Here is a 144,179-nt window from a genome sequence, read left to right as displayed (position 1 = left end):
TGCAAAGCTGTAAAACTTCTAGAAAAAACAACAGGAAATCTAGGTAATCTTGGAGTTGGTGATGAGCCATTAGATACAATACCAAAAGTATGATCCATGAATGAAAAAAAATTTGAAGAGCTGGACATCATTAAAATTAAAAACTTTTGTTCTGTGAAAGACAATGTTTAAAGACTATAAGGACAAGCCACAGACTGGAAGAACATATTTCTAAAATATGTATGTAAGGTAGGACTTTTCCTTAGTCCTTTCAGGCTGCTTTAACAAAGTACCACATACTGGGTGGCTTATAAATAACTGAAATATATTTCTCACAGTTCTGAAAGTGGAAGTACAAGATTAGGGTGCCAGCATGATTGGGTGAGGGCCTCTTGTGGTTGTTGACTTCTCATTGTATTTTCACATGGTGATAGGGGCCATCTCTGTGGATCTTTCTTTAGTGTACTAATCCCATGCATCAGAGCTCTACCCTCATGACCTGAACACCTCCCAAAGTCCCCATCTGCTCATACCATAACCTTTGGGAGTTAGGATTTTACTATATGAATTTGGAGGGGGTCATGAACATTTAGACCAAAGAAGACTTGATTCCAAAGCATTAAAAAAAATGAGAAAACAGACAACTTAATTAAAAATTAGGCTAAAGTCTAAACAGACAGCTCACTGAAGAAGATATATTAATACAAATGGTAAAAGAGCACAGGAAAAAATGGACAAAATCTCTTGTAATCTGGAAACTGAAAATTAAAACAATAGTGAAAATTCTACTACAGAATTATTGGAGTGGTTTAAAAAAAAATTACAGTACTAAATGCTCATGAGAATGTGGCCAAAAACAGGTACTCTCATTCATTGCTAATGGTAATGTAAAATGGTATAGTTACTTTGCATGACAGTTTCTTACAAAACTAAACATATGCTTACCATATAATCCAACAGTTGTGTTCCTAAGTATTCACCCAACTTATTATAAAACACATATCCACACAGAAATATTCATGAAAATGTTTATAACCTCCTTACTTGTAATCACAAAAAACTGAGAACAACAAAGATGCCTTTGGTAGGTACTTGTTTAAAAAAATGACATTTATACCACAACATTTTTCAGCCATAAAAAAAATCTGAGCTACTAAACCACAAAAGGACACAGATAAACTTTTGAAAAACCTAGACAGTGTATTAAAAAGCAGAGACATCACTTTGCTCACAAAGGTCCACATAGTCAAAGCTATGGTTTTTCCAATAGTCATGTAGAGATGTGAGAGTTGGACCATAAAGTAGGCTGAGCACCAAAGAACTGATGCTTTCAAGCTGTGGTGCTGAAGAAGACTCTTGAGGATCCTTTGGATAGGAAGGAGATCAAATCAGTCAATCCTAAAGGAAATCAACCCTGAATATTCATTGAAAGGACTGATGCTGAAGCTGAAGCTCCAATACTTTGGCCACCTGATGAAGAGCAGACTCATTGGAAAAGACCCTGATGCTGGGAAAGATTGAGGGCAGGAGGAGAAGGGGTTGACAGAGGATAAGATGGTTGGATAGCATCATTGACTCAATGAACATGAGTTTGAGCTAACTCTGGGAGATAGTGAAAGACAGGGAAGCCTGGTGTGCTGCAGTCCATGGGGTCACAAAGAGTTGGAAAGGACTTAGCAACTGAACAACAGCAAACCTTAAATGCATATTGCTAAGTGAAAGTAACCAGTCTAAAAATGATACACACAGTATGATTTTAATTATGCCATTCTGGGGAAGTCAAAACTGTGGAGACAGTAAAAATATCAGTGGTGGCCTGGGAATCAAAGGTAGGGAGTAGGGCTGAATGGCTGAGGTACAGGGAAGTTTTAGGGTAATAAAACAATTCTGTGTGATACCATAGTGGGTGATAAGAGACATTATGCAGTTGTCAGGATACATTCAGCTTTGCAGCACATGAACCTCAATGTACACAATTTAAAAGTTAATGAGAAAATTGAGAATCTCAAGGAATAAAGATTGTAATCTGAAAATCTAACTTTATTGCAAATGTACCCTATGTAAAAATAAGTTGATACTACATATACTTAACATGATATAATTAAAATGACATTTTACCTCTGTGATCTTCCTCCCCAGAATTCATAACCCCAGTTTAATCATGAGAAAAACATCAGACAAATTTTGATTGAGGGTAATTCTATGAAACACTTGATCAGCACACCTCAAGATAATCAAGACAATCAGAAAAAAGTAAATTCTGAGAAGCTGTCAGTTGATAGAAGCTTAAGAAGAAACAACAAAGAAATGTAATGTATGTTGGATGGGATACTCAAGCAGAAAAAGACTTTAAATAAAAACTAAGGAAATCTGAATAAACTGTGGACTTCAGTTATGAACCTTGTATCAAATTTGATTTAATAATTATTACAAATGTACCATACAAATGCAAGATGTTAATAGAGCAAACCTGGTAAGGAGTGTACATATATATATATATATATATATATATATATCTTCAATAATTAAATGTAAAATAGAAACTTGAAAGTACTGTTTGCAATACCCTCCATAAATTAAAAAAAAAATCCATAGGAATAGACCAATTGAAAGATACATAAAACTTCTTCACTGAATCAACAAATCATATTTGAAAAATTGAAGTGGAAATATACATTAGATTTTAAATAGGAAAAAGCATAAACATGCCAATACTTTCCAAACTACTTTTTAGACTTTATACAAATCTGATCTAACTTAAAGCAGTTTTTAAAAATTTTAATTCTGCAAATTGACAAGTTGACTCTCAAAATGCCAAAGCAATAAACTGAAGTCTTGTTATCCAGATATAAACTAAATTAATACAATGTGATACTGATTTAAGGATAAGCAAATAGATAAATATGATGAAATAAGTAAGAAATAGACCTAGACATATATAGTCATCTAATTGTTGTTGTTTAGTCGCTAAATCGTGTCTGGATCTTTGCAACCCCCTGTTCTATACCCACCAGGCTCCTTTTTCCATGGTATTTCCCAGGCAAGAATCCGGGAGTGGGTTGCCATTTCTTTCTCCAGGGAATCTTTCTGACTCAGAGATTGAACCTGCATCTCCTGCATTGTCATATGGATACTTTACCACTGAACTACCAGGGAAATCCATAGTATCTGATATTTATGACAAATGAAACAGACAGTACATAGAATTGGGGAAAATATGGTTTTCCAATAAATGATGATGTGTAAATTGGATAACTCTTTGGAAAACTTATATATGGACCCCCACTGTAGACCAGAGACAAAAATCTATTTCAAATGCATTAAATATATGTGAAAGATAAAACACAGCTTTAAAAATAAAGTGTTGTGAAGCATGTGATTGGCTGGAGTAGCCAGTGATTTCTTAGACAGGACACACATCATTATCTGATGTCTTATTCCATTCATAAGAATATTAAATGATAAATGAAAATTGACCCATTTAAAAAATACATTTTCAAAGTAAAAAGGCAACCCACAGAGTGGGTGAAGATATTTACTATTATATAAAACAAAAAACTTGTATTCTAATGTATGTATACTTCTACAAATCAGTAAGACAAAGTCAATCAACTCAACAGAAAGTTGAAGGACTTCTGTGGCAATCCAGTAGTTAAGACTCTGCATTCCCACTGTAGGAGTCATGTGCTTGATTCCTGGTTGGGGAACTAAGATTCCATGTGGACTTGGCCAAAAAAATAATGATTATTATGCAAAATATTTGAGTATGCTCATCACAAGAGAGAATGTCTAAATGGCCAGTAAATATTTAAGATGTCTGACTTCTTTACTCATCAAAGAAATGCAAACCAGACCCTGAACAACACATGCACTGGAATAACTAACATGGAAGTTAGATAATATCATGTTTGGTAAGATAGAGTTAATGACAGATAAAATGAATCCATGGTGTAAGCAGTTAAGATGGTGGTACTCTTAGGAGAGGACAGTGAAAGAAAGTGGGCATGAGTAAGTCTTTGGGATACTGTTAATGTTCTGTTCTTCATCTGTGCTGGATATATTGGTGTGATCACTATGAAAATGAATCAAACTATATCCTTACATTTATATACTTCCATGTATTTCTGTTTTACTGAAATATAAAGGTTGAAAAAACATCTTCATGTACTTTATTTACCTCATGATATGTTCTCTGTTTTCATCTACTTCTCTTGATTTTTCATGTTCAAATTATGAACACATTTTTTCAAGTATGTTTCAAAACTGTATTAGCCTGGAACTATGTACACAGCATTGTAGAATATTTAAATACAGATAACACATTTGTTGCATACACAGTGTTTCATCAGTCAACAAAAGATTGTGATGATGTCCTACCTGGGTTACTTTCAAGAAGTGTGGTCTTGTAGCAATCTTTAACCTTCCCGCTTAGGATTTTCACCTGAAAAAAATGGGCTTAATGGTACCTGACTCACAGGGTATTGTGAATATCAAAAGAGAACATCTAGATGTAATGCCAGTTATAAATAACCATAGATATTTTAGTTATTATGGGTGATGTAGTCCCTGCCCTCAAGGAAAGACAGAAAATACTAAGAGAAGTCAAAAGAGAAACATGTAAGAGTAACAAGCTAACTAACTATTATTCATTCCGTAACACTCTATAACTGTGCTTAACACACCCCTTCATTATTTTTTTACATACTGGTCACTAGATTCTGAATTATTTGGTGATAATCTCCATTTTGCATTTTAGATGCAGCATTAAGTTAAGAAGAAGAAACCTGAACATAATGATTTCTTTACATATCACACTTTTTGCCCTCAGCATGTCACCCCACATTCAACTTTTGATTAAATCATCTAGCTAAATTCAAATGATACTTCCTCATGAAAAAATCCTTAACAACAAGTTATCATGATATTTTTAAATTCTGCTGTTCCTTATAGAACATTAGTTATTGCCTTTACCATTAATCAAACTGACTTTAGATGGATATGAGTTAAATATCTTTAATAAAATTATTTTTAAATGACCAGAAAATAACAGGTCTTGAGTACTTATTACATCATTCTTGTGTTGCAGGTGTACCTCAGTTTTAATGATAAGCAAACTCACCAAAAATCCGAACAGATTTGCCAACACAGAAAAATGAACTTCTTAATGACCAAGAAGAGCCTAAGAACAAATCAAACTTAAAAGGCAAATGAGTTGCAAGGAATAATACAAAAGAACTAACTAATGTGCAAAGAATTCATTTGCTTCCAATAAGTTTCTGGCTGCCCAGTTTGAGCTACTTGGGCTCACTTCAGAAGCAGGGCTTATTACATTCCTTTCATTTTCTGTTTACTAAGTCACCATTTCAAATATGGTAAACTTAAACTGTTTGCTAGTTGCCAAAAACTTGGATAGCTACATGGTTAACATGCAGAACCAAACATAATGTCCTCTTCATCTAACCTTACAAAGGTAAAAAGACTACAGGCTGGCATTTATTTGTCATTGATTTTGAACCAAGTGCATTTGAGAGAAAAAGTGAAAAGTTACCTGATTCTTGTACCCAGAGGGGAAGCATGAGGAGCTGGATAATAGGATGGAGTGGAAAGCCCATGAAATTTGATGATAAAACCTTCACCAGCATTTGAAGTATTTCATTCCCTGAATTCTGAAACTAAAAGGAGCGTTTCCCGCCAAAAATGTTACTCAATAACCACTTGCAATGAAAACTTGTTAAAATGTAGACCTTTGGCCCAATCAAAGACTGGGCTCACAAGAGGGAGAAAATCTGGGACATGTTGGCTTCCCTTAGGCCTCTCTGCATAGCTCAGGACTGTGTCATTTGGTATCTGCAAAGAAATCCCTTTAGGAAGTTAGTACCTGGTTGGTGTGAAATCTCATGGACTTTCGATCAACATGCACTCTGTTAGAAGTCAAGTAGCTGAGAGGGTAAATAAAACAAATTTTTTTGATAGGAATAAAATTTTCTAGCATTTCTTTAAACATGTTAAGCGGACATATTTTCCTCCAAAGTAATGTAGCCTGATTTTTAAAGGACTGTCAACATGCCTGGGGTTGGGAAGGCAGGACTAAAGTTGTACTGAATGATACCAATAAACTCCATGTTTAGCAGGAAAAAAAAAAGAAAGAAAACTTGTTAAAATGTAATCTTGATTTTTGAACTTCCTTGTGTGACAATTCTATTCAGAATCTCAAGTCTGTGTATAAAATTTTACTTAACCATATCTGCCTGCTGTCCTGTTGCAGAATTTATATACAGGGTCTTAAAAGTTACCTGCTTGCCGGTGCCAGCCGGCAAAGAGAACAGGTCCCGACCGCAACGACGTAGAAGCCTGAGAAAAGAATTAAGGAGTAAAAGAATGGGGTTGAGAGGACTCAATGCTCATGAGGCAAATCAGCGACTTTATTGAAAAGGGCCAGGGTTTTTATACAAAGTGAGACAGGGAACAGGGTACATAAAAATACCAAGTCATTTACCAGGTTAGTTATTGCATCTGTAGAAGATTACAAAGGCTTGTTTGCTTTCTAAGACAAGCTTGGCATTTAGACTAATGCTCACGAGATAAGAAAAACTAGTCCGCAGGCTATAAAGATTAGGGAGTACATTCTTAATCTATTTTAAGAGATAAGGAAAACATACCTACATAAATCTGGGGGAATAAACAAGAAAACTATCAAAGGATTATTTGCTCTGTTTTTCTCAAGGAAGAACAAATAAGGCCTGGTAAACGTTTTATGACTCTCTTAAGGGGTGGCAGGACAGGGAACAGCACTTACAAGGCATTCCCAGGGCCAACATTTGGGGCCTTGTTCAGGCCGGCTCCCCGCACCTGCTGACTTGTAAGAAAATTTAGTTAGCTCTTCTTTGGGGGGTGTTACTAACATTTCCCTGTCTTTATGTCCTGTTACTTAAGTATGTCATGCATATGTTTATCCACAATGAGATCAAGTGAAAAGACCACTTTCCACAGAAGTATGGTAAGTTTCTAAAAATCATTCCTCTCAGCATCTACCTCCTCAAACAGCTGGAGTGGGAAAATTAAAAAAAAAAAAAAATTTCCTGTAAAATCATCAAACAGTTTCAAAGTTAATACTATTTGTGTATTAAAGTGAAAAAAAAGCATACACAAATCACTTTCATCTTCCTATAAACTCATTTCTCTATCTACAATTTTAAATAGAGGGAAAGCACTTCTCGCCTGCTGCTTATGGTTTCCATTTTTCTCCTTTAATGTCATCTTCCTGTTGGAATCCTGGAAAAGCAATTCTCTATCAGTTCACAGCATAGTTTAAGATGAATAGTTCATTTGAAGGGCTTCCCTGGTGGCTCAGAGGTTAAAGCGTCTGCCTCCAATGCGGAAGACCCGGGTTCGATCCCTGGGTCAGGAAGATCCCCTGGAGAAGGAAATGGTAACCCACTCCAGTATTCTTGCCTGGAGAATCCCATGGACGGAGAAGCCGGGTAGGCTACAGTACACGGGGTCGCAAAGAGTCGGATGCGACTGAACGGAACGGAACGGAGTTCATTTGAAAGTGAGTTCCTTCTTCACATCTGTTATTGCTGATCTATTTAGTGTCTTTTGGACTCTTATGTTCTGTCTTATAAGTTACAGTTGGTGATCTTTACCCAGAGCCTCCTAGAATTACACTTAATTAGCCAAATGGACCAGGATTGGGGAATTGAAACCAGGGCTACCTGATCCTTGTACCCAGAGGGGAAACATGAGGAACTGGTTAATGGGGTGGAGTGGAATGGGCTAGAACTTGGGGCAAATACTGTTCTCAGAAAAGTACAGTTGGGCTTAGCTTCTCTGGAATGGGATCATAACCAGCCTCCAGTTAGTACATACCTCCCCACTCCTATCCATGCACACATAATAATGTATTCACACACAGAACACATTTTGGGCACTAAGCCTTCTCTTTTCTCTTTTTGTCTCTCATGAAAGAAAGTGAAAGTGAAGTCGCTTAGTCGTGTCTGACTCATTGTGACCCCATGGATTGTAGCCTACCAGGCTCTTCTGTCCATGGGATTTTCCAGGCAAAAATACTGGAGTGGGTTGCCATCTCCTTCTCCAGGAGATCTTCCAGACCCAGGGATCGAACTCAGGTCTCCAGCACTGTAGGCAGACGCTATACCGTCTGAGCCACCAGGGGAGTCTCTTTTCTCTTTTTATCTCTCATGAATCTCTATAAAAATCTCCTTCTCTTCTCATAACTTCTCCCTCAGCTCCTGAGTCAGGAAAATCAAAGGCTCTATTGGCATGGATGGTCGCCACTCCCTACCCACTCACCCCCACCTCATATAACAATATTCATCTCCTTCCTATGGCTCTAGGTATCAAAAGTCTTTCTTCCCTGATTTCTCTTAAGACAGAACTTCCTTCTATCTATATTCCAGCTTCTAAGCCCACACTCAAAAGTCTGCTACCCACATGCTACCCATATTGCCTTGGTTAATGAGGCAGAGAAAACTCAATTTTCAAAGGGAAATGGAAACTGATACTATGAATATAGTATATCTGGTTTTGGGAACTGTTCTTGAGATGGAGAAAGAATTCATTGTGAATAAAAGATATAAGGATTAGATGCCCAGCAGTCTGTGAGTCAGTGAGAAGTACTGCTGCTATGTTGAGGAACAGGAAGCTTTATTCTGGTGAAAACCCTGCCCCCAATTCTTTTCTTGTGAGTAATAAAGATGTGAACACAAGCATTATAATTTTAGAGAATAACTAGGAAATCCCAGAAAAATATTCTAAAAGAAACGATGTCTAAAAAACTAAAGAAAAGTATATTAAGGATGATGCATCACTAAATATAATATATCAATAAAGAGGTAAAAAAATCATAAAAAGGAATGTATAGAAATTCTGGATTAGAAAAGTATAACCAAAATGAAAACTTCACTAGCTCAACAACTGGTTCAAGGAGACAGAAATTAGAATCCATAAACTTAACATAGATCAATTGAGATTATCCTCTGAGCCACCAGAGAATCTTTATCTAGTCTAAGAAACAGAAAAAAAGACTGAAAAAATTTGAATAGAACCTCAGAGATCTGTGGAGAAACACTATCTGAGCACTACCATACTCATAAATAAAATCCCAGAAAGGAGAAGGAAGACAGAAAAGGGATAGAAAGAATATTTTAAAAAATAATTCCTGAAAACTTTCCAAATTTGATTTAAAAAATATTAGTCTACATATCCAAGATCAGCAAACTCTATGTAGAAGAAATACAAAAGATCCACAACAAAACACATCATAATCAAAGACAAAGAGAATCTTGAAAGTAGTAAAGGATTTTCAATAACATTAACAGCTAATTTTTATCAAAAACACAGAGGTAAGAGATGGATTAAAAGTGCTAAGAGGAGTGGCCAAAATGGAAGACTATGAAGACCCTGAGCTCAACTTCTCCCATAGATACACCAAAATTACAACTATTGACAGAAATTATTTTTTTCTTTTTTAAAAATATTTATTTTTAATTGATTAATGATTGTTTTACAATATTGGCTTGATTTCTGGCATACATCAACATGAATTAACCATAGGTATACATATGTCCCCTTCTCTCTTGAATCTCCCTCCCACTTCCCACTAACTCCCACCCCTCTAGGTTATTACACAGCCCCAGTTTGAGTTCCCTGAGTCATACAGCAAATTCCCATTGGCTATCTATTTTCATGTGTTAGTGTATATGCATCCAAGCTCCTCTCCCCATTCATCTCACCATCTCCCTCTTCTCCCCCAACCTTGTCCATAAGTCTCTATGTCTGTGTCTCCATTGCTGCTTTGCAAACAGATTCACCAGTACCATCCTTCTAGATTCCATATATGTGTTAATATACAATATTTGTTTTTCTCTTTCTGTCTTACTTCACTCTGTATAATAGGCTCTAGGTTTATCCACCTCATTAGAACTGACTCAAATACATTCCTTTCTATGGCTGAGTAGTATCCTGTTGTATGTAAGTACCATAGCTTCTTTATCCATTCATCTCTATTGACAGAAAAATTATTGACGAGAAAAAACTGGGCAACTTGCAGAAAATAGCTTCCACAACTAAAGATATAAAGAAGAAACTGCAATAAGGTGGATAGGAGAGGTGGAAATGTGGTACAGTCAAGACCCACACATCTGGGTGGACAAACCACAAAGTGAAGGTGAAAGTCGCTCAGTTGTGTCCAACTCTTTCTGACCCCATGGTCTATACATTCCATGGAGTTCTCCAAGCCAGAATACTAGAGTGGGTAGCCTTTCCCTTCTCTAGGTGATCTTCCCAACCCAGGGATCAAACCCAGGTCTCCTGCTTTGCAGGTGGATTCTTTACCAGCTGAGCCACAAAGGAAGCGCCACAAATGGGAGGATAATTGCAATTGCAGACGTTCTTCTAAAGAATCAAGAATTTTGAGACCCAAATTGGGCTCTCCAACCTGAGGGTACTGCACTGGGAAGATGATTCTTCCAGAACAATTGGCTTTGAAGGCAAGCAGGGCTTGCTTTCAGGAAAACCAGAGGGCTATAGAAGATAAAGACTCCACACATAAAGGCACACACAGAATCTCACATCCCTTAGGAACTAGAGCAGAGCAGTAATTTGAAAGAAGCCTCGATCAGACCAACATGCTGATCTTGGAGAGACCTTTGAAGAGGTAGAAGGCAGCAGGGGCTTGCCCCAAGGACATAGACTGCCACCAACAATTTGGGGGAGCTCATTCTACCATGGGGACACTGGTGCTGGCAAATACTATTTTGGAATCCTTCCTCTAGCTTATAAATGCCAAGATTAGGCCCCATCCATCAGCCTGTGTGCACCAGTGTTGGAAAACTTTAGGACAAGCAACTAGTTGGGTGGAGACACAACTCCACCTATCAGTAAGCTTGCTGCCTAAATACTGTAGAGTCCACACCTTCCTGAGGACCTGGCCCTGTCCACCACAGGGCCTTGGACCCAGCCCTGCATACCAGTATACTGGCACTATTTCTGGGACTTCAGGGTCCTGCAACCAGAGACCCTGGCACCCAGTTCCACCACCAGTTAGCGAACAGTAGTGCTAGTACCAGTCTCATCCTCCACTGGGTAGGCACCAGCCCCAGGACCATGGCAGCCTCTCAGCCAGTCACCTATGATCTGGACTCACCCACCAATAGGACAATGCTAACTCAGAACATTCTAGACCTTGCAGCCAACCATGTCAGCTACCACCCCCCCCTACCAGCAGGTCTACCCAGGCTCTGAGACCTCCAGAATCCTGCAGCTAGAGGCTTGGCTGCCTGACTCCACCAATGAGTGAGGCAGTTCTAGCCCTGGGAACCTCCAGATCCCAGATCCCAACAGATGTGAGACAGCTTGGACAACTCGGGACACTCACCTGTGGAACATCTGCTTTGAGGCATCTTGAATCCAACAACCAGCCACATCAAGAACCAGTCCTAACCAACCAACAAGCCAATACTAGATCTGAGATTGTTGGTACCACATTCATGCACTCCAGAACCCATCTATGACCACCAGTAGATCAGAACTACACTGGGACCTCCTAAGGTAATGTGGCCAGCAGCCTTATGACTCAACCCTGACCTCTGATGGCTGGGAGCCTCCTCTTAAGACAAGGAATGGCAACCAACCAAATCCAGGGCCAGAAGGACCCACATAACCTAAATAAGAGCACCTCTAGAACGTATAGCTCTGGTGACCAGAGAGGAATGTGCTGCTGAGTTGCATAGGACATTTCTTACAAAAAGCCATTTCTCTAAGGTCAGGAAACACAATCAACCTGTCAAATACAATCTTTCTGACTCTTTGCAACCCTATGGATTATACAGTCAATGGAATTCTCCAGGCCAGAATACTCGAGTGGGTAGCCATTCCTTTCTCCAGGAGATATTCTCAACCCAGGGATCAAACCAAGGTCTCCCACATTGCAGGTGGATTCTTTACCACTAGGGAAACCCAGAGAGACAGCAAAAAACCAAGTTAGGTAAAATGAGGCAACAGAAGAAATAATCCCAAAGAAGGAAAAAGATAAAACCTCAGAAGAGGAAATAAGTGAAGTGGAGATAGACAATTAACCTGATAAATAGTCCAAGATAATGATCACAGAACTTGGGAGAAAAATGGATGAACATGGTGAAAAGTTTAACAGAGTCAGAAGATATAAAGAAGAACCAAACAGAGCAGAAGAATATAATAACTGAAATAAAAAATAAAGAATAAGGAGTCAACATTAGATTAGATGGTGCAGCAGAACTGATCAGTGAATTAGAGGACAGAATAGTTGAAGTCACTGAAACTGAGCAGGAAAAAGTAATAAAAAGAATTGAAGACAATTTAAAGGAACTTTGAGACAACATCAGGCATACCACTATTTGCATTATAGAGGCCTCATAGGAAGAGAGAGAAAAAGAGACAGAGAATATACTTGAAGACATAACAGCTGAACACATCCTTTAACCTGAGAAATGAATCAGACATACAGGTCTAGGAAATACAGAGAGTCTTGAATAGAATCAACCCAAAAGGAATTCACGAAACACATTTTAATTAAAATACCAAATTAAAGATAAGAGAGAATATTAAAATCTGCAAGGGAAAAACAGAAATTTACACACAAGGAAATTCTCATAAGACTATCAGCTGACTTTTCAGCAGAAAATCTGCAGGTCAGAAAGGAATGGCATGATATATTTAAAGTGATGAAGAGAGAAACTTACAACCAAGAATACTCTACCTGGTAAGTATTTCATTGAGATTCAATGGAGAGATCAAAATTTTTTAAACAAGCAAAAACTAAAAGAAGTCAGCACCACCAAACCAACTTTACAACAAATGTTAAATGATAAAAGCAAAAAAGAAAAGGCTACAACTCAAAATATAAAATCTTACAAGCCAACCACAAAAGTAAAAATCTCATTGGTGAAAGCAAATATACAGTAAAAGTAGCAAATAAACAATGTATAAAGTATAAGGAAGGTTGAAAGACAAAGGAGGTAAAATTATCTATATCCACAATGAGTAGTTTAAGAATTGCTGTTGTTTTAGTTGCTAAGTCATGTCTGACTCTTTTACAACCTCACGGACTGTAGCCCACCAGGCTCCTCTGTCCTTGGGATTTCCCAGGCAAGAATACTGGAGTGAGTTGCCATTTCCTTCTCAAAGGAAATCTTCCTGACCCAGGGATAAAACCCGTTTCTCTTGCATTGGCAGATGGAGTCTTTACCACAGGGTCACCTGTGAGGCTATATTAAGGGATACACAAAACAAAATGGTGGAAAATATGATGTAAATCTGCACACATTGTGAGGGGAAATGCAGAGTTGTTAAATTCATTTAAATAGATAAGCAACTTAATATAACCATGTATACTTATATCAGTTCAGTTCAGTTACTCAGTCACGTCCAACTCTTTGTGATCCCATGGACTACAGCACGCCAGGCCTCCCTGTCCATCACCAACTCCCGGAGCCTACTCAAATTCTTGTCCATCGCGTCAGAGATGCCATCCAACCATCTTATCCTCTGTTGTCCCCTTTCCTCCCACCTTTAATCTATCCCAGCATCAGGGTCTTTTCCAGTGAGTCGGTTCTTCACATCAGGTGGCCACAGTATTGGAATTTCAGCTTCAGTATCAGTCCTTCCGATGAATATTCAGGACTGATTTCCTTTAGGATTGACTGGTTGGAGCTTCTTGCAGTCCAAGGGACTCTCAAGAGTCTTCTTCAACACCACAGTTCAAAAGCATCAATTCTTCAGAGCTCGGCTTTCTTTACAGGCCAACTCTCACATCCATACATGACTACTGGAAAACCCATAGCTTTGACTAGATGGACTTTTGTTGGCAAAGTAATGCTCTGCTTTTTAATATGCTGTCTAGAACTCTAACAGTGTAAAGACCCAACGATCTGTTACTTATTTTTATTTTATATTGTACTATATTTTATTTACAGTGTTGTGTTTGTTTCAGGTGTATAGCAAAGTGATACAGTCATATATATATATACCTTGGAATGTGAAGTCAAGTGGGCCTTAGAGAGCATCACCATGAACAAAGCTAGTGGAGGTGATGGAATTCCAATTGAGCTATTTTAAATCCTGAAAGATGATTCTGTGAAACTGCTGCACTCAATATGCCAGCAAATTTGGAAAACAGCAGTGGCCACAGGACTGGAAAAGGTCAGTCTTCATTCCAATCCCAAAGGAAGGCAATGCCAAAGAATGCTCAAACCACCGCACAATTGTACTCATCTCACACGCTAGTAAAGTCATGATCAAAATTCTCCAAGCCAGGCTTCAGCAATATGTGAACCGTGAACTCCCAGATGTTCAAGCAGGTTTTAGAAAAGGCAGAGGCATCAGAGATCAAATTGCCAACATCCTCTGGATCATGGAGAAAGCAAGACAGTTCCAGAAAAACATCGATTTCTGCTTCCTTGACTATGCCAAAGCCTTTGACTGTGTGGATCACAATGAACTGTGGAAAATTCTGGAAGAGATGGGAATACCAGACCACCTGACCTGCCTCTTGAGAAACCTGTATGCAGGTCAGGAAGCAACAGTTAGAACTGGACATGGAACAACAGACTGGTTCCAAATAGGAAAAGGAGTACGTCAAAGTTGTATATTGTCACCCTGCTTATTTAACTTATATGCAGAGTACATCATGAGGAACGCTGGGCTGGAAGAAGCACCAGCTGGAATCAAGACTGCTGGGAGAAATATCAATAACCTGAGATATGCAGATGACACCACCCTTATGGCAGAAAGTGAAGAGAAACTCAAAAGCCTCTTGATGAAAGTGAAAGAGGAGAGTGAAAAAGTTGGCTTGAAGCTCAACATTCAGAAAACAAAGATCATGGCTTCTGGTCCCATCACTTCACGGGAAATAAATGGGGAAACAGTGGAAACAGTGTCAGACTTTATTTTTTGGACTCCAAAATCACTGTGGATGCCGATTGCAGCCATGAAATTAAAAGACGCTTACTCCTTGGAAGGAAAGTTATGACCAACCTAGATAGCATATTAAAAATCAGAGACATTACTTTGCCAACCAAGGTCCGTCTAGTCAAGGCTATGGTTTTTCCCGTGGTCATGTATAGATGTGAGAGTTGGACTGTGAAGAAAGCTGATCGCCGAAGAATTGATGCTTTTGAACAGTGGTGCTGGAGAAGACTCTTGAGAGTCCCTTGGACTGCAAGGAGATCCAACCAGTCCATTCTGAAGGAGATCAATCCTGGGTGTTCACTGGAAGGACTGATGCTAAAGCTGAAACTGCAATACTTTGGCCACCTCATGCAATGAGTTGACTCACTGGAAAAGAGTCTGATGCTGGGAGGGATTGGGGGTGGGGGGAGACGGGGACGACTATCGGGGTCCAGCCTCGATAAGGCCCAGGGTATCCTCGGGATGAACGGCGTCGGCGTTAGAGAGAGAGAGAGAGAGACAGGGGCTGATGACTCCTTGGTTTACGCTGGAAACCAATAAAACCCCCGCACGGGGCTTGCTCTGTTTACGTAGGCCGCAGGCGCCCTCTCGAATCACTTGAGGCACCCCACCAGGGCACCCCCTCGAGTGGGTCTTAGAAGCCCAGGCAGATAAGTAAACTCAGAGGGCCCAGCGCTCCAAGGATCTCAACCAGAAAAAGGAGAATAGAGAAAAGGACCGAAAAAGAGAAAGAACGACACGGGGAGACCAAGCTTCAGTGAGCAAGGCCCAAAACTTTATTTTCCAGTGTTGCTTTTATACCCTAAGTTATGCACATAAGAAACAGAGAAAGGGAGGTATAGATTCATGCCAAAATCACGTGGGGTCAGCAGTCTTGACCCTTATCAGGATCAGGGCTTATTTTTGTGTGTCTTGTGATAAAAGTTTTAGGTGGTTTACATCCTCTTCTGGCCAGGGGGCCTGCTAACAGTTTATGGCCCTCTCTCCTAACAATAGGTTAGTTAGCAAGTAAAAGGCTTATATTCTTTTAAGGTGACTTTCCTAGAGTCAGGTGCTAGACACATAACAAAGTTACATTCCTATAAGGCACCGGTGTAGTGAGCTGCAAGAAAGGAATTTATTAACTTAAGATCTGATGTGGTTAAATCAAAGGCTACTACTTATATTCTCTATATGTGATTAATATATTTCCAAGGATACAATAGACAGAGGAAACGGCAGCAAGCATTGATTCAACAATGAAATCTTTTTTAGTACTACTCTAATGATTTTAACTTCTTCAACAGACTCTGTATTTTAGAATATCAGACTTTCTGTCCTTGCATGGCTGGGAGGCTATAAACAGTCACACTCATAGTTGTAAGAGCCCGGACAAACTTGTCATGCAAGTTAGAAAGCTATCAGAGGGGCTTGGATTCAGTTCAGTTCAGTTCAGTCGCTCAGTCGTGTCCGACTCTCCGCGACCCCATGAATCACAGCACGCCAGGCCTCCCTGTCCATCACCAACTCCCGGAGTTCACTCAAACTCATGTCCACAGAATCGGTGATGCCATCCAGCCATCTCATTCTCCGTCGTCCCCTTCTCAAGCCGAGGAGAACTTTTAAACTACAGCTCTGAATTAATGTTTTCAGAGAAAGGTGGTTGGGGGGAAGCCCCTGTAAGTATTAGAGGACTTGGTAAGAGGCGTAAGATAGTAAAGCAGTCAGACTCCAGTTTTCTTTGGGGTAGATGCTCAGGTAAGTCCAGGGGGTTCCTCGAGCCCTGATTAGCCTTTGCCCGTCAGGCCTCTTTCCCAATTGACCTTTGCCACGGGTAGGATTTCCCTCGCTGGCTCCCGGCAGACGACAGAGGATGAGATGGCTGGATGGCATCACCGACTCAATGGAGATGAGTTTGAGTGAACTCCGGGAGTTGGTGATGGACAGGGAAGCCTGGCGTTCTGTGGTTCATGGGGTCGCAGAGAGTCGGACACGACTGAGCGTCTGAACTGAACTGAACTGAAATATATATATTTTATAATTAACAAAAGCAGTTCCCGTCTTTTGATGGGCAGCTCGTGGTTTATAATATAAATGGCATTATTTTGAGAGAGGGATAACTTAGGTATGGCATTGGGGTTTTATTCTTTTTTCTCTATTTTTTATTGGCGGCTAATTATTTTACAATATTATATTGGTTGGTTTTGCCATATATTGACATGAATCCACCCCGGGTGTACATGAGTTCCCCTTCCTGACCCCCACTCCCACCTCCCTCCTCCCCTTATCCTCCCTCTGTGTCATCCCTGCACACATGCCACGAGCATCCTGTAACATGCATCGACCCTGAACTGGCGATTCATTTCACATATGACAATATACGTGTTTCAATGCTATTCTCCCAAATCATCCCACCCTCACCCTCTCCCACAGAGTCCCAAAGACTGTTCTATACATCTGTGTCTTTTTTGCTGTCTCGTATACAGGGTTATCATTTCCATCTTTCTAAATTCCATATATATGCGTTAGTACACTGTATTTATTGGTGTTTTTCTTTCTGGCTTACTTCACTCTGTATAATAGGCTCTAGTTTCATCCACCTCATTAGAACTGATTCAAATGCATTCTTTTTAATGGCTGAGTAATACTCCATTGTGTATATGTACCAAAGCTTTCTTATCCATTCATCTGCAGATGGACATCTAGGTTGCTTCCATGTCCTGGCTATTATAAACAGTGCTGCGATGAACATTGGAGTACATGTGTCTCTTTCAATTCTGGTTTCCTCGGTGTGTATGCCCAGGAGTGCGATTGCTGGATCATATGGCAGTTCTATTTCCAGTTTTTTGAGGAATCTCCACACTGTTCTCCATAGTGGCTGTACTAGTTTGCATTCCCACCAACAGTGTAAGAGGGTTCCTTTCTCTCCACACCCTCTCCAGCATTTATTGCATGTAGACTTTTGGATAGCAGCCATTCTGACTGGTGTGAAATGGTATCTCATTGTGGTTTTGATTTGCATTTCTCTGATTATGAGGGATGTTGAGCATTTTTTCATGTGTTTGTTAGCCATCTTTATGTATTCTTTGGAGAAATGTCTGTTTAGTTCTTTGGCCCATTTTTGATTGGATCATTTATTTTTCTGGAATTGAGCTGCAGGAGCTGCTTGTACATTTTGTAGATTAATCCTTTATCAGTTGCTTCATTTGCTATTATTTTCTCCCATTCTGAAGGCTGTCTTTTCACCTTGCTTATAGTTTCCTTTGCTGTGCAGAAGCTTTTGATTTTTATTAGGTCCCATTTGTTTATTTTTGCTTTTATTTCCAATATTCTGGGAGGTGGGTCATGGAGGATCCTGCTGTGATTTATGTCGGAGAGTGTTTTGCCTACGTTCTCCTCTAGGAGTTTTACAGAATCTGGTCTTACATTTAGCTCTCTAATCCATTTTGAGTTTATTTTGGTGTATGGTGTTAGGAAGTGTTCTAGTTTCATTCTTTTACAAGTGGCTGACCAGTTTTCCCAGCACCACTTGTTAAAGAGACTGTCTTTTCTCCATTTTATATTCTTGCCTCCTTTGTCAAAGATAAGGTGCCCAGAGCTGTGTGGATTTATCTCTGGGGTTTCTATTTTGTTCCATTGATCTATATTTCTGTCTTTATGCCAGTACCATACTGTCTTGATGACTGTGGCTTTGTAGTAGAGCCTGAAGTCTGGCAGGTTAATTCCCCCAGTTCCATTCTTCTTCCTCAACATTGCTTTGGCTATTCGAGGTTTTTTTGTATTTCCATACAAATTGTGAGATTATTTGTTCTAGTTCTGTGAAAAATATCGTCGGTAGCTTGATAGGGATTGCATTGAATGTATAAATTACTTTGGGTAGTATACTCATTTTTACAATATTTATTCTTCCAATCCACGAACACGGTATATTTCTCCATCTATTAGTGTCCTCTTTGATTACTTTCACCAGTGTTTTATAGTTTTCTATGTACAAGTCTTTTGTTTCCTTAGGTAGATATATTCCTAAGTATTTAATTCTTTTCGTTGCAACAGTGAATGGAATAGTTTCCTTAATTTCTCTATTTTCTCATTATTAGTGTATAGGAATGCAAGGGATTTCTGTGTGTTGATTTTATATCCTGCAACGTTACTGTATTAATTGATTAGCTCTAGTAGTTTTCTGGTAGAGTCTTTAAGGTTTTCTGTGTAGAGGATCATGTCATCAGCGAACAGTGAGAATTTTACTTCTTCTTTTCCAATTTGTATTCCTTTTATGTGATACAGTCATATATATATATATATATATGAATTAACAAAAGCAGTTCCATTTATGTCTTTTTCTGCTCTGATTGCTTTAGCCAAAACTTCCAGAACTATTTTGAATAGTAGTGGTGAGAGTGGGCACCCTTGTCTTGTTCCTGACTTTAGGGGAAATGCTTTCAGTTCCCGTCTTTTGATGGGGAGCTTGTGGTTTATAATATAAATGGCATTATTTTGAGAGAGGGATAACTTAGGTATGGCATTGGGTTTTTTTTCTTTTTGCAGCTTCAGGCAGTTGTAAAATAACTTAATGTAGCTTTTTGCAACTGTGTATTCTATAGTATTTTTTTCATTTGGTGAAATTTTAAGTGTTAATGTTTATGGCATTGTCCTTTGTACCATTTATTAAATAAAAATTAAAAAAAATAATATGCTGTCTAGGTTGGTCATAACTTTTCTTCCAAAGAGCAAGTGTCTTTTAATTTCATGGCTGTAGTTACCATTTGCAGTGATTTTGGAGCCTGAAAAAATAAAGTCTCTCATTGTTTCCATTGTTTCCTCATCTATTTGCCATGAAGTGATGGGACCAGATGCCATGATCTTAGTTTTCTGAATGTTGAGTTTTAAGCCAACTTTTTCATTCTCCTCTTTCACTTTCATCAAGAGGCTCTTTAGTTCTTCTTCACTTTCTTCCATAAGGGTTGTGTCATTTGTATAACTGAGGTTATGGATATTTCTCCTGGCAGTCTTGATTCCAGCTTGAGCTTCATCCAGCCCAGTATTTTGCATGATGTACTCTGCATATGTTAAATAAGCAGGATGACAGTATACAGCCTTGACATACTTCTTTCCCAATTTGGAACCAGTCTGTTGTTCCATGTCCAGTTCTAACCGTTGCTTCCTGACCTGCATACAGGTTTCTCAAGAGGCAGGTCAGGTGGTCTGGTATTCCCATCTCTTGAAGAATTTTCCACAGTTTATTGTGATCCACACAGTCAAAGGCTTTGGTGTAGTCAATAAAGCAAAAGTAGATGTTTTTCTAGAACTCTCTTGTTTTTTTGATGATCCAGTGGATGTTGGCAATTTGATCTCTGGTTCCTTTTCCTTTTCTAAATCCAGCTTGAACATATGGAAGTTCACAGTTCATGTACTGTTGAAGCCTGTCTTGGAGAATTTTGAGTATTACTTTGCTAGCATGTGAGGTGAGTGCAATTGTGCAATAGTTTGAACATTCTTTGGCATTGCCTTTCTTGGGATTGGAATGAGAATGGACCTTTTCCAGTCCTGTGGCCACTGTTGAGTTTTCCAGATTTGCTGGCATATTGAGTGAAGCACTTTCACAGCATCATCTTTTATGATTTGAAATAGCTCAACTGGAATTCCATCACCTCCACTAGCTTTGTTTGTAATGATGCGTCCTAAGGCCCACCTGACTTCTCATTCCAGGATGTCTGGCTCTAGGTGAATGATCACACCATTGTGGTTATCTGGGTCATGAAGATCTTGTTTGTATAGTTCTGTGTATTCTTGCCACCTCTTCTTAATATCTTCTGCTTCTGTTAAATCCATACCATTTCTGTCCTTTATTGTGTTCATCTTTGCAAGAAATGTTCCCGTGATATCTCTAATTTTCTTCAAGAGATCTCTAGTCTTTCCCATTCTATTATTTTCCTCTAGTTCTTTACATTGATCCTTGAGGAAGGCTTTCTTGTCTCTCCTTGCTATTCTTTGGAATTCTGCATTCAAATGGGTATATCTTTCCTTTTCTCCTTTGCTTTTGGCTTCTTTTCTTTTCTCAGTTATTTGTAAGGCCCCCTTAGACAACCATTTTGCCTTTTTGCATTTCTTTTTGTTGGGGATGGTCTTGATCCCTGCCTCCTGTACAAAGTCACAAACCTCCATCCATAGTTCTTTAAGTACTCTATCAGATCTAATCCTTTGAATCTATTTGTCACTGCCACTGTATAATCATAAGGGATTTGATTTAGGTCATACCTGAATGGTCTAGTGGTTTTCCCTACTTTCTTCAATTTCCATCTGAATTGGCAGTAAGGAGTTCATGATCTGAGCCACAGTCACCTCTCGGTCTTGTTTTTGCTGACTGTATAGAGCTTCTCTATCTTTGGTTGCAAAGAATATAATCAATCTGATTTCCGTATTGACCATCTGGTGATGTCCATGTAGAGAGTCTTTCTTATGTTGTTGGAAGAGGGTATTTGCTATGACCAGTGCATTCTCTTGGCAAAACTTTGTTAGCCTTTGACCTGCTTACTCCAAGTATCTCTTGACTTCCTACGTTTGCATTCCAGTCCCCTATGGCCTGCTTCAGGGTCCGAGGCACTGAGTGCAGCAGTGTGTGCATGGGACCTTTTGAAGGAGGTTGCCATTATCTTCATTACCTCCTCCATAGTTTGGCCTCAGGTCAACAGGGAGGCAACAGGGAGGGAACACAGCCTGGCCCATCAACAGAAAATTGGATTAAAGATTTACTGAACATGGCCCTGCCCATCAGAACAAGACCCAGTTTCACCCTTTCTTTCCCCCTCTCTCCCATCAAGAAGCTTCCATAAGCCTCTTATCTTTCTCCATCAGAGGGCAGACAGACTGAAAACCATTGTCACAGAAAACTAACCAAACTGATCACATGGACCACAGCCTTGTCCAGCTCAGTGAAACTGTGAGCCATGCTGTGTAGGGTCACCCAAGATGAACAGGTCATGGAGGAGAGGTCTGACAGAATGTGGTCCACTGGAGAAGAGAATGGCAAACCACTTCAGTGTTCTTGCCTTGAGAACGCCATGAACAGTATGAAAAGGCAAAAAGGTATGATGCTGAAAGATGAACTCCCCAGGTCAGTAAGTGCCCAATATACTACTGGAAAAGAGTGGAGAAATAACTCCAAAAAGAATGAAAAGACAGAGCCAAAGCAAAGCCAACAACCAGTTGTGGATGTGACCAGTGATGGAAATAAAGTCTGATGCTGTAAAGAGCAATATTGTATAGGAACCTGGAATGTTAAGTCCATGAACCAAAGCAAAAATCATGGAAGCGATCAAACAGGAGATGGCAAGAGTGAATATCAACATTTTAGGAATCAGTGAACTAAAATGGACTGGAATGGGAGAATTTAACTCAGATGACCATTATATCTACTACTGTGGGCAAGAATCCCTTAGAAGAAATGGAATAGCCATCATAGTCAACCAAAGAGTCCAAAATGCATACTTGGATCAATCTCAAAAACAACAGAATGATTTCTGTTCATTTCCATTCAATATCACAGTAATCCAAGTCTATGTCCCAACCAGTAAGGCTGAAGAAGCTGAAGTTGAATGGTTCTCTGAAGACCTACAAAACCTTCTAGAACTAACACCCAAAAACAATATCCTTTGCATTATAGGGGACTGGAATGCAAAAGTAGGAAGTCAAGAGCTACCTGGAGTAACACCCTACTTAGATAAATGTATAGATCATCCAGGAAGAAAGTAATAAGGAAACACTTGCTTTAAATTACACATTAGCCAAATTGACTTAGTAGAATTATAAAAAATATTCCATCCAAAAGGAACAGAATATACATTATTTTCAAGTGCACTTGGAATATGCTCCAGGATAGATCACATTCTAGGATACAAAGCTTGTCTCAATAAATGTAAGAAAATTAAAATCATATCAAGAATCTTTTCTGATCACAATGCTTTGAAACCAGAAATCAATTTCAAAGAAAAAATACAAAAGCCCACAAATACATGGAGGCTAAGCAATATGCTACTGCTAAGTCACTTCTGTCGTGTCTGACTCTGTGCGACCCCATGGACTGCAGCCTACCAGGTTCCTCCACCCATGGGATTTTCCAGGCAAGAGTACTGGAGTGGGGTGCCAGTGCCTTCTCCAAAACAATATGCTATTAAGCAAGGAATAGATTACTGAAAAAAATGAAAGAAATCAAAAAGTACCTTGAGATAAAAATAAACACACAAGGATCTCAAATCTATGGGACATAGCAAAAACATTCCTATAATGGAATCTTATAAGGTCATTCACGGTAGATAGTGTAGAAACAAACCATAATTATCTTCCATCGAATCCCACACAAATAAAAAAAGAAAAAAGAATGATACAGATACATGTTCCTTGTAGTTTTGGGGTGGAATTCAGTTGGCCTGGAGAAAGAGATAAAATACAGAGAAAATAAAATAAAATAAAAATATATTTCGCACAAATAAATAGATATAGTGATTGCTTCATTTACTAATTTAATTCTAGCTGTAATAGAAGGTCTTTCCTGGTGGTTCAGCAGTAAAGAATCTGCTTGCAATGCAGCAGATGCAAGTTTGATACCTGGGTAGGGAAGATCCCCTGGAGAAGTAAATGGCAACCCACTCTAGTATTCTTGCTTGGGAAATCCCATGGACAGAGGAGCCTGGCAGGCTACAGTCCATGAGGTTGCAAAAGAGTCAGACACAACTTAACAACTAAACAACAACAAAACAATCCTGCATATGATACTTATATTTCCATCTAAGTGATTTACTCAGAAACAATCTTGTCTTTTATTTCATTAAAATGTTATGTGAACTTTATCACTTTTAAAAGCTTTATACTTAGTTTCTTTTGACTAACCATCCCCCAAATGGATTTACATTGTTAACTTTAAGAAGATGATTTTCTTCAACAAAGACTACTGTTTTGTGGCCACTACAAGTACACATATGAGGGTTCTGAATGCTTTTCTGCCCACCAAAAGGATCATTTGATCAGCGCTTCTTTAGTTTTTACTTCTGTCTTTGGTGAGTTCGCGTTTCACTCCCTATTCTTTGACCTTTCTTCTTTGTGCATCCCTTTTGTAACCATCCAAATAGACTCACAGACTTTGAGTGAGTAGAATTATAAAGAAGTATCACATATGCCAAATAAGTATTTAATTTCAAAATCATTCCAGTATTCCTCCCCAAATATTTTACGATGAGAGTGGGAATATGAAAATTTGCTCTGTGGTATTATAAACTAAGCAATTTCAATGAAGATATCCTTGTCATAGTATGTTTAGAAAAAAGAAATGCGTCTATTATTATTCCTAAAAATTTCCCACATAAAGAACTCTGGGGAGTTAAAGTCTATCTTGCCTGTCTTGATTGCATTCTCCTACATGGTTAGAATGGGATTTCCCTGGTGGCTCAGTTGGTAAAGAATCTGCCTGCAATGCAGGAGTCCCAAGTTCAATCTTCGTGTCAGGAAGCTCCCTTGGAGAAGGGAATGGCTGCTCACTCCAGTATTCTTGCCTGAAGAATTCCATGCACAAAGGAGCCTAGCCAGCCACAGTCCATGGGCTCACAAAGAGTCAGACAGGGCTGAGTGACTAACACTTTCACTTTATGTTCACACGGCTAGCAGCTGCGGTTGCTAAGTCACTTCAGTCGTGTCCTACTCTGTGCTACCCCACAGACGGCAGCCCACCAGGCTCCTCTGTCCCTGGGATTCTCCAGGCAAGAATACAGGAGTGGGGTTGCCATTTCCTTCTCCATCATACTGCTAGACTAGCCACACTCTCTCTCTCTCGTTTCCTAATTCAGCAACCTGCATCTTCATATTTCAAATTTTCTATAACTCTATCTTATCTAGGAATCTCACTTCCACTAGAATTCTGGGAAAACAGTGTCCACTGGCTCTTTGCCACAAATCTACTATTTCTAAGCTTTAAATTAATATAGCAATACAATTTCTGGAGTTTCCCTTTCACCCTTGCTTATGTATTTATTTATTTTTAAAATACGACAGCCTTAATACTTCAAGGATTGCCATAGATGTTCAGAGGTAATGATGCTGTGTAGCGCTTTCTACGACTGTACTTTGTCAGTCAATCAAGTCAGGGGTGGTGAACCTAAAGCCAATGGGTGCAGGCCAGGGGCGGGGCTTAGAGCAAGTAACTGTCAATGAGGTTGCGGTTGGTTGTGGCTGTTTCTGGATGAACGGATTAGCTACCTTCCACCTATCACTTACATACTACATGATACTCCTGAAGCTCTGGATGGTGAGTCTTACTTTAGCTTCCCATTCAGGAAATTGCCCTTCCCCTCTGGTACTTTCCCAGGGACGGGGGAGCCTGGTGGGCTGCCGTCTATGGGGTCGTACAGAGTCGGATACGACTGAAGTGACTTAGCAGCAGCAGCAGCTGGTACTTTGTTCCTCCAAGAGGAAACAAATGTTTTCACAGTATTCCAGCTACAGATTCAGCCAACCAATCGTCTTGTAGTTTCCACCTTTCTTAAGACTTTCCCGAAGATCAACCAGCCTCTCGGTGTGAATTTCTGTCCCTTAGCCCCTGCCCCTCCTCCATTACACTTCCCATATCAACTTTCCAAACTGCTCACCTACCTAGTATTTATTCCCTTTGCCTTACGAGGCACTGAGAGGAAACCACACTGATGCCGTGGCTAATCTTAGGTGTATGGAGCAGAGCCGAGAGCAAGGAAGGGCTCATTCTAGTGAAGAGATCTTAGGAAGGCAACAGACCGCCCACTTTCACAGCATCTGTGAGTAAGAAGCTGCTGTGTTGTGCGATCAGAGAGTCCAACTCCAGTTTTTTAATCTGTCACAAATCCTGAGCACTCTGCAGCTTCTTAAGATTACTGGGCTTCCACAGCACTCTTTTCAGGATACTTTTGTCACTTAATTCCTGCAAAAAGTAGTGATTAAAAGGAAGAAATATTTACCATTTTCAGGGACAGAGTCAATCAGTATGATTTCCACACCATGAGAAAGAGAATTTCTCAAGGCTGACAGATGCTGGGGACAAATCCATGTGCCATTTGAGAGGACAGTTATTAACCTCACAAAGAAAGAGATTTGAGGCATTATTTAATTTTCCTGATAAGTTAATGTAGGAAACCCATGTGGCAATTTTAAGACAAATCAGTATTTTTTTTCCTTAATGCATGTGACATGGACTCATAAACTTATTCAAAATTGTTAAAAGTCAATTTAAGCTGAATAATAATAATTGTAATTACATTGAAAATCTGTTTAATCTAAACTGCTACTTCTTTACCCATATTTTTAAAAGTGTCAAGTTTGAATAATATTAGCATTTACATGCTAACTTAACATGAGATCATTTTGTGGGAGTAAAGATTTGTTAGGAGAATTTGGAGTGAAGATTGAAGAAAGCTGATTTGAGTTTTCACAGCCACACAGTGAAATTCTGCTGAGTTTGATCATATATTTCCCTAAAGTTAAGTATAATTAAGATTTGGAGTAATTTTATTCTTTTATAAAAGAGATTTATTAAAATTGAATATAGAAACACTTATTAAGGTTTTCAAATAAGCTATTTTAGAAATGAGAAACCTGCTTATGGGATCATGTATCCCTGCTTTTAGTTTGGAAAACAATAGACTCCTTAACTGTATTAAATTCTGTGAGCATATAGGAATATACAACTTTGATGCAGAAAATATTTTCCTTTTTTGTTCAAGCCCTTTTGCTTTGTAACAGTGAGAAAATTAATAGGTGACATTGACAATATTTTACTAAGCAGTTTGATTCTGAGAACAAATACACCAGTCTTTCAGTGTTCTTCCCTAATGGCACAGATTTCTCCTAGAGCAGTGCTTCTAAATAATGGCTGACTATTAGAATCACCGGGAAGCTTTTAAGGTTCCCAATACTCAGGCTGCACTTTATAGCATTTAAATTAACCTCTGGGGAGCCACCCAGGTGAATACCTGTGTCTTTAAAACTCTCTGATTCTAATATGTAGCCAAGGTTAAAAATGTCTGTCTTAGAAGGATAACTGAGCTTACTCTGCTGTATCACTATATAATTATCAAGATCCTCTGGTCTACTTCCAGTTCTTAACATGTTACAGTGAGGTTAAGGAATTTAGAAATTCTTCTAGGGAAAAGGAAACCAACAAGTAAAAGGGAAAAAAAGCAGCCCCAGACACTGGGAAACTGGTCTGACACTCAGGGCTAGATGTCACTCAGTGTTACCACAAGCTGGTGTGATGCTCACAGCTAGTCCATTTTGTTCTCTCATTTGACATAAATAATCTCACAGAACATCAAAATCAAACGAGGTCACTATGAGATGATAATAAAATTGGACAGAACAAGTCACCTTGCAACCCATCCAATACCAAACACTTATTCTTGTCTAAAATGAGTGGCTGCTGCTTCTATACTCAATACAGCTTTATCCCCAATCCAGTTTGCTTTCCCTGTAGATAAGAATTATTGAGTACCCAACCACAGAATTGTCCTTGCTTTCTGACAGCACCCAAGTTAGAATAAAGTCTCACTTCCTTAGACCCTCCCTCTCCAATATTACCCAGATCCATAATTAGTTCTTTCTAATATCCTTTTACTGAAACCCCCTACCACAGTTCCCCAGGGTGGATATGTCTCCCTCACAGAGACACATAATACACCAAACTTGTCAACTACAGATGTGTCTCTGGGGTCTTCACCAGAAGGACACTGATACCCTTTCTCAAAATACCTGACTCAAGAATATTGGGAAAAAATGTTGGCTTAGAGACAGAAAATTAAGCAAGGTTGCCTTTGAATTGGGTGAAGCACAGTGTTTACTAACCTTGGCTACATTTTAAAATCGCTTGGGGAGCCAGGCTGCCATGCACACTGATTTAAATAGGAATCGTGGGGATAAGACTCATCACCAGTGTTATCGTATCTCCCCAAGTGAATTCAAAGAAAGTTATAAATACAGGGAGAGAATACACAGACTGGGAAACTATACAAATTAGAAAACTGAAGCCAACAGCAGGTTGCCCAGAGTCTTTTATGCTGTAAGTCTCAGCCCAACGGACCTTTGCACGTGGGCAGTCAGACCAAAGAGTTGCAACTTTCACATTGGTGCTTACATGACACAGTGTCTGCAAGGCTCTTTGATGCTGGTGATGTAATACCATGTGGAAAGAAGCAGAAGGTATGATTATGTAAGGATGAACCCAACTGTGTAAATAAAATATATAAGAGCCACTAGATGACATGATTGCAAAATTTTTCCTGTTTTTGAAATGTTTGTTTATATATTTATTTCAAAAATGTTCACAATAAGCATATATTTAATTAGTTTTCTTTCAGAAAGTTGTTTAGATAGTCAGAAAAGAGCATATAAGAAAACGTATATGAAATATGAAACTGAAAAAGACATTGCTGGATCATGAGAGGAAGTTTAGTAATAATTAATTGATTGCTTAGCAAGGCAGCAAGGTGAGATGCTAAGAGATGCTGCTGCTAAGTCACTTCAGTCGTGTACGACTCTGTGCGACCCCACTGATGGCAGCCCACGAGGTTCCCCCGTCCCTGGGATTCTCCAGGCAAGAACACTGGAGTGGGTTGCCATTTCCTTCTCCAATGTGTGAAAGTAAAAAGTGAAAGTGAAGTCGCTCAGTCGTGTCCGACCCTTAGCGACCCCACGGACTGCAGCCTACCAGGCTCCTCCATCCATGGGATTTTCTAGGCAAGAGTACTGGAGTGGCTTGCCATTGCCTTCTCCGTAAGAGATGCTAGAAAATGTTAAACCAATATTAGGAGAGATAAAATTGGAAGAATTCCCTCCATGAAGTTTAAGACCCTGATGTAAAATGTTCCTTACCATGGGAAGCAAGTGAGATTTGCAGACTGCTGCTGCTGCTAAGTCACTTCAGTCGTGTCCGACTCTGTGTGACCCCATAGACGGAAGCCCACCAGGCTCCCCCGTCCCTGGGATTCTCCAGGCAAGAACACTGGAGTGGGTTGCCATTTCCTTCTCCAGCAGCTGTCACCTATTTCTTCGACCAAGACACATCATGGCCCTTGTTCTTCTTCCAAGAAGTAACAATGGAAACGTGTAACAATTCTCCTGTTTTAAATCATTTTGGTTTCAGTATTTTTCTTAGGTCCTTAGTTGCTATAAAAATATTTAAAAATTAGAGAAAACCTGGCCCATGAATGTCTTGAAGCAGATAAAAATGATTTTCTTGAATATCATCATGGTCTATTGATTTCTCTCTGGATAGATCAAGAAAAGAGATCAGAATATTCTGCCCCCTCCACCACTTCCCACTTTGGAATAGCTGCCTGAACATGCTTCTAGAAGCTCAGATAAGTGGAGGCAAACCCCTCAGTTGTCCATCCTGAGAACTAAGTAACCTGTACCAGCGTGTGGTCCTGGCGACTGGCTAGATGAAAACTCCTCTTTTCAGTTGAATAGATACAGCATGAATAATAGTTGATTAGTGCTTGGCATCATAAGAACACAGGATGACACTGAATAGTCTCTGTTACCTGGGGTTGTAATTTTTCTTTATCGTTTAAATAGAAAACATCATAGAAGAGGAAAGCATCCCTAATTTTGGCATACTCTAAGAAATTACTGGAAATAAGGACAAATGTAGGCTTTTTCTTTAGTTTTTTAAGGAAAGCTTTAGGAGGCCACCAAGAAGAAAAATCTCTTTCTTTTTGTTCTAGGCAAGTTTCGCCGAGTCCTGAGAGTTGGATTCAGACAGCCTGTGAGAAACCACAGGATGGATGGCCAAATTTCTAATCTCACTTTTCTTAGAAAAGGGTTTACTGATGAATGGCTGGAAGTTTTTAGGTATTCATTCTTGGAAACTTCTCAGGAACTCCCTAAAATCATTCTAATATTATCTTTGATCTGTATGATTGGAGGTAGGTGCAATTCTTTTTATTTCGGTGTAGTCTGTGGATGTATTTTGTATGTGTCACCTATATAGAATAGTAGGAAATTAGTGTTTTTTTTTCTAAATTCATACCTCTCTCCCAAGATTTTCAGTCAAATGGATCCAATAATAATCTGCCCCTGATGAGAGACTATGTAAATCTGATTCATATTCTTCACCTCTATTAAATTCATACCTTCTTATTTACTAAGTTATGGTTAGATTTAAGTGATGTGGTGAATTGAATCAGATTAACAGAAAATCAAAGGTTAGAGATTTTATTGTTAACCTGCATTATCATAAACTATAGTTTCATCCACATTTTTAAGTTAGCTGTCCCACCGCTTTCTTTACTTGGAAAAAGAATTTTCAAAGTGATAGGCCTTCAGAATGATTCAGTTACTTTTTAACCACTTGATAGGTGTTCTCTTGGGATTCCTATGTGGCACTAGTGGTAAAGAACCCATCTGCCAGTGCAGGAGACATAAGAGACTTGGGTTTGATCCCTGGGTGGGGAAGATCCCCTGGAGGAGGGCATGACAACCCACTCCAGTATTCTTGCCTAGAGAATCCCATGGAGAGAAGAGCCTGGAGGGACACAGTCCATAGAGTGCCACAGAGTCCCGCCCTACTGAAGCAGCTTAGTACAGCACAGCACAGATGTTCTCTTAAGTTTTATCCAAACAGTAAAATACGCTGAGCTTTTATGAGAAGAACAGAACACTGTAGAAATCAAAAGAAAGCACAATTTTTGCATCCTTTGACCTGATTAGGAATTGCATTACAAAGAATTAGGAAACAGTAAACTGAAGGAAATGCTGTGATATTGCTTATTGCACTTTGAGAGAATGAACAAAGTTAAGCATTCATTATAGGCTTTCTGATAGGTAGTGAAGTGAAAGTGTTAGTTACTCAGTCATGTCCAACTCTTTGTGACCCCATGGACTGTAGACTGCCAGGCTCCTCCATCCATGGGATTTTTCAGGAAAGATTCATTGAGTGGGTAGCCATTTCCTTCTCCAGGGGATATTCCCGACCCAGGGATCAGACCCAGGGATCAAACCCAAGTCTCCCGCGTTAAAGGCAGACTCTTTACTGTCTGAGCCACCAGGGAAGGTAGCTAGACTTTCTCATTGTTATACTAATTCCTCATTGTTATATTGAGAATCAGCCAGGATATTTCATTTTAGTTATTTATTAATCCCTTATTGCTTTATTGCTTGAGAAATGAATATCTGATTTATAGCATGTACATAAATTACTATAAATATTTTAATAGTAACCCAAGAACCAATGATTATTAGCAATGTTTACTAAAGATTCTAAGGAAATTATACACATCATAAAAGAAGTAAAGCATGAGTTTAGTAGATTATCAGTTATACTGATTCTATGTGTTTAAGTGTGAGGGAGAGCTTCAGTTACTGTTTTCGTCACTTGCTATATTTCTATATTTCATTGTCTTCATTTTTTTTTTTAGGTAATTAATTTATTTTTTATTGGAGGCAAATTATTTTACAATATTATATTGGTTGGTTTTGCCATACATTGATATGAATTTGCCCCGGGTTTACATAAGTTCCCCCTCCTGAACCGCCCTCCCACCTCCCTCTTCCCTCATTGTCTTCATATTAAGAAGTCATATCATAAGTGTGATATCTCATTGCCTTTCAATAGACATATTTTTTGCAGCACTTTTGAACCAACACTTGAAAGACTTTCCAATTCCTCTCCCTGTGATATTATTTTTACTTGGATGCAGTTTTGAAATGCTAAGTTTTACATCTGACCAGGTGTGTATAGTAAATACGTGTATTTTATTTTTCTGAGTATATCTAAGATTCATACAAAGATGGCTTAAGAAAATTTGTAAGCATATCTTTTCACTGCTCTGCCAGTTTATATATGCTTGTGATGCGAATAACATTAGATCAGCTGTGTAGAAAAAGGACCCAGGTGTGAAAGAGCTGAAATCCAGCTTAACATCATCAAAACAGAGCCTAGGTCTCAAACTAGGTAGGCAATTCAGAATGAATACACATATAGCTACTGAGAATGTGAGTAGCTGAGTATTTAATCATAATTCAAAATCTTAGACAAGAAATTGGCTAACAAGATAGAAACCCAGAAAGACTTTGAACTACTGATACAGGACTCTATTACCAAAAGAATTCTGACACTACCAATCTATTGCCTCAGGAATGTTTCATAGGGTTGCCACTAGAATGGAGGCTCTCTCTATGCTTGGCTTAGAATATATCAAGAAACATATATTGAACCTCTTACATGGAGTTAGAAGTGAGAGAAAAAGCAAACTATATAGCCAAGGTATCTACAGTAATACCAAATAGTTGGGAACAGCTGTAGTCAGGTAAAGAAGAGAGAATATACTTATTACAAGGAATGTAGAATGCATTAGTGGCGCATTAAATAGTCCGCTAGCCCAGGGGTTGGCAGCAAAGTTTTTTCTGTAAAAAGCCATATAGTGAATATTCTGGACTACACAGGCTGTATGATCTCTATCACAGCTACTCAGTTCTGCCATTGTAATTTAAAAGCAGCCACAGACAATACATAAGTAAATTGGCATAGCTGTATTCTAATAATACTTCATTTACCAAAAACAGACATTGAACCAGATTTGTTCCCAGGGACTATAGTTTGCCAACACCTACCTTAGTTAATCAATATGTAAATAGGAATGTGTGTAAAAATGATTGACTTTCTCAAACAAATTCTATCAGTGATGTTAAAAAAGATAATGTAAACCATGTATCCAGGCAAAAATCAGAAGCAGATTACTACTTCATTTGTTATGAACAGGTTTCATAATCATATGATGTTTTACATAAATGTGACTTTGAATACTTCTATAAACTTTCCTATTTGTCAACAACTCATTAAAGGAAAGGCCCCTATGTCTAGAACTATGAAGGGTCTAAGATTTTACTCAGGTTTCAATCTAATAAATTAACTTGCCACAGTTCCACAATCCTGTCAAAACACATGGGACTCCTGGGCTAGAGACAAAGTACTCTATTACTCATAGCAGTAGCAGAATCCAGAGCCTCAGGACTTTCTTGTCCCATTCCACGAACCCCATAAAGAGAAGTAAAGAGGGTAAGGTGAAATCTGCATATGCAATGGGTTACATTATAAGACAGGAAACCTGCGTTTAGAGAACTTGAATTATTTTATGATGGGCAGTGAGTTCATCTTTCCCCTTTCTCCAGAGAGAGATATTATCCTTATTACACTGGACAGTAATAGTAAGCCTGCCCTTTGTTCTGGAGGGAGACACTTGCTGTATCTTCCAAAGCTGTTAGTACATACAAATATTCTTGAAAGAAAATATTCCTGGAAGAAAAGCGATCAGTGCCTCCACCCATAACGTACAGAGAAACACAAGAGACCAGTGAAGAATTACGTTCCAAATACAAAAGTATCACCTAACCAGTAGGTACTCAGGGTTTCCTTCATGAGTGAATGTTGAATGGATGTGTTTAATGAACCAAACTCATCTCTGCTCACCCTCAAGCAGGAAAGCCAATCTACTGACAGTGGATTGTGGTGAAGGAAAGCATCTATTATAAGGTGCCATACAAGGAGTCTAGTGCTCAAAATGTCTTCGCTGATGGGTTTCAGCAAAGCATTTTAAAAGCAAGGCAATTGAGGGAAGTCCCAGGGTATGTGATCAGCTTGTGCACAATTCTCTGATTGGTTGATGGTGAGGTAAAGTAAAATCATTGCAAATATTTCCTGGTTCCAACCAGACTCCTGAGGGGATGTGTTTATTTCTTTCATTTGGTGGGGGTTTCAGTTCAGTTCAGTTCAGTTCAGTCGCTCAGTGGGGGTTTAGCATCTGTAAAATAACTCGGCAGATATGCATCAGACACTATTATTTAGATACTTCAGAGTGGAGCTAAAGCAGAGGCTATGAGGGACGGGTCTATCTGGGGAAGGCCCCATAGAGAACTGCTTAGTTACAGACACCCATAATAAGGTTTAAAAATTGCAACTAAATATTTTATGATAAATGCCAGTAATTAATTATTTCATGAACTGCATTAACTTCCTAGTCTCATTCCTACTGTTCTTCCATACACATCTACATAAGCCATGGCTAATTATGTAGTTTCTGGAATTTGATGTAATTGTTTACTCCTTTGTGGATTTTTGTGCACGATGATCCATCTACCCAAAATCTCTTTCTTTTGTATGACTGAAAATCTCCTACATATCCTTTAGTACCTATGTCAATGTACTTCTTATGTTTGTTCTTTAAAAAGAAAGACTAGACATAAAGATGTCCATTAACTTTTTGCTGTAGCTGGTAATGATCTGATAGAAAACTATGAAAATCCAATAGAGTTAAGACTTAGGCATTTATTATGTTGTGATGTATCTTTTTATTTTTTTGCTGCTGCTGCATTGCTGCTGAGTCACTTCAGTCGTGTCCGACTCTGTGTGACCCCATAGACAGAAACCCACCAGGGTCCCCCGTCCCTGGGATTCTCCAGGCAAGATCACTGGAGTAGGTTGCCATTTCCTTAATACCTGACACGTATTCCATCCTAACAGACTAACGGGTAAATGAGAAACTAACAGTCTTATTTTATTAGGTCCAAGAATATGCAGATGCCATACAATGGATGGATTCACACTTATTTTTTAATCTATTTACACCGGTAATTATCTTTAGTGTTGCCTTTGCTATGGATGTTTACCTGCTCCACAAGTTATTTTGGCAGGTAAGAAGTTATTTTGGAGAGTAAGAAGTTATTTTGGCAGGTGTTATTTTCAATAATATTATTCACTCATGAACTACTACATGTTATCTGTTTTCGGGTTTTTCTTACATTCTAAAAATTAAAAAAAATTTTTTTTACATTTAGAAAACTATTTTGAGATATAATTTACATGCAGCAGTGTGCATACATTTTGAGCATACAGTTTGATGAGTTTTGACAAATACCATCACCCAATCCAGATATAAAAATTTTCATCAACCTAGAGAATTCCCTCAGAATTTCTTTGAAGTCAGTCCCTTACCAATGTATCAGTGAGGCAATCCCTAATCCAACCTTTTTTTTTTTTAATGATTCAATTTAATTAGATTTACCTTAGAAATTTGTCCAAATATTGATGTGACTTTCAGCACAGACAGTAATTTGCAAGGTCATGGGGTACAAGTAGAAAGACTAATTTTCTCATTATTTGTTATTTCCATATACTACATTTCTTTTGAATATTAATTAATAATCAGAAAAAAAGTAGGAGATGGTTTCTATAGCTTTATTCTTAAAGTCTCAGATGCCAGGTGAAAAAAATTACATAGTGAAGGGGAGGAGGGAGGTGGGAGGGGGGTTCGGGAGGGGGAACTCATGTACATCCAGGGTGGATTCATGTCAATGTATGGCAAAACCAACCAATATAATATTGTAAAGTAATTAGCCTCCAATAAAAATTTTAAAAAAATAATAATTCCTAAGAAAGATAAATTGTATTCAATTAAACTGATTTTAAAAATCCATTACCTATTGTTTTTAGCTGGTTCTTCAATAATTACATAATAGTTTCATTGTCTTCCATGTATGACTTAGATTCACGATCAAAAATAGTAAATCTCTGTTTTGGTACCACTGTAGTTTTCTTTTTTCCAAAAGTTTTTACTTTTGAAGAAGTCCAATTTGTTCAAATATTGAAAAATTTTTCTTTTAGAATTTGTGTTTTTATGTCATATTAAAAAATTATTTCCTAATTCAAGGTCACTAAGATTTTCTCTTATGTTTTCTTCTAGAAGTTTAAAAAGTTTAGATTTCACATTTAGGCTTATGATCTACTTTGAGCTAATTTTTTAATGATGTGAGATGCATGTTCAGGTTCATTTTATTTTTTCATTTGGGCTTTCAATTTTTCCAGAATCTTTTTTTTTTCTTCAGTTTTATTGCAATATAATCAATATAGATCACTAAGTTCAAGGGCTACAACATAATGATTAATATGCATCATGAAATGATTATCATAATAAGTTTAGTGAATATCCATCATTTCATGCAGTTACAAAATTAAAGAAATAGAAAAAAATATTTTTCTTTGTAATGAGAATTCTTAGGATTTACTCTCTTAAAAACTTATATAACATACAGCAATGTTAATCATATTTATCATGTTGTTGTACATTATATTCCTATTACTTATTTATCTTGTAATTAGAAGTTTGTAAGTTTGTACCTTTGTGCTGTCGTCATCCAATTCTCCTTCTCACTTCCCCTGTGGTTACCCCTGTCTCTGGTAACCACAAATGTGATCTCCTTTTCTATGAGTTTGTTTGCTTGTTTATTTATTTTTGAAATATAATTGACCTACATCACTGTGCTAATTCTTATTATGCAACATAGTGATTCAATATTTATGTACTTTTCAAAGTGATCATCACAATAATTCTAGTTACAGTATGTCACCATACAAAAATATTAGTTATTGACTGTATTCCCCACACTGTACATTTCAGACCTGTGACTCATTTGTTCTGTGCTGAAAGCTTGTACTTCCTAATCTCCCACAGCTATTTCTTCCCTTCTCTCAATCCCCTCTCCAGGTGCTTACCTGTTTGTTCTCTTTATGAATCTGTTTCTGTTTTGTTGTTTGTTCACTTAGCATACTACCCTCTAGGTCCATCCATGTTGTTGCAAATGACAAGATTTCATTCTCTTTTGTTGCTCAGCAGTCTTCCATTGTGTGCATATGTATGTATACCTCATCTTCTTTATCCACCTATCAATGAACATTTATGTTGCTTCATATCTTGGCTATTGTAAATAATGCTGCAATGAACATAGAGTGCACATATTTTTTTGAATGAGCATTTTCATTTTCTTTGTATGAATACCCAAAAGTGGAACTTTTAATTTTTGAGGAATCTCCATATCTTTTTTCCATAGTGGCTGTACCAGTTTACATTTCTGCAAATGGTTCATGAGGTTTCCCTTTTCTCTACATCCTCCCCAACACTTGTTATTTGTTATCTTTTTGATAATAGCCCTTTTGACAGATGTGAGGTGATATCACATTGTTGAAAACAGGGATTTGCATTTCCCTGATGACTAGTGGTGTTGAGCATATTTCCATATATCTATTGGTCATTTATATGTCTTCTTGGGAAAAATGAATATTCTGATCCTCTGTCCATTAGTTAATGGGGTTGTTTGCTTATTTTTGATGTTAATTAGCATGAGTTCTTTGTACATTTTAGATCTTAACCCCTTATTGGATATATTGTTTGCAAATATCTTCATCCATTTAGTATGTGACCTTTTTCTTTTGTTGATGATTTCCTTCACTATGCAAAAGCATTCTAGCTTCATGTAGTCGCATTTATTTACTTTTGCTTTTTTTTTTTTTGCCGAAAGTGACAAAACCAAAAAAAAAAAGATTACTAAGATTGATGACAAGGATCTTACTACCTATGGTTTCTTCTACAAGTTTTCCACATGTTTAGTCCATTTTGAATTTATTTTTATGCAGGATGTGAGAAAGTAGTACAGTTTAATTCTTTTGCATACTGGAAAAGACTCTGATGCTGGGAAAGGTTGGGGGCGGGAGGAGAAGGGGACGACAGAGAATGAGATGGCTGGATGGCATCACCGACTCTGGACATGAGTTTGAGTGTACTCCGGGAGTTGGTGATGGACAGGGAGGCCTGGCTTGCTGTGATTCATGGGGTCGCGGAGAGTCGGACACACTGAGCGACTGAACTGAACTGAACTGATTCAGTTTTTTCAACACTATTTATCGAATAGGCTGTCTTTCACCTATTATATATTTCTTCCTCCTTTGTCATAGATTAATTGACCACAGATTAATTGCCCATACAATAATTACCTTTTTCCTTTCTCAGGTTAGGGAAGTCTTCCCCTGTTATTTCTTTAAATATATCCTCTGTCCCTTTCTCTCTCTCTCTTTTCCTTCAGAGACTTTATTATGCTAATGTTAGTATGTTTAATGTTCTTTCAGAGGTCCCTTAAACTGCCCTACTTTCTTTTTGTGTGTTTTTTGTCTTCAGCTTCAGTGATTTCTAGTACTCTGTTTTCCAGTTCTCTGCTCCATTCCTCTGTGTCTTCTAATCTACTGTTGATTACTTCTGCTGCTGCTGCTAACTCTCTTCAGTTGTGTCCGACTCTATAGACGGCAACCCCATAGACGGCAGTCCACCAGTCTCCCCCGTCCCTGGGATTCTCTAGCCAAGAACACTGGAGTGGGTTGCCATTTCCTTCTCCAATGCGTGAAAGTGAAGTCGCTCAGTCGTGTCCAACTCTTAGTGACCCCGTGGACTGCAGCCCACCAGGCTCCTCCCTCCATGGGATTTTCCAGGCAAGAGTACTGGAGTAGGGAGCCATTGCCTTCTCTGGTCAATTACTTCTACTACATTTTTAATTTTAATTATTACATTCTTCATCTCTGATTCTTCCTTATATTTTCTAACTCTTTGTTAAAAACTTCCATCTTCTCACTCTATTCATTTAATCTTCTCCTGGATTCTTGGATCATCTTTATCAGGTAGATTGCTTATCTCTACTTCACTTAGTTCTGAGCTTTAATCTTCTTCCTTCAAATAAATATTTGGAACATACTCCACTGTTGCTTTATTCCGCCTAATATGCTATTTTATTTATATGTATCTGATAGGTTCATTGCATTTTACAACCTTGGGGAAATGGTCTTTTTTAGGAGACGTTCTCTGTGACCCGGTGACACACTCCCCTCTCTTCACCAGAGCTCCATCCTCTAGGGGTTCTTCTTACATGAGCTACATGGGTCCAAGTCTTGTAGCAGGCTGACTATGATGAAAAGTCTGATAGATGTGGTTGGCCCCAATTCATTTGGTTTCTAGGCTCTGCCTTGTGTGGATGCTGCCAGCTGCTGGTGGGGAGGACCTAGAAACAGGCAGCTGGCTGCAGATCCCTGGGGGGTCCTGGGGCTAGGGCTGGCCCACTGGTGGGCAGAGCTGTGGTCTGTAGTGGGTTTCTATGGGACCAGGGATCCTGTATCTAGTGTCAGTCTGCTGGTTGGTGGGTCCAGTTCCTGATACAGCTGATTACAGGGCCTGGGGTGCTCCAAAGTTCATGTTGACCTGTTGGTGAGTAGGGCTGAATCCCAGGGGTGGGCAACTGAGGCATTGAAAAGTGTCTTGGAGCTGGTATCAGCTTGCTGATATGCTGGGTGGTGGGGGTCCCAGAGCTAGTATTTGCTTGCTGATGGGCAGGGCCATGATCCAGGGGGGGACCTGGAGCAAGTGCTGTCCTGTTCATCTAGATGGCTTTGGTGCTCTTGTGGGTCTTGACTCTATAGTGTCTCTGGACCCTCTTCCCATCTCATGGTGTGTTTTCTTTTTTATTTTTTTAAATACAGTTGATTTAAAATATTATGTTAGTTTCAAGTGTACAATGTAATGAATCAATATATTTTGAGGTGAAAAGATAATGGCTATAATCTCTGTGCTATACAATATGTCTTTGTTGCTTATTTTATACATTCCATCAAACCCATGCACTTAATTTGTCCTTACCTCACTTACCTTTCCCTTTTGGTAACCATTAATTTGTTTTCTATATCTATGAATCTATTTCTCTTTTGCATATATATTCATTTGTATTTTTTTTTAGATTCCACATATAAATGATATACAGTATTTATCTTTCTGATTGATTTCACTAAGCATAATGTTCTCTAAGTCCATCCACATTGCTGCAAATGGCAGAATTTTATTCTTGCATTGGTTGTACAGTGGTGAGCATAGATGCCTTCCATTCTTTTTATGGCTGAATAATATTCTATTGAATATAAAAACCACATCTTCTTATCTGTTCATCTGTTAATGGGCACTTGAGTTGTAATGGTTTCTTTATATCTTTATTTGTAGATCTTTTCTGCTAGTCTTATGGCCTTTCTCAACCACAGCTACTCTGTTTTAAATAGGAATGAGTGATCAGTATACTGTTGGCTGTATATGAAATACATTATTGCTGTTAACTGTAGTCACCATACTGATTTTTAGTTTTTAAAATTGGAGACTAATTACTTTACAATATTGTATTGGTTTTGCCATACATCAACATGAATCCACCACGGATGTACACGTGTTCCCCATCCTGAACCCCCCTCCAACCTCTCTCCCCATACCAGGTCATCCTAGTGCACCAGCCCCGAGCATCCTATATCATGTATCAAACCTGGACTGGCGATTTGTTTCACATATGATAATATACATGTTTCAATGTCATTCTCCCAAGTCACCTGCCCTCGCCCTCTCCCACAGAGTCCAGAAGACTGTTCTATACATCTGTGTCTCTTCTGCTGTCTCGCATACAGGGTTATCATTAACATCTTTCTAGATTCCATATATATGCGTTAGTATACTGTATTGGTGTTTTTCTTTCTGGCTTACTTCACTCTGTATAATAGGCTCCAGTCTCATCCACCTCATTAGAACTGATGCGATGTATTCTTTTTAATGGCTGAGTAATTCTCCATTGTGTATATGTACCACAGCTTTCTTATCCATTCCTCTGCTGATGGACATCTAGGTTGCTTCCATTATAAACAGTGCTGTGATGAACATTGGAGTACATGTGTCTCTTTCGATTCTGGTTTCCTCGGTGTGTGTGCTCAGCAGTGGAATTTCTGGCTCATATGCAGTTCTTTTTCCAGTTTTTTAAGGAATCTCCACACTGTTCTTCATAGTGGCTGTACTAGTTTGCATTCCCACCAACAGTGTAAGAGGGTTCCCTTTTATCCACACTCTCTCCAGCCTTTTTTGCTTGTAGACTTTTGGATAACAGCCATTCTGACTGGTGTGAAATGGTACCTCATTGTGGTTTTGATTTGCATTTCTCTGATAATGAGTGATATTGAGCATCTTTTCATATGTTTGTTAGCCATCTGTATGTCTCCTTTGGAGAAATGTCTGTTTAGTTCTTTGGCCCATTTTTTGATTGGGTCATTTATTTTTCTGGAATTGAGCTACAGGAGTTGCTTGTATATTTTTGAGATGAATTCTTTGTCAGTTGCTTCATTTGCTATTATTTTCTCCCATTCTGAAGGCTGTCTTTTCACCTTGCTTATAGTTTCCTTTGCTGTGCAGAAGCTTTTAATTTTAATTAGGTCCCATTTGTTTATTTTTGCTTTTATTTCCAATATTCTGGGAGGTGGGTCTTGGAGGATCCTGCTGTGATTTATGTCGGAGAGTGTTTTGGCTATGTTCTCCTCTAGGAGTTTTATAGTTTCTGGTCTTCTGTTTAGATCTTTAACCCATTTTGAATTTATTTTTGTGTACGGTGTTAGAAAGTGTTCAGTTTCATTCTTTTACAAGTGGTTGACCAGTTTTCCCAACACTACTTGCTAAAGAGATTGTCTTTTCTCCATTGTATATTCTTGCCTCCTTTGTCAAAGATAAGGTGTCCATAGGTGTGTGGATTTATCTTTGGGCTTTCTATTTTGTTCCATTGATCTATATTCCTGTCTTTGTGCAAGCACCATACTGTCTTGGTGATTGTAGCTTTGTAGTAGAGCCTGAAGTCAGGCATGTTGATTCCGCCAGTTCCATTCTTCTTTCTCAAGATTGTTTTGGCTATTCGAGGTTTTCTGTATTTCCATACAAAATTGTGAAATTATTTGTTCTAGCTCTGTGAAAAATACTATTGGTAGCTTGATAGGGATTACATTGAATCTATAGATTGCTCTGAGTAGTATACTGATTTTCACTGTATTGATTCTTCTGATCCATTAAAACAGTATATTTTTTCATCTATTAGTGTCCTCTTTAATTTCTCTCACCAGTTTTTTATACTTTTCTATATATAGGTCTTTTGTTTCTTTATTTAGATATATTCCTAAGTATTTTATTCTTTTTGTTGCCATGGTGAATTTATCTTTCTATTTTCTCATTATTAGTGTATAGGAATGCAAGGGATTTCTTTGTGTTGATTTTATATCCTGCAACTTTACTATATTCATTGATTCAGTTCATTTCAGCCGCTGTCATGTCCGACTCTTTGCGACCCCATGAATCACAGCACTCCAGGCATCCCTGTCCATCACCAACTCCCGGAGTTCACTCAAATTCGTGTCCATCAAGTCGGTGATGCCATCAAGCCATCTCATTCTCTGTCATCCCCGTCTCCTCCCGCCCCTAATCCTTCCCAGCATCAGAGTCTTTTCCAGTGAGTCAAATGTTCGTAGAGGTGGCCAAAGTATTGGAGTTTCAGCTTTAGCATGCGTCCTTCCAATGAACACCCAGGACTCATCTCCTTTAGAATGGACTGATTGGATCTCCTTGCAGTCCAAGGGACTCTCAAGAGTCTTCTCCAGCACCACAGTTCAAAAGCATCAATTCTTCGGCGATCAGCTTTCTTCACAGTCCAACTCTCACATCCATACATGACCACTGGAAAAACCATAGCCTTGACTAGATGGACCTTTGTTGGCAAAGTAATGTCTCTGCTTTTTAATATGCTATCTAGGTTGGTCATAACTTTCCTTCCAAGGAGTAAGCGTCTTTTACTTTCATGGCTGCAATCAGCATCTGCAGTGATTTTGGAGCCAAAAAAATAAAGTCTGACAGTGTTTCCACTGTTTCTCCATCTATTTGCCATGAAGTGATGGGACCAGATGCCATGATCTTCGTTTTCTGAATGTTGAGTTTTAAGCCAACTTTTTCACTCTCCTCTTTCACTTTCATCAAGAGGCTTTTGAGTTCCTCTTCACTTTCTGCCATAAGGGTGGTGTCATCTGCATATCTGAGGTTATTGATATTTCTCCCAGCAATCTTGATTCCAGCTGGTGCTTCTTCCAGCCCAGCGTTCCTCATGATGTACTCTGTATATAAGTTAAATAAGCAGGGTGACAATATACAACCTTGACGTACTCCTTTTCCTATTTGGAACCAGTCTGTTGTTCCATGTCCAGTTCTAACTGTTGCTTCCTGACCTGAATACAGGTTTCATAAGAGGCAGGTCAGGTGGTCCAGTATTCCCATCTCTTTCAGGATATTCCACAGTTTGTTGTGATCCACAGAGTCAAAGGCTTTGGCATAGTCAATGAAGAAGAAATAGATGTTTTTCTGGAACTCTCTTGCTTTTTCCATGATCCAGCGGATGTTGGCAATTTGGTCTATGGTTCTGCCTTTTCTAAAACCAGCTTGAACATCTGGAAGTTCACGGTTCATGTATTGCTGAAGCCTGGCTTGGGGAATTTTGAGCATGACTTTACTAGCGTGTGAGATGAGTGCAATTGTGCAGTAGTTTGAGCATTCTTTGGCATTGCCTTTCTTTGGGATTGGAATGAAGACTGACCTTTTCCAGTGTTGTGGCCACTGCTGAGTTTTCCAAATTTGCTGGCATATTGAGTGAGCACTTTCACAGCATCCTCTTTCAGGATTTGAAATAGCTCAACTGGAATTCCATCACCTCCACTAGCTTTGTTCGTTGTGATGCTTTCAAAGGCCCACTTGACTTCACATTCCAAGATGTCTGGCTCTAGGTCAGTGATCACACTATCGTGATTATCTTGGTCGTGAAGATCTTTTTTGTACAGTTCTTCTGTGTATTCTTGCCACCTCTTCTTAATATCTTCTACTTCTGTTAGGTCCATACCATTTCTTTCCTTTATCGAGCCCATCTTTGCATGAAATGTTCATTTGGTATCTCTAATTTTCTTGAGGAGATCGCTAGTCTTTCCTATTCTGTTGTTCTCTGTTTCTTTGCATTGATTGCTGAGGAAGGCTTTCTTATCTCTCCTTGCTATTCTTTGGAACTCTGTATTCAGATGCTTATATCTTTCCTTTTCTCCTTTGCTTTTCACTTCTCTTCTTTTCACAGCTATTTGTAAGGCCTCCCCAGACAGTCATTTGGTTTTTTTGCATTTCTTTTCCATGGGGATGGTCTTGATCCCTGTCTCCTGTACAATGTCACGAACCTCCATCCATAGTTTATCAGGCACTCTATCAGATCTAGTCCCTTAAATCTATTTCTCACTTCCACTGTATAATCATAAGGGATTTGACTTAGGTCATATCTGAATGGTCTAGTGGTTTTCCCTACTTTCTTCAATTTAAGTCTGAATTTGGCAATAAGGAGTTCATGATCTGAGCCACAGTCAACTCCTGGTCTTGTTTTTGCTAACTGTATAGAGCTTCTCCTTCGTTGACTGCAAAGAATATAATCAATCTGATTTCAGTGTTGACCATCTGGTGATGTCCATGTGTAAAGTTTTCTCTTGTGTAGTTGGAAGAGGGAGTTTGCTATTACCAGTGCATTCTCTTGGCAAAACTCTATTAACCTTTGCCCTGCTTAACTCCATACTCCAAGGCCAAATTTGCCTGTTACTACAGGTGTTTCTTGACTTCCTACTTTGCATTCCAGTCCCCTATGACTGCTAGTGACTATATTGGAGAAGACAATGGCACGCCACTCCAGTTCTCTTGCCTGGAAAATCCCATGGATTTAGGAGCCTGGTAGGCTGCTATCCATGTGGTCGCAAGGAGTCGGACAGGACTGAGCGACTTCACTTTCACTTTTCACTTGCATGCATTGGAGAAGGAAATGGCAACCCACTCCAGTGTTCTTTCCTGGAGATTCCCAGGGACGGGGGAGCCTGGTGGGCTGCCGTCTGTGGGGTCGCACAGAGTCGGACATGACTGAAGCGACTTAGCAGTAGCAGCAACCCCTATAATGAAAAGGACATCTTCTGTGTGGTCCATCGCAGCCGGAGCGCTCTTCTGCATATTCATTGATTAGCCCTAGTAATTTTCTGGTGGAATCTTTGGGATTTTCTATGTAGAGGATCATGTCATCTGCAAACAGTGAGAGTTTTACTTTCTTTTCCAATTTGGATTCCTTTTTTTTCTTTTTCTGCTCTGATTGCTGCGGCCAAAACTTCCAAAACTATGTTGAATGGTAATGGTGAGAGTGGGCACCCTTGTCTTGTTCCTGACTTTAGGGGAAATGCTTTCAATATTTCACCTTGAGGATAATGTTTGCTGTGGGTTTGCCATATATAGCTTTTATTTTGTTGAGGTATTTTCCTTCTATTCCCGCCTTCTGGAGGGTTTTTATCATAAATGGATGTTGAATTTTGTCAAATGCTTTCTCTTCATCTTTGAGATAATCATATGCCTTTTATCTTTCAATTTGTTAATGTGGTATATTATATTGGTTGATTTGGGGTATTGAAGAATCCTTGCATCCCTGGGATTAAGCCCACTTGGTCATGATGTATGATCTTTTTAATGTGTTGTTGGATTCTGATTCTTAGAATTTTGTTAAGGATCTATGTTCATCAGTGATATTGGCCTGTGGTTTTCTTTTTTGTGGCATCTTTGTCAGGTTTTGGTATTAAGGTGATGCTGGCCTCATAGAATGAGTTTGGAAGTTTACCTTCCTCTACAATTTTTTGGAATAGTTTGAGTAGGATAGGTGATAACTCTTCTCTAAATTTTTGGTAGAATTCAGCTATGAAGCCGTCTGGACCTAGGTTTTGTTTGCTGGAAGATTTCTGATTAGTTTCAATTTCTGTGCTTTTGATGGGTCTGTTAAGATTTTCTATTCCTTTCTGGTTCAGCTTTGGAAAGTTGTCCTTTTCTAAGAATTTGCCCACTTCTTCCAAGTTGTCCATTTTATTGCATATATTTGCTGATAGTAGTCTCTTATAATCCTTTGTATTTCTGTGTTGTCTGTTGTGATCTCTCCATTTTCATTTTTAATTTTATTGATTGATTTTTCTCTCTTTGTTTCTTGATGAGTCTGGCTAATGGTTTGTCAATTGTATTTATCCTCTCAAAGAACCAGCATTTGGCTTTGTTGATTTTGGTGTGGTCTTTTTTGTTTTTTTGCATTTATTTCTGCCTTAATTTTAAAGATTTCTTTCCTTCTACTCACCCTGGGGTTCTTCATTTCTTCCTTTTCTAGTTGCTTTAGGTGTTGAGTTAGGTTATTTATTTGACTTTTTTCTTGTTTCTTGAGCTATGCCTGTATTGCTATGAACCTTCCCCTTAGCGCTGCTTTTACAGTGTCCCAGAGATTTTGGGTTGTTGTGTTTTCATTTTCATTCATTTCTTTGCATATTTTGATTTTTTTAAAAATTTCTTCCGTGATTTGTTGGTTATTCATCAGTGTGTTGTTCAGCCTCCACATGTTGGAATTTTTAATAGTTTTTCTCCTGTAATTGAGATCTAACCTTACTACACTGTGGTCAGAAAAGATGCTTGGAATGATTTCAAGTGAACTCCGGGAGTTGGTGATGGACAGGGAGGCCTGGCATGCTGTGGTTCATGGGGTCGCTAAGTCGGACACGACTGAGCGACTGAACTGAACTGAACTGAAAGGCTAGATTTATGGCCCAGGATATGATCTATCCTGGAGAAGGTTCTGTGTGCGCTTGAGAAAAAGGTGAAATTCATTGTTTTGGGGTGAAATGTCCTACAGATATCAATTAGGTCTAACTGGTCTATTGTATCATTTAACTTTTTTGTTTCCCTGTTAATTTTCTGTTTAGTTGATCTGTCCATAGGTGTGAGTGGGGTATTAAAGTCTCCCACTATTATTGTGTTATTGTGAATTTCCTCTTTCATGCTTGTTAGCATTTGTCTTACATATTGTGGTGCTCCTATGTTGGGTGTATATATATTTATAATTGTTATATCTTCTTCTTGGATTGATCCTTTGATCATTATGTAGTGTCCTTCTTTGTCTCTCTTCACAGCCTTTGTTTTAAAGTCTACTTTATCTGATATGAGTATTGCTACTCCTGCTTTCTTTTGGTCTCTGTTTGCGTGGAATATCTTTTTCCAGCCCTTCAGTTTCAGTCTGTATGTGTCCCTCGTTTTGAGGTGGGTCTCTTGTAGACAACATATATGGGGGTCTTGTTTTTGTATCCATTCAGCCAGCCTTTGTCTTTTGGTTGGGGCATTCAGCCTACTTACATTTAAGGTAATTACTGATAGGTATGATCCCATTGCCATTTACTTTATTCTTTTGGGTTTGAGTTTATACACCCTTTCTGTGTGTCCTGTCTAGAAAAGATCCTTTAGCATTTGTTGGAGAGCTGGTTATGTCCCTATGCTGTACTTATTTTATAACTGGAAATTGGTGCCTTATGACCAATTTTATACATTTCACACCTCCATCTCCCAACTAACCTGATTGCCTGCCTCTGTCAACCATAAATCTGTTCTCCAAATCTATGAATTTGTTTTTTTAGATTCCGCACATAAGTGAGATTATATGGCATTTGTCTTTCTCTGTATGATATATTTCACTTAGTATATGCCCTCAAGATCCTCTTATATTGTGGCAAATGGCAAGATTTCCTTCTTTTTCTTATGACTGTATAATATCCCATGTATGTATATATGTACATAATACATATTCCTTATCCATTCATCTGTAGATGGACATTTAGATTGCTTAATGTTTTGGCTATTGTAAATAATGCTGTAGTGAACATGGGAGTATATTTGTGAATTCTCAGAGGTACTTTAAGGAACAATCAGCATATTTTCCCAAGCCTGTTTGGTCATAAAATCATGCTAAATAGCCACCACAGGAGAATAAGAGAAAATAGAAGGCAATTTTCCAATAGTGGGAAGGCTGAAGGCTAGGTTCCAGTTCTGAAATGATAGAATTTTCCTTCCTATTTTTCCCCTGGTCCTCTGCCATTTCCATGAACTCTTTCTATTATTTTGTTTTCTTTTTCCTCCCCCCACCCCTACTATTTTGTAACTTCTTTCTAAATTTTTTTTCTTTTTTCTGTGTTAATAAGCTATGTCTCAGTTTTTATGCATTGTTAAATGTGTATATATATTATGCATATGTCACATATAGTATGTTTATATGGTATCTATGTGTATATCTTCACACATGTATATCTATATTCAATGTCTTTATCAAGATAATTAAAAATTTGTTTTTCCCTTTATGGTTTATTACAAGATATTGAATATAATTCCCTGTGCTTTATAGTAGGACCCCATTGTTTATCTATTTTATATGCAGTAGTTTGTATAAAAGTTGCTTTTTAATTATAATATTTCCTAGAACTAGTATTTCTTAGATTCTAAGACTCTTACTGCAATTTTTCTCCTTATTTCCAGAGTTTCAAGCACATAGTTGTTAAGATAATTGAAAATTTCCCTTTGATGGATTTAATGTGATTCTAATGTGATTCTACATCTTCAGTATCCTGATTTTGCTTTTAAAAATGGAATACAAATGCAATTTGATTTTTTAACTATGAAATTTCTTTGCAGATAGTTTTCATTACGGTTCCTGGCTTTCTGATTAACTATACCTTAGTCCTTTGGTATCTGGCATCTGTGAATAAATTGCTTTTGAAAACCACCCCATGGTTATTATTTTCAGCTATCCTTGTGAGTTTAGATCCCATGCTGACTTCATCCGCTATAAAAGATCTGGGTAGGTGTATTTCTCTCTTTTCCTATATTTAAAATATATTCCATGTTTAAATTGTCTAGTTTTAAGATCTTTGTTCATTATAGCTTCTTACTATGTGAAGTGGGGTGCTGGGACACTAAGGTTTGAGCATAGAGATCCATGTGGTGATTCTTAGAATAGAATGAAATGCCAGTGATGGGCTTACTTAGTATTTTAAGTCTTGCATTCACTTGTGGAATGAAAATGAAAAGTGATAGTGAAAGTCAATCAGTCATGTCCAACTCTTTGTGACCACATGAACTATATAGTCCATGGTATTTTCCAGGCCAGAATACTGGTGTGGGTAGCCTTTCCCTTCTCCAGGGGATCTTCCCAACCCAGGGACAGAACCCAGGTTTCCCATATTGCAGGCAGATTCTTTACCAGCTGAGCCACGAAGGAAGCCAAAAGAAAATAATCTGCCTTTTGCATCAGCTGGGAATCGATCCCCAGCCTCCCACGTGGCAAGTGAGAATTCTACCACCAATGCCTTGGTTAGGGCAGGGCATTATTTGGAATGCTTGACTTTATGCATGATTCTGCCTTGAGCCAACAGAATAGTTTTGGGAGCATTACAATATTGTATGTATTTCATGGTAACATTTTTATTGCCCAACACCTCTTTTCTGTTGAAAACACTGTTCTTCGTATAATGCTGTCTGTAAAAAAAAAAAAAATTATCTTTTAAGTCTTTGTTACCATTAAGACCAAAATTCTAAAGAGTCAAAAACAATAAAATCATTAATGATATAGTATCTTCAGTGTGCACTGTTTTAGGAGAAAGAAACCTCTTTTGAAAAGTAAAATACCAAGTCAGTGTAACCCAAAAAAAAAAAAATCCAAAACTTGCATTCAAAAAAAGGAAAAATTACCTCATTTATGTTTGCTTGACTATTTTTTATAATGAGAACTGAAACATTTGTTTTAATGTGGCACATACAAGCACACACCCCCTCACATAAACAATTTTTATGGACAGTTAAAAAGGAAAGAGCAATCTGAGGCAAGTTGAAGGAGAGTAGGGGAGAAATTCTAAGTATATCTGTATGAATAAAGAAAAGTCAGATCTTTAAGACAAGCAGATTAAGATTGTATCAGCATCTATACCCCAACCCTGCTGCTATGGGACTCTGTCAATGCCTGCTCCTTTTCATACTCATAAGATTTGGAGGATTTCTGTACTACCTGAGAGAATCCCATAATCCTCTTAACTTTATAATCTTAGAGTTTAGTTATTCCATTGACTTCCTGGTTTACCATTGTTGAATTTAAATCATTTCTTTGGATTTCAGTTCAGTTCAGTTCAGTCGCTCAGTCGTGTCTGACTCTCCGGAACCCAAGAATCACAGCACGCCAGGCCTCCCTGTCCATCACCAACTCCCGGACTTCACTCAAACTCACCTCCATCGAGTTGGTGATGCCATCCAGCCACCTCATTCTCTGTCGTCCCCTTCTCCTCCCGCCCCCAACCTTTCCCAGCATCAGAGTCTTTTCCAGTGAGTCAACTCATCGCATGAGGTGGCCAAAGTATTGGAGTTTCAGCTTTACCATCAGTCCTTCCAATGAACACCCAGGATTGATTTCCTCTAGAATGGACTGGTTGGATCTCCTTACAGTCCAAGGGACTCTCAAGAGTCTTCTCCAGCACCACAGTTCAAAAGTATCAATTCTTTGGCGATCAGCTTTCTTCCCAGTCCAACTTTCACATCCATACATGACCACTGGAAAAACCGTAGCCTTAGCTAGACGGACCTTGGTTGGCAAAGTAATGTCTCTGCTTTTTAATATACTATCAAGGTTGATCATAACTTTCCTTCCAAGGAGTAAGCGTCTTTTACTTTCATGGCTGCAATCAGCATCTGCAGTGATTTTGGAGCCCAAAAAAAATAAAGTCTGACACCGTTTCCACTGTTTTTCCATCTATTTCCCATGAAGTGATGGGACCAGATGCCATGATCTTCGCTTTCTGAATGTTGAGCTTCAAGCCAACCTTTTCACTCTCCTCTTTCACTTTCATCAAGAGGCTTTTGAGTTCCTCTTCACTTTCTGCCATTAAGGTAGTGTCATCTGCATATCTGAGGTTATTGATATTTCTCCCGGCAATCTTGATTCCAGCATGTGCTTCTTCCAGCCCAGCGTTTCTCATGATGTACTCTGCATAGAAGTTAAATAAGCAAGGTGACAATATACAGCCTTGACGTACTCCTTTTCCTATTTGGAACCAGTCTGTTGTTCCATGTACAGTTCTGACTGTTGCTTCCTGACCTGAATATAGGTTTCTCAAGAGGCAGGTCAGGTGGTCTGGTATTCCCATCTCTTTCAGAATTTTCCACAGTTTATTGTGATCCACACAGTCAAAGGCTTCGGCATAGTCAATGAAGCAGAAATAGATGTTTTTCTGGAACTCTCTCGCGTTTTCCATGATCCAGCGGATGTTTGCAATTTGATCTCTGGTGCCTCTGCCTTTTCTAAAACCTGCTTGAACATCTTGGAGTTCACGGTGCACATATTGCTGAAGCCTGGCTTGGAGAATTTTGAGCATGACTTTACTAGCGTGTGAGATGAGTGCAATTGTGCGGTAGTTTGAGCATTCTTTGGCATTGTCTTTCTTTGGGACTGGAATGAAGACTGACCTTTTCCAGTCCTGTGGCCACTGCTGAGTTTTCCAAACTTGTTGGCATATTGAGTGCAGCACTTTCACAGCATTATCTTTCAAGATTTGAAATAGCTCAACTGGAATTCCATCACCTCCACTAGCTTTGTTCGTAGTGATGCTTTCTAAGGCCCACTTGACTTCACATTCCAAGATGTCTGGCTCTAGGTCAATGATCACATTATCGTGACTATCTTGGTCGTGAAGATCTTTTTTGTACAGTTCTTCTGTGTATCCTTGCCACCTCTTCTTAATATCTTCTGCTTCTGTTAGGGCCATACCATTTCTGTCCTTTATCGAGCCCATCTTTGCATGAAATATTCCCTTGGAATCTCTAATATTCTTGAAGAGATCTCTTGTCTTTCCTATTCTGTTGTTTTCCTCTATTTCTTTGCATTGATCACTGAGGAAGGCTTTCTTATCTCTCCTTGCTGTTCTTTGGAACTCTGCATTCAGATGCTTATATCTTTCCTTTTCTCCTTTGCTTTTCACTTCTCTTCTTTTCAATGCTATTTGTAAGCTTACTTACTTGCTTTTCTCCTCATTTTGCATCATTTTAAAGTAAAAGAAAATTATTTTTCTCTTGGAAGTATTTTTGCCTGAGTTTTCACAGAAAGATTTTTATATATTTTTTATTTTATTCTCAACAATAAAATCTGGCCAGGCCTATGTTTGGAGTACATGGATACATTAACATTGTCTTGAGCTTTTTATGATCTATTGACTCCTCTTATGCTCCTTGTCTTTATTTCCAAATATGCATTTTGTTATAGCCCTTTTTCTAAGATGGAATATTTATACAACAGTATTACTTAGGATTTGTTTTTGTCTTTTCTTTTGACTAAAAATAACTCCAAAATGTAGTGGCTTAAAAATATAATCATTTTTTATTTCTCATGAGTTTGGTAGCTTTGATGGTATGAACTGGGCTCTGCTGATCTTGGCTAGGCTCACTAATGAATCTGCAGTCAGTTAGAGAGTCCTCTGGGAACTAAGTGATCCAGAATGGCCTCATCTGGAAGATCCACTTTTCTTCCATGTTATTTCTCACATTCCTCCAGAAGAGTAGCCAGGAAATTCTGCCAAGATGGTGGCAGGGATCTAAGAGAGTAGAAGCAGAAATCTTTCTCAAGCCTCTCCTTGTATAAAGTTTCATAAAAAGAATCTCTTTGGTGATAGAAACTTCAGTCTTATAGCAGAAGGCATGGATGCAGAGACAGGTGAGGAATTAGATCATCAAGGCAATGAGTTTCTACAGAGACAGACTGCCTTGGCTTTGCTTCTTTTCCAGTAGAATACTTACTGTATTAAATTGTGATCAGAAGGCTAGGCTGATTGGTTCACAAGAAAGGTTTTTACCATTTCCTTAATAATATTTCCTTCCTATGGACATTTTGAAAATTATTAAAGAAGTTCAATTATAGTGTTGCCCCACAGGAACGTTGAATGGCAAAGAAAGAAATAATAATTGATAGATATCTAAACTTGGAATAATATCATAAATAGAGGAGATTAAGTTGGAAATAGATTATATCAGAATGCTCTCCATTAATGGAGTTTGATTTCTAAAACCATTGAAAGTGATGTATGAGAAAGTCAGACAATTACTAATTACAATCTGACTACCTGGACAACTGCATTAATACTTTGGTTAGTTACCATGGTATAGAGCTTTGGTTTATAAGTTTGCTTTATCCCTCTACTATCATTTTTTTTTTTGTCTTGTCTTAAATGCATGGTGTACGTGTTTACATAGACCAAGTTACAGAATTTAAAATTAATAAATTTCACATTTTCAGCTGTACTTTGAAACAAGAAATGAGAGCTCTAGTTGATTATCTTACATAAAACAAGCTCCCCCTGGTGATTCAGTGGTAAAGAGTCTACCTGCCAATGCAGGCAATACAGATTCTGTTCCTTTGGAAGAACCTTGGAATAGGAAATGACAACCCACTCCATTATTCTTGCCTGAAAAATCCTATGGACAGAGGATCCTAGGATTCTTAAGAGTTTTTTCCAGCACTAAAATTCAAAAGAATCAATTCTTTGACACTCAGCCTTCCTTATGGTCCAAGTCTCACATTCATACAGGACTACTGGAAAAACCATTTGTGTGTGTGCTTAATCGTGTCCGACCCTTTGTGACCCCATGGACTATAGCCCACCAGGTTCCTCTCTCCATGGGATTTTCCAGGCAAGAGTACTGGAGTGGGTTGCCATTTCATACTCCAGGGAATCTTCCCGACTCAGGGATTGAACCCAAGTCTCCACCATTGCAGGCAGATTAGTTACCATCTGAGCCACAAGGGAAGCCCTTTCTTTGATTCCTAATCAACCACAATTAATTTGTACCTAATCATGATGATCTAGACTTGTAAGTTAATACATAATGAAATTTTCTTGAACAGATTTTACAAACATGACTAACATATATTTGAGTATGTAGGAAAAGTACACGCTATAAATACATAGCTGAAAATATCCTTCTACTTGTTGATAAAATTCTATTCTTTAATATTCATGAAATTTTTCCCTCCTTAAAAAATATTTTTCCCTCTGTAGGTCTTTCTAGAAGCCTCGTCAGTTTAATTAAAGGAGAAAGTCTGATGACCTCTGTAATGTCTTTAATTACATTCACTGTTATTGTGAATATTGACCTTAGCTTGCACAAAAATACAATCCAGTCCTTAGGTAAGGACCTATTTTTTCTTAATTTTTAAAGATTAGAATCCCATATTTTCTGAAATCTTAATTTCTTAAAACTAGAATACTGTATTTTCTGAACTCTGACATGGATTTTATAATACCTTACCAAAGTTACACTTACGCAAACATAATCATATTGGTATAATTATTGGCCATTTACAAAGAAGTACCAAACATCCCTTATTTAATATTGGTATGGTTTTGTTGTGAGGCTAAGTTGGGACTTTTCATGAGGATGCCTATTGAAGCAACATTCCTCAGACCTAGACTGAACCAGAAGTTTTGATAACAAGAATGAGAGAAACTTTTTATCTGTCGAAGATGAACTCAAAAGGTCAGTTGAGTAGGGAGTCCACCAGTGCTGAGAGGAGGTATCTTCCCTTCCCTTTACTCTGTAACTATCTCCCTGCAGACAACACAGAAAGCTGTCAGATCAGGGAGAAAGTGTGAGTTACATGGCCATCTACAGGGCCTGAGCACAGTGCTTGTAAGCAGAGAAATTGTAAAATGCCTAGAAGTTCATTTGCCACATTCAAATAGTCCTGAACCATACATATTTTGTCCTTTATCATGTGTATGTGCATGCATGTGTATATAAGGTAAGTGATGTATGCACACTGTAATATAAAGTATGCTGCTGCTGCTAAGTCACTTCAGTCGTGTCCGACTCTGTGTGACCCCATAGACGGAAGCCCACCAGGCTCCCCCGTCCCTGGGATTCTCCAGGCAAGAACACTGGAGTGGGTTGCCATTTCCTTCTCCAATGTGTGAAAGTGGAAAGTGAAAAGTGAAAGTGAAGTCACTCAGTCGTGTCCGACCCTTAGCGACCCCACGGACTTCAGCCTACCAGGCTCCTCCATCCATGGGATTTCTAGGCAATAGTACTGGAGTGGCTTGCCATTGCCTTCTCCGAATATAAAGTATAAAGATAAGTAATTATGACTCAGGACAAAAAATACAGTTGTCAGCACTCCTGTGAGCATCTTATATGCCCCTTCCTAATCAAAACCTCACCCTTTCAGTAGTTTAGAGTGTAGTCTCAACAAAATTAGAAATAAAGAAGTTATAACTGACCCCACAGAAACACAAAGGACCATAAGAGACTACTTACTACAGGCAACAATATGCCACTAAAATGGACAACCTAGAAGAAATGGACAAATTCTTAGAAAGATACATTCTCCCAAGATCAAACCAGGAAGAAATTGAAAATATGAATAAACCAACTACAAGTACTGAAAGTGAATATGTGATTTCAAAAATCAAAGAAACAGAAGTCCAAGACCAGATGGCTTCACAGGTGAATTCTATGGAACATTCAGAGAAGAATTAACACCTATCCTTTTGAAACTATTTCAAAAAATTACAGAGGAAAGTACACTTCCAAACTTACTCTGTGAGACCACCATCACCCTGATACCAAAACCAGACAAAGATACCACAAAAAAGAGAAAACTACAGGCCAATATCACTGACGAACATAGATGCAAAAATCTCAGCAAAATACTAGCAAACCAAATCAAGCAATACATTAAAAAGGTCCTATTCCATGACCAAAAGTGGGATTTATCCCACAGGAATGCAAGGACTTTTCAATATTGGCAAATCAATCCATGTGATACACCACATTAGCAAATTGAAGAATAAAACTATATGATCATCTCAATAGATGCAGAAAAAACTTTTGATAAAACTCAATATCCATTTATGGTAAAAAAAAAAAAAATCCTCCAGGAACAATCTCATTTACCACCATATCAAAAAGAATAAAATGTCTAAGAATAAATCTACCTAAGGAGACAAAGACTTGTACTCTGAAAATTATAAGAAAGAAACTGAAAATGACACAAGTAGATGAACAGGCTCTTTGATTGGAAGGATCAATATTGTCAAAATGACTATAACACCCAAGGCAATCTACAGATTCAATGCAATCCAAATCAAATTACCAATGGCATTTTTCACAGAACTAGAACAAAAAATTTTTTCATTTGTTTGAAAACTCAAAAGACCTTGAAAGCAACTTTGAGAAAGGAAAATGTAGCTGGAGAAATCAGCTCTCTGACTTCAGACTACACTACAAGCCTACAGTAATCAAAACAGTATGGTACTGACATACCATACCAGAAGACTAATCCTTCCCCAATAGAATCACATTTCTCATGTCTTTCTCAAGAGAGTTGGTCCAAGTCGTGGACAACTACCCAACTTGGGCATAAGAAGCACTTAATTTCAGCCTTGTTTTTTGTATCCAATTAGTTTACTCAAACCATGGCAGTTTGGAATATCCGTTGTGATCCTAGAACCCCAGTTTAGCATAGTAAGTTACATCATCTTTAAAAGCTTCATATAACCTTTCTGTGGTGTGTGAGAAAACCAAACTACATACATAGAATATTTTTCAAAATGCAAAGCACAAAAAGAGGTGACAGAACACAGTACTCAGAGAGTTTTTACAATAAAACTTGCTGCAGATATGACCTTCCCATAGATGACTGAGGTGAGGAAAAAGGAAATGTTTATATTCAAAAGCATCTTAAAAGCTCAAAAACCATCCTTGGGGGAAACTGAGAAATGTAAAGTGTAGTCATGCATGCTGGTCAGAGGATCAAAGTCCAGCCTCTATACCTGATCTAGTATTATGTGCAAGCTGCTCAGTGATGTCCAACTCCTTGCAATCCCATGGACTGTAGCCCATCAGGCTCCTCTGTCAATGGGATTCTCCAATCAAGAATCCTGGAATGGGTTGCCAATCCCTTTTCCAGGGGATCTTCCCAACCCAGGTATTGAACCCAGGTCTCCTGCATTGCAGGCAGATTCCTTACTATCTGAGCCACCAGAGAAGCCTGATCTAGTGTTATACCAGGTCCCATTTAAGATAATATATACCATTCATATTACTGAGTCCAAGCTTACACTGCTCACCACATGAATAAATCTGAGACAGGTATTGAGGCAAGGAATATGACTATATTTAGAAAGCCAGCTGACTGAGAAGATGGCAGACTAATGTCTCAAAAATAACCATCTTATCAGGGTCTTGATGAAAGGTTCTTTTACAGAACAGGAGTAGGGGGAGGTAAGGGGGTAAAGTAAAAGGCCATTAATCTTACAGATATCTCCTGGAATGGCTAGCGTCAGGGAGTTAATGTGTCCATTTTTTTTTTCCTGTAGCCCTCCACAGGTGGGCAGGGTCCTGAACAAAGGCATTTTGGTTTAACATTCAGGCAGAGAGGCAGGGTTCCCTGAGGCAGGCCACTCCGTATGAACAGTATCCTTTTAATGAGTAAAAGTAGTGGGAGGCAATGGTTAAAGTTAAAGACACAGATCCAACATGGAGTCAGTTCTTCCCTATAACAATCACAGAATTTCAGGGAACTTTATCAGAGATGATATCCACAGTATAATCAAAAGAACTTTCTATTCACTGGGGAGTGAAAAATAAAGAGACAAAAGTACTTATGTGGAAGATAATTCACTCAATCATCCAACAATTATTTGTTGATATGTACTATGTGATGAGGTCAGGAAGCAACAGTCAGAACTGTACATGGAACAACAGACTGGTTCCAAATAGGAAAAAGAGTATGTCAAGGCTGTATATTGTCACCTTGCTTATTTAACTTCTATGCAGAGTACATCATGAGGAACGCTGGGCTGGAAGAAGCGCATGCTGGAATCAAGATTGCCGGGAGAAATATCAATAACCTCAGATATGCAGATGACACTACCTTAATGGCAGAAAGTGAAGCGGAACTCAAAAGCCTCTTGATGAAAGTGAAAGAGGAGAGTGAAAAGGTTGGCTTGAAGCTCAACATTCAGAAAACAAAGGTCATGGCATCTGGTCCCATCACTTCATGGGAAATAGATGGAAAAACAGTGGAAACGGTGTCAGACTTTATTTTTTGGGGCTCCAAAATCACTGCAGATGCTGATTGCAGCCATGATATTAAAAGATGCTTACTCCTTGGAAGGAAAGTTATGACCAACCTTGATAGTATATTAAAAAGCAGAGACATTACTTTGCCAACAAAGGTCCATCTAGTCAAGGCTATGGTTTTTCCCGTGGTCATATATGGATGTGGGAGTTGGACTGTGAAGAAAGCTGATCGACGAAGAATTGATGCTTTTGAACTGTGGTGTTGGAGAAGACTCTTGAGAGTCCCTTGGACTGTAAGGAGATCCAACCAGTCCATTCTAAAGGAGATCAATCCTGGGTGTTCATTGGAAGGACTGATGCTAAAGCTGAAACTGCAGTACTTTGGCCACCTCACGCGATGAGTTGACTCACTGGAAAAGACTCTGATGCTGGGAAGGACTGGGGGTGGGAGGAGACGGGAATGACAGAGAATGCAATGGCTGGATGGCATCACCGACTCGATGGACATGAGTTTGAGTGAACTCCGGGAGTTGGTGATGGACAGGGAGGCCTGGCGTGCTGTGATTCATGGGGTTGCGGAGAGTCGGACACGACTGAGCGACTGAACTGAACTGAACTGAATCATTCTTAAAATAGTAATAGTAACAACTACAATAAAACAGAAGGTCTGCTCTAGGATGAGGAGAACAGTGAACTTATTTTCTTCACCATTCAGACTTTGAATTTTTAGTAGAAGAATTCCTCTTAAGAAAGATGTTTGATAAGTTTTACTGGTATTTTATTTATATCCATTGGCATAATTGTGAAATAGTAATTTTCCTAGTATTGTATTGTATTGTTTGGTCACTCAGTCATGTATGATTCTTTTTGACCCCATGGACTGTAGCATGCCAGGCTTCCCTGTCCTTCACTATCTCCTGGAGTTTGCTCAAACTGGTGTCTGTTGAATCAGTGATGTCATCAACTATCTCACCCTCTGTTGTCCCCTTCTCCTCCTGCCTTCAGTCTCTCCCAACACCAGGGTCTTCTCAAATGAGTCAGCTCTTCGCATTAGGTGGCCAAAGTATTGGAGCTTCAGCTTCAGAATCAGTCCTTCCAATGAATATTCAGGATTGGTTTCCTTCAGAATTGGTTGGTTTGATCTCCTTGCAGTTCAAGGCACTTTCAGGAGTCTTCTCCAATACTGCAGTTTCCTAGTAATCACTATTTTATAACTTGTAATTATATAAACAATGTTGTTATATCTTTGAAAGTGTTAGTCTCTCAGTCATGTCTGACTCTTTGTGACCCCATTGTCTGTAGCCCTCCAGGTTCCTCTGTCCATGGAATTCTCCAGGAAAGAATACTGGAGTGGGTACCCATTCCCTTCTTTAGGGGATCTTCCCAACCCAGAGATCAAAGTCAGGTCTCTTGCATTGCAGGCAGATTCTTTACCATCTGAGCCACCAAGGAAGCCCAGAGTCACCAGAGAAGTTCTACTGTATCTTTGAAGTGAGCATGTTTCATAATAGGAAAAAACAAGAAAAGCTATTGTACTCAGAGTTCTTGCCTTTTCCTTCTTGTATGTTAGAAGTTTAAGAACATTGTAAGAAATAATGGATTTGCTTTGAGGCATTTCCTGGCCTAGTAAATCCATCCAGTAAATATTTTATTCTTTAAGAGCTCTTTTTCTTTTTTAAAAGAGAAAGTGTCTTTTAAACTTGGTCTTTTAACTCCAGTTCTTTGCATCTTCTGAAACCAGCGTCAGCATCCAGCATATGTTTCATTTACAGGAGGTGCTGGATTCCTAAAATTATCACCATAGTCAACCCCATACCTAGACTGGACATGACTTAGAGTCATTCATAAAATTCTCTCAAGTTCACACTATCCCTACAAGTGTTAAATTTTTCTGCTTGGCACATCTAGAAACCATGGCTCTCTTTCAGTCATAGGAGTGAGACTCGGTAGAGAAGGAATTTAGATAACTTCAGCAATCTTAACAATGCCCTCTCTACCAGTGGACATCTATGATTAAGGATTCATAAAAAGATTCTTTCTCCTTCATTTTACTACCTCAGAGCACTGTTCTGGGATTTACTTCCCCAAATTTAGCCTTGTTTCTTGATGTGGTTGCTATTGCTGTTTTCTGTTGGACATTCTTTGTTTCGGTTTTGTTCTTCCTCTACACATATTCTATTGAAGTTCACCCTTCAGGGTTTCCTGCACCTAAGACCCACTTTCATCTGTGATTTAAAACTTTTCTCCTCTGTTCCTCACCCTATAAAGATGAGAAGGACTTCCTCATCCACTGAAAATGCCTGATTACATCAATCAATGCCCTTAAGGGTTTAGGCTTCCTGTTTACCTGGGAAGAGCATCATAATGACTGTTAAAAGAAATTTGGCAAAATATAACAGTATCAGTGAAATTAAAAGACGCTTACTCCTTGGAAGGAAAGTTATGACCAACCTAGATAGTATATTAAAAAGCAGAGACATTACTTTGCCAACAAAGGTCCGTCTAGTCAAGGCTATGGTTTTTCCCGTGGTCATGTATGTACGGATGTGAGAGTTGGACTGTGAAGAAAGCTGATCACCGAAGAATTGATGCTTTTGAACTGTGGTGCTGGAGAAGACTCTTGAGAGTCCCTTGGACTGCAAGGAGATCCAACCAGTCCATTCTAAAGGAGATCAATCCTGGGTGTTCATTGGAAGGACTGATGCTAAAGCTGAAACTCCAATACTTTGGCCACCTCATGCGACGAGTTGACTCACTGGAAAAGACTCTGATGCTGGGAAGGATTGGGGGCGGGAGGAGGAGGGGATGACAGAGAATGAGATGGCTGGATGGCATCACCAACTCGATGGACATGGGTTTGAATGAATTCCGGCAGTTGGTGATGGACAGGGAGGCCTGGCGTGCTGTGATTCATGGGGTTGCAGAGAGTCGGACACGACTGAGCGACTGAACTGAACTGAACTGAACAGTATCAGTAAAGGATCAACTATCCTTCAGTGTAGTAATTCCATTTCTGGGGCCTAAGGAAGTAATCAGAGAAGTACAAAATATTATGTATAGAAATATACACCACAACATTGCTTATCGGGAGAAAAACTGAAAACAATGAAATGTCCAATAGTAAGGAACCAATCAGAATGGTTTGGCAGGCCAATACAATACAGGAGATTCACTTAGCGGTGATCCAGAGGCATTCTCCTTTTTTATTTTATTTTTTTAATTTCTTGTGTATATAATTTCAGACATAGATTCTAAATTCCATGAAGTTATAGAGCTTCTACTTCTTGTTCATTTTTGTTTTTCAAAAATGTATTATACATTTTGGCACTAAATAAAATATATTCCTGAATGGGGACTTAAAAAGCTCTTAAACCAAACTGATCAAATTTTATCAATTTAACTGTGACTTTTGACATTTGAAAAGAAACTCTTTCAATTTAAGAATAAGAAAATATCCTACATCTATCCCAAAGGCTATGAGTTATTTTAAAAGATAGTGTCAAAATGGATTAAAGATCTAAATGTAAGACCAGAAACTATAAAACTCCTAGAGGAGAACATAGGCAAAACACTCTCTGACGTAAATCACAGCAGGATCCTCCATGACCCACCTCCCAGAATATTGGAAATAAAAGCAAAAATAAACAAATGGGACCTAATTAAAATTAAAAGCTTCTGCACAACAAAGGAAACTATAAGCAAGGTGAAAAGACAGCCTTCAGATTGGGAGAAAATGATAGCAAATGAAGCAACTGACAAAGAATGCATCTCAAAAATATACAAGCAACACCTGCAGCTCAATTCCAGAAAAATAAACGACCCAATCAAAGAATGGGCCAAAGAACTAAACAGACATTTCTCCAAAGAAGACATACAGATGGCTAACAAACATATGAAAAGATGCTCAACATCACTCATTATCAGAGAAATGCAAATCAAAACCACAATGAGGTACCATCTCACGCCAGTCAGAATTGTTGCTATCCAAAAGTCTACAAACAATAATTGCTGGAGAGGGTATGGAGAAAAATTAACCCTCTTACACTGTTGGTGTGAATGCAAGCTAGTACAACCACTATGGAGAACAGTGTGGAGATTCCTTAAAAATCTGGAAATAGAACTGCCATATGACCCAGCAATCCCACTGCTGGGCATACACACCGAGGAAACCAGATTTGAAAGAGACATGTGTACTCCAATGTTCATTGCAGCACTGTTTATAATAGCCAGGACATGGAAGCAATCTAGATGTCCATCAACTGAGGAATGGATAAGAAAGCTGTGGTACATATACACAATAGAGTGTTACTCAGTCATTAAAAAGAATACATTTGAATCAGTTCATATAGGTGGATGGAACTGGAGCCTATTATACAGAGTGAAGTAAGCCAGAAAGAAAAACACCAATACAGTATACTAATGCATATATATGGAATTTAGAAAGATGGTAATGATAACCCAGTATACGAGATAACAAAAGAGACACAGATTTATAGAACAGTGTTTTGGACTGTGTGGGAGAGGGCGAGGGTGGGATGATTTGGGAGAATGGCATTGAAACATGTATATTATCATCTGTGAAACGAATTAGCAGTCCAGGATTGATGCATGATACAGGATGCTTGGGGCTGTTGCACTGGGATGACCCAGAGGGATGGTAAGGGGAGGGAGGTGGGAGGGGGGTTCAAGATGGGGAACACATGTCAATGTATGGCAAAACCAATACAATATTGTAATTAGCCTCCAATTAAAATTAAAAAAAAAGAGGGAGGGGACATATGTACACCAATGGCTAATTCATGCTGAGGTATGGCAGAAATCAAACCAATATTGTAAAGCAATTGGCTTTCAATTAAAAATACATAAATTTTTAAAAATACAAAAAAAGTTTAAAAAAAATGTCAGAAAGAAAAGTTGACCCAGATTATCACTTAAAATTAAAAGCACATAAATTCCATTAATTATTTTTTTATTTATTCCCTTTCCTTTCAGCCTACATCATCATGAAAGAAATTTGGTTACATCTTATAGTAAGTTTCTCATTTGGAATGGTTAGTTCAAAACTGATTCAACTATGGATGTCTACTGTTTTTGGAGAGGATGTTAATCATATAAGTCTCAGCTTTTCATTTCTGTACCTCATCTTTTATATTTGTAAGTAAGGGGACTATGCCTAAAATTAAATAATATAAAAAGGTTCAAATTAAAGATATAAAGATGTGGGAAATATTTACCAGGTGAAAAGAAAAAAAAAACAAAACAAAAAACCACCATGCAACTGATCTAGAAGTAATATTTTTGTAAATAATTTATCAAAAGACATTAAAAATATTAATATGTATACAATAGGAAACAATGTACCAAGTACATAAAGACAATTATAATAAGATAAACTTGACAAAATCATAATTACAAGGAGAAACTTTAACAGGCCTTTCCTAAATAATTTAATAACCAATTGGATTAAAAAAATGACTATGGCTATGATTTATATAAAAACTTAAATGCTTGGCTCCCAAGATATATAGAGTTTTATCTTCCAAAACAGAATGCTTATTCTTTACACATACCTATAGGCATTAACAGAAATTAACTAGACTAGAAGAACATATCAATAAAATTTCAAACATTATTCAGCTACAGTGCAATTAAATGCTTACTTCAAAAGGAGGATCTTTAAAAATAAATATTCTAACTGCCTGAAATTTAGAAAAACTGTTCTTGATAACTCTTAGATCAAGAAGGTAATAAAAATAGAAGTTATAGATCAAGGAAGGCTAATATTAAAAATTCTATCACATTGCTAATCCATTTACCACAACTCCCTTCTCACAGAGGTACAGCAGACAATGATAACCATATCACTGTTTCCTGATACTGCCTCAGAATCACTTTCCATTCAGCCCTTTATACAGCTCTACAAATGATTTGAAGTTGGCATGTGTGATAATATCAACTTCCCAACTGACTCTATACCTTTCCATTACATTTAAGAATAAGGCAATGTTGCCTAGCCTCATATCTATGATTAAAAATAATTCTGGACGCTCTAGTTAATATAATAAGAAAAAAAATAAAGTTTATACATATTTTAAAGAAAAAATGGTTACATTAGTCACAACATTTTAGAGTATATAAAAATCCAAGCGACTTAATTAATAAACTAAGATAGCAAGGTTCTTTAATGGTTGGATAAAAGATAAATATTTTTTAAATTAATAAATCAAATAACATTCTTACAAACCAGCAGTAATTAGTTACAAGGGCTTCCACAGTGGCTCAACAGGTGAAGAATCCACCTGCAATCCTGGAGACACAGGAGATGCAGTTCTCTCCCTGGGTCAGGAAGATCCCCTGGAGAAGGAGAGGGCAACGCCAGCATTCTTGCCTGGAGAATCCCACAAAAAAGGAGCCTGGCAGGCTACAGTTCATAGGGTCAGAAAGATTTGGGCACAACTGAAGTGACTGAACACACACACACAACTAGTATAAAACATAATGAAAATTGATTCTCTTTACATTGACAAAAAGTTAGAAAATATCAAGGAATAAATTTAACAAAAGCTTGGACCCAAACAGAAAACGACACAAGTTTTCTGAGAAATAAAAACTTCAGTGGAGACAAAGGAAAACTGCTTTGTAGAAATGCTACAGCAACAGAATTCATTATTTTCATGTCTGAGAAAGGAAAGGCATAACATAGATATTTGAGGTTTCCAAACCAATCTGGATTTAAGCCAATTATAATCTAGTGAGTTTACAGAATCCATTAATGAATTAATAAATAGTGACAGAATGATCAGCCAGTACAAATCCATTCACTATGCACAACATTATACATACCTAAACCTACAAAACATAAATTTCAGCAAATATAATTTCTTTTAACATCATCAAGTAGGTAAAAATAGCCTCAGATTAAGCGTTAAAATAAGTGATGAGAAACCTTCTTAGGTTACATTGCATGAGTGAATGTTATTAATATAACTGTTCTAGAAATTACATGAAGTTCGAAAAAAATCTGATACATCCTGATACAATGTTATTATAATTCTAATTATCCTAAAATGTTGTTTGTCACAGAAATAACTAACTTTCCTTGTAACAACGCCATTGTAATAAACTTAATCTGATTTTAATCATTGAAACAGAAAGATTAAGGGTTATGCTCAAGGAAATAATTTTATTTAATTTTTAAAATTGAAGTAGAGTTGATTTATAATATTATATTATTTTCAAGTATGCAATATAGTGATTCAGTATTTTTATAGATTGTGTTCCATTTAAAGTTATTACAAAATAATGGCTATATTTCCTTGTGTGGTACAATAGACATCCTTGTTGCTTATTTAGTTTATATAAAATACTAGTTTGTATTTTATAATCCTCTCCCCACCCCAATCTCCAAAAAAATAATTTAAATTTTTTAGAGTCAAGATGTCTCAATAAATATTTTAGAAAGCAAATAATGAGTAAGTATAAATCTAATGTAAAAAACTTTTACTCTGACCTGTCAAATAAATGAATGGTTTAAAAAGTTATCACAATCTGAATCAAATAATGATAGAAATTTGGAGGGAAGTGATATTTTACAGAAAAATTTTAAAAATTCATCTGGAAACATAAACAGTGAGACTACGTTTATGACATATGTCATATGGCATGACAATCTATTTAAGTAAAGGATTTTTCCTACTAAATGGATAATAAACATTTAATAAGCCTATAATAGTTAAAATACAACTGCTATAACAGAGGAATATAAAGTTAACCAAAGAAACGGATCCATTTGATAAACGCGTGTTGTGCTTAATCACTCAGTTGTGTCTGACTCTTTGTACCCCTATGGACTATAGCCCATCAGGCTTCTCTGTCCATGGGGATTCTACAGGCAAGAATACTGGAGTGGGTTACCATGCCCTCCTCCACGCGATCTTCCCAACTCAGGGATAGAACCCAGGTCTCCTGCATTGCAAGTGGATTCTTTACTATCTGAGCCATCAGAGAAACCCAAGAGTTGGTAACCTATCCCTTCTTCAGGGGAACTTGCCCCACCCAGGAATCAAACATGGGTCTCCTGCATTGCAGGCAGATTCTTTACCAGCTGAGCTACCAGAGAAGCCTATGGAAAGCAGCACATCCACAATATTCTTTAATATTAAAACAAAAATTTAATTTGTAACTGTTACTACGAACAAAGCTAGTGGAGGTGATGGAATTCCAGTTGAGCTCTTTCAAATCCTGAAAGATGATGCTGTGAAAGTGCTGCACTCCATATGCCAGCAAATTTGGAAAACTCAGCAGTGGCCACAACACTGGAAAAGGTCAGTCTTCATTCCAATCCCAAAGAAAGGCAATGCCAAAGAATGCTCAAACTACCGCACAATTGCACTCATCTCACATGCTAGTAAAGTCATGCTCAAAATTCTCCAAGCCAGGCTTCAGCAATAAGTGAACCATGAACTCCCAGATGTTCAAGCAGGTTTTAGAAAAGGCAGAGGCACCAGAGATCAAATTGCCAACATTCGCTGGATCATGGAGAAAGCAGGAGACTTCCAGAAAAACATCAATTTCTGCTTCATTGACTATGCCAAAGCCTTTGACTGTGTGGATCACAATAAACTGTGGAACATTCTGAAAGAGATGGGAATACCAGACCACCTGACCTGCCTGCAGTGGAGTTATGGGTGTTCCCTTTTTCTAATCTGCCTGCAATGCAGAAGACCCCCAGTTTGATTCTTGGGTTGGGAAGAATCCTGGGAAGAATTCCTGGGTTGAGAAGAATCTTAGAAAGAATTTCTGGGTCAGGAATATCCCCTGGAGAAGGAAATGGCAACCCACTCCAGTATTCTTGCCTGGAGAATCCCATGGACAGAGGAGCCTGGCGGACTGCAGTCCATGGGGTTGCAAGAGTCGGACAAGACTTAGCAACTTAACTACCACCTTTTTCTAAAAAAATATAATCTCTATACTGTACTATATTTTTTTATTTTTCACAGTGATAATATGCGACTTTCATAAGCTACTTCCAAAATTGTTTTTCCCTCTAATTCATGAAAGTTGACGATATTTAAGATTTTCCACAGTTTTTTACACTTTTCTATCTCAGACAGTAAGTACACCAAACCATAATTAAACTGGGAAGCAGATCTGTATTGGGTTTCTCTTGGCTCTGCTCTCTTAGCCTTGTCACAAAATCAAACCATTTCTATCTCCTGCTGTCTTCCAAGAAGAAGTATGTGAAGTAGGCTAGTCCATAGAGAGCTCATCAGCTTACTTCCACTAAATTCATCCAGAGCCGTTCTGAAAAGATTAGACTTATGGAGGGTGCTCTAGCCTCACTGGGGTACCTGAAAAGATTTGTGAGTTCCACATTGTTGCCAATGATCAGAAGCCAAAACAGTGCAAGGATGTTCAGTACAGACTCTTCTGCACACTGAATGTAAATCTGAGGGGGAAGGACAGTGCGTGGTGGTGATAATTTGTGACATTATTCAGTGGAAACCAAGAGGGACAGCCTCTCTATGAAGTCCCTACTATCAGATATCAGGATGCTTTCATCTCTGGGAGTATCAGTACCACTCTTGATGTTAAATTAATACTTTTTATTTATTTCCTTAAAAAAATAGGTGAGCTAACTGAAATGTCTGGAATATTTACTCTTGTCATTATGGGACTTTTTTTAAATTCTACAAGTTTTAAACCAGGAGTTGAAGCACTTCTTCTTGAGTAAGTGACTAACATACTTTTACTTTGTTTTCATACATTGAAGTTATAATATGATAATTGTAACTACATCTACATGGCCAAATAAGATACTGACTTGGAAACTAGCCTAACTGAAAATAAAACTCGCCTATTAAAAACTCTATTGCTTATGTTATCTAAACCTCTAATTTCAGGTAAAATTTGTAACCTTACCTTGAGTTCACATTGACTGTATTTCACTACTAATTCCCTTATGTTCCTGACCATATTACTCAGTAGTGTTCAGTCTGATCCCCTAGACAGGGCCAGGGTTAAAATAAGGCAAGTGACGCCCTCATCTCAGGCACAAAATCTAAGAGGATGCCAAAAGACTCAGTAATCAAGATAAATATTTTAATGCAATATTTTAAAATTGAAATTAATGCAAAAAATCCGTGGTGAAAATACAAAATTTTTAAAGATCAATATTACTAATAGTTCCTTTTGCCTCAGGCTCCAGTATGGATCAGTATGGCAATGCCTCTAGAATGAAAGACCATTATTTTAAGGACAGTGAAGAGAGGCCATACAAAGTCAATTAAAAAAGTAAGCCAGGGCATTTAAATACAATTGGCAGCGTTAAGAAAGAAAATAGAAAAGTACAAATTGTGCCTTGATCGAGGGCACCTACCTGAGGGGTCAGTGGAGTCTGTGTTAGTCTTGAAGAAAGATACTTTCTGAAATGTTTCAATATATGGGATGGGAACTTGGCCTAAACGACACAATAGCAACATACCTGTTAACAGAGGCCCTGAACTTAATCAGTGATTTTTTTGGACATTTGGGAGAACATTGTGAAAGATGAAATGAGTTCAGAAGTCAGAAGCTTAAAAATTCAGATTACAGGCTTTGAGAGCATTTCATTAAAATTTCATATCAATTATAATGGAAGCCAGTTGTATTAGCAGCTAGGTAGCATTAATTGGGCAAACACTGTAGGAAGAATTAAACTTGTTACGCATGTAATTATATCTATGGGGAGTGATTCCGAAGGTTCTCTTCATTCTTGCTCTAACTGAAACCTGGATCCTCCCTGAAGGTATGATTTCCCTTGTGTTCCTTAAAGGTTACAGTGTCTTTCTCACCTGCATCCCTGGTACTACAAGCTAGAGTTGAGGTGGGTGACCTTTCTGTACCTCAGCCATTTCTATTCTATTTTCCTTCTTCCCCAGAGCAGCCAGTTTTGGAGCTCATGCCATCAGATTATGCCACCTGCCACCCTCTTGGTTGCAGTTATCTCTAGAGCCCTGAATCACATTCTCCATTTCATGATGATTTTGGCCCCCTCTCACTGTGATATTCCAACACCACACTGTCACCATCCTTAGTGATGTCAGTCAACATTCACTCCATTAATGCTTCTATCCCCTCACCTTTCAATTCCAGGACTTCTCCTCCTGTGATCATATTTCCCACTCTGCTTCAGCCACCCACTTTATGCTTATGCAAATAATCACTTCATAATTTCAATTTCAATAATTATAATATTTAAAATACAATATGTACCAACTCCTACTCTCCAAGAGAGTAGAAATCTAAGATAATAATGGTAAATCCTACTAAACTCTACAGTGGTCTACACTGTCTCCCATCTTTTCAGTTTATCTCCCTAGGACTCCAATTCTAACACTTATATAGTCACATTGAGAAGACAATGCATTGATCCTATACTATTTTCTGACCATCATCCACCTCACTCCCTCCTTATCCATATCATTTCTTGTGTTTAAAATCATCTAATAACTTCTCATCTCATTTGGCTACAAAACAAGGTTGTTTTCATGGCAAACAGGTGATCTATCTGTCCCCTTGTTACTATGGTAATTCATTTCTGCCACTCTCACCCTCGCCCACTCTGCTCTAACAACACTTGGCTATTCCTCATACATGCCAAAGAGGGTCCCTGTTTGACCTTGTGTCCTTGTGCTTCTGCTCTTGAAATGTGCTTCTTTACATATTAGCATAAGTGGCTGTCTTACTTCTTTCATGCTTCTATTCATACATCACCTTTTTAGAAAGAAATTCCCAAATAAGAGATATTTCCATGTCAACTTGTATAATCTTCTATTCCTGGCAAATTGATGTTCCTAAAATGTCCAGGCCATAAGGTCTTCTCACTCCTCTAGGCTAGGGGTTATGCAACATTAAGATATAAAAATGACACATATGCTTAGATCCATAATATCAAAATCTATGAGGGTGAAGCGTGGGATGTCTGATTTTAAAAAACTCTCCTAGATAATACTTAAATACAGTGTTGCAACCCTTTGCTCCTATAAAAGATCTAGATTTGTTAAGACGACTCATGATCACCAAATAAAGAAAAGGGACTTTTAAAAAAAATTCAGAAGCTTTTTTACTGCGTGCCTGATTACACACATGCACACACATGTGTATATGCACAGGTCTATTAGATGGTTTTGGAGCTTGGTTATTTGGCTCATATATACTCTGAATATAGTGGGCACTGATTCCTTTGAGAATCTGGTTTCCTCCTCATCCAATTTCTCCCATTAATTTCTACTACATATCAAAGAGTCTTACTAACTCCTCAGTATTTGTTGCTTAATTGATTTGATTACATTTTGTGCTAATTAATGAGGTTGAGTTTTTTCCCCCCCCCAATGTTTCATAATGAAATTTTCTCTGGTAATACCTAGGTATTTGTTTTTCAGGGACAGAGTCTGGCAGCATATGGGTAAAACCAAGCTCTTTTTCCTCATGAAATAATATTCATGTGCCCTTTTAAGCTTTTCAATTTATTTTGCTATACATATAATGTCAAAGAGATAAGGAGATATACAAAGAGATAAGGAGAAGTAAGTTTTAAATAGCTATGATCCCAACACCCAAAATGACAAATAATGGTGTCTGAGTGTGCTGCTTTTTCAAACTGTTTTGCCTGCAACTGTTGAGAACATGAGTTTTGTGAATGATGCTGTTTTCCTCGGCTCTGGAGTACTTGAATAAGCACAGACTCAGAAATCACAAAGTATCTACAAAGGGCATTCACGTGAATAAAAGATTCATTCACATTCTCTAAGTACTAGCTAGATTTTGGACAAAGGCTTAATTCTATCACTATGTAAATCAAACTAGGAATTCAGTATTTCCTTTTAAAATAAACAATTTTAGCTCTTCCTAATGATACAAGGACTAGCTACTTCAGCCATAGTATTTTCTAAGAACGTGAACCATAGTTCCTGAATGAGTTTTGTCAAATAGCAAAACTACAACTTAACATGTCTTTCAAAGTCAACCCCAAAAAGAGACACTAGTTTATATTCAGTGCAAACTGGTTAAAATTGCTTTAGAAGTATTTGTTTATTTGTCTTAGCGCTCCTTCCTCCCCAGTTAAATTACAAACTCCTTGAGTGTTGGTGAATGTCTTATTCATCTTTATTTTCTTCACAATGCCTCACATAGATAAGCGTTGCACTGACTACGTTAGCTTAATTAACTATATCAACTATGTTTATTTTTTTTCTAAAAATGCAGATTCTGGAACTGTCTATCATTTGTTGCTTTTCTTATGGTGTTTACTTTCACTGGACTTCTAATTCCTGCACATACATATTTATATATATCATTTTCTGATATATATTATTCATTAAATATCTACTTAACACTTATTATGTTCAGGTAAGAAAGCCATTTGAGTTTTTCTATTTATATGACATTGACTAAGTCTGAAGATATTCTTTAAATGACAGAAATGTTTCATTCTAGAATGAAGAATTCACTCAAATTTTCCAAGGAATCATCAGCAAATTAACACTTAGTGTTTTCAACTTTTAACTGCATTTCAAAACAATGCAAGCAAACAATGCAAGTTGTAAAATTTTTGAAAAAAACTCTCATAATCTTTACTACCTAGAGGCGAACACTACTAATATTTCATATACTTCCTCCAGAGTTTTATATTGTTTTTTATTCTATGAGGTTTCATGAAGTTAGACACCTATTATAAATTAAAATGTTAACTTGTTTTATTTGCTTAATATTTTATGACAGATAATTTGTATTAATAAAGTATAGTTGGAAATAGTTTTTTAAAAATCAGAGTGGGACAAATTGGGAGATCAAGATTGACATATACACACTGCCTGCAATGAAGGATGCCCAGGTTTGATTCCTGGGTTGGGAAGGTCCCCTGCAGAAAGAAATGGAAACCAACTCCAGTATTATTGGCTGGGAATCTCCATGGACAGAGAAGTCTGGTGGGCTACAGTCCTGGGGTCGCAAGAGTGGGACATGACTTAGCAACTAAACCACCACCACCAGATCTAAAATAGATAATTAATAAAGACCTACTATATAGCACAGGGAACTCTACTCAGTACTCTATAATGGCCTATATAGAAGAGAATAAAAAAAAGAGTGATATTTGTATATGTATAATTGATTCACTTTGCTGTATACCTAAAGCTAACACAGCATTGTAAATCAACTATATGCCAATAAAAATTAAAGAAGAAAAAATAGTCTTTCTTTCCTCTTAAATGATTATTCACTGTTATCTCATATCATTTATCTGCTCTGTTCAGTGTTCTTATGATGCTGGCATTCTGCTGTGTTGTTACTTTTCACTAGATAAGGTGTTGAAGATCAAGGTACCATTTTTCTAGCTTTGATTCATAAAAGATAAAAATAAAATCATCTCATGTCTAAATAAATAAATAAAAATGAAAATCATAAAGAAGTCCTCCTTGTAAATGTCATTTTTACCTAAATAAGTTTTGTGGCCCCTTTCCCAATGTTAAAAGGCTTTCAGAAAGCAGTCTGCTTATGTAACTGAAAAGGGGATAATATAGAAGAGGAAAATCACTATAACAATTCTATCATCCAAATTGTTAGCATTCTAGGAAAGTTAGTTGGGACTCAACATTAAGTTGGGCTTCCCTGGTTGCTCAGTGGTAAAGAATCTGCCTGTCAATGCAAGAGATGTAGGCTTGATCCCTGGGTCAGGAAGATCCCCTGGAGAAGGAAATGGCAACCCACTCCAATATTCTTGCTTGGAGAGTTCCATGGACAGAGGAGCCTAGCTGGCTACAGTCCATAAGGCTGCAAAAGAGTCCAACATGACTTAGGGACTAAATAACAACATTAAGTCAGCCAGTGCCAAGTAAATGGAAATTAGTCCCAAATTATCAGATACAATTAGTGCAAAATATAAGAATTATCTATGACTGAAAGAAGAAATAGAAATGAATTAACTGATACTGGGAAAATTCAGTATGATTAAAATCTACGAAGAAAAAGAGAGAATATTGTTTTCTCTCCCATTTATTGAATTTGCTTTTATTTGTTTCTGGGATCCAGAGTAGAGTAGATCTATAAAAATTTCTAGCACTTTCTATTCTACCAGAAGCAGCACCACTTAGGAGTGATGTGGAATTATTCTACTGCTTAGCTAACAGAAAGAAAGAAAAAGAATAATCCCATTCCCTTGGCATATTTGTGCATGGGATGCCCTTCTGCTTTCCTTTGGTGCAATGCCAAAGGTGTATAAAAGATGGCTCATTCTTCTGAGAGTTGGCAGTTTCACAAGGAATAGATTGGAGTAGTATCGAATGAGATGGAAAGAAATTTCTATGACAAAAATAACTTTTAAAAATCTGTTTTGCCTTTTAGACTTCTGGTCTTTCTATTACTGAGCCCGCTTTTGTCTCGACTTGGTCATGGTTTCAGCTGGCGCTGGGCATTCATAATGGTCTGGAGTGAAATGAAAGGGACTCCTAATATAAACTTGGCTCTTCTGCTTGCCTACTTTGAAAACTCTCTTGGATCTGAGAGGGAGAAATCTCAAGTAAAGAAAGATGTAGTTTTTCTATTTGAATATTTTATGAAAACTGTTTCTGTGTACTAAAATATGCTTTTGTAGTAGATCGCTCAATCCCACTTGGACTGTGGGATTGATTTAGCTGTGATGGGGAAACTAGGGAGGGGAAAAACAACTGACAGCTTTCCTCTTCCTCATTCTAGCTCAGATATCCTTAAACTCCTTCATCACACTCCTAAAAAAATAGGTTTATTGTGAAAGTTAAGGGAATTAAAACTTATAAATCATTTAAAATAGTACCTGATACAGAGTATGCACTCAACAAATGTTTCTTTTTAAATTTACTCCTAATACCGACTTAAAAGCAGAAACCTATTTATGAATGGCTGTATTGCCATTCATAATATATAGCCACATTTAGTAATGCTAGAAACCAAAACATTTTAATTATCAAGGCAAGTTATCCCTTAAGCTAGAACCCCCAAACTCTGCCCAATAGAACATAAAGTGTATGACTATCCCTCTACCACATCTCAAAATAAGATAATTTCAAGGAACTCTAAGAAATAGTCTATGTAGACATCACAACACATCTAACGCTTCCATTGTGAGGTTTTTTTTTTTTTTTAACATAAATTCTTAGAGTAAAGGGAACCATGTCAAGGTTATTATTATGTATCTAAGTAAATAATAATCAAGCATTTAAAAAGACTAAATATTCAAAGACTGCTTTAAAAACCAAAGTATCTAGAATTACATGTCCTCCTCTTTCGTTTTAGTCTTCCCTAGTGGCTCAGATGGCAGAGTCCACCTGCAAGGCAGGAGACTCGGGTTCGATCTCCGGGTCAGGAAGATCCCCTGGAGAAGGGAATGGCAATCCACTCCAGTATTCTTGTCTGGAAAATCTCATGAGCCTGGCGGGCCCCAATTCATGGGGTTGCAAAGAGTCGGACACAACTGTGCAACTAACACATTCACACCCCTCTTTCCTTTTAACTAATTTCCACTTTGTCTTGATAATCAAAATCAGTGTCATTATCATATGTCCTGACCAGTGTAATGATGAACATTGCATTTGGATCTGGGTTCTGAAAATTTTAATTGCTATTTATTGTGTGGTCATCTACAAGTTATTTAATTCTGATCCCCTACCCCCTGCCATGTGTCTGTTTCCTCATTCCAAAGAAGTCCGCAATAATACCAATGGTTTCCTAGTAAATATATAAAGGGGGAGTGTTTGCCAGATTTCTGTTCCATAATCATTGGCACCAACAAAACATAAGTCAGCCTATAAACTTCCTGAAAATGTAATGATCAGCATTCACAAACTGGTATGAGCCAGGCCTGTCTGGCTATCTTACTGTCTCTACTGTCTCAAAGGGTTATTAGGAGAAATTGAAACTATACATAAAAAGCTTAAAACATTAGCATCTAGTAAATGTACAGTAAATCTGAGTTCTGATGACGATGATGATGATGCCATGTAGACATCTTTCAAAATAAAACTTTGGTCAATCAAATCATTTCGAGGGATGTTTCAGTAGTGGTAACTAGTTGAGAAAAAATTAGCAGTCCTTCTTTAATTCAATTTGGGTGACTCCTACAGCTAATTTATTAATACTCAAAAAGAGGCACTACAATGAAAGCTTAAATTATTAACTTAATCCTGTCTCCACTACTCACAAGTTCAGTGACTGAATTCAATATGTTCCAAACACATACACAAAAGTGTATAGAATATATGAAGAAAAAAGGAGAGCTAAGAGGAGAAATGGTGATGGACAGGGAGGCCTGGCGTGCTGTGATTCATGGGATCGCAAAGAGTCGGACACGACTGAGCGACTGAACCGAACTGAACTGAAGAGGAGAAACAGACAAACTACAGTTGGAGACTTTAACACTCCTTTCCATAATTTGTTTAATGAAGTATATTTTTTGTTTAGTCACTAAGTGGTGTCTGACTCTTTTGCAACCCCATGGGCTGTAGCCCACCAAACTCCTCTGTCCATGGGGTTTCCCAGGGAAGAATACTGGAATGGGTTGCCATTTCCCTCTCTAAGGGATCTTCCTGAACTAATTCCACATATCCTACATTGGCAGGCAAATTCTTTACCACTGAGCTATGAGGGAAGCTAGAACTACTAAAAAAATTAGCAAGGATATGAAAGAACTAAACACCATCAACCAACAGGATCTAATTGACATTTATAGAATCATATCAGCTGATGAAGAAAAATCACTTAGCAAACAAAAATCAATATCCATTTATGATAAACCTCTCAAGAAGTAGAAATAAGAGGGAATTTCCTAAAGTAGATAAAGAAATCTACAGAAAAATCTGCAAGTAGCATTATAATTAATAGTGAAAGATGCTTTCTCCTTATAATTGGGAACAATCCAAGAATGTCTCAATTAATTAATGAACAATCAAGAATCTCTACCCTCATTCTTTTTACTGAGCATCATGACGGAAACTCTAGCTTGCTCCATAAGACAAAAAAGGAGAAAAAAATGAATATTCAAAAGGAAGAGATAAAACTATTACTATTGCAGATAGTATGATTATCTGTATGGAAAATTCCAAGGGTCTTCAAAAAGAAGAGGGGAAAAAACCTTCCTAGAACTAATAAGTGAATTTAGTATGGCCTCAAGATATAAGTATAAAAAATCAAGTGTATTTCTATATACTAGCAATTGATTCAATGAATCAAAAATTAAAGACACATTGCCATGTACAATCATTCAATAATAAAAAGCAAAGGAACTAAAATAATAAAAACAATTTTGAAAGAGAAAAATAAATGGTAAGAATCAGTACACCCAGTTTTAAGGTATTATTACAGCCATGGAGATTATGTTGTATTGCCAGAGAGAGAGAGAAACATGGAACAGGATCGAGAACTCAGAAATAGATTCACACAAACATCCCCAACAATTTTTGATAAATATGCAAAAATAATTCAATAGATGATGTCTCAAAAACGATGTGAAGAATGGGACATTCATATACAAAAAAAAAGAGAGAACCTTGACTTCTACAAAAATTAATTCAAAGTGGATCACAGCATTAAATATAAAATGTAAAGACAAAAAACTTTTTTTAAACTTGGGGTGAAATCTTTGGGACCTATTGTAACACAAAGATACCAAGAGCATAATCCAGAAAAGAAAAAAAAAGAAGAAGAAATTACACTTCTTCAAAATTGAAAACTTAACAGTACAACACAAGGAATACAGAAAGAGACATTTCACTGAAGGGTATATACCGATGACAAAAAAGAATAAAAAAGGTGGGCAATGTCATTAGCCATTGGGGACATACAAACTGAGAAAACAGAAAGATATCATCTATTAGAAGGACTAAAATAAAATATGGTGATGACACCAAATGCTGGTAAGGATGCAGAGAAACTGACCACTCATAGATTGCTAGTAGGAATATCAAATAGTACAGTCACTTGGGGAAAGAATTTGGCAAGCAACACAACAGTGTAAAGCAATTATCCTCCAATTAAAAATAAATAATAAAGAAAAGAATTTGACAGTTACATATGCAACTACCATACAGCAATTGCTTTCCCGGGGATTTAGCCTGGAAAAGAAAAATTTATGTCTACACACACCTGTACATGAATTTTTATAGTAGCTGTATTTATAATAACCAGACGTCTAGAAACAATTCAGATGTCCTTCAGTAGGTTAATCTTTAATTCATTGTTGTACAACTGCACCTTGGAATGCTACTCAGCAGTAAAAAGGAACAAACTATTAATAAAAGCAATAACTTTTATAAATCTCCAGAGAATTATTCAAAACAGAATACATACTTTATGATTTGAATTGTATAACATTCTTATGAAAATGTAGAAATTGAGAATAGATGAGTGGTTGCCAGACAAAAATATAGAAATTGAGAACAGATTAGTGAATAGAATAGGAACTAAAGAGCCCCTTGATGAAAGTGAAAGAGGAGAGTGAAAAAGTTGACTTAAAATTCAACATTCAAAAAACCGAGATTATGGCATCCGGTCCCACCACTTCATGGCATATAGATGGGGAAACAATGGAAACTGTGACAGACTTTATTTTATTGGGCTCCAAAATCACTGTAGATGGTGACTGCAGCCATAAAATTAAAAGATCCTTGCTCCTTGGAAGAAAAGTTATGACCAACCTAAACAGCATATTAAAAAGCAGAGATATTACTTTGCCGACAAAGGTCCACCTAGTCAAAGCTATGGTTTTTCCAGTAGTCATGTATGGATGTGAGAGTTGTACCTTAAAGAAAGCTGAGCACTGAAGAATTGATGCTTTTGAATTGTGGTGTTGGAGAAGACTCTTGAGAGTCCCTTGGACTGCAGGGAGATCAAACCAGTCAATCCTAAAGAAAATCAGTCCTAAATATTCATTGGAAGAACTGATGCTGAAGCTGAAGCACCAATACTTTGGCCACTTGAGGTGAAGAACTGACTCATTTGAAAAGACCCTGATGCTGGGAAAGATTGAAGGCAGGAGGAGAAGGGGATGACAGAAGATGAAATGATTGGATGGCATCACCGATTTGATAGACATGAGTTTGAGCAAGCTCCGGGAGTTCATGGACAGGGAGGCCTGGCGTGCTGCAGTCCATGGTGTCGCAAAGAATCAGATGTGACTGAACTGCACTGAATTAGTGGTTGCCAGGAATAAAGAAAGGGAAATAAAAGTGACTATAAAAGGCAACATGAGGAATACTTACAGTAAAGGAACCATTCTGTATCTTGAGCGTGTCATTGTCAATATCCTGGTTGTGATACTCTACTATAGCTTTGAAAATTATAACCTTTGGGGGCAACAGGCTAAATATTACACAGGACCTATTTCTTAAGACTGTATGTGAATCTACAACTATCTTAAAATGTTAAACATTAAAAAAGAACAAGAGAGGGAGAAAGAAAGAAGAAACAAATGATTGATATCAGTAATGAGAAAGACCATGCCTATAATTATACAGGTATTAAAGGAGTAATAAATAAAAACTATGCATAACTTTTGTCCAAACAATTCAACACCTTAGGTGAAAGTGGTTAAATTCCTCAAAAAAACACAATGTATCTAAACTGACACAAAAGAAAATATAAAATCTGAATAACCCTCTATGTGTTAAAGAAATTATATATATAAATTAAAACTTTCTCATAAGCTAGAAGCCGAGATGACTTGACTGGTGAATTCTTCCAAACATTTAATGAATAAATGATACCAATCCTAAACAAACTCTCTCATAAAATAGAGAATGATGAAACACTTTCTTATTTTATGTGGCCAGCCCAGAGTGATACTAAATACCAACAATGATAATTACAAACAAAAAACTGATTAGACCACTAATTAAACATGATGTAAAAATTCTTTAAAAATATATAGCCAATTAATTTTAAATATATAAGAAGTATAAGACATTACGGTCAAGTATTCATCCAAAAATATGTCCATAAATTTTAGTTTAACATTCAAAAAGTGTTTGTAAAATCTAAAATAACTGAACTCATAGAATGGGAGAACATATTTGTGATTTCCATAGATGATAAGTGGAGATAGAGGAAATGGATAAAGGCAGTCTAAAGGTACAAACTTCTAGTTTTAAGATAAATAAAAGTAAAATCTTTTATTTTTTACTTCACACCATATGTAAAACTGATTGGAGATGGGTCATAGTCTTAAATAAAATGAAAAACTCTAAAAGTTCTGGAAGAAAACAAGAGAATACCTTTGCAGCCTTGGAATAGACAAAAAGTTTTAAAACAAAAAACAGTAATAATTGGAATTCTCAACATTAAAAATGTTTGCTTATCGAAAGATAACTTTTGAAATGGATAAGGAAGGTGGTCACAAAGTGAGAGGATTTACTCATAATACATATATCATATATCTGATATGCACATTTTCTGTAGTTTTTTTAGATTCCACATATAAGTGATATCATATGATATTTGTCTTTGTTTGATTTGTTTCACTTAGTATGTTAATCTCTAGGTCTATCCATGTTACTGCACATGGTGTTATTTCATTCATTCTTATGGCTGAGTAATATTTCACCATATATATGTACCACGTTTTCTTTATCCATTTATCTGCCAATGGACATTTAGGTTGCTTTCATGTCTTGGCGATCATAAATAGTGCTGCAGTGAACACTGGGGCACAAGTATTTTTGAATTTGAGTTTTCTCCAGATATATATCCAGGAATGGGATTGCAGAATCATATGGTAACTCAATTTTTAGCTTTTTAAGAAATCTCCATAATGTTCTCCATAGTGGCTGCACCAATTTATTGATATATTCCCACCAACCGTGTAGGAGGGTTCCTTTTTCTCCACAGTCTTTCCAGCATTTATTATTCATAGACTCTTTAACTATGGCTATTCTGACTGGTGTGAGGTGATATGTCACTGTAGTTTCAATTTGCATTTCTCTAATAACTGGCAATATTGAGTTTCTGTTCATGTGTCTATTGTCCATCTATGACAACGCACTTCCATCCAGAATATAATTTTCAAAATTTCTGCAATTTTGTAACAAAAAAGCAACCCAATTTTGAAAACAGGCAAAAGAGTTGAACAAATGTTTCAAAAGGAAATGTATATACCACTAAGCATATTAAAATGCTCAACATCATTACTCTAGGGAAATGCAAATTGAAACTACAATGAGAAACATAATATTCAGTTTAAATGAAGATTTTAGAATTGGTATATCCCATCTACAGAAATAGAAACAGTAGTTGTCCCTTGTCTGGTGAGGATTGATTGGAGCAGCACTGGGGAAATTTAGAGGATATGAGAATATTATACATCTTGAAAGGATTGAGGGTAATATGGGTGTATGCACTGTCAAAACTTATCAGATACACAAGTACATTTCACTCTGTGTAGATTATACCTTGGTTTTCCTAATGACCAGTGTTGGGGTGGCCCCCTTGAGGAATTAAATCAGAATATTCAGTGAGAGAGTCCTGTGCACAAATATTTAAAATTTCTCAGGTGATCCTAGTGTGCAGCCGTGAAAGCCTCTGGTGTGTTTCACATTCTGTCTCTAACTTGTAGTCAAAGAATAGAGGACTGGCTAAGAGTTTAAAATAAATTCTGGAAGTTAGAATTCCATAAATCGATGGAAATATGTAATATCAGACTGAAAAGTGTTTCTTCATCTGTCTGTGGAGACTAACTTGAGATATAAGAGGCGAAAAAAAAAAAGTGACACCAAAGGCATCAATTGCTCCTCCCTTCTGGTAATGATGGTAAAGAATCTGCCTGCAATGTGGGAGACCTGGGTTCGATCCCTAAGTTGGGAAAATCCCCCTGGAGAAGGGAAAGGTTGTCAACTCCAGCATTCTTGCCTGGAGAATTCCATGAACTGTATGGTCCATGGGGTTGCAAAGAGTCAGACATGACTGAGCAACTTCACTTTCACTTTTTTTCTGTTAATGAAGGGGATACCAGAGAGCAAAGTATGTGGTATAACAAACATACCAAGGCCTTGTATTGTTGCTTCTAGGTGGAGAGAATTATTTAACGCAGATGTGCTGGTAATGTTGAACAGAAAACTGTGTGGCTATGTACATGGAAGTGTATGTGGTGGATGAGAATTGATAAAGTACAGGGATATTCTTAGGACGCAAGAAGTTCAGAAATTGAAATTAAGAACAAATTTTTTTCCCTAATGTCTTTATAAGTATATAAATACTTGTCAAAGCAAGTCGTTATGTTTCCCAAATATTGACACGGTACAACTTAGCTTAATTTACACTGGTAAATATAGAGTATATTATACGAAATTACGATGAAAACTTACTTTGGTTTGTTTTTCTATTCCAGATATTATTTCATGGAGTGTCAGTATCCTTAATTAGCTTGATTGTCAATAGATTTATTTTGCCAATGGCAGTTACTAAACTTGGTAAGCCCTGCTAATTCCTGAGTAAAGAGAAAAATATTCCAAATATACTAAAGAATTGCAAATAATGAAGAAGGAAGCCATATAAATACAAATCAAAGGTGTCTAATTGAAAAGGAAATTGGATCGCAATACAAAGTCACATGAATCATTAAGGCCAATAAGTTCATTAGGCCAATAAGCAATAATCTTATAAATAAGATTACTTATTTACATCAGTCCAGTTTAAGTGAAATAATACAATGTCTGTTTAATTATTCAACAAACTTTTTATTAAGAGCCTTTTATATGCCAGGCACTATTCTAACTGATAGTGATGCATTATGAAGACAGACAAGTCTGAATTGTTGAAGCTAAATTGGAAAAAGGAGAGACAGACTGTAAACAAGTCAAATAAGGTAATATCAGAGTGTCATTTGTGCATGGAAGTACTTGAACCACATATAAAGAAAGTAGAAATACAACATGTGGTAGATTCCTGAGGAAGTTAGAAACCAAGCATGTTCAAGGAAAGAAGGTAAGGTGCTGGAACCTTTGAGAACTATGTCCATAGTGGAGGAAGTCCAGATGGGAGAGGTAGGGAAAGAGCTAGATCATGAAAGACCTTGAATTTTAAGACTTTATTCTAAGAGGTAGATGAATTTCTTTGTTGGTTTTAAGCAAGTAAGTGTAATTTTATGAAAAAGGTCCTTAAAAAGACAACTCTGGATAGCTGATTGGGGCCTATGAAGAGAGTAGAAGCAGAAATACCAGTTTTAGAAGGCAACTGCTTTATGCAGTATGACTGTTGCAATTTCCTACTTTTTAACAATCCAAATATTGAAATCTAAAGAGTTAAAAGTTCTTGTCTAAGATCACACAACTCAGTAATGGCAGTTAACAAACTAAAAATAAATTCCTCTAATGCTTTTAATCCACTTTACTCTTAACTGCTCTATCACCCTTTCTGTTTTATTCATATGGCATTTTCTTAACCAATCTTAAATTTCATCTTTATGGGTAATATTGAATCTTCATTCTCATGTTTGCAACCATATCCTTTTTACCATTTACTTTTATTTTTTCTGGGCCTTAACATAGTAAAATGAGAACAGATTAAAGAGGTAACATTTTGCAGAGGGTCAGATCCTGTCCATGGGATTTCCCAGGCAAGAATAGTGGAGTGGGTCGCCATTTCCTTCTCCAGGGCATCTCCCCAGCCCAGGGGTCGAACCCATGTCTTCTGCATTGCAAGCAGATTCTTTATCACTGAGCCACCAGGGAAGCCCATCAGATGTTCTACTTAGTAGCTAAATAAACCTAAAATTCTTATAGTAAAGCATCTGTTTACTTGCACTGAGAAAAGTGAACATTTGCTCATGGAAAATTATTGCTTTTCGAAGAAACTTCTATGTCTCAAAAAAAAGGAAATCTGTGTTTGATAGTAAAAGTCCTTCAAACTTTAATGAGGTCTATATATATAGTATATATTACCACTGATCCTTGATCAAAATGAATTTGAACTGTGTCAGCCCACTTATAAGGGGATGTGAATTTTTTTCACATGTACTTCAGTACAACACGAACCTCAGTTTATTGAGGATGCAGAACCACAGATATGGAGGGACAACTGCCAAGTTATATGCAGACTTTCAACTGCATGGAGGGTTGACATCCCTGAATCACATGCTGTTCAAAGGTCAACTATATATATCTGGAGATAAAGAAGTATATATCAAATATATATATGATCTTACATATACATAGGAAATAAATATAAGTGCATGTATTTCTGTGTACATATGTATATCTATACATCCTACATATGTATCTCCTACACATTTATGTGTGTATATGTGCATATATTCTGTACATACTATCAAAATGATGTCCACTATTTATAAAATGTGTTCTTTTTATCCAAGGTCTTCGTGATGTCACATCAACAAAGTATAAATCACTGTGTTATACATTTCAACACTTTCAAGAACTAACCAAATCTGTAGCCTCTACACTCAAATTTGACAGAGATCTTGCTAATGCAGATTGGAACATAGTTGAGAAAGCAATTATACTTCAAAACCCATATGCAGTAAGCAAGTAATATTTTTTAAAGTAATATCTTTTGTTTATTCCTTCAAATGGATATGATTCATCTTAAGTATGAATGTTATAAATGTTAATTCACAATTCTTAGGGAATTTTATGATCACTGTAAGACAAAGTAAAAGTGACAACCCTTTTGGGTATATGAAAGTGAAAAGTGATTGTTAATTGCTCAGTCATGTCCAACTCTTTGCGACCCCATAGACTGTAGCCTACCAGGCTCCTCTGTCCATGGGATTCTCCAGGCAAGAATACTGAAGTAGGTAGCCATTCCCTTCTCCATGGGATCTTCCCTACCCAAGGATTGAACCTGGGTCTCCTGCACTGGCAGGCAGATTCTTTACTGTCTGAGCTAGCAGGGAAGACCCCCCAACACACACTTTGAGTATACAGCAAATGTGTATTGTTTTCCCAGTAGTCATGTATGGATGTGAGAGTTGGACTATAAAGAAAGCTGAGCGCCAAAGATTTGATGCTTTTGAACTGTGGTGTTGGAGAAGACTCTTGAAAGTCCCTTGGACTACAAGGAGATCAAACAAGTCAATCCTAAAGGAAATCAGTCCTGAATATTCATTAGAAGGAATGATGCTGAAGCTGAAGCTCCAATACTTTGGCTGCCTGATGAGAAGAACTGACTGATCGGAAAAGACCCTGATGCTGGGAAATATTGAAGGAAGGAGGAGAAGAGGCAGAGGATGAGATGGCTGGATGGCATCAGCAACTCGATGGACATGAGTTTGAGCAAGCTCTGAGAGTTGGTGATGGACAGGGAAGCCTGGCATGCTGCAGTCCACAGGGTTGCAAAGAGTCAGACACAGCTGAGTGACTGAACTGAACTGAATATTGTAAATTCAAAAGAAAGAATAGCATATCAGAGCTACAAAAGAAAAGAGTGAGCTTTAGGAAACAGCTAGGTTTTTTTTTTTTTTTTGCTAGACTGAGGATGGACAGCATTTATTCAGTATTTATTTAAGCTATTATATATTGAAGTACTTGCTAAGCCTTGGTTTATGGTTACTGTTCAGTTCAGTTCAGTCGTTCAGTCGTGTCTGACTCTTTGCAACCCCATGAATCACAGCACACCAGGCCTCCCTGTCCATCACCAACTCCCGGAGTTCACTCAAACTCATGTCCATCGAGTCGGTGATGCCCTCCAACCATCTCATTCTCTGTCATCCCCTTCTCCTCCTGCCCCCAATCCCTCCCAGCATCAAAGTCTTCTCCAGTGAGACAACTCTTCGCCTGAGGTGGCCAAAGTATTGGAGTTTCTGTTACTTTTTATCATAAAATAGAATTAAAAGCTAGTATCATAAGATTAGATATAGTGAAATATCACCTCCTGCTTCTGAGACATACTTTAGAATCTCCATGGTCAGACTTCTTATTCATATATGAGAGCATAATTCATCAGCAGTCATGACTGCTGGAAAACTAATAAAAGTTGTCCTGTGATCTGCTCATTGCTTTTTCTGGTTTGTCATTATCTATCATGTCCAATTTTCACTGCAGTGTTTTTCTGAATCACACAATATGAGGGGACAACTGCTAACAGTGTAGACATAATTGGTTGCTATGAAATAAGATTTGCAAAACTCTACTTTATATCCTTTATAAGAGGTGCTTGAGGTTTCAGATGGAGGCCCAGAATCAAGTCCTACGTTTGCAGGAATATTGATAGGATTTCTGGTTAAGAAATGTACCAAGTCAAATCTAAGGATTTTTTTATAGTAGTTCTCAATATCTAACTCTGTCCTTTTGCTAACCTGGCTGCATTAGAATCACATGGAAAGCTTATTCAAAATATGGACTCCCTGCTGGTTCAGCAGTAATGAATCTACCTGCAATGCAGGAGACCACCTGCCAATGCAGGAGACTCCGGTTCGATTCCTGGGTGGGGAAGATCCCCTGGAGAAGGAAATGGCAACCCACTCCAGTATTCTTGCCTGGGAAATCCCGTGGACAGAGGAGCCTGGTAGGTTACAATCCATGGGGTCACAAAGAGTCAGATATGACTGTAGCAACAGAGCACACAGCCTTGATTTCCCAACCTCTGTCCAAGAGGTTCTGATGCAGTTGGTCTGAGGAATATGTGTTTTTAATCCATTTACCCAGCTAATTCTAATGAAAACTCAAAGTCAAGGTCAAACTCTGGTATGTGATCTGTTTCAGAAGGCAGATAAATAAACAACTACATTCTCTTCTTTATGATGCAGACATGAGAGATATTCTAGTATTACAGATAGAATGTTGGCCTTGGACTCAGAAAATCTGGGTTCATATCCTAGTTTTGTTACTTAATAAATAGCTTTGTGATCTTTTATAAAACTTGTATTTTATCTAAGTTTCAACTTTTTTCATCTATAAAATGGAGGTATCCATATTCCCATCTCCTAACAGCCATGTTCACTTTTTATTCTATTCTAAGTGGTTAGTTTCAAGTGTTGTCACACTTTAGCTGTAGCAGAATCATGGAATGTGTTTATAAAATACAGGACAGTTTCTGATTCAGCAGATCTGTGGCAGGCTTTGAGAATGTGCCTTTCTAACAGTACCCAGGTGATGCTACAGTGCTGGGGTACCACACTTTCAGAACCAGTGGTTTAAGGTGTGATAAAAAATGTGGTAGTTTTTGTAAACGTTTACCAATGCCATGCAAAGGTAAAGATATGATATAATTCTTTCCCCAACAAACTGGCAATTATTTTGCCTTCTAGATGACTGTGTAAGTGCAAAACTCATCTGAACATTTTGATGTAACTAGCAGATTTTCTGTGAGTTCTTAAACCAAACTGACATGTGAATTACTTGAGGTTTATGCTCAACAATACATTAATGTTCATATACTATATTTTGGTTTTGATCTGTATTTTATTTAGTTGGGCCAAGGAGAAACAAAAGAACATCAAAAAGTGAAATGTCTGCACTGTAACAAGGAAATAGATGATAACCTTAACATTGAAGCAATGGAGTTGGCCAACAGACGTCTCTTGTCAGCACAAATAGTTAGTATTTTATTACCCATTTTTAAAAATTATTGGCCTGTTGTTTACATCACTTGCAAATTTCTTTCCATTCAGTAGATTTTTTCATTTTGTCAGTGGTTTCCTTTGCTGTGCAAAAGCTTTTAAGTTTAAATTAGGTCCCATTTGTTTATTTTTGGTTTTGCCTTTGGAGACAGAGCCCCCAAAATGTTGCTACAATTTATGTCAAAGAGTGTTCTGCCTGTATTTTCTTCTAGGAGTTCTGTGGTTTCCAGTCTTACATTTAGCTCTTTAATTTTGAATTTATTTTTGTATTTTATCTAGGGTGGGAGAAAATGTTCTAATCTCATCCTTCAACATATAACTGTCCAGCTTCTTTAGCACCTCTTATTATAGACACTGTCTTTTCCCCAATCTTGCCTCCTTTGTCATAGATTAATTGACCATAGGTGCATGGGTTTATTTCTGGGCTCTCTACTCTGTTTCTTTGATTTACTTGTCTGCTTTTTGTGCCAGTACTATACTAAAAAATTAAGTTATTAGCTAAAATTATACTGAAAACTTTCTCCCTTGTTATGCTCACCTGCACAGTTTGATAGATTGTTTACAAAGGTAAAGGGAAGTTCGGCATTGTCTTAGGAATCTGTTTCACTGCAAAAAGCAAAGGGGAAAAAAAATCCACTCAGATTAGCTTAAGCAGAAGGTGTTTTATTTTGAGGAAAATATAGTATTCAAGAACCCTTAAAATCAATGCAAGAGACTCCATTTTGAGTCCTGTTTTCATTATTAATATGATATGTGGCTCAGAACTTATTCTTTTTTCTTTATTTTCCTCATCTGTAGAAGGAGAAACATGCTACCCAAATGACTTAGATTCCTCCTCCCGTGATATCCTATGTTTTTTATAATATATACTTTCTGTATCTTTTTGACTTATTCCCTTTAATTTTTTCCCCATTTCTACTATTATATCTTTGTTGATTTTGTGCTGTTAGGTCTTAATCCAGAAGTCCTGTTTTCACAGTGCATTGAATCTCTCTGCTGTATTCTCCAGATCTTCATCTCACCTTGCACATTTTTAGTCCTTCTTTGTACTATATGTATTTTCATGTGTATCTTGGTTTGTTGATTTGATTTCTGCAATCTCCATTCTAATATTCACTGCTCCCAAGAGGATTAATTGGCTATTATAGTTTTCAAACCTTTGAGAGTTCTTTGTTTAAATCTCAGCTAGATCAGGTTAATGGGAGGAATGTCTCCTCTACCACTGTACATTTGAGGAGGGAACATAGCATGGCAAGACAGTGGCAAAGGAGAGACAGCGCAATGTAGTTGGAGGAAGGGAGGACAGGCTTTCAGTTCAGAAAGAACTGAGTTTCTAATGTGGTCTTGAGGAAACTGCTTAACTCCTTGAGTATTCTCATCTTTCTCGTCTATCAAATATAGATTTGAATACCTTCATCATAAAGCTGTTGCAAGAATTAAATAATTTTATGTAAAACAAAAATTATTATGTTAATCCAATAGTATATTAGGGAGCTCATAGATGGCAGTTATTTTTAGGAATCAGCCATTTGCTACATTCTTACAAATTGGTATGAATGATCATTTAAGAATGAACATTTTTCTAGAATTGAACTGGTCAATTACTTGTGTTGCTAAGCTTTCATGAGTTCCATATTACTTGCAGCTTTCTTACTTTCCCCACAGACTGCAGTGTTTGAGAATACTGAAAATGTTTTACATTTACGTTATTTTATAGGTATTTTAATGAAGTTTAAGAAAAAATGATACTCTATTGAATTCTTGTTCTTATGGACAACTAGCTTTTTGATCTTTCACCCTAAAATTTAGTTCTATCCCTTTCTAATATCCTCCAAGAGCAAAACATGTTTCAATATTCATGAATAATTGTGTGAACAGAATGTCTTCTATGGAACCGGGAATCTTTAGTCATATCATATGTTCCAAATCAGGAAGTAGATTCTCAACAGTGCTCAGCACACGGAAGCTGAGTGGGCTCTCAGTATAGGGCCTGAATGAATGAATGAATGTGCTTTGTACCATAGCAGCAGGTCATCTCCCGTTGGGAATAGATTGGAGACAAGAGAGTTCTGTTGTCAAAATATTTGGCTGAGTGAAGTTAAAGAAAGACGTAAACCAGGATCCCTTACTGTAAAACTTCTCAGAGGCTTTAAAATTCAAATATGTATTATAAACTTCCAAGGTGGGGGTAGTTTGCAGCAGTTCCCATGCTTATTTGGCCACAGAACTCCACTTATTTTTGAAAACGTAATTAACATCTATCAGGAACCTAGTTTCTTGCATAATCTGTTTCACTCCACACAAAGCTCAGATGTACCTTCTGCACTGACCTCATGGTCTAGAATCCACTGGAAAAAAATTTTTTAAATAAAGATACTAAGTTATTTTGGGGTTTTGACTTCTCTCTCATGGATTATTTTTCCATACATTGTCACTCTGATCCATATTACATAACGATTTGATTCAACATTCCTTTTAGGCAAGCTACCAGAGACAATACAGGAGTGAGACTCTATCCCAGAGCGCAGTCCAGGTGCTGGTAGGTACAGCAGGAAGCTTTGGAGAGAAGATGGTAGAGTAAGTATGATTTCAAGAGAAAGCTTTACTAAGCCACTGCATTTAGGAAATTGTGCGAGTGAATTTCTGCTTTTGTCTGGTAACCTGAGATCATCCAGTATGATGCGTTCGAGCCACTGCCTGTTCTCCATTCCACCAGCAGGCCAAGTCACTTGCTTCCAGTTTCCCAGACTTGCTCCGCTCACTCACACCTCTGTGCATTTGAACAAGCTGCTCCTTCTGACTGATACCTTCTCTTTCTCCTTTTGCCCCCCTCCTAAAGCTAAGCTGCGGTAAACCACCCTTCTTTTAGACACCTAGCTGAGGTCAAAGACTTCCTTCAACCCTCCAGACACATCTTCCCAATGCACACCCTCTCTTGACGTATTTATATTGATTTCTTTAGCTGTGAGCCTCCACAGCCAGCAGTGAGTTCCTGAGTCAGCATATTAGCGAGTGCCCTCAGATCATCCCCTGTGGAAGGATGAAGGATGCATGGTTGCTCAGAGGAAAGAGTTAAACTGCAGTGCACTTGCAGCAATGACCACCCCAAACCCAGATATACCTTCTTGTTCTAGATCTCTCCTCTGGTACCATGAACACCAAAATTTCCTGCTCAAATGGTCCTAGGATTGTTTGGACCTTTTCCCTAGGTCATCATCTTAGAAGCAAACGAGGTCTTTGGTGTCCTCAACACCTAAGAGTTGTGGCAGCCTGGTGTCTACTCACATACACTGGCTTGAGATTTGTTGTTGTTCAGTCACCCAGTAGTGTCCAACTCTTTGCAACCTCATGGACTGCAGTAAGCCAAGCCTCCCTGTCCTTCACCATTCCCTGAAGTTTCCCCAAGTTCATGTCCTTTACATCAATGATGCCATTCAGCCATGATGCCCTCTTCTTCTGCTCTCAATTTTTCCCAGCAATAGGGACTTTTCCAATGAGTTGGCTCTTCACATCAGGTGACCAAACTACTGGAGCTTCAGCTTCAGCGTTAGTCCTTCCGATGAATATTCAGGGTCAATTTCCCTTAAGACTGACTGGTTTGATTTCCTTGCTGTCCAAAGGACTTTCAGACATCTTCAGCACCACAGTTGAAAGCATCAGTTCTTCAGCAATCTTTGGGCCTGAGGTTTAGTAGTGAGAGATAAAGCCCTGTGTGGGAAGAGAAGCAACCAGACACTGGGGCATGTTCCCATTGCAGTGCAAGTACAGATTGTCAAAGAGTCTAAGAGTTTTAATTTCAAGCCTAGCCATACAAATAATTATCACATTATATTTCCATATATTGATACAAGAGCCCCAACCTACCTTCTTGCTCTGGGCCCCTCCAGAAGCTTAGGGGACCTGATGGATGTTAGCGAAGTAAAAGGAGAGGGCTGGGCAGATGTGATCAATTTTAAACAATCAGATTCATACCTTAAAGACAGACACACTGTGTACAGCAGAAATTTTTAAATGAATGGAAAATGATATCTGAAAGTGTTATCACTGCATTGCCCAGGAGAGGTTAACATATATAGGACACATATAAAACAGTATAGGGCAGTTCATTCCACTCCCTTGATTATTCCTCTTAAAATCCACAAAGGCAGAATCAACATCTGCCTCTGAGGACCCAGTGTAAGTGGATACAAAAAGGAGGTAAATTGTGGGGAAAGGGGGTTAAGGGTTGAAATGGTTCATAGTAGACAACAAAGGCAAATTTTGAAATGTATTACATTTTCATTTGGACATGCAAGAGATAAATATTGAATCCTAAATGTGTGCAAACTATATGCCAGCCCTGGGAATATCGAGATCAGTGAAATGGCTTTCAGATCAGAGCAGAAGTCTCTCTTAATTACTCTTAAGTTCAGTACTTGCTTCTTTGTTGGACTGCCTTGGAGCAGATTCTACCATTTCTGATCATTCCTATCTGTAACCCCATGTGTTGAGGGTATCCTGTGGCAAGGAAACAAATCTAAAGATAAAAAGAGTAGGAAGTTTAAACAGAGGTACCAGGACCTGTGCTAAGCACCTGTGTAATTATCTAAGAAACAATACTTTGAATAGAGATTATGTTTATGGTCTTATGTCAGATACAGTTTTAAATATATTACATTTATTACCCATTCAAGGTGGTAAAAATACTTTAAGTGCTATTGTTACCTTTATTTTGCAAATGGGGAAAGTGAGGCACAGAGAGATTAAATAATTTACCCAAGGCTATTTGACTAATTAATTACAGAGCCCAGATTCAAGGCCAGGCTACCTCACTATCCAGTTAAAGAGATCATATACTGATTTTCTAAATCAAGTCTAAACAGTGAACATGTTTCAGTTCAGTTCAGTTCAGTCGCTCATCGTGTCTGACTCTTTGTGACCCCATGAATCACAGCACACCAGGCCTCCCTGTCCATCACCAACTCCCGGAGTTCACTCAAACTCATGTCCATCAAGTGGGTGATGCCATCCAGCCATCTCATTCTCTGTCGTCCCCTTCTGCTCCCACCCCAAATCCCTCCCAGGATCAGTGTCTTTCCCAGTGAGTCAACTTTTTGCATGAGGTGGCCAAAGTACTGGAGCTTCAGCTTTAGCATCAGTCCTTCCAATGAACACCCAGGGCTGATCTCCTTTAGAATGGACTGGTTGGATCTCCTTGCAGTCCAAGGGACTCTCAAGAGTCTTCTCCAACACCACAGTTCAAAAGCATCAATTCATTGGCAATCGGCTTTCTTCACAGTCCAACTCTCACATCCATACATGACCACTGGAAAAAACATAACCTTGACTAGATGGACCTTTGTTGGCAAAGTAATGTCTCTGCTTTTTAATATGCTGTCTAGGTTGGTCATAACTTTCCTTCCAAGGTGTAAGCGTCTCTTACTTTCATGACTGCAATCAGCATCTGCAGTAATTTGGAGCCCAAAAAATTAAAGTCTGACACTGTTTCCACTGTTTCCCCATCTATTTCCCATGAAGTGATGGGACCAGATGCCATGAACTTAGTTTTCTGAATGTTGAGCTTTAAGCCAACTTTCTCACTGTCCTCTTTCCCTTTCATCAAGAGGCTTTTTAGTTCCTCTTCACTTTCTGCCATAAGGGTGGTGTCATCTGTATATCTGAGGTTATTGATATTTCTCCTGGCAATCTTGATTCCAGCATGTGCTTCTTCCAGCCCATGCTTCTTCCAGCCCAGCGTCCCTCATGATGTACTCTGCATATAAGTTAAATAAGCAGGGTGACAATATACAACCTTGACGTACTCCTTTTCCTATTTGGAACCAGTCTGTTGTTCTATGTCCAGTTCTAACTATTGCTTCCTGACCTGCATACAGGTTTCTCAAGAGGCAGGTCCGGTGGTCTGGTATTCCCATCTCTTTCAGAATGTTCCACAGTTTATTATGATCCACACAGTCAAAGGCTTTGGCATAGTCAATGAAGAAGAAATAGATGTTTTTCTGGAACTCTCTTGTTTTTTCCATGATCCAGCAGATGTTGGCAATTTGATCTCTGGTGCCTCTGCCTTTTCTAAAACCTGCTTGAACATCTGGAAGTTCATGGTTCATGTATTGCTGAAGCCTGGCTTGGAGAATTTTGAGCATGACTTTACTAGCGTATGAGATGAGTGCAATTGTGCGGTAGTTTGAGCATTCTTTGGCATTGCCTTTCTTTGGGATTGGAATGAAGACTGACCTTTTCCAGTCCTGTGGCCACTGCTGAGTTTTCCAAATTTGCTGGCATATTGAGTACAGCACTTTCACACCATCATCTTTCAGGATTTGAAAGAGCTCAACTGGAATTCCATCACCTCCACTAGCTTTGTTCATAGTGATGCTTTCTAAGGCCCACTTGACTTCACTTTCCAAGATGGCTGGCTCTAGGTCAGTGATCACACCATCGTGATTATCTTGGTTGTGAAGATCTTTTTTGTACAGTTCTTCTGTGTATTCTTGCCACCTCTTCTTAATATCTTCTGCTTCTATTAGGTCCATACCATTTCTGTCCTTTATCGAGCCCATCTTTGCATGAAATATTCCCTTGGTATCTCTAATTTTCTTCAAGAGATCTCTTGTCTTTCCTATTCTGTTGTTTTACTCTATTTCTTTGCATTGATCGATGAGGAAAGCTTTCTTATCTGTCCTTGCTATTCTTTGGAACTCTGCATTCAGATGCTTCTATCTTTCCTTTTCTCCTTTGCTTTTTGCTTCTCTTCTTTTCACAGCTATTTGTAAGGCCTCCTCAGACAGCCATTTTGCTTTTTTGCATTTCTTTTCCATGGGGATGGTCTTTGTCCCTGTCTCCTGTACAATGTCACGAACCTCCGTCCAGAGTTCATCCGGCACTCTATCAAATCTAGTCCCTTAAATCTATTTCTCACTTCCACTGTATAATCATAATGGATTTGATTTAGGTCATACCTGAATGGTCTAGTGGTTTTCCCTACTTTCTTCAATTTAAGTCTGAATCTGGCAATAAGGAGTTCATGATCTGAGCCACAGTCAGCTCCTGGTCTTGTTTTTGCTATCTGTATAGAGCTTCTCCTTCGTTGACTGCAAAGAATATAATCAGTCTGATTTCGGTGTTGACCATCTGGTGACGTCCCTGTGTAGAGTCTTCTCTTGTGTTGTTGGAAGAGGGTGTTTGCTATGACCAGTGCGTTCTCTTGGCAAAACTCTATTAGCCTTTGCCCTGCTTCATTCCGTGTCCAAGGCCAAATTTGCCTGTTACTCCAGGTGTTTCTTGACTTCCTACTTTTGCATTCCAGTCCCTTATAATGAAAAGGACATCTTTTTTGGGAGTTATTTCTAAAAGGTCTTGTAGGTCTTCTTAGAACTGTTCAACTTCAGCTTCTTCAGCATTACTGGTTGGGGTGTAGGCTTGGATTACTGTAATATTGAATGGTTTGCCTTGGAAACAAACAGAGATCGTTCTTTCATTTTTTAGATTTCAAATAGGAACCCAGGAACCTGATATACAGGATAATTTGGCCTGTTAAAATATCACATGCACTGATATCACAGAATTTTAGGATTCACAGGAACTTGTGAAATGATCAAATCTTAACTTAGACATTAATTGGGGTTTCCTGGTTTCACAGGACTATATTAAACAGCCCCTGTGTGGATCCAGAGTGCCCTTTAATTTATTACCTGTGCAGAATGCTTACTACATTTAACTGCAACTGTTGTTGGCATATTTTACTCCACTAGTCTTCAGAAGTCTTAATAACAGAGTCCAGTAATTTTTTTAATGGTTTACTGCATGCATTTATCAAGCGTAATAGGTTCTCAATCAAATATTTTAACAATCAGAACTGAATCAAGTCATATATACATTCATGATTTTCAATGCCATTACCACATTGTTATATTAATCACAGAGAACAGATTAACTTCCTTCTTTTTAATTATGTCAGTGTCTCTGTAACTGAGAAATTGTCCACCTTTTAGGGTGAGAACATTATAATCAATAGGAAGAACAAGACCTTCCTTTGAACGTAAGTCACCAATGCCCTTCTGTTAAGCTGCATTTTAAGGTAGGGCCTCACACCCGGGGATGGAGCCTTAACCTCCTTCTGACGAAGAGCAAGACCTAAATATAGCACACAGATCTGAGCTGTCTCAAAAAAAAAAAAAAAAAAAAAACCAGAGAAAACCTACAGGCAACTTGCGGACAAATGTCTTGGTGGGTTTATGAGCACCAAGTCTTCCAAGTAACCATTTTTACTCCTTTACTTCACCACTTGTATTTCCACCATAAATTCCCTGATCACTTGCCCAGAAGGTGAAAGAGAAGAGATGGGGGCATACATGAGGTGGGCCGGATGCCTCCCGTATATACGTTCTCATTTAATTTTCCCAAGCTCCATTCTACAGAGCAAACAATTTAGGGAGGTATTTAGTTCATTGCCACCCAGATAATGGAGGATCCAACATGAAAACCCACATATATTTGAATCCCAAGTATTTTAATCATGGTGTGCTTTCTCTTCCTGAAACATGACTTCTCTTTTTTGAACCATTTTTTTATACTCTAATTAATAAACCAATTTTTTATTGAACCTTTTTTTAGTACTTTCTGATTAATAAGCCAATTTTTATTGAACCATTTTTATTCTCTCTGATTAGTATTGAACCATTTTTATACTCTCTAATTAATAAGTGAATTTTTATACTCTATAATTAATTAAAGCTCTACAACCTAACTTCACAATTATATAATCCACCTTTATCAACATCTTTGTGACTTGGACCTATGCCTATGAAACTGTCTCACTTCCTGTCATCATGGAACAAAATAGTTTTCCTGCCTTCTGATAATTCTGCATTAAACTTGTCTCAAAAATTTTAAAGTATGTTTAAAGGTTTCTTCTTCCTTTTTTAAGGTGTATGAATGCTGAGACAATAAAGAATTATTCTGAAAGTAAAAAAATTCTTGTCTTTACAAGAAAAGTATTGCTCAATTGGGTGTATAATACGAAAAAGGAAAAAGGAATCCCATCAAGGTCAGTGCTTTTAAACCTTACTAGACATGCTATTATATTCATTTGCCATTTCCTTTTTATTTATCTTTTAAAATTTATTTCCTGGATACTTTGTAAAATATTTTGAGGTAGTTTACAACTAAGTTATTTATATATGTATACAAAAAGTTACCTAAAGAGATACAGTGTAATAACTTTTATTATAGATCTACATTTCATACAAGATTAAACATTCAGTTCAGTTCAGTTCAGTCACTCAGTCGTGTCCGACTCTTTTTGACCCCATGAATCACAGCACGCTTTTAAAGTGTACCATTCAGTGTTATTTAAGACATCTGCAAAATTGTACAAACATTTCTTCTATCAGATTTCATAGCATTTCAGTTGCCCCAGTTGTGAACCCAGTACCCATTAAGCAGACACTCCACATTCACTCTTCTCCCCAACTGCTGGAGAGCACTAGTCTGCTTTCTGTCTCTATGAATTTACCTATTCAACTGCTTCATATAGATATAATTATACAACATGACACCTTTGGTTTCTGGATTCTTTCACTCAGCATAAAGTTTCTTCCACACTGTGGCATCAGTAGCATAAGGTTCATCTACTTCATAGCAATAACAATACTTTATTTCTTCTTATGGCTGAATAATAATAGTCCATTGTATGGATGTGCTGTATTTTCTCTATCCATTCATTGGTTGATGGATAGTTGAGTTATTTTCACCCTTTGACTATTGTAAACAGTACTCCTCTGAACATTTATTGTAAACAGTGCTCCTATGTACAGATATTTGTTTGAATTCTTGCTTTCCATCTTTTGGGTATGCACCTAGGAGTAAAATTGGTGGATCATATGAAAATAAAAATTATTTAATTAATTTATTGAGGAAACACCAAATTGTTTTCCACAGTTGCTAGATAATTGTGAAATCAGGAAATGTGAGTCCGGCTACCTGACTTTTCCTTTTCAAGATTGGTATAGTTATTCAGGATTCCTTGCAATTCCATATGAATTTTAAGATTAGCTTGTCTTTTTATGCACATAAAAATTTTCATTTGGATTTTCATAAGGATTGCATCTAACTTGTAAATTGTCATCTTAAAATATTAAACTTTCTGATTTATGAAATAGAATGGCTTTTTGTTTATTTAGATCTTAATTCCTGTTAGAAATGTCTTATAGTTTCCAGTGTACATGTCTTTAGTAAAACTTAATCTTATGTATTTTTATGCTATTTTAAATAAAATTTTGTTCCTAATTTCATTTTTGTCCTGTCTATTTCTCCTGCATAGAAATACAAATCATTTATGTATATTGATCTTGTATCTTGAAGCTTTGATGAATTCATTTAAGTTTTAGTTGTTTTTTGTGAATTCTCCAGCATTTTCTATATTTAAGATCTTGTCATCGAGAAATAATTTTACGTCTTCCTTTCCAATTGGGATGTCTTTTCTTTACTTAGATTCAAGAGAGGTTTTCCTCTTTTCAATAGAAGTATCAATAAATACACAATGGTTCTTCTAAAGCCTTCAATAGTGACTTAAGCTGCAACTATTTGAGTAATTATTTCTGTTGATGTGACAAAGAAATGGAGAGTCAAAAAGCTAGGATTTATAATCAATCTACCTTTTAGGCTGTCTCTTAAGTATCATTCATCTCACAGTAGGTAGTACAGATTCTGGAGTCAGGTGGCTTAATTTAGTATCTTAGTCTTTATTAAATCATTTATTGGCTGAAGGAGCTTTACAGGTCTCAGTTTTTTCACTTGAAAAATGGGTAAAGTAATATCTATGTCATATTCTGAAAGCTAACTGATATAGGTAAAGCATTTGACAAAGTAACTGTCACATAGTAGGTTCTAGTATATGCTAGTTGAGTTCTCCTTTGCCTACCTTACAGGATTGTTGTAAAGATTACATAAATTGTGTGTGTAGAAGCACTTAGTCCAGAGAATAACGATAACAAGCACTTAAATATTAGCATTTACTGGTAAGCGCTAAATAGTGTTCAATTAAAAATTGAATTTTTAGTCAATGGATGAAGCCACTATCAAAGATGAACAAGCACACTAGAAAAGAAATAATCACAAAAGTGAATCAGCAGAAATAACAGCAGCAGATTTATATCCCTAAGACTTCAGTTATTAAAATTATCCAATATGGACTATAAGTATTACTGAAATGTTGAAATGAGCAAGGTAAATCAACAAAAGAAAATGAATAGAAAAATGGAAAATACATATAATTCTTAAAATTAAAATTCGGCTTAAGTTTTCAGAATTAAAAGATAATATGCTTGTGTGCTTAGTCACTCAGTTGTGTCCAACTCTTTGTGATCTCACGTAGTCCACCAGGCTCCTCTCTCCATTGAATTTCCCAGGCAAAAATACTGCAGCATGTTGCCATTTCCTGCTCCAAGGGATCTTTCTGACCCAGGGATGGAACCTACATCTCCTGCATTGGCAGGCAGATTCTTTACCACTGAGCCACCTGGTAAATCTAATTAGAGGGATGCAGTTAGGGCTGTACAATGACAATAAATGCAGGGCCTCTGTATCAGTGCCAGGCCTCTGACAGGAAAAGATCAGGACTATGAGATCTGAAGTGGTGACACTTGGGTGGGCAAACCTGAGAATCTTGAACTTCCACATTCTCGTGAATACCCTCGCTTGACATAAGTAGCCACCTCTCTTCTGATGGAGAACAATAACCTTTTATCACCTTTAAGTGCTGCAAAGACATCATGAGATAAAGCCTGTTCTTAGTTTCTACCACCTTTCACTGCTTCCATGGTAATTACCCAGGTCAGGTCTCAACATAGCTGGAGGGGAAAATATAGTGACTGCTTCAGGAAGAGTACAACTTATCAACTGAAAGAATTACAGGACTTGACTGATATCAGTAAATACTAATAGAACATATAAGGGAATGGATCTTGAGGATACTGGACCAGAGGGATGCAATATAAGGCCAGATTGGGAAGAAATTTATTGGCACAGAGTTCTTAGCCATAATTCAGTTTTCAACATTCTGCCGAGGACATTTGGAGCTGGTGCAATTCTATTCCTAAGGTGGTTCTTATTTGGAAGAAGAATTTTGATTCTTGGAAAGAAGGTTATGACAAACCAGACAGCCTATTAAAAAACAAAGACAGGACTTCCCTGGTGGTCCAGTGGTTAAGAATTCCACCTGCCAATGCAAGAGACATGGGTTCAGTCCCTGGTGTAGGAAGACTCCACATGCTGCAGGGCAACTAAGCCTATGAGCCACAACTCCTGAGCCTGCAAGTCCTAGATAAAGCCCATGTTCTGCAACAAGAGAAGCCACTGCAATGAGAAGCCCAAGCACTGCAACAAAGAGTAGCTACTGCTAACCACAATTAGAGAAAGCCTACATGCAGCAACAAAGAACCAGAGCAGCCAAAAGAAAATAAAATTTTAAAAAAGCAAAGACATCTCTTTGTTGACAAAGGTCTGTATTGTCAAAGCTATGCTTTTTCCAGTAATCATGTACAGATGTAAGAGTTGAACTGTAAAGAAGGCTGAATGTTAAAGAACTGATGCTTTCAAATTGTGGTGCTGGAGAAGACTCAAGAGCCCCTTAGAGAGCAAGGAGAATAAACTCATCAATCCTAAGGGAAATCAACCCTGAATATAAATTGGAAGGACTGATGTTGAAGCTGACACTCCAATATTTTGGCCACCTGATACAAACAGTCGACACATTGAAAAAGACCCTGATGCTGGGAAAGATTGAAGGCAAAAGGAGAAGAGGGTGGTAGAGGATGAGATGGTTGAATGGCATCACTGATTCAATGGACATGAACTCAGGTGAACTCTGGGAGATGGTAAGGGACAGATAGGTCTGGCTTGCTGAAGTCCATGGGGTCTAAAGAATCTGACATGACTTAGCGACTGAACAACAACATAGCTGATAAGGGGTTAGTATCCAAAATATATAAGGAATTCATACATTGAATAGCAAAAAACAAGCAATCCGATTAAAAAGGGGCAGAGGAACTGACTAGACATTTTACCAAAGAGGACATACAAAAGGCCACTACAAACAAGAAAAGGTGCTTAATGTCACTAATCACCAGGGAAGTACAAATCAAAATCACAATGAAATATCATCTCATATCTGTTAGAATGCTTATCATCAAAAAAAAAAAAAAGAAGAAGTAGTAAATATTGGCAAGGACATGAAAAAGAGGGAACCATAATACATTGGTGGTAGAAATGTAAACTGGCACAGCCACTGTGGAAAACAGTATGGAGGTTCCTCAAATAATTAAAAATGAAACTACCATGTGATCTAGCAGTCTGACTTCTGGGTATATATCCAGAAGAAATAAAAACAGCATATCAGAAAGAAATCTGCAATCATGTTTTATAGTAACATTATTCACAATAGCTAAGATATAAAAATAACCTAAGTATCCATCAACAGATGAATGGATAAAGAAAATACAATGGAAAGAAGGAATTTTTGTCATTTGCGACAATATGGTTGGATCGCGACAGTTCTACGCTAAATATAAGTCAGACCAAAAAAGACAAATACTGCATGGTATCACTTATATGTTGACTCTAAAAATAAGTAAAATGAAATGAAATAATAGATTTTTAAAAGTCAACTAATATAGAGTAGAAAAAGAGGCTACCAGAAGTGAGAGTTTAGGGAAACAGAGATTAGTAAGAGGTTACAAACTTTCAGCTATAAGGTGAATAAGATCTGAAGATGCAATGTAAGACATGGTGACTATAATTGAGAAAAGAATTTAGTCATACCTCAAAATAGTCACACATCATGTGAAATGATGGATATATTAATTAACTAGATGGGACAAATCCTTTCACAAAGTATATGTATATCAAGCCACTAGGATAGACAGTTTCAGTATCTACATTTTCACATGTCAGTTATACCTCAATATGACTGAATTTTTTTAAAAAGAAAAGAAAAACGGTCTGAAGAGATAGCTGAGGGGGAAGTGTTACCTTGAATTTAACAAAGCTTACATTCTATGGGTCTCCCTCTCTCTGGCACTGCCTGAGACCTTGGAAGATTTTTGCAGTTTGATGACAGGATCATATATACATTTATGATTTATCTCATTTTTATTAAATAGGGATCCAAATCATAAAGATTGTAAAAATTTCAGGTCCTGCATAACATGGGTCTAACTCTAAGAATAACGAAGTAATCAGCACTCACCTGCTCTTTAGTCAATAACTGATTAATCATTTCATTTGAATTTTAGCAATAAAAATGCATTATTATACTACTTGAATAACTTAAATAAAATTAAAACTGCATAAAGTAAATCGTTTCACCCACAATTCTACTCTCTAGCATACTCAGTATAAAAATAATTTTTCAAAACATGTATGATAAAGTTTTTGATAAAATGTGGACCTATCCTGTTTCACTCCCACACATATTAGGGTTTGTGCCAGATTATATGCCTTGACAAGGAAAAATGCTCGTGATCTACTGCTAAGAGAATAATAAGCAGGTTATAGAACAATATACATGATATAGTTCTTTTTGTATTCATAGATAATGATTATATAAAAAATATTGGAGCAATATTAAAACTAATAATAATAGCCATCTCTGAGAAGTGGAATGATTAGAAGGTGGGAGAGGTTTTTTTTTATTAATATCTCCAGTTTGAATTATCTCTGTTTTATGATCTGAAGTATTTCTACTAAAAGTATAAGTAAAAATGAATGAGAGGTGAGGAAAGAAAGAGAAAGAGGGGAAACGAGCCTGAGGACATTTACAGAGGAGGGAATTAAAGGACCAGTATCTGAAGTAGAATGCCAGCAAGTGTTTGGTAGTGACGGCTGCTTCTCAGGATTAAGCTGGGTTTTGTGGCTATTGATGATTAGATCAGGACTGAGCATATAATGAAATTAATTCAGTGTAATTATTTTATCAGATAAAACTATTTCTTTTTTTAAACTTTTTTTTTGCAGACATTGCTTTCTTCGTGCATGCCATAAAATAGTATTTACTGATGAATTTGAATACATCGGATACCTTGTCATACTAATGAATATGTTTCCTATTATAATTTCTTGTGTATCTGTGTTAAATGCTATCTATGAGACAGAATTAGCATATGCTAACTACTCTTTTCTTGCATTTTATATCATGGAGGCACTACTTAAGGTAAAGCTAAATGTGCTTTTGTGTGTGTGTGTGGTATGTCTAACAGGGAGATTTCATAACTTCATTTTTTTACACTAGCTTCACAGTTTTCTAAAGGATTGTATAAAATTCTCCCTCACTTGTCAAACAAACTATTTTTTAAAGGTGATTTTTATGGTGACAATCATAAATATTCATACTTTAAGGACTGATTTTGTATTTGCAAATGTTCAAATAATGTGTGTCAAAGAAGTCCAGGGTGAGTTACAAGGGTATTGGCAATGTTCTTCACCTTAGCAAAGTGGTGAGCACCTGGATTTTTTAAAATTTATTTTTATACTAGACAAATAAACAGATGGATAAGTAGACTGATAGAGATTCATTTATACTTAAAAAATGTTTCATAGTTTGAATTTTTTTAATTTAGTGTAAAGATAGCTGTCAAATGATGGAAATGTATGTCTACAAACTGATAATAGTATTGTGTTACATGGGGCTTCCCCAGGGGCTCAGCAGTAAAGAATCCACCTGCCAATGCGGGAGACGTGGACTCATGGGCTCCCTAAAGGGAACACTTTACTCTCACCCTCACCCTAGTAAATGCTAACTTTAATTGCTTTATTTTTTCTTAACTCTGTGACATCTTCTATGGTTTTTCCAACTAGTTGGCATTTATTACATACAATGATTGAATGTGAATCCATTCCACTCTCCCCAGTAATCATAGCTCTAGTATTTTAATTTTCCAGTAATGATTTGAGATTCATCCATTTTGTCCAAATATCAAATTTAATTCCTCTATTTAAATCATCTGGCTAAAAATATTTTATATACAATTTGATCCATATGACACAATTTGTTGTTGTTGTTTAATTGCTAAGTTGTGTCTGATTCCTTGTGAATCCATGGAGTGGACTGCCAGGCTCTTCTGTCCATGGGATTTCCCAGGCACAAGAATACTGAAGTGGGTTGCTGTTTTCCTTCCCAGGGAATCTTCCCAACACAGGACTGAGCCCATGTATCCCTCATTGGCAGATGAATTCTTTCTGCTTCATTGACTATGCCAAAGCCTTTGACTGTGTGGATCACAATAAACTGTGGAACATTCTGAAAGAGATGGGAATACCAGACCACCTGACCTGCTTCTTGAGAAACCTGTATGCAGGTCAGGAAGCAACAGTTAGAACTGGACATGGAACAATGGACTGGTTCCAAATAGGAAAAGGAGTACATCAAGGTTGTATATTGTCACCCTGCTTATTTAACTTCTATGCAGAGTACATCATGAGGAACGCTGGGCTGGAAGAAGCACAAGCTGGAATCAAGATTGCTGGGAGAAATATCAATAACCTCAGATATGCAGATGACACCACCCTTATGGCAGAAAGTGAAGAGGAACTAAAAAGCCTCTTGATGAAAGTGAAAGAGGAGAGTGAAAAGGTTGGCTTGAAGCTTAACATCCAGAAAACGAAGATCATGGCATCTGGTCCCATCACTTCATGGGAAATAGATGGGGAAACAGTGGAAAGAGTGTCAGACTTTATTTTTTGGGGCTCCAAAATCACTGTGGATGCTGATTGCAGCCATGAAATTAAAGGACGCTTACTCCTTGGAAGGAAAGTTATAACCAACCTAGATAGTATATTAAAAAGCAGAGACATTACTTTGCCAACAAAGGTCCGTCTAGTCAAGGCTATGGTTTTTCCAGTGGTCATGTATGGATGTGAGAGTTGGACTGTGAAGAAAGCTGATCGCTGAAGAATTGATGCTTTTGAACTGTGGTGCTGGAGAAGACTCTTGAGAGTCCCTTGGACTGCAAGGAGATCCAACCAGTCCATTCTAAAGGAGATCAATCCTGGGTGTTCATTGGAAGGACTGATGCTAAAGCCGAAACTCCAATACTTTGGCCACCTCATGCGAAGAGTTGACTCATTGGAAAAGGCTCTGATGCTGGGAGGGATTAGGGGCGAGAGGAGAAGGGGACGACAGAGAATGAGATGGCTGGATGGCATCACCGACTCGATGGACATGAGTTTGAGTGACCTCTGGGAGTTGGTGATGGACAGGGAGGCCTGGCGTGCTGTGATTCATGGGGTCGCAAAGAGTCGGACACGACTGAGTGACTGAACTGAACTGAACTGATAGTGGAAAGAACAATGAGCCCAGATGCAGACCTGACTCTGGTTTTGGCTTTCTCCAACACAATGTTAGCTGTTCACCAAGTCACTAAACTTTTCTCAACTTCAGTTTCTTCTGTAAAATATCAAGGTTGGCCTCAATCTTCATAGCTGAGAGGACACTCCCAACTGTTCAGTCCTGTATTTGCCTCTCCTTTCTGTTTAACTCGATTCATCTTCACTGCCCAGTTTACAAACTTGCCTTCACTTATTTTCTTTGCCCTTTTTTCTATTTAGTTCAGTTCTTCCCCCTTTGTAGTATGCCTTTTAAAATATTCATTATATCAATAACAATAATAAAGAATCACTGAAGTGCCAGGTATCACTGCAATTATAACATTTCAAATTCTTGTTTACACTTTAATGTAGATATTATGCCGTGCATTTTACAGATGAGGGGCCTGAGTCTCTGAGAAGTTTTGTAACTTGTTTAAGGTCACACAGCTAATGAATAGCAGAATTGGGATCTAATCCCTCAAAGTTCGTGTTTTTTCTTATATACAATTCTGCCTTAAACTTTCCTTCTCATATTTTCAAACTTTTCCCCAATACTCTTCAACCTATTAGAGTAATGAATCTTTTAAAACTTTCTCTGAAGAAGGATAATCACTCTTCTGCATCTGAGTGCCAGAGGCTTTAACAGCTTTATATTTGACCTCTCTTCCTTTGAAGCCTGTGCTATCGTTTTATACCAAGTTCTTCCTCTTCTATGGCTGTATTCTCTCCCTCTCTCTCTGTGTGTGTGTGTGTGTTAATAGCTCAGTCATGTCCAACTCTTTGCAACCCCACGGACTGTAGCCCACAGGTTCCTCTGTCTATGGAATTCTCCCAGAAAGAATACTGGAGTAGATTGCCATTCCCTTCTCCAGGGGATCTTCTCAATCCAGGGATCAAACCTTCCTTTCCTGTGCCTCCTGCATTGCAGGCAAATTCTTTACCATCTGAGCCCCCAGGGAAGCCCGAGTGGCTGTATTCTTTGACCTCCAAATAACTCTTTCATGTTTCTGAACACTTGCTATCTAGATAAAGTCTTACTATTTATACCAGTTCTTCCAAGCTCCTAAGAGAAAGAACTCACCCATACTCTTTGCGGCAAGAAGGAAATGAGACTTACAGTAGTTAAATTGTATCTTGCACAGGACCTCACAAGACCAGGATCTGATCTTCTGCTCCCTAGATTCAGACATTGACTTTCCTCAGCCTGGCCAAATGAGAGCACACTCAAGAGAAATGACCCTATACCATTAAACCCTCTACCACGTGTCTGTTTACAAACAAGTATGACAATTTCTTTAGCCACCTGATGCAAAGAACTGACCCATTGGAAAAGACCCTAATGCTAGGAAAGATTGAAGGCAGCAGGAGAAGGGGACGACAGAAGATGAGATAGTTGGATGGCATCATTCACATGATGGACATGTGTTTGAGTAGGCTCTGGGAGTTGGTGATGGACAGGGAAGCCTGGCATGCTGCAGTCCATGGGGTCAGAGAGTCTGACACAATTAAGTGACTGAACTGAACAATTTCTTAATTTACAATGAAGCTTTTGCTCTCCCTGGCATAAATATGTCTGTCTCCTTCACTTTCTCTGAATTATAGTGAATAGGAAGATCAGGTTGCTAAAAGAGACAAAGTAATCAAAATTACAAATCAGTATATTAAGTATTATGATAAAGAAATACACAGGGTGCTATTGGAAAACATGGAAATTCCTTATACAGAATAGTAGGGTCAGAGAAACAAGTCTATTAAGGAAAGGAGATGCTTGAGTTGAACTTTGAATAATGAAAGTAAAAGTAGGAGTAAAAGTAGAGACTGAACATGTGAGTATGGAGCAGAATAGACAACAAGAACAAAGGAAAACTTAGAAGTGACAATGTGACACACACAAGGAACCCTATTCCTAATGAGAGGAGCTTAGAGATGGATTGGTCAGGATGAAGACTGGAGAGATGTTAAATTTGTGTGGAGGATATGGAAAATAAAACAAGAGGCACAGATATGAATTATAAGATAGGGTCTTCACTTTCTGCCATTAGAGTGGGTATCATCTGCATATCTGAGATTGTTTATGTTTCTCCCAGCAATCTTGATTCCAGCTTGTGATTCATCCAGCCTGGCAGTTTGTATGATGTACTCTGCATATAAGTTAAATAAGCAGGGTGACAATATAGAGCCTTGATGTATTCCTTTCCCAATTTTGAACCAGTCCATTATTCCATGCCTGATTCTAACTGTTGCTTCTTGACCTGCTTATTTATAGTAAGATTTCAATAAAATATTTTTAAATAAAGAATGAATGAATTAGTAGGTATTTTGAATATTTTCTGTCTTGGAATAGATGCTTCAATGTTTTAACCATTTAATTTAATTTGATGTGATCACTTACTAGTATTTCAGACAAGTAGGGTCTTAAGGTAGATCAGAGAAAAACTTAACTATTCATGTTTCAGTTATTATGGAAAATAATGTCGTGAAGGCAAAAACAAATAAGGTAGTACAATTTCTTTTTAAATCAACAGATAGCAGCAATGAGGAAGGAATATTTTTTCCATGCCTGGAATCTATTTGAGCTAACAATTACGTTAGTTGGCATCATAGATGTAGTGCTGATTGAGACAAATTCCATTTATTATTATATTTTTGATTTGGTCCAAATAGTCGTCATTATGAAAGTTGTTAGATTTCTTCGCATCCTACGCATTTTGAAGGTAAAGAACTATTCAGTCAAGCAGTTTCAAATTTCTCCTAACTACTTCATGAAATATGGATGAAAATCAGATTACTAGTTTTGTGGTTTCCACTTTCTGTTGGGCTGATGTTCATATTTAGATTCTTTTGACAAGTTAAGTCTCATAACAGGTTATATTATAAATATCTAAATTATATTAGAAATTCATTTAGCACATGAAAGTACAGAAATACTCATCACAGCCTTTCCTTTCAGTAGAAAGCACATGGAAACCCTAAAGTAACATTTATTCTTGTGAATACTTGAAATAAATGATAGGAATTAGCAAAGCAAACCACGTATGTTTGTAGTGACAATGCAAGTAGTATATATTCATACAAATTAAGAAACTGAAAAATACACATTGTGTGTTATATAAACTCATAGTATTATAAAATCACAGCATCTAAAATGACCTTTAATTGTCTAATGTGTCTTTCTGTAGCAATATAACAAGTAATTATTTTCTGTATAAGTGTGGAGAACTGTGGCACAAGGATAGGAAAATGTAGGGATCGGCCAGTTCTGCTTAAGTTAGGAGACAGTACAGTGGTGACAGATAAGCTGGAGACTTAAACCCTCAGCAAAGAAACAATGAGAAGTTAATTGTGGGGTCAAATAAGGACCATAGTTGTGGTGAGCTCTAACTCAAATGAACCATGAGCCATCTAGTGAAAAGTTCAGTGGGAGGTTTAGGAGGTAAAAGTGGCAGTACTTCAGACAGTCATTTTGTGACCCAAGCCCAGAAGATTAACCACGTTGCTTTCTAAGAATAAAACCACTTAAAATATCATGCAATTCTCTACAATGGAAATAAGTAAAAAATAAAGCCTTAACTTCACATAGGCATCTAATATTATTAGTTATGGGGAAATAGCTCTAGCCACGAAGTTACAGAGATTCTGTGAATAAAATAGCTAAGAATCTTGACAAGTTGCTATAGTTACCATTGAGAGTACGTCATTTCTTATTACTACCTATTTTAAACTAGCCAACATAAAATCAACCATAATTTGTACCAATTATATTAACTAGTAGTCTTGTTTTTTCAGCTTGTAACACCAAGGTTGCTGCAAATATTAGATAAAAGGATGAGTCATCAGCTGTCCTTTAGGTATGCTATACTAAAAGGATATGTCCAAGGTGAAGCAGATATAATGACGATAATTGATAAGATTGCAAGTTCTAAACAGGTTAAACAGGTGAGGAAAACTTTAAACACTAAGAAAATGGTTTATTTCCCTCATTCCTCAGTTGCCCTCACCCATCATGTCTTCTTCCTATATATGTAGAGGTGATCTCTTGACTCCTGGTTTGCTGAGAAATTTTTGCAAAAACAGAAACCAATCTACATTTATATTACTCAGATGACTCCTTACTGAAGTGTCTATGACACATTAGCAAGTAATGAGGCTCCTCTAGGTCCATTTATGTTTCTGCAAATAAGAGTATTTTCTTCTTATTGTGGCTGAATAGTATTCCATCGTGTATATATGCCACATCATCCTTATCCATTCATCTGTCAATGGACATTTAGGTTGTTTCCATGTCTTGGCTATTGTAACTAGCATTATTCATACCAGCCAAAAAGTTGAGACAACCCACATGTCTATCAGCTGTTGAACTGATAAATAAAATGTGATGTAATTGTGCAATGGAATAGTTTAATATTATTAAGCAATAAAAAGAATGAAGTATCGATACTATAGCTTGGATGAACTTTGAAAGCATGCTAACTGAAAGAAGATAGTCACAAAGTACTTATAATATGATTCAATATGTAAGAAATGTCCAGAACAGGCAAATCTGTCCAGACAGAAAATAGACTTCTGGTTGCCTATGGCTGGGGGTGGGGGGTGGATGTAGATGAGGAGGAACTGTAATGGTTATGGAATTTCTTTTTGGAGGATGAAGATGTTTTAAAATTGATTGTGAGGATGACTGCACAATGCCATGAGTGTATTAAAAACCATTTAATTGTATACTTTGAATGAGAAAAAAACAAGTTGTGAGCCTCTTGGAGCACACATTTTGGTCCTTTTGGAGCTATCATGAAACCCATGTACACAAATCAGCTTCTCTCAATGCAGGTTCCAGGATCTATCAGGCTAAGATGCATTAAATAGGAAATACTGGAGGGTGATAAGTGATGGCAGGATTGAGCAGACGGAACTTCCTCATAGTTTCCAAAGCTCCTTCTATTTCTCTGTATGCTTGATTTTCCCACAGTAAATAGTGAAAATGAAGGATGGGATCTGACAAGTTAAAAGAAGTACCAGTAACTTATTTAGAGGGAAACCATATCTAATTCCCTCATTTTACAGATCAGAAAAATGAAGCCAAGAAAGATTTAATGATTATGTCCAAAGTCACATACACAGCTAGTAAACAGCAAACAGAATTCTAGGACCTAAGTTCTGTATCACAATAAACTGTTGAAAATTCTGAAAGAGATGGGAATACCAGACCACCTGACCTGCCTCTTGAGAAACCTGTATGCAGGTTTCTAAACAATTAGAACTGGACATGGAACAACAGACTGGTTCCAAATAGGAAAAGGAGTATTCCAAGGCTATATATTGTCAGCCTGATTATTTAACTTATATGCAGAGTACATCATGAGAAATGCTGGGCTGGAGGAAGAGCAAGCTGGAATCAAGATTGCCCAGAGAAATATCAATTACCTCAGATATGCAGATGACTCCACCCTTATGGCAGAAAGTGAAGAAGAACTAAAGAGCCTCTTCATGAAAGTGAAAGAGGAGAGTGAAAAAGTTGACTTAAAGTTCAACATTCAGAAAACTAAGATCATGGCCCCTGGTCCCATCACTTCATGGGAAATAGATGGGGAAACAGTGGAAACTGTGGCTGACTTTATTTTTCTGGGCTCCAAAATCACTGCAGATGGTGACTGCAGCCATTAAATTAAAAGACACTTACTCCTTGGAAGGAAAGTTATGACCAACCTAGACAGCATATTAAAAAGCAGAGACACTGCTTTGTCAACAAAGGTCCATCTAGTCAAGGCTATGGTTTTTCCAGTGGTCATGTATAGATCTGAGAGTTGGATTGTGAAGAAAGTTGAGCACCAAAGAATTGATGCTTTTGTACTGTGGTGCTGGAGAAGACTCTTGAGAGCCCCTTGGACTGCAAGGAGGTCCAACCAGTTCATCCTAAAGAATATCAGTCCTGGGTGTTCATTGGAAGGACTGATGCTGAAGCTGAAACTCCAATACTTTGGCCACCTCATGTGAAGAATTGACTCATTGGAAAAGACTCTGATGCTGGGAGGGATTGAGGGCACGAGGAGAAGGAGATAACAGAGAATGAGATGGCTGGATGGCATCACCGACTCGATGGACATGAGTTTGAGTGAACTCCAGGAGTTGGTGATGGACAGGGAGGCCTGGCGTGCTGCAATTCATGGGGTCCCAAAGAGTAGGACACAACTGAGCGACTGAACTGAACTGAGCTTCTGTAGTTGAGAACATTGAACACTCAATATGTAGTTGAACACAAATCACTGTATCTCTTCTCTCTTCACCACCTGTAACTTTAAAACAACTTTGCTGAATTTTGTTACCTTTCATACTCACTCACATTGAGGATACACAGTAGAAAATACAAAAGAACTTGAATATTTAAGATTTTGGCCAGTTTCAGTCCTCATTTCTGATCTCACATATTTTGGTTTAAACTTCTATCTCATTTAAGGTTGAAAACCACATGTATTTCCTAAATTCAGAGGTTCTCAAGAACTGAATGGGAAATACCTCGCATGCCTGTATTTTTCAGAATCAACAGTTTCCTAAAGTAAGTTACTTTAAGAAGAAATATATGACTTACCTTTGGGTTTCTCAGAATCAGCCTAGGTAATGCCACTTCTCATCCTCTCCGCCACTCTTGCTGGAGTAAAATAAAATTCATTGCACAAAATTCCCAGGTGGCGCTAGTGGTAGAGAACCAACCTGCCGATGCAGGAGACACAAGAGACACGGGTTCAATTCCAGAGTCAGGACGATCCCCTGGAGGAGGACATGGCAACCCACTCCAGTATTCTTACCTGAAGAATCCCATGGACAGAGGAGTCTGGTGGGTTACAGTCCATACCATTGCAAAGAGTTGGACATGACTGAAGTGACTTGGCACACATACACAAACTTCAATTCTAATTCCAGAAAAGCTTCCATCATATTTTTCTTTACAGTTATTAATTTAGGTAAAAAATTAATCAGTTGCAAATGTAAAGGCTTTTTATAACAGTTTGTTTTACAATAGGAATAACATTTCTTTTGTTCTGTAGATGTTATTAAGGAGGGTAACGAAGAACACAGGACATGCTATGAAAGAACTAGGTAGGTACCTCTCACCTTAAAGATCCAGCATGACCATCTGTTTATTATCATTCCTTTAGAGAGGAAATAGTTTGGATAACTAAAGTTATCTTTGAGGAGATCTACTTATTATCAATAATAAAGTGAATAACTCCAACAATCAACATGATCATATCTTTGACTGAATGAGAATAGTGTAATATTACCCCTCCACATTTGTTTTTCTGCCTTATGTGACAATGAAAACCTTTTCATTTCTGTTTAAAGAAAACACATTGCATGCCATGATTGTGCCTGTCTTTATCACGCTATAAATTCTATTTTCTTCCAAACGTACTATCCTGAGCAACACAAGGAAAGAAGTTATTTTTTTCTCCATTTGCCACAGAGTTGTCAACTGAGGATTCAGGCTTTAAAATGAGTTGAAATCAGGATAGAATCTCCTGGAATTGATGGTTTGGCTGCTAGAGGGCTCAGTGCTCAAACATGACAACAGCCTGTTCTCTGAGTTGTGCCAGGTCATGGTCCTGGGGCAGGACAAATTCTGGGAGTGAGACAGACATCCCTACAGCACAGTGTTTATATGTTCAGAAAAGGGAGTTTGGTACCAGATGGTGGACAGTAAAAGAACACAGCAAATCTGGAATAAGCCCAATCATGAGAGATCTTGCATGGCAGATAGTTGTCAAGCCAGACAAGGGGTCATGACCAGGAAAAACTCCTAAGTGGGTGAAACTCTCATGGGCACCCAGGAATCCACATCACATTAGCAGAAGAACATAGGTGAACGCATCATCTAGATGCCCAGGCAGGATGGGTGGAAATGACCCAGAATGAGGGAGAGGACTTGATTAGAAGCCATGTTTAAGGATGCAGTCTATCGTCAGAAATCTTGATTCAAACAGAATAAAAAATTGGGTCATAAACTTTAGACCTAGAGCCCAGGAGAGCCTCTCAGCACCTAGTGTAGGTGCATTAGTATAACTGTTAACCCTAGGACTAGGGTTGTCTGTCCTTCTTCATGGGCTTAGACACAGTATGGGCTGCCGCCAAGGAAATATCAGACAGAACTCTGCAATTATGGGTGAATTTTGATTGATTGCAGAAATCTCTTTAGGGAGAGATACATTGCCCTGTGATAAGGGTTGTGCTGCATGCCTTTAGAAAGTAAATATTAGCTAACCGTCCACATGAAATATTTAAGCAATGTCCTATTTCATTTGAAAATATTTTGTTATTTTTCAGGCTACTTAGAGTATGATCACCCAGAAATCGCTGTCACTATGAAAACAAAGGAAGAGATTAATGTCATGCTCAGTCTGGCTAGAGAAATTATTAAAGTTTTCAGGTTAAAAGGCATTCTTCATAAAATTGAAGGTTCTGAAATTAATAAGGTATGGTGGAATATTTCAAAGCAAATATACTTACTTGATAGTCATTTATGATCTTCAAATCTGCTTTCAGTCCTTTCCAATATAAGCCATTTCTGCAATGTAAATACATAACTTAAAATAATTGTCTAAAGAAAAGTACCGACCAGAAGAGTTTCCTGCCTGCAACTCTAGTGGTCAACTTCTCTTTCCTTTCTTGCCACAATGAGGGACCACATCTTTCTATGCTTTGTATCCAAAACAAAGGTATAATGAAATCATTCCTCATCCTAGGCTAGACTGGGTATTAGTATGTTCCCGGTAATTATCTATGACACCGAAATAATTTTCCCATAGAAACTGTGATTTATAAGAACACTCAATAATAAGGTAAAAATTAATTAAATTTTCTTTCTTCAAGTTGTTTAAATGGTATCGGGAAATGTAAAAAGATAGAGAGGATCCCAACTCATTATGTAAGTATAAAATTTATGCCCCAAATCAGGAATAGTATAAGAAAAAAATAAAGCTGTTATACTTGTGAATACATATATAAAATTTTTTCCGTATAAGAAAAAAAATAAAGCTGTTATAATTGTGAATACATATATAAAATTTTTTCCGTAATAGTAGCTAATTGAATCTGGCAGTATAGGCAAAGCATAATATGCTATAATTAAAAAGGTTTTGTCTCCCAAAATAACTATATAACTCACTTATTCAGAGATCAAAGAAGACAAGTTATTTGATAAAATTCAACTCTTATTCAGAATGTTCAAAGGCTAATAAAAGAAGTAGCATTCTTAACTAGATAAAGAATATATATTAAAAATATGAAGCAAACATTGTATTAGGTGGCAAAACATTAAGCAATATTCCCATTAAAGTCAGGAAAAAATAAGAACGAATAGTTCATTCCAAGTAGTGAAAGCTGTGTTTGTAGGTCTTAGCAGAAAAACAAAAGGAACTTAAAACATGGAAGCTTTGGAGAATGTACAAAACTATTACTACTTATTGATTGCTTAATCTAAAACCCTGAGAATTAAGTTCAAATCAATAATATGGGTCCAGAAACAAGATCAACATTAAAAAGTATTCCACAATTAAAGAAAATGTGGAAAAATATTGCATTTACAGTAGTAATTATAAACCCTAAATCCTTAAGCTTGAACTCAAGGTAAAACACATATAACACACGTAGCAGGAACTAACGGAGAAGGCAATGGCAAGCCACTCCAGTACTCTTGCCTAGAAAATCTCATGGACAGAGGAGCCTAGTGGGCTGCAGTCCATGGGGTCGCTACTAGTCGGACACGACTGAGCGACTTCACTTTCACTTTTCACTTTCACACATTGGAGAAGGAAATGGAAACCCACTCCAGTGTTCTTGCCTGGAGAATCCCAGGGACAGCGGAGCCTGCTCGGCTGCCGTCTGTGGGGTCGCACAGAGTCGGACATGACTGAAGCGACTTAGCAGCAGCAGCGGCAGCAGGAACTAAAAGGCATATGTAATCAGGTAGAAAAAATAGTCACCTTCAAAACAGGACCATGGAAATTATATTATCTGAGGAATAGAAAGAAAAAGATTGAAGAAAAGTGAACAGAGTCTAAGGGACCAGTGAGAAACCATCAGTGGACCAACATATGCATTGTAGCTGTCCCATGAAGATAAGAAAGAGAGAGAGAAAGGAACAGAGAGGAAATTTAAAGAAATATTGGCTTAAAACTCTCTAAACTTGATATCAACCATTAATATTAACATCTAAGAAGCTCAGTGAACTTCAAGATGAACTCAAATAGACCCACACCAAGACATATTATAACCAAATTGCTGAAAGACAGAGAACTTTGAAATCAGCAAAAGATTAAAAATTCATCACATACAAGGGATCCTCAGTAAGATCATCATCAGATTTCTCATCATAAATTTTGGAGACCAGAAGAAAGTGGGCTGATATGTTCAAAGTACTAGAAGAAAAAAAGCAGTCAACTAAGAGGGCTTCCCAGGTGGCTAAGTGGTAAAAAAAGTTGCCTGCCAAGCAGAAGACACAGGTTTGACCTATGGGCTGGGAAGATCCTCTGAAGAAGAAAATAGCAACCCACTCCAGTATTCTTGTCTGGGAAATCCCATGGATCGAGGAACCTGGCGGGCTACAGTCCCTGGGGTCGCAAAGAGTCAGACACAACTTAGCAACTAAACAGCAGCATCAGAAATAAGCTTAACGCAAATGAAAAACCAAAATAAAATACCAATGCACAATCATCAAAATACTTAAAATTAAAAAAAAAAAAGCCTGACAATACCTAATGTAGGCAATGATGTGGAATAACTGGTATTAGAAAGGAAGTATAAACTGCAATCACTTTGGAAAATTGTTTGGCAGAATTCACTAAATTTGGACATATGCATATCTTAAGACACAGAAATTAAATTATATAGCCAGGTATACAACAGAAATGTGTACATATGCACAGTGAACAAACACTCACAGCAAGTGGCATTTTAAAAGTTCCAAACTGGAACAGCCCAAATGTCAATCAACAACAGATAAATAAAGCTGTGGTATATTGATAAAACATAGCACCACACAACAGTGAACATGGAAAGAATTTTTGCTCCTTGCAACATTATGGTTGGATGGCATCACTGACTCAATGAACATGAGTTTGAGTAAACTCCGGGAGTTGGTGATGGGCAGGGAGGCCTAGTGTGCTGCAGTCCATGGCGTCACAAAGAGTCAGACACGACTGAGCGACTGAACTGATCTGAACATTATAGATGGACTTCAGAAACATGTTGAACAAATGAAACACAAACAAGTACATACACTGATTTCATGCAGATACCACTTGAAACTAGACAAAAGCTAAACCATGGTAATAGAAGAAGAATCTTAATTTGTGGTAGAAGTAATGACTAGAAGATAACATAAAGGAGGATTCTAAGGTGCAATAGATGTTTTTAATCTTGGTTATAGTTATGCAGATGTTTTTATGTTGTAAATATTTGAGCGGGCATTTAGGGTTTGTGCACTTTTGCATATCTGTATATTTCAGTAAAAAGATTTGCTTTTAAAAATAATCTATGACTTCAGAATGATGATAACATGGAAAAATGCTTCAAGAGGGGATAGGTTGACGTTTTCCATTGAAGAACAGAAATCTCAGGAGATCAAGAAAAGGAAATAGAACAAAATCATAATTGTTTTAAACATTTCATTAACACCAGTTTTGTTCACCTCCTTTCTTAACTTTGGTGGTTTTAGATAATAATGGCCAAAAAAAGAGACATACTTGATTTTCAACCTACGTATAAGCCTCTTACTGTTGCTGAAGCACTCTATCATATCCCATGGCTAGATAAAGACCAAGAACATATAGACTTTATTCAGGTAATATTTGTATTTCCTGCTAATAATATCTCTAATGTACCAGTAAATGATCTTTTAAAAATTAAAGGTTTAGCCATGATACTCTTTGTTATTCCTGATTACCTGTAGAGTAAAATCAAAATCCCTTTGTATTTCATGCAAAGTTCTCCCATAATCTGCCCCCTGCCTATCTCTCCATCTTTACCTTCAGTTATCCATATGTCATATACCCCAACTCAGAGGGTAAAGAATCTGCCTGCGGTGCGGGAGGCCCATGTTCAATCCCTGGGTCAGGAAGATCTCCTGAAGAAGGCAATGGCTACCCACTCCACTATTCTTGCCTGGAGAATTCCATGGACAGAGGAGCCTGGCAGGCTACAGTCCATGAGGTCACAAAGAATTGGACATGACTGAGTGAACAAACACTTTCACTTTTGTTTCATTCATGATACCCCAAGAACTTTATGCTTTTTAAATTCTGTTCCTCTGTGAATGCTATTTACTGATCGTAAAATGCCCTTGGTTTTCACCACCCCCACTACCCCCACCCCACCAAACTGCTTCTGCTTACTTCTTCTTATTTCTTCTCTGGAAACATTCTCTAAAAATCAGGCTTTAGAGCCAAATACCAGTAAAAGACTGACCTATATTTGGAGGACCAAAGATGTCATCATTGCATCCAGTATACACCTTTACTATAGCATAATTACATTACATTACAATTATTATCTTTACACTTCTCCCCCCCTTCTATAATTTTTACTTCATCAAACTTCTGACTACTCAGTGCCTATCATGTTGTATCTCACATATTGGGTGTTCAGTAAGTGTTTCTGGGATGAACAAATAAATGGATTTAACCTATTCTAATAACATTTTTCTATATTCAGTTCAGTTCAGTTCAGTTCAGTCGCTCAGTCGTGTCCGACTCTCCGCGACCCCATGAATCACAGCACACCAGGCCTCCCTGTCCATCACCAACTCCCGGAGTTCACTCAAACTCATGTCCACAGAGTCGGTGATGCCATCCAGCCATCTCATTCTCCGTCGTCCCCTTCTCCTCCCGCCCCCAACCTTTCCCAGCATCAGAGTCTTTTCCAGTGAGTCAACTATATTAGTAAGTTCCAAAAGACCAATTTTTTTTTCACCTGGCTAAAATATTTTGAATGATTGAATTTTCATTACTTCATCAGTTGTTTAGAGCATGAGTATGTCTAAGACATATATGTGCCATTAGCTTGTATCTGTCCAGATTATTTTTCATCCAAAGAATTATTTTCACCTTTTCATACATTCTAATTCCTAAGTTAGATTGTTTTCTAATTTGTGTATAACCCATCTGAAATTACATATTTCATTAATATCCACTTTCTCTTTTTTAGCCATAATTTCTTATTTTCTCTTACAAATTTATTACTAATACAATGTCTCAAGATCTTTTTGAGTTATATTTACATTAAAAGCATAAAACTTTTATTAAAATGTAAATTCTAATCACTGCTAAAATATTATTTATAGCTTATGTATTTGGTGACATTTTTTAGGAAAGATCCAGAGTTGTAACATATGATTGTGGAAATGATATATTTGAAGAAGGTGATGAGCCTAAAGGAATTTATGTAATTATTTCAGGCATGGTAAAGGTAAGGCAGAGATATTTATTAGTTAAAAACATTACATAATTGAGAGTAAATATCTTTCAATGGTAAGAATTCTATTAATCCTTTTTTTAGGACAGCAGCTACTATCCAAACAATTCTCTTCCTCAAACACAATGAATAACACCAGCTATCACTTGTTAAGCCATACTTTCCCATAGATAACAAGAAACTTTAAAAGGATCAGCATTAAGGTTGAAAGTTATAAGATAAGTTGTTATTTATCTTATATTTGAGTTAGGCATTTAGCTATTCTATGACAAGTATTAATCGGTTGAGTTGGTAGAATCAGAAAGATGAGAGTATTTAAGAATGTTTTGTTTCCAAGTCATCGCTAATTTGTTATGAGTAATACATAGTTTCAGGCAATATGTAAATATTAAAATTATTAAAGGGAAAAGCCATAAATTAAATAGTTTTGGTAAGTTAACTGGTACATGTATTTTTTTTTTCTTTCTTTGTTCTTGAACAGCTTCAAAGATCAAAGCCAGGTTTGGGAATTGATCAAATAATCTGGGAGTCAGAGGAGAAAGATTACCAGATAACTTATACAGACTTTGTGATCAGTGGGGCAGTAATAGGAGAGCTAAACTGTTTGACTAATGCACCCATGAAATATTCTGCCACCTGCAAAACTGTAGTAGAGGTCAGAAAAATATCACCTTATATCTTATTATTATAGCTTGTTAAATATCTAGTACCAAATTTAAAGTTATTTTTGTATTTGTATATGTTTGTAGTCTAGTGAAAATATTTTAAGAAATAGGAATAATAAAGAATTAAAACTTTTTACAGAATTTTATGTACACAATGTAGTGTCCTAGCAAAATGGTTTGCAAAAGTTAACCTACCAATTGGAACAAGGATTTAACCAGAAAAACTGGTTATATGAGATGTCTCATGGGAAATTAGATGGGATATGTTAAATGTCAATACCATAATTTAGAGGGTAAAGAAGGGAAAAAGTCAAAGATCTGGGATTTATTGATAGAAAGTTGAGCACAGTGAACAGAAGTTTCTGACACACAATTCACAACAAAATCCTCAAAGCAACAGGGGCTCCCAGTGGCCTAATGTGAATTCAAAAAGAACAATGACTGTAAATAATAAAACCACAAATGTATAAAAATTCAGAAGTTGATAATAGTATCAAGTTTTTATTTTAAAGAGATTGCTAGGATATCAACTTATATCTCTGAAAATGGATTGCTTATTTTAAAAAAGAAATAATTAAATATTTATTCTGCATTTCCTCTATAAACTCTTTCAAGGAAACTACAAAAAAAAAGATAAGGAAAATTATTCTGTATAGAAGAATTCAAGCTAATAAATGTAGAATAAGAGAATTAAAATATATCCATTTAGCCAGCCCTAGTGAAAACACTCAGAAAACAAAGATCATGGCATCTGGCCCCATCACTTCATGGGAAATAGATGGGGAAACAGTGGAAACAGTGTCAGACTTTATTTTTTGGGGCTCCAAAATCACTGCAGATGCTGATTGCAGCCATGAAATTAAAAGACGCTTGCTCCTGGGAAGGAAAGTTATGACCAACCTAGATAGCATATTAAAAAGCAGAGACATTACTTTGCCAACAAAGGTCCGTCTAGTCAAGGCTATGGTTTTTCCAGTGGTCATGTATGGACGTGAGAGTTGGACTGTGAAGAAAGCTGATCCCCAAAGAATTGATGCTTTTGAACTGTGGTGTTGGAGAAGACTCTTGAGAGTCCCTTGGACTGCAAGGAGATCCAATCAGTCCATTCTAAAGGAGATCAATCCTGGGTGTTCATTGGAAGGACTGATGCTAAAGCTGAAACTCCAATACTTTGGCCACCTCATGCGACGAGCTGACTCACTGGAAAAGACTCTGATGCTGGGAGGGGTTGGGGGCAGGAGGAGACGGGGACGACAGAGAATGAGATGGCTGAATGGCATCACCGACTTGATGGAGATGAGTTTGAGTGAACTCCGGGAGTTGGTGATGGACAGGGAGGCCTGGCTTGCTGTGATTCATGGGGTCGCAAAGAGTCGGACACGACAGAGAGACTGAACTGAACTGAACTGAAAGAAATAATGCGGAGAAGGCAATGGCACCCCACTCCAGTACTCTTGCCTTGAAAATCCCATGGACGGAGGAGCCTGGTGCACTGCAGTCCACGGGGTCGCTAAGAGTCAGACACGACTGAGCGACTTCACTTTCACTTTTCACTTTCATGCATTGGAGAAGGAAATGGCAACCCACTCCAGTGTTCTTGTCTGGAGAATCCCAGGGATGGGGGAGTCTGGTGGGCTGCCGTCTGTGGGGTTGCACAAGAGTCAGACACGACTGAAGCAACTTAGCAGCAGCAGCAATGAAATAATGGGCCTATGCAATAACCACCAATTGTTACTAAAACTACTGAGTGGAATGTTAGTGGAACACTTTATAATGAAAAATCATACTAACATCACCTACGGACAATCTTAGCATCACTAAAAGAATGGCAACTGGGCATCACATGCTTCATGATCTGATGCAACAGAAGTACCAGCACCATGGACTCTTCTTGCACAAGAAAAGAGAAAACCTGAAACCTCTAGGTCCAACCAGTTTACAGAAAATGCAGGAAACAAGTTAACTGACACCAAGAGAGAATAATTAGCTAACTCTAGAGTGTGGGACGGAGAAGGCAATGGCACCCCACTCCAGAATTCTTGCCTGGAAAATCCTATGGATGGAGGAGCCTGGTAGGCTGCAGTCCATGGGGTCGCTAAGAGTTGGACGTGACTGAGCGCCTTCACTTTCACTTTTCACTTTCCTGCATTGGAGAAGGAAATGGCAACCCACGCCAGTGTTCTTGCCTGGAGAATCCCAGGGACGGGGGAGCCTGGTGGGCTTCCATCTATGGGGTCGCACAGAGTCGGACAGGACTGAAGTGACTTAGCAGCAGCAGCAGCAGCAGAGTGTGAGATGTCAACAGGCCAACAACCCATTTATTTTTTTAACAAATCAAAAGAATAAAAAGGGAAGAGGAAGGGGAGGAAGAAGACGGCAAAGGAAAATTTTGTCTCTATCATTCAACAATGCATATTAGAGTGTTTATAAGTGGAATTATATGATATCTGACATTTGCATAAAAATACTCTAGCCTTTTGCTTCTGGATATAAGGAAGTTACTGAGAATACAGTGTCACGCTCACCATAAATAACCATAACTTGACAAAACACATGAGGCAAATATTTTCAGCCATTGGAAAACAGCCAGTGTTAAGTCTGGAAACCTCAAGAGAGGAGAAACTCACGAGATAAGCTCTACATCCACCTTCACCCTCTGACTGGGACCATTCAGGTATGACCTAAATCAAATCCCTTATGATTATACAGTGGAAGTAAGAAATAGATTCAAGGGATTAGATCTGATAGAGTACCTGAAGAACTATGGATGGTGGTTCGTGACATTGTACAGGAGACAGGGATCAAGACCATCCCCAAGAAAAAGAAATGCAAAAAGGCATAATGGTTGTCTGAGGGGGCCTTAAAAATAGCTGAGAAAAGAAGAGAAGCTAAAGGCAAAGCAAACACAGATTAATGGAACAGAACAGAGAATCCATAAATAAACCTACGTACTTGTGGTCAATTAATCTAAATCAAGACAAAAATATACAATGGAGAAAATACAGACTCTTCAAAAAGTGTTGCTGGGAAAACTGGACAGCTACATGTAAAAGAATGAAATTATAACTTTTTCTCACACAAAATACAAAACTGAAAATGAATTAAAGACCTAAATGTAAGGCTGTAAACTCTAGAAGGGATCATAGGCAGAACATTCTTTGACATAAACCATAGCAATATGTTTTTGAATATGTCTCCTAAGGCAAAGGAAACAAATACAACAACAAGCAAATGGTACCTAATTAATCTTAAAAGGCTTTCTGTGGAAAAGGAAACCATTGACAAAATAAAAAGGTATCCTATTGATCAGTAGAAAATATTTGCAAATTGCATGACCAATAACAGATTAATATCCAAAACACATAAACAGTTCATACAACTCAATATCAAAACAACTCAATTACATAATGGGCAGAAGTCCTGAATAGATATTTTTCCAAATAAGATATACAGAAGGTCAACAGGCACATGAAAAGATGCTCATCATTGGTAAATATCAGAGAAATGCAAATCAATATCACAGTGAGTTATCATCTCACCTCTGTCAGAATGGATATAATCCAAAAGTCTACAAATAACAAATATTGGTGAGGATGTGGATGAAAGGAACCCTCCGAGGTCTCCCTGGTGGCTCAGTAGTAAATAATCCACCTGCCAATGCCAGAGACGCAGGTTTGAGCCTTGGGTCAGAAAGATCCCCTGAAGAAGGAAGTGGCAACCCATTCCAGTATTCTTACTTGGGAAATCCCATGGACAGAGGATCCTGGCAGGCTGCAGACATGGGGTCACAAAAGAGTCAGAAATGACTTAATGACTAAGCAACACCACCACTAACCTACACTATTCGCAGGAATGTAAATTTGTGCCACTATGAAAAACAATATGGAGGTTGCTCAAAAAAACTAAAAATACAGCTATCATATGATCCAGGAGTTCTGCTCTTAGATAGGTATGTGAAGAAAATAAAAACATGAATTTGAAAATGCCAGGGTCCAGCCTCTGCAGAGTCCAGGGATACCCTCAGGATGAGCGGCGTCGGCGAAGAAAAGAAAGCGAGTTGAGTCTTGGTTGGGTGCAAAATCAAGACTGCTTTATTTTTTTACATCAGTGTTTATATACCCTAAACTAGTACAATTCTAAAGGGGAGTGAACAAAGTCAGCTCAACATTACGTCAGCTTGCCCTTTACAAAACCAGAATGTTACCCACACACTTCTTTGTTTATGAGAGTCTTATCTATAGTAGATTTTGTACATTATCTTCTGGCCTTGGGGCCTGTTAACATCTTATGACCTTTTCTTGCAAGCTAGATGAATGCAAAGCCATTTTTTGGTAAGTTATTCTTATTTTTCCACTTGCCTTGAGCTAAACAGAAAAGTTGTAATCTCATAGAGTAAAGGTTCAGCAGGTTGCAGCATAGTAGAAATTTAACACAATGGTCAGTTCTTTCTAGTTACTACACACAGACTCTGCGGCTCCGGTGAGGCAGCCTCTGCCTAGCACTCCTGGTTAAATATTAACAATTGTCTTATTGTTTCTACACTAGGGCTAAACTCTTATTTTTCTAAATTCTAACTATTTCAACAATAGTTGTTACATCAAGAGCAAAAACACAGCAAGCAAACTTTGATTCAGTAACAACTTTTAGAATAATATTTTTTATGTTTTCTAATAGGGCTTCTTCACACTGCAAAGGGCTCTGCACCTATTAGGGCTTTTTGTGTGATCAGGTTCTTTATGCTATTTATGATTAAGGTGTTGTGAGCAATCATGTGCATTAGTGCCAAGGGCATAAACAAGTTGAAAGAGATTGGGGAAGGCCTTCTGCCTGTGTTACAGAAATTAAGGAGCAGTCAGAAAGACAAGCATCAGAAAGACAGATATCATCTTTAAGGTGAGCGCCGAGGCAGCTTTGTGAAATCCCTGAAGTCCTGATTTGCCTTGCTCGTCAGGTCTTCTCCTCATGACCTTGTCATGGGTGGGATCTTGCGTGCTGGCTCCCAGCATGAAAAGATCCATGTTCCCCCATATTCACAGTAGTAGTACTTATAACAGTCAAGATGTGAAAGCAACTGAAATGTCCATCAACAAATGAACGGATAAAGAAGATTTGAGATATATATATACATATATGTATGTATATATAGTATTACTAAACCAAAAAAGAATGAAATTATGCTATTTGCAATAACATGGATGGACTTGGAGGGTATTATATTTAATGAAATAATATAGAAAGACAAATACTGTAAGTTATCACTTTTATGTGGAATCTAAAAAATAAAACAAGTTAATATGACAAAACAGAAACAGATTTACAGAAATGGAAAACAAAGTAGTGGCTATCAGTAGGGAGAGGAAAGGGAGTAGGACAAAATAGGGCAACCAACTTCAGTATTCTTGCTTGGGGCTTATGAGGTACAAATTACCATGTGTGAAGGATATATTGTACAGCACAGGGCATAGAGTCAATACTTTGCAATAACTTTAAATGGAGTATAATCTATAATAATATTGGATCACTATGTTGTACACCCAAAACTAATAAAACATGTAAATCAACTATGCTTCAGGATTTAAAATTGGGCAATGGATTTGAACAAATACTTCATAAAAGAATATACAAATGGCCCATAAGCATATGAAGAAGATGCTCAATATCATTAGTGCTCAGAGAAACGCAAATTAAAATCATGATAAGGTATCACTATATACATATTACATTGGCTAAAAATACATAGATTGAACACGAAGTATTAGCATGGATGTTAAGCAACTGAAATTCTCATACGTGGCTAGTTAAAGGGTAAATGTTACAGCCTCATCTGAAAACAGTTTATCAGTTTATTATAAATACACATTTACTATAGTACTCAGCAAACCTACTCATGGCTGATTACCAAGAGAATTTAAAACCAACAAACACAATCTCTTGTGTCTTCATAACAGCTTATTCCTAAGAGTCAGTAGTCTAATCATTGTTAGTATCAGAATTTTATTACTGAACAAAACATTTGCTTCCCCCAAATAATGCTTTTAGAAATACTTATGTCTTTAGTTTAAAAGGTTAAATGATCTTTGATTCTTTGTTTTCTATTTTTTTCAGAATCTATAAGAATAATAAAGAAGTCTCATTAAATCATACAGCCTTTTAATACTTAATATATGACAAGATTGCATAAATATTTACTAAATAGATACATTTTATTAGGTTTCCAGGCAATAAAATGAATCTGCATAATTTAAATATTATTAGCTTTAATGTTACATGTATATAAGAGAAAATTTCATTTCATTGAATCATGAATGCACAGAATGAAATAGTAAGTTGATATCCTCTTTTTTCCAGACATGTTTTATCCCTAAAAATCACTTGTATGAAGCTTTTGAACAATTTTATCCTCACATTGAATACAGAATGTGGCTAAAACTTGGACTTTCTATTACTGCCAAAAAAATCAGGGAACATTTATCTTATGAGGTAAGAGGTGCTTATGTGAAATTGTCCTTCTCTCTGAATAAAAATGAACTAAAGTATTGTTAGAAATTAACTATTTGGGAATTTATATTAATCTTTATAAACAATAGACTACAAAATTGTATTTTTCTTATAGGATTGGAATTACAAGATGCAATTAAAACTCAGTAACATTTATGTAAAAGATATACCAAAGAACACCAAAACCGATATCTATGATGAGACAGTAATTTATGTCATCCTCATCCATGGAGCTGTGGAAGATTGTCAGTTACGAAAAGCTTATAAGGCTCCTTTCTTAATTCCTATAACATGTCATCAGGTAAAGAAATATTGATTCATATCTTCAGGTCAATATTCCATTTGTTCAATGAGTTAATAGTAGAAAAAGTGTCACTTTTCCACCTTCCCATTCTCTCCCATTCCCCTACCACTCCATGAAGGCACACACAACACACACACTCCAAGTTCACTGATTGCTTTAGCACTGGATAGCCCAAACATCAACCTGTTCCTATTCACTATCAATGAATCAGGCCAAGCTATACATTTTGACCACAGTTAGATTTTGGTAAAAATGTAAATAGCAAAAGAGGACCTATTCAGTTCATGTACATATTGCAGGACTACTCTCTCTGGATTATATCAACAGTGCTGTAAAAGGTTCTTTCAGTCCTAAGCTGAAGTGAGTATTACTAGTATTTCTTCAGTTACTTTGAAAGTGAATGTAAAAATGAAGGACTTTCTCATATTTAAGCTGTTGACTTAGGTGTGTGCTTTAGTTGTTCAGTCATGTCCAACTCTTTGCAACCCCATGGATGTAGCCCACCAGGCTCCTCTGTCCATGGAATTCTCCAGGCAAGAATACTGGAGTGGGTAGCCATTCCCTTCTCCAGGACCTGGGTCTCCTGCATTGCAGGCAGTTTCTTTACTGTCTGAGCCTCCAGGGAAGCCCAATTAAAATGAAAAGCTGTGCCATAAGAAGAAAGAGACAGTGAAGGAATATCATAGTATATGTCTGTGTTTGTGTGTGTATGTGTGTGTCCTGGTGTAGAGTAAGAGAGGTACATGTCTGGGAAATCAGAGGACACATAAAATACTGATAAAGAAAGCAAATTGAAAGAGAGACCTAGAGTTAATTAAAGTAAGCATAATTTTTAGGCAACTATGACAGAAACAGTGCTAGATGCTCAAGTGATCAAATGAGTCTTGCAACTTGCCCTCAAGAGATCTCTCAACTAAGCAAAAAGAAATATATAAAAATAGATACATAAATGTTTACAGTTATGATCAGTTCAGTTCAGTTGTTCAGTCATGTCCAACTCTTTGCAATCCCATGAACCGCAGCACGCCAGGCCTCCCTGTCCATCGCCAACTACCAGAGTTCACTCAAACTCATGTCCATCGAGTCGGTGATGCCATCCAGCCATCTCATTCTCTGTCGTCCCCTTCTCCTCCTGCCCTCAATCTTTCCCAACATCAGGGTCTTTTCCAATGAGTCAGCTCTTCGCATCAGGTAGCCAAAGTATTGGAGCTTCAGTTTCAACATCAGTCCTTCCAGTGAACACCCAGGACTGATCTCCTTTAGGATGGACTGGTTGGATCTCCTTGCAGTCCAAGGGACAAGAGTCTTCTCCAACATCACAGTTCAAAAGCATCAATTCTTCTGCGCTCAGTTTTCTTTAGAGTCCAACTCTCACATCCATACATGACGACTGGAAAAACTATTGCCTTGACTGGATGGACTTCTGTTGGCAAAGTAATGTCTCTGCTTTTTAATATGCTATCTGGGTTGGTCACAACTTTCCTTCCAAGGAGTAAGTGTCTTTCAACTTCATGGCTGCCATCACCATCTGCAGTGATTTTGGAGCCCAGAAAAATAAAGCCTGACACTGTTTCCACCGTTTCCCCATCTATGTTTTCCCCATGAAGTGATGGGACCAGATGCCATGATCTTAGTTTTCTGATGTTGAGTTTCAAGCCAACTTTTTCACTCTCCTCTTTCACTTTCATCAAGAGGCTCTTTAGTTCTTCTTCACTTTCTGCCATAAGGGTGGTGTCATCTGCATATCTGAGGTTATTGATATTTTTCCCGGCAATCTTGATTCCAGCCTGTGCTTCCTCCAGCCCAGCGTTTCTCATGATGTACTCTGCATAGAAGTTAAATAAGCAGGGTGACAATATACAGCCTTGACATACTCCTTTTCCTATTTGGAACCAGTCTGTTGTTCCATGTCCAGTTATGATAGAAGTGCTTAAAAGGTAAATATGGGACACAAGAAAAATATGTTGGAGGTAAGAGGAATCCTGAGCTGAGAAATGGTCATAAGAAAGTTTTCCACGTGGATACCACTAATCTGAGAGCCAGTGAGAAGTGAAACATTATTCTTAACTATGGTACTCCCCACCTCTATTCCTAAATACGTGATAATAGAGCTTAGTTAGGGATGCTGAGTTGGGAATTTAGATAACCAAGAAAGAGATTCTTTAGGCAGCCCAAACCTGCCCAACTCTGTCTACTGTCCTGGGCATAAAGTTCTCCTCACTGTGGGTTTGGATTGGAAGAAGTCTTGAAATCCATTGACATTCAGACTTTCTTTCTGCCACATAGAAAAATACTCTGGGAGATATTTTAAAGGGTCATGGATGATTAAGTCTTCCCTATTTTTCTCATTTGTAATAAAAATGAACAAAATAATTCAAAATCGGTGAGAGTATATCAAATATTGACTTTCACAAAACTAACATATCCAAGTATTTAGCTGTCTGAGGAGGCCTTACAAATAGCTGTGAAAAGAAGAGAAGCGAAAAGCAAAGGAGAAAAGGAAAGATATAAGCATCTGAATGTAGACTTCCAAAGAATAACAAGGAGAGATAAGAAAGCCTTCCTCAGCGATCAAGGCAAAGAAATAGAGGAAAACAACAGAATAGGAAAGACAAGAGATCTCTTCAAGAAAATTAGAGATACCAAGGGAATATTTCATGCAAAATGGGCTCGACAAAGGACAGAAATGGTATGGACCTAACAGAAGTAGAAGATATTAAGAAGAGGTGGCAAGAATACACAGAAGAACTGTACAAAAAAGATCTTTATGACCAAGATAATCATGATATTGTGATCACTGACTTTGAGCCAGACATCTTGGAATGTGAAGTCAAGTGGGCCTTAGAAAGCATCACTAGGAACAAAGCTAGTGGAGGTGATGGAATTCCAGTTGAGCTATTTCAAATCTTGAAAGATGATGGTGTGAAAGTGCTCCACTCCATAGGCCAGCAAATTTGGAAAACTCAGCAGTGGCCACAGGACTGGAAGAGGTCAGTCTTCATTCCAATCCCAAAGAAAGGCAATACCAAAGAATGCTCAAACTACCGCACAATTGCACTCATCTCACATGCTAGTAAAGGCATGCTCAAAATTCCCCAAGTCAGGCTTCAGCAATATGTGAACCGTGAACTCCCAGATGTTCAAGCTGGTTTTAGTAAAGGCAGAGGCACCAGAGATCAAATTGCCAACATCCGCTGGATCATAGAAAAAGCAAGAGAGTTCCAGAAAACATCTGCTTCATTGACTATGCCAAAGCCTTTGACTGTGTGGATCACAATAAACTGGAAAATTCTTCAAGAGATGGGAATACCAGACCACCTGACCTGCCTCTTGAGAAACCTGTATACAGGTCAGGAAGCAACAGTTAGAACTGTACATGGAACAAGACTGGTTCCAAATAGGAAAAGGAGTACGCCAAGGCTATATATTGTCAGCCTGATTATTTAACTTATATGCAGAGTACATCATGAGAAATGCTGGGCTGGAGGAAGCACCAGCTGGAATCAAGATTGCCCAGAGAAATATCAATTACCTCAGATATGCAGATGACTCCACCCTTATGACAGAAAGTGAAGAAGAACTAAAGAGCCTCTTGATGAAAGTGAAAGAGGAGAGTGAAAAAGTTGGCTTGAAACTCAACATTCAGAAAACTAAGATCATGGCATCTGGTCCCATCACTTCTTGGGAAATAGGTGGGGAAACAGTGTCAGACTTTATTTTTTTGGGCTCCAAAAGCACTGCGGATACTGATTGCAGCCATGAAGTTGAAAGACGCTTACTTCTTGGAAGGAAAGTTGTGACCAACCTAGATAGCATATTAAAAAGCAGAGACATTACTTTGCCAACAAAGGTCCGTCTAGTCAAGGCTATGGTTTTTCCCGTGGTCATGTATGGATGTGAGTTGGACTGTGAGGAAAGCTCATCACCGAAGAATGGATGCTTTTGAACTGTGGTGCTGGAGAAGACTCTTGAGAGTCCCTTGTACTGCAAGGAGATCCAATCAGTCCATTCTAAAGGAGATCAGTCCTGGGTGTTCCTTGGAAGGACTGATGCTAAAGCTGAAACTCCAGTTCTTTGGCCACCTCATGCGAAGAGCTGACTCACTGGAAAAGACTCTGATGCTGGGAGGGATTGGGGGCAGGAGGAAAAGGGGACGACAGAGAATGAGATGGCTGGATGGCATCATTGACTCAATGGACAGGAGTTTGAGTGAACTCCGGGAGTTGGTGATAGACAGGGAGGCCTGGCGTGCTGTGATTCATGGGTCACAAAGAGTCGGACACGACTAAACGACTGAACTGAACTGAATGTCTGTTTGGGCTTCCCTGGTGGCTCAGATGGTAAGGAATCCACCTGCAATGCGGGACACCTGGGTTCAATCCCTGAGTTGGGAAGATCCCCTGGAGAAGGGAAAAGCTACCCTTTCCAGTATTCTGGCCTGGAGAATTCCATGGATTGTACAGTCCATGGGTTGCAAAGAGTCAGACAGAACTGAGCGACTTTCACTTCACTTCACTTCAATATCTGTTTACAATGTCAATTTTCAGGCCCAGATATTTAGAGAGGGTCTGAGATAGTTGCTTATTAGAGAACATTTAATTGTTAGATTTTTACTTAGAAATTAGCTTGTTATCTGTCGATTTTCAGATACAAGGCACTGAAGATTTCACAAAGGTAACAATTGTTCAAACTTCAATTTATTCGAAAAGATTCAGGTGGAACACTAGAAAGTATATAGCTTCACATAAACCAGCTGATCCAACAGCATCAGGTATGTAAGTTAGAATTCTTTGAATAATTGGGAATTTAGTTTTCTTTTATGAAACAGTCCTATAGTATTTGGAAACTTGTATGCACTCTGCCTAAAGTATTGAGGAATCCTTTTAACTGCCATATTTGATATCCATGTGTGAATTATGACTGAGAATACCTAAATTATAGTTATAAATTATCTTATATTTAATCTATAAAATAAATACATAACTATAATAGGTATCATATATTATAAACATTATAAGTGTATAAAAATAGTATGAAGAAAAGATTGATGAGGAAATTTCTAGTTCTTTCTAAAAGTTAAAATATTTTATATAGCAGTAATGATGAAAATGTTGTTGTGTTGTCTGAATAACAGAGATATAAATCATAGAACTGAATAAATAACCTTATTATAAGCCTATTCTCCATACAAATCTTGCATGAATGAAACTGAATCATAATATAAATGATTATTTAATAACTGCTTTAAGCTATTGATTAAAATTTGGAAAATAAATTTGAGATAGTTTTAAAAATTGAGTTATATTTGAATTATGGAATAGATATTCTTTAATATTTTTCATTTCTCTGAAGGAGAGATTGTTTTAAATTTAGGATTACAGAAATTAATTTTAAAATTCTGTGTTGATAAAAATATTACCAATCAAGAGATCAACAAAGGAGAGTTCATGGAAGAAAAGTTTTATTGAAAACAAAATGTAGACAAAAGTTCAACATTACTAATATTTAAAAAAACAGAAATTAAATATTAGCCCATTTCATTCATGAGATTTTTAAAGAATTATAATGACTAAAGGTCAAAAAATATAGTGAGTGGGAGAGAGGTTTAAGAGAAAGGGAGATTTATGTATACTTACGCCTGATTCATGTTGTTGAATGCAGAAACCAACACAACATTGCAAAGCAATTATCCTCCAATTAAAAATAAATTCAAAAACTTTTTAAAATGTAGTTTTTCTGATATACATTCTTATCTTGACACCAGTACAAATTGATCAAATAAGTTTATCACAGGATTCCAAAAGCCCTAAAAGTGCTTATATCCCTTGCTTAAATAATGTAATTTCTAAATATGTCAATTATATCTCAATAAAAATAAATAATAATATAATTTCTAGACATTTATTGTAAATAAAGCAAAAAAGTAATTAAGTTAATTAAGCATTATTTATAAGAATAAAAATTAGAAGTTATCAAAATGTCTGTACAATAGTAAAGATTAATAAAACTAAAGCTGGTTCTCTGAGAAGATAAATAAAATTGACAAACCATTAGCCAGACTTATCAAGAAAAAAAGAGAGAAGAGTCAAATCAACAAAGGTAGAAATGAAAAAGGAGAGGTTACAACAGACAATGCAGAAATACAAAAGATTATAAAAGATTATTATGAACAACTATATGGCAATAAAATGGATAATCTGGAAGAAATGAACAGATTCTTAGAAAAGTTGAATCTTCCAAGACTGAACCAGGAAGAAATAGAAATTATGAAGAACCCAATTACAAGCACTGAAATTGAAGCTGTGATAAAAAATCTCCCAAAAGACAAAAGCCCAGGACCAGATGGTTTCACAGGAGAATTCTATCAAACATTTAGAGAAGAGCTAATGCCTATCCTTCTGAAACTCTTTCAAAAAATTGCAGAGGAAGGAACACTTCCAAACTCATTCTAAAAGGCCACCATCACTCTAATACCAAAACCAGAAAAAGACAACACTTAAAAGAAAACTATAGGCTGATATCACTGATGAACATAGATGCAAAAATCCTCAACAAAATTTTAGCAAACAGAATTTAGCAAAACATCAAAAAGCTCATACACCATGATCAAGTTGGATTTATTCCAGGGATGCAAGGATTCTTCAATATATGCAAATCAATCAATGTGATACACCATATTAACAAATTGACAGATAAAAACCATATGAAAATCTCAATACATGCAGAAAAAAACTTTGACAAAACTCAGCATCCATTTATGATTAAAACTTTCAAAAAATGGGCATAGAAGGAACCTACCTCAACATAGTAAAGGCCATATATGATAAACTTAGAGCAAACATTATTCTCAATGGTCAAAAATTGAAAGCATTCCCCTAAAATCAGGAACAAGGCAAGGGTGTCCACTTTCACCACTATTATTCAACATAGTTCTGCAAGTCCTAGCTACAGCAATCAGAGAAGAAAAAGAAATAAAAGGAATCCAGATCAGAAAATAAGTAAAACTCTCACTGTTTGCAGATGACATGACATAGAAAACCCTAAAGGTAGTCTCAGAAAATTAGTAGAGCTAATCAGTGAATTTAGCAAAGTTGCAAGATACAAAATCAATATGCAGAAATCACTTGCATTTCTATATACTAACAAAGAAAAATCAGAAAGAGCAATTAAGGGCTCAATCTCATTCACCACTGCAACGAAAAGAATTAAATACCTAGGAATACACTCACCTAAGTCCCTTGGACTGCAAGGAGATCCAACCAGTCCATTCTAAAGGAGATCAATCCTAGGTGTTCATTGGGAGGAATGATGCTAAAGCTGAAACTCCAATACTTTGGCCACCTCATGAGACGAGTTGACTCACTGGAAAAGACTCTGATGATTGGAGGGTTTGGGGGCAGGAGGAGAAGGGGACGACAGAGAATGAGATGGCTGGATGGCATCACGGACTCGATGGACATGAGTTTGAGTGAACTCCAGGAGTTGGTGATGGACAGGGAGGCCTGGCGTGCTGTGATTCATGGGGTCGCAAAGAGTTGGACACGACTGAGCAACTGCACTGAACTGAACTGAAGGAGACAAAAGAACTGTACACTGAAAATTATGACACTAATGAAAGAAATCAAAGATGACATAAACAGATGGAGAGATATTCCATGTTCCTGGGTAGGAAGAATCAATATTGTGAAATTACTATACTACCAAATGCAATCTACAGATTCAATGTTATCCCTATCAAATTACCAATGGCATTTTTCACAGAACTAGAATAAAAATTTCACAATTCATGTGGAAACATAAAAGACCATGAAGTCAAAGCAGTCTTGAGAAAGAAGAATGGAGCTGGAGGAATCAACCTTCCTGACTTCAGATTATACTACAAAGCTACAGTCATCAAGACAGTATGGTACTGGTACAAAAACAGAAATATAGACCAATGGAACAAGATAGAAAGCTCAGAAATAAACCCATGCACCTATGGGTACCTTATTTTTGACAAAGGAGGCAAGAATACACAATGGGGCAAAGACACTCTCTTCAATAAAAGGTTCTGGGAAAACTGGATAGCTACATGTGAAAGAATGAAATTAGAACACTTCTTAACACCATCAGTTAAGTTCAGTCGCTCAGTCGTGTCTGACTCTCCGCGACCCCAGGAATCACAGCACGCCAGGCCTCCCTGTCCATCACCAACTCCCGGAGTTCACTCAAACTCATCTCCATCGAGTCGGTGATGCCATCCAGCCATCTCATTCTCCGTCGTCCCCTTCTCCTCCCGCCCCCAACCTTTCCCAGCATCAGAGTCTTTTCCAGTGAGTCAACTTGTCGCATGAGGTGGCCAAAGTATTGGAGTTTCAGCTTTAGCCTCAGTCCTTCCAATGAACACCCAGGATTGATCGCCTCTAGAATGGACTGGTTGGATCTGCTTGCAGTCCAAGGGACTCTCAAGAGTCTTCTTCAGCACCACAGTTCAAAAGCATCAGTTCTTCGGTGATCAGCTTTCTTCACAGTCCAACTCTCACATCCATACATGACCACAGGAAAAACCATAGCCTGACTAGACGGACCTTGGTTGGCAAAGTAATGTCTCTGCTTTTTAATATACTATCAAGGTTGGTCATAACTTTCCTTCCAAGGAGTAAGCGTCTTTTAATTTCATGGCTGCAATCAGCATCTGCAGTGATTTTGGAGCCCCCCCAGAAAAGTCTGACACTGTTTCCACTGTTTTTCCATCTATTTCCCATGAAGTGATGGGACCAGATGCCATGATCTTAGTTTTCTGAATGTTGAGCTTCAAGCCAACCTTTTCACTCTCCTCTTTCACTTTCATTAAGAGGCTTTTGAGTTCCTCTTCACTTTCTGCCATAAGGGTGGTGTCATCTGCATATCTGAGGTTATTGATATTTCTCCCGGCAATCTTGATTCCAGCTTGTGCTTCTTCTAGCCCAGCGTTCCTCATGATGTACTCTGCATATAAGTTAAATAAGCAAGGTGACAATATACAGCCTTGACGTATTCCTTTTCCTATTTGGAGCCAGTCTGTTGTTCCATGTACAGTTCTGACTGTTGCTTCCTGACCTGCATACAGGTTTCTCAAGAAGCAGGTCAGGTGGTCTGGTATTCCCATCTCTTGAAGAATTTTCCAGTTTATTGTGATCCACACAGTCAAAGGCTTTGGCATAGTCAATGAAGCAGAAATCGATGTTTTTCTGGAACTCTCTTGCTTTCTCCATGATCCAGTGGATGTTGGCAATTTGATCTCTGGTGCCTCTGCCTTTTCTAAAACCTGCTTGGACATCTGGGAGTTCACAGTTCACATATTGCTGAAGCCTGGCTTGGAGAATTTTGAGCATGACTTTACTAGCGTGTGAGACAAGTGCAATTGTGCAGTAGTTTGAGCATTCTTTGGCATTGTCTTTCTTTGGGATTGGGATGAAGACTGACCTTTTCCAGTCCTGTGGCCACTGCTGAGTTTTCCAAATTTGCTGGCATATTGAGTGCAGCACTTTCACAGCATCATCTTTCAAGATTTGAAATAGCTCAACTGGAATTCCATCACCTCCACTAGCTTTGTTCATAGTGATGCTTTCTAAGGCCCACTTGACTTCACATTCCAAGATGTCTGGTTCCAGGTGAGTGATCACACCATGGTGATTATCTTCGTCGTGAAGATCTTTTTTGTACGGTTCTTCTGTTTATTCTTGCCACCTCTTCTTAATATCTTCTGCTTCTGGTAGGGCCATACCATTTCTGTCCTTTATCGAGTCCATCTTTGCATGAAATCTTCCCTTGGAATCTCTAATTTTCTTGAAGAAATCTCTTGTTTTTCCTATTCTGTTGTTTTCCTCTATTTCTTCGCATTGATCACTGAGGAAGGCTTTCTTATCTCTCCTTGTTGTTCTTTGGAACTCTGCATTCAGATGCTTATATCTTTCCTTTTCTCCTTTGCTTTTCGCTTCTCTTCTTTTCACAGCTACACAAAGATAAACTCAAAATGGATTAAAGGCCTAAATGTAAGACCAGAAATTATAAAACTCTTAGAGGAAAACATAGGCAGAACACATGATGACATAAGTCAAAGCAAGATCCTCTATGACCCACCTCCTCGAGTAATGGAAATAAAAACAAAAGTAAGCCAGAAAGAAAAACACCAATACAGTATACTAATGCATATATATGGAATTTAGAAAGATGGTAATGATAACCCTGTATACGAGACAGCAAAAGAGACACAGGTGTATAGAACAGTCTTTTGGACTCTGTGGGAGAGGGTGAGGGTGGCATGATTTGAGAGAATGGCATTGAAACATGTATATTATCATATATGAAACAAACCACCAGTCCAGGTTCGACACATGATACAGGATGCTCGGGGCTGGTGCATGGGGATGCAGAGGGAGGATAAGGGGAGGAGGGAGGTGGGAGGGGGGTTCAGGAAGGGGAACTCGTGTACACCTGGGGCAGATTCATGTCAATGTATGGCAAAACCAACCAATATAATATTGTAAAATAATTAGCCTCCAATAAAATAAATAAATAAAATAAAATAAAAAAGTAAACAAGTGGGACCTGATGAAACTTAAAAGCTTTTACACAGCAAAGGAAACTATAAGCAAGGTGAAAAGACATCCCTCAGAATGGGAGAAAATAATAGCAAATGAAACAACTGACAAAGGATTAATTTCCAAAATATTCAAGCAGCTCATACAACTCAATACCAGAAAAACAAACAAACCCAATCAAAAAGTGGGAAAAAGACCTAAACAGACATTTCTCCAAAGAAGACATACAGATGGCTAACAAACAAACACATGAAAAGGTGCTCAACATTGTTCACTATTAGAGAAATGCAAGTCAAAACTACAATGAGGTATCACCTCACACCAGTTAGAATGGCTATCATCAAAAAGGCTACACTCAATAAATGCTGGAGAGGGTGTGGAGAAAAGGGAATGCTCTTGCACTGTTGGTAATAATGTAAATAGATAAAGCCACTATGGAAGATAGTATGGAGATTCCTTAAAAAACTAGGAATAAAACCACCATATGACCCAGCAATCCTACTCCTAGGCACATACTCTGAGGAAATCACAATTGAAAAATACCCATGTATCCCATTGTTCATTGCAGCACTATTTGCAATAGCTAGAACATGGAAGCAACCTAGATGTCCATTGACAGATGAATGTATAAAGAAGTTGTGGTATATATACACAATGAAATATTACTCAGCCATAAAAAGGAACACATTTGAGTCAGTTTTAATGAGATGGACGAACCTAGAACTTATTATACAGAGTGAAGTCAGAAAGAGAAAGATAAATATCATATTCTAATGCATATATATGGAATCTAGAAAAATGGTACTGAAGAAATTTATTTACAGGGGAGCAATGGAGAAACAGACATAGAGAATAGATTTATGGACATGGGGAGAGGGGAGGAGAGGGTGAGATGTATGGAAAGAGTAACATGGAAACTTACATCACCATATGTAAAATAGTTAGCCAATGGGAATTTGCTGTATGGCTAAGAAAACTCAAACAGGGGTTCTGTATCAACCTAGAGAGGTGAGATGGAGAGGGAGATGGGTGGGAGTTTCAAAAAGGAGGGGATATATGTATACCCATGGCTGATTCATGTTGAGGTTTGACATAAAACAACAAAATTCTGTAAAGCAACTATCCTTCAATAAAAAAAATTAATTTAAACAAGAAAAAAGTAATTAAGGTAATTAGAGAAAGCAAGAGAGTTCCAGAAAAACATCTATTTCTGTTTCATTGACTATGCCAAAGCCTTTGACTGTGTGGATCACAATAAACTGTGGAACATTCTGAAAGAGATGGGAATACCAGACTACCTGACCTGCCTCTTGAGAAACCTGTGTGCAGATCAGGAAGCAACAGTCAGAACTGGTCATGGAATAACAGACTGGTTCCAAATAGGAAAAGGAGTACATCAAGGTTGTATATTGTCACCCTGCTTATTTAACTTATATGCAGAGTACATCATGAAGAATGCTGGGCTGGAAGAAGCACCAGCTGGAATCGAGATTGCTGGGAGAAATATCAATAACCTCAGATATGCAGATGACACCACCCGTATGGCAGAAAGTGAAGAGGAACTCAAAAGCCTCTTGATGAAAGTGAAAGAGGAGAGTGAAAAGGTTGGCTTGAAGCTCAACATTCAGAAAGCGAAGATCATGGCATCTGGTCCCATCACTTCATGGGAAATAGATGGAAAAACAGTGGAAACAGTGTCAGACTTTATTTTTTGGGCTCCAAAATCACTGCAGATGCTGATTGCAGCCAGAAAATTAAAAGACGCTTACTTCTTGGAAGGAAAGTTATGACCAACCTTGATAGCATATTAAAAAGCAGAGACATTACTTTGCCAACCAAGGTCCGTCTAGTCAAGGCTATGGTTTTTCCCATGGTCATGTATGGATGTGAGTGTTGGACTGTGAAGAAAGCTGATTGCCGAAGAATTGATGCTTTTGAACTGTGGTGCTGGGGAAGACTCTTGAGAGTCCCTTGGACTGCAAGGAGATCCAACCAGTCCATTCTAGAGGAGATCAATCCTGGGTGTTCATTGGAAGGACTGATGCTGAAGCTGAAACTGCAATACTTTGGCCACCTCATGCGACGAGTTGACTCACTGGAAAAGAGTCTGATGCTAGGAGAGATTGAGGGTGGGAGGAAACAGGGACGACAGAGAATGAGATGGCTGGATGGCATCACTGACTCGATGAACATGAGTTTGAGTGAACTCCGGGAGTTGGTGATGGACAGGGAGGCCTGGCGTACTGTGATTCACGGGGTCGTGGAGAGTCGGACACGACTGAGCGACTGAACTGAACTGAACCGAAGCATTATTTATAAGAATAGAAATCAGAAGTTATCAAAATATCTAATGATAAATGAATGGTTAATTAAATTAACACATTATTCAACACTGTTGAATGCTTAATAAGCATTAAACAATTAATTTCCCAGGTAGTACCTTAGAAAAGACCAATGATACATGTCAAGTAAAAGTAGCACGGATAGAACATTGTCTTGCTAATTTTAAACAAATTTTATCTTTATTATGTTACAATTATAAACCTTTGAATCCCTGTGAACACAATACTGTCATTCCATGGGTCCCCACTGATCTTCACATTAAGCAGAAACAGGACGTGGTATGGGAAACTTCATCATCTGCTCATTCTTCAGCCATCTGCCCTCCCCACAATCTAAACTGTGGCCATACCAAACAGCTAATGGTTCACATAATGTGAGAGACCTCGTGGTCTCTCATTCCTGAACCTTTGCATTTTCTTCTCTTCCTTCTGCCTGTTGCTGCTGCTGTTAAGTCACTTCAGTCGTGTCCGACTCTGTGCGACCCCCTAGATGGCAGCCCACCAGGCTCCCCCGTCCCTGGGATTCTCCAGGCAAGAACACTGGAGTGGGTTGCCATTTCCTTCTCCAATGCATGAAAGTGAAACGTGAAAGTAAAGTCGCTCAGTCCTTCTGCCTAGAACCCTCTAAAAGTGCTTGTCCCCACATCTCCCCATTCCATGGAGTTAACTTCTTATTCCTTAAATCTCAGCGTCACTGATACATCCTGAATTCACAGAACTGCACTTTCCATGTGCTCCCATAGCCCATTATGCACACAGTTCTATCTTCCCATCATGTATTTTTTTGTTCGTGTGTTTGCTGATCCGTCTTCTCCACGAGAGCACGGATCATCACTCATTTGCTTTCTTATGTACTCCCATTGCTTATCAATGGGCCTGGCATGCTTAGTACATATTAATATAAAAGTACTTTGGGGATGGTGGAACAGTAAATGATTTTGTCTCTATACTTTCCAAACTTTCTGCACATTTGTTACACAGTCTCTATAATAAAAGACTTTTAATCTCTTTTTTTAAAGTGGCCCCATTTCCTACCAACTGAAATTGCCACCAATTTCAGATCACAGTGACTTGAACTTGGTTGAACTGGATAGTTAGACTAATTAATAAGGTTGTTTGTTTCAGTGTTTGAATTAATACAGTCTATTCTGAAGGAACTGAATCCAGAACATGTGAATATCCCCTTCCAGAAGAGACATGGACTCAATTTGAAGCAGGTGAAAGTGGAACAAATGAAAATCTCCCTCAAGAAGAGACACGTACTCAGGTAAACTGAGAAATAGAATGAAAATACAGTCAGCTCTCCATATCCTAGAACACAGAACATGTGGCTCCTGGGCCCTGACTGTACTGTGTCATTGTATATAGGGGACTTGCGCATCCCTTGACTTTGGTATTTGTGGGAAGAGGGAGTGCTGTCCTAGAACCAGGCCCCTGCAAATACCTAGAGACACCTGTACCTCACTAGATCTCCATCGGCCTACCTGGACCTCACTAGATCTCCATCAGCTTAACTGTAGATTGGATTTTAGGGAGTTTCAAGTGAGGTAGAGAATTTATTTTTATTTCTAGTCTTTTCCAAGCTGGTAGTATTGTCCCAGGCGATGCTAATTATAATACACAGAATATGAGAAATATCTGCTACAAATGAATACATCAGAAAATTGTATATTTGATTGCTAAAGATGTTTTACATCGATTCAATCCACTTACTCTATTAGCAGAAGGCATCAAACTCAAAACACATTCTCCTTGTCCCCCAAACTTGCTTCACGAGTACATGTTGAATGAAAGGTTATTATAGGTTCCATGAGGGACACTGAAGGTGTTTCTCTCATGTCCGTCTTTAACTCAAATGTGTCCAAGTTCTCAGGTCTCGAAGAGCCCAACACTTCTTTAATACACAAGTTCTCATTCTACAGAAACGCAGGAAGTTCAGTTTATCCTTGAGTTTCACAGTCTTCCTGGGGAAGCTCTCCCTCAAACCCTCCCTAGTTGTTGCTTGTTGCCTCAAACTGCTGACCCAATAGCATAGGGATTGGGAGTGTGGGGAGTAGCATGAAAGTCTCAGGTTTGCTTCCTGATTCCATCACAATTAGCCATGTGACCTTGAACAAATTTCTCAACCTGCCTTAGCATCATTTTCCCTGTCTATAAAACAGATAAAATAATAAGTCACTTTCATATGGTGCTGCTACGGAGATTAAAGAAATGGGAGGTACACTACAAAATATTTGACACTGCTTCTTAACATTGTAAACTGCTTCTCCAAATGTCTTTTGCTCTTCCCATATTAACTTTCTTAAAAAAAAAACCATGAATATAGTCACCTCCTCTAATTCTCCCAAACATAGTTTCTGCTGAAGACTAGGAAATAACAAAGGGAAATTACAGTTAATAAACAAACAAAAAGTGATGAGGAAGACACTTAAGATAAAAATATAAGATGGCTCCTTCCAGCTTACTGATTAAGCCATCTTTCTCCTTAGCCTTGGTAGGCTGCCAAGCTTGTAGGATTTATCTTAATAGCGTTTTTGGGGGAATGAAGGGAGGAGCCAGGAAAGCTAATGCTCTCCCAGTACATAATGCCCCAAATCGCTGCTTTTACTTAATTAAAAAGAAAATGATTTGCATGAGAGTTGTTAATATAGAGGAAGTAGTTTGAAAGTGAGAGTCCATTAAATGGTGGAAACATCAGCTTGTTAGACATACAGAGAAGATCAACAAATTCTGTAATTTAATAAATACTTGTTCTCCCTGATGTTAAATCTTGGCTATGTTTCTGAGCCAACTCCCTTCCCTCTCCCCTCAAAGTTTTCCCTGATTACCACCAGCCCAGAACTGTAGCTTTACCTTTACATCATTGGAAAAACCTGTCACAACATTAAGGCACTCCTTACAGAGCATTTTAGTCCCCACACAGTGCTGCCATTGCCAGGAGTCCTAGCTATAGGTCCCCTGACCTATAGACCAGATTTGACACCAGCTCTGTTTTATAAATCTTATTAACAGTCTGACTTTAACTCCTATCTCCATTTTTAGAATCAAGAGCCTACGAAATCAATTGCTAAGATCATGATGGATAAGAGCATCTATGAGAATGCCTCAAATAAACCTGAACGGAAGCCTGGTAAGCTGGTTCAGTTTCCCCAACATGAGTGGGAGCATGTCTGTTCCTGGAGATATAGAAGGAAGGCAGTTTATTTGCCTTTGTGTGATAATAGGCTTATACCACCTTCTACTAGCCAGAAGATTCTCCTACTGGCACTAATTCTAAATTCTAATTTGGAAAATTAATTTTAAAATAAGATTCCTTTATCTGAATTTCTGGAAACTACAGTCTCGTGGTTCCCTCTCTATATTCTGCCATTTAATCTCACATGCAACCCTAGTTGCTCCCAGTTTGGTAGGTTGTTTTATAGGTAGCCATGTAATGTGGAAGATATAAGCAGACAATAAGCTATGACTTCATGTTCGAAAATTTATGTTCTAATTAAGGAGACAAAACATACCACACAGAAGGCAATTAAATGACAATACAAGAAACACGATGGACAGTGTCAACTGAAGTTAAATGAATTCAAAAGAAACTGGTAGCTACTGATCATAGCAAAGTCTTTGGAGAGAAAAGAAGCTGATGCTTAGAACAGAAGACTCAAGAGACCAAGACTTTTAGGAAACAATGAGTAGACCAACCTGACTGTTGGCAGTACAAAATGCCGTGTCTCTGGGGAGATATTTGTGTTTACAAGTGCTTTAGATGACCTTCAGATAAACATTTTATCTCCATTTAAAAAACATTAACTGTTGAATACCACTTCCTATGACAAAGATCATATTTTAAAATAGATAAAGGCTAACAATACACCATGTAAAAGGTATTTGAAAGAATTATTTGCAACACAATGAATATCTTTACCAGGGGAAAATGTGTACAAAATGATGAGGAAAACAGTATGATACCAACAGGCAAACTTATGAACAGCCAATTCAGGGAAAAGACAGTACCCAAAATATGGAGAAAATAAAAAAAACAAAAAAACTAAACAACAACAAAGTATTGACATTTTTTAAAGAACTATTTTTATTAAGTGGTAGAATTATTTCCTTTGAAATAAATAAAAATAGAATGATACTTGTTTTCTCATATTTAGCTGGTAGATAAGCAATTTGTCAACAAAAGTCATAAAAATGCTCACACAGTTTGCCTCAGTGATTTCTCTTCTGAAAATCAATCCAAAGAAAGTAATACAAGGTATACAAGTAGACAAATGTGCAAAATGTCTAATACACTACTATTTCTAGTGACAAAAAATTTTAAATAGCTAAAGTGTTCAACAATGAAGAAATGTATAATTTCACTACAGAACATCCATAATACAAGGAGTGTCATACTACTATGGTTGAGTTGCTGCTGCTGCTAAGTCACTTCAGTCGTGTCCGACTCTGTGTGACCCCATAGACGGAAGCCCACCAGGCTCCCCCGTCCCTGGGATTCTCCAGGCAAGAACACTGGAGTGGGTTGCCATTTCCTTCTCCAATGCATGAAAGTGAAAAGTGAAAGTGAAGTCGCTCAGTTGTGTCCGACCCTTAGCGACCCCATGGACTACAGCCTACCAGGCTCCTCCATCCATGGGATTTTCTAGGCAAGAGTACTGGAGTGGCTTGCCATTGCCTTCTCCGACTATGGTTGAGTAGTCCAACATAAAATGTAAAAGCTGAATTCAAAATTGTACATATAACATGTTTAGTGTAAACAAGGCCAGAAAAGATAAATCCAAATGATGTAAAAGAAAAAAGAGAGTAGGGATGGTCTTATTTACCTCTCTTATTTTATGTGGTTTTATTACTCATAATGAAAAATATGATTGTAAAACCATTGAGAATTATTCAAGTATAAATTACTTGAAAGTTGTCTGTTGTCTTTTGTACCACACTTTACACTCAGAAATCCATAGTGTTAGGAAATGTGAAAGTGAATGTGTTAGTTGCTTAGTCGTGTCCAGCTCTTTGCAACTGTAGCATGCCAGGCTCCTCTACCCATGGAATTCTCCAGGCAAGAAGACTGGAGTAGGTTGCCATTCCCTTCAGCTGGGAGATCTTTCCAACTCAAGGATAGAACCCTGGTCTCCTGCATTGCAGGTAGATTCTTAACTATCTGAGCCACCAGGTGGTAATAGCCAAAGCCAAAACTCAATAAGTGATAATGACTCCAGTCAGTTATTCCCACAATGGTAAACCCTCCTCCTGATAGTCCATAAACTACCACACCCAGTTCAACAGACCCCACGGGTTTCTTGGATTCATACTCCCAGTTTGAATCATGCTACCGTCCCTTATGATGACAAGTGATTCACGTTCACTTGCTCAGCTTCCTTCCTTGGTGTCATTAATAAGGACCAGATATTTCTTGTGGGAATAAAACTGACCCTCCAGGGCATCCTATTCTGGGTTGTGGGTCAATGTTGAAAGATTCCAGAGTTCTTTTGCCTTTGTTTGTTTTCTTTCATTTCCATTTCTTTTAGAAATGATTGACAAGGCTGTTTAGAAGACTGACACGTGTACTGGCCCTGCTGTCATGAGATGCCTCCTGTTTTTGAAGCACTTTTCCCTACCTCAAGAGGGAGCAACTTTGAGTTGAATCCTATGTGGATATTCTTGGTGCCACACTGAAAGAAGTTCGGACTTTGCAACTGTTTCATTCTATATATATACATATATATATATTTGCAAATTTTCCTGGATTTAAAATATATATTATTTAAAATATCTAAAACACCCCAGAATATCTTAGAGTAAGTTTTAGTTTTAGAACCAGAAAATAAGCTTATGCTACCTGGATAGTTTGTATATTACTCTTAGGAAAAAATGGTTTGATTCACTTTATGAAAATTAAATGCTATTAAAAAAGTATTTTAAATGTTGCTCTTGAACCAAGTGTTGATTTTTGTCATTCACTCAGTGAAGTGTCATTGCCTTTCACTCATCCTGGAAGCCCTCAGTGATTTAAAATAGCAAATAGAAAGGATTTAATCCTTTCTAAAGGATTTAACCATAGAAAGACTTAACCATGTAACTCAGCCTTAAATAAAACTTTTGGTGTCCATTTTGTTCATGATTACATTTACAATAGGCAGCACATGATTTTTAAAAATAATCTTAACAGTGAAGAGATATTGCATTGCTTCCGTATGCTGTTATATAACAAATGCTGTACAGTTATAAACTTATGTAATCTTCACAGTAATCATATAAGGTAGGTACTATTATTTCCAATTTACAAATGAGTAAAGAGTGAATTCAGTACTTTGTGGAAAACCTCATAGCTAGTAAAAAGCAGAGCAGAAATTTGAAAAGAAGTCTGTGATTAGCGATTGTACCATATACACCTCCAGTATGGTAGGTCCCAAATAAATACCTGAAGAATTAATAAAAATTTAAATATATATCTTCAGGATCATGCCTCCACCCAGGGGTTGGGAGATGCTATTCCAAACTTTGTTCTTGCTACAACTGGTGGTAGGCACATTTTTCAAAGAAGCCAAGTTTAGAGATTCCATTCATAAAATGTGCTTGTGGAGGAGATAGTTTGGTTTATTGCTGTTGGGAAGTCAAATCAAACTGCTATTAGTCTTCTCAGGTAGTCCAGTGATTAAGAATCTACCTGCCAATGCAGAGGACACGGGTTCAATTCCTGGTCTGGGAAGATTCCCCATGCCACAAGGCAATTAAGCCCATGCACCCCAACTACTGAAACCTGTGAGCCCTAGAGCCTGTGTTCCACAACAAGAGAAGCCATGACAAGGAAAAGCCTGCACAC

General features: G+C 37.8%; 1 protein-coding gene and 1 pseudogene across 1 annotated transcript; one reads left to right on the top strand and one right to left on the bottom strand.

The window, feature by feature from the left end:
* Window positions 1-5,621, bottom strand: part of LOC148778752 (OX-2 membrane glycoprotein-like) — a 12,241-nt pseudogene extending 6,620 nt beyond the window's left edge.
* Window positions 5,622-29,713: 24,092 nt separating this feature from the next.
* SLC9C1 (solute carrier family 9 member C1) lies at window positions 29,714-142,907 on the top strand. The gene is made up of 28 exons (XM_088840442.1): window positions 29,714-29,858; window positions 31,562-31,662; window positions 34,492-34,620; window positions 48,174-48,339; window positions 53,573-53,701; window positions 62,589-62,750; window positions 67,226-67,325; window positions 70,842-70,985; window positions 72,978-73,152; window positions 80,983-81,064; window positions 82,966-83,132; window positions 86,023-86,148; window positions 88,652-88,749; window positions 95,096-95,215; window positions 101,182-101,377; window positions 106,056-106,244; window positions 107,317-107,466; window positions 110,568-110,619; window positions 111,844-111,992; window positions 115,235-115,360; window positions 116,884-116,982; window positions 117,470-117,643; window positions 124,002-124,133; window positions 124,267-124,452; window positions 129,103-129,226; window positions 138,514-138,626; window positions 140,402-140,489; window positions 142,885-142,907. Exons 1-28 carry the CDS (start codon window positions 29,714-29,716, stop codon window positions 142,905-142,907), a joined length of 3,645 nt encoding a protein of 1,214 aa, XP_088696568.1.
* Window positions 142,908-144,179: the final 1,272 nt, after the last annotated feature.

Source organism: Moschus berezovskii, chromosome 1 (assembly GCF_049115385.1).
Source record: "Moschus berezovskii isolate FMDL1 chromosome 1, NW_MosBer_1.0, whole genome shotgun sequence".
NCBI lineage: Eukaryota > Metazoa > Chordata > Mammalia > Artiodactyla > Moschidae > Moschus > Moschus berezovskii.
The sequence above is the reverse complement of the archived record's forward strand: the minus strand, read 5'-3'. Positions and strand labels throughout refer to the sequence as shown.

Excerpts from the sequence above, each read along its gene's own strand:
- SLC9C1 (XM_088840442.1), top strand. The coding sequence starts at position 29,714 with ATGGATGGCCAAATTTCTAATCTCACTTTTCTTAGAAAAGGGTTTACT. Across the intron at positions 117,644-124,001 it reads CCTGCAAAACTGTAGTAGAG|ACATGTTTTATCCCTAAAAA; the intron begins GTCAGAAAAATA and ends TCTTTTTTCCAG. Across the intron at positions 129,227-138,513 it reads AGCTGATCCAACAGCATCAG|GAACTGAATCCAGAACATGT; the intron begins GTATGTAAGTTA and ends TCTATTCTGAAG.